Source organism: Miscanthus floridulus, chromosome 10 (assembly GCF_019320115.1).
Source record: "Miscanthus floridulus cultivar M001 chromosome 10, ASM1932011v1, whole genome shotgun sequence".
NCBI classification, from domain to species: Eukaryota; Viridiplantae; Streptophyta; class Magnoliopsida; order Poales; family Poaceae; genus Miscanthus; species Miscanthus floridulus.
This window is the reverse complement of record NC_089589.1, coordinates 70,332,475-70,465,836: the sequence shown is the minus strand read 5'-3', so window position 1 is coordinate 70,465,836 and position 133,362 is coordinate 70,332,475. Positions and strand designations below refer to the sequence as shown.

Sequence of the window (133,362 nt, the reverse complement as noted above, 5' to 3'; positions counted from 1 at the left end):
TCTTGTAAAATGTGTAACTTGAGCTAGGAATGTGATAAACTTGTGATTCCAATTTTGCTGGTCTTGTGTTGACATGCTCTAGCTAGGAAAAATAATAAACTTGCAATAGACTTGATTGAAGTAGGGTCTTTCTATTTATCTATTAATAAATAGTGTTTTCTGAGGAAAATTATAGGGTTCAAAATAAGTAACATAATGCTATGCAAATTTTTGTATAGTATTATGGAACTAGGATGAAGCTAACAAAAATATAAAATCTATTGTTAACACTTTTGTATAGGGTTAACTATTTTTACTAAAATAAACCTTGCTAGCTTGATATTTTTGTAGACTGATGTTATACATGTCCAAATGGTATGAAATTTTTAGAATAGTCTAGTGGCATCACTTGGAGGCTACTGTAATTTTATGAGAATTTATTTTGCACATTTGGTATATGTTTGTTATTTCACTTAATGATCTAACTATCCTAATCTTTTTGAATCACCTGAATCTCGAGGACGAGATTCATCTTAAGGGAGGTAGGTTTGTAATGCCCTAAAATTTCATTTGCAAATTAGTAATTAATTTTAAGCATTTATTTGATTTTCTATGCATCTTAACCTAGGCCAAACTAATAAATTTTGGTTAATTAAAATTAACTATAAGGTTTAAAAACATGTTTGTTGCATTCATGCCAAAGCATACTATTTTTGATTGAGTGTACGGCTAGGATGTTTGAGGTTGAATTCAAATTTCATTTGAATTTGATCAATTTTCAAAGCTTTGAAAATAGGAAGGATTTTCTTTTAGAAAACTTTCTTCTTTCTCCCTTTCCTAGCCCAGAGGTGGTCTAGCCCTTCCCATGTCGGAGCAAGCCTTGGCATGCTGGCGGCCCAGTCCTGTGCCTCCCCTCCCTTCCCTCCTTCACTGCACGCAGCCCGGTCGCATGGCTTGCTCGCGGCCTGCTCCGGTGCCCTTCCTATGCTCGCACGCGCGCGCGCCCATAGCCCACCACCGCGGCCCAGCTCGGCGCTGCTGCTCAGCCCAGGCGGAGGCCTGCCCCACGTCCATGTCGCGCGCTGCCTCTCCCTCCTCTTTCTCTAGGCAACCAGGACCCACTCATCAGCCGCCCGCCTCACCTTCCTTCTTCGTCCCGGCGATGGCGCACGCCATGTACGGCAGCTTGCCGCCGCGCCCGCGCCAGCATGGAAGGGATTTCGAAATCCCGTGATTCGCAACTCCACCATGCCACTTCCCATCTCTGCCTCACTGCTCGCCTACAAAACCCCAAGCCGAGCGCCTCCCTCTCTCCCTTTTCCCCATCCACGCTTGAGCTCGCACTGCCACCGTAGTCCGCCCGCTCCAGTGCCCAAATCAATGACGCCGACGCACCTCGGAGCTCCACCGTGACTCACCGCGTCCGTTGGTGCCCTCATTTCTTCATTTTGGTAACGAATCACTCGGATTCGCACTCACCCATGCCCTTTTTCTCTCTCCAGCCATCGTCGTACGTCGCCGAACCCCTTTGAAGCCCTCCCGGATGCTGTGAACGTCTTCTCTGGACTCACAATGAGCCGCTCATACTTCTCGTGCCTTCCTTTTGGTATTTGACACCCTAGAGTGCCGTATCAACGAGCTCCAGTCATGTCGTCCATGGCGCCGCCGTGGGGCCATCATCTCGACATGCTTCCCCACCCTACCTTTCTATCGTATCGGACTCACATTGATGCACTCATCGTTCTCGTACCCTTGGCTTGGTCTAGGGTGGCCGGAATCGCTCGTACTAATGACACCGGTGAGCTTAGGCCACCAGCACCCATGGCGCCACCGTGCGGGCACAGCACGCCGGTGAGGGAGGTCCCTTCGTTCACATGCGACGTTAGATCATTAACGAACGGCTAGGATTAAAACATACCCCTTTGGGGTCATATCGGTCCACCGTGGACACGGTCCACAGCGTCGCGTTAGCGCACCCACCACACACGTGGTGCACCGCACTAATCCCATGCAGCCATGTGGTCGTCCAGTCAGCAGCCACGTTACAGTTCAAAAGAGTTACTTTTCAGTCCTGTTTTTATTTGTTTTAGCCCCTATAGTTTTAGGAAATAGTGCGCGTCGTCCATAATTTGTTTAAATTCAGATTTTATTAGTTTAAATTCAAATTTGAGTTCAGTTTATTTATAGAAATGCAAGTGTAACAGGAAGGCAAGTGATCAGTTTAGAGGGTGATCAGTTTGAGGCTTCTGACAGTTTAGAGGGTGATCAGTTTGAGGCTTCTGAGGACTAGTTGGGAGATCAGCAGTACCAGGAAGAAAACTTTGAGGAAGGCAAGTGTAGCAAAGGCCCCTTATACCTATGAACTCTACAATTCATATACATGCATGTGTCTAAATTTGAATTACCTTTAAGGACTTTAGCTAGATTACTACTTGTACCACATATCCTTGTTACCTATGATTTAGGAAGCATTTTGGATAGATGTTGCAGCGCTCAACATAAATAATTGTTAAACATGATTAAATGTATTATACAATATGTTAAAATAGAGCTTTTAGAAACAATTAGGGGGCTAGAGTACAGGGTTAGTGCTCTAGTGCCTCTCCATAAGGACTTAATCCTGAAGAGGCCACCTAGGAGGTTTCATACAACCCCAAGTGTCATATGGCTTTGACTTTAACCTATTACCTAGATTGTACTAGCTCATCTGTAGCTTTCTGAAAGGGCAAGACGGGGCACTAGTTGGTATGTTTCTTTTCCTGCTAGGGTGTGTACCATGCCGTGACCACGCGTGCCACTCCTAGAGGAGGGCCACATACGGCTAGACGGCTGAAACCTTAGCAGCTACGACTCGTTAGTGCGACTAGTGAAGGGTTACATAGTGAAACCCTATCACACTTCCTAGGTAGAGGTGTTGTGGGCTTTGCAAACCCCGGCATTAGGAATCATGGCTCGGTGGGTAAAGTTGTACAATTTCTGTAGAAATATTTAACCTGTTATAATAGTCGTGCTCATGGATACGAGTGATCTGGATCCTTCATGATTAGTGGTTACTATGGATGGTTAGGAAATGGATATAATTTTGATTATTCACTATTACCACTTGGGTTGGGATTATTCACTAAAGTAGTGATTCAAGATGCTAAAACTTGATCAACTAAAATTGTGAACCACAGTCAAACCGTGTCTAGCCTTTGAGCCTCATAGATCCCTTTGATATACTTGCTAAGCATGGTGAGCTTACACTTGTTTTACATTCAATAAAAATCCCAGATGGGTAACAAATAACATTTATGAAGAGTTTCTAGAGGATGTCCAGGACTACTAAATTGATGTTCACCAGTTGGAGTCCCTATGGTAGTTTGGGCTTAGATTTCTGCTTTGTGTAATAATGTTGCCAATGAGCAGGACTATGTGATAATAGTATTATGAGATATGCGATGTAATAAAGTACTTTACTTTGATATTATTACAATTTGATGGTATATGTGTGTTTGGACATCCTGGGCACACATATATGAGTACTTGATTTTGCTATGCAAAATTGGGTGCGACAAATTGGTATTAGAGCTATAACTGACTGTAGGAGGATCAACCTAGTTAGAAATGGACGTTTTTAGGATCACATTATCTTTATTTTGCTACCTTTAATTTACTATAAATTTTTTCTGTTGCAAAAATTATCTTATTCTAATACTCAACCTTTTCAATCTTATAGATGGCCCGCACCAAGTTGACACCCCGCAAGCATATCATTGTGATGCCAACAAGGAGGATGAGGTTCACGCTTGGCAAGAGCGTTCCTGCACACCTAGTGGAGGCTCTAAGGAGCATGGAGGAGGAACCACATGAGGAGGTGCCCATGGAGGAACCTCTGGAGGACCAGATGGAGGATGAACCTATGGATGAAGAGATCGAAGAGGGGCCCATGTATGAGGAACCCATAGAGATAGAAGAATCTAAGGAAGAGCCCATGGAGGGAGATGAATAGGGGGGTTAGTATGGAGTTGATGACCCTAATGATGGTGATGATTTTGACAACTCTGATTCAGATGATGGGGGTAATGATGGTGGTGATGGAGATGGTGGAGATGATAGTGGAGATGATGGTGGTGATGGTGATGGAGATGGAGGAGACAGTGGAAATGATGGTGATGATTACCATGATGCACTGCTAGCTCACGGGTGGACCGCGGAGATCCACTATGATTTGCAGGGAGATGCCTACTACCACCCCAAGCTTCTCTCACTCGTACGTCGCTACCACACCAGGTGCACTGTGTAGTACAGGACGGAGCATTGGACCCACCCTGACTACATCGGCTTCGAGGAGACAGAGGTGTACATCCGCGAAGGGACTTGGGTGTGCTACATCCACCGTGCCATCACTACATGTCTCACATGTGCAGCCGCCATCTGGGATGCTGCTCGATAGGCGTTGGTGGTCAATCGTGACCTCCACTTCGATGACATCAAATGGGAGGAGGATCATTATCTTCCCCACTGTCGGAGCGGCTAGTCCACCTGCAACATCACCGCACCACTTGGGAAGGAGAACCATAGGCTTAGGCCTACCTTGATGAGCTTGTCCTAGACCAACACTGAGTTGGATCAAGCCTTGGATGAGCTAGATGTCATGGGGAAGGCATACCTATAGCTTGCCCAGGAGAATGCTACGTTGAAGCGGCATCAAGGTGGTCCTGATGTAGAAGTGCTAGGTATTCTTGCTCAATTGCCCCCAAGGAATAGAGGAGGATTTGGAGACCCCAACACCAGCACCAACATCGACCCATAGGAGGATTTCCCAAAAAATATGTAATAAACACGCATAGATGTGCAAGAGTGTTTAATTTGTTTTCTTTTCTTTATAATGGTTGAACAATTGTTACTTGAATGGTTAGATGATTGTCATGATAAACAATGTTTGATTTGGATTTTTGTCATGATTGTGATGACTAGTGGGCATGTCCACAGTCATTTAGTTTAAGATTAAGGCTTAAGGATGATATGAATAAATAGTTGGGTTCTTTTTATCTTGCTGTCCATTCTGTATCATTCTGAGTAGTCCACCTTTATCAGTTCATATCTCATGTTCTAGATGTCCAATGGTCATGAAAATTTATGGAGATAAGTAGACTTCTACATCTTTCTTTTGGCTCTAGAATCACCTTAATACCTATCACAAATTGTGAGATACAGTTGTTGTAATTTGATGTTTTTGTGCTGTCAGAATTCTGGAGCAGTACTTCTTATTGTCTGTTTTTTTGCCTGACTAAACGTCAGAATATGGAAATGTGTTCTAAATGAAAGTTGTAGAGAATTTTATAAGCTTTCCATAAAGGTAAAATTCGCATTCTGATGATAAACAGAGAGTGATATATGCTCATTTTACTGCACTGCTATTTGTCTAACTCAGCCGGAAAGTTCAGAACAATTATCTTCTTGTATACCCAATATATATCCCTTATCTTGATCTTGTGATACCTATTCTCAATAGGCCATTATATCTTAAGGGTTATATATTTTGGACATATGAGACTTATATGATGTATCTACAGATGCTGAACACCAGGAGGAACACCCAGGGAGGTGAGGACTTGCCGCCGCCACCCCCTATCACTATGGAGCAGCTGATGATGATGCAAACCCAGTTGTTGCAACAGATGGCTCAGGTTATACGAAATAATAGGAATAGGAATGGGAATGCACCCGCTCAAGTTAGAGACAAGAGGGGAGAATTTATGAAGGGACATCCACCTGTCTTCAAGCATTCCACTGACCCACTCCAAGCTGATGATTGGCTGCGTGCAATTGAGAGGCAACTTGAGATTGCACAGTGTGATGACAAAGAGAAGGTTTTGTATGCTTCTGGATGGCTGTAAGGGGCTACACTTGACTGGTGGGACTCTTTCTACTTTGGTCGTACTGAAGCTAATCCCATCACTTGGCAAGAGTTTCATAGTGCCTTCCACTCTCATCATGTGCCTGCTGGATTGATGAAACTCAAGAAGAAGGAATTCTTGGCTCTCAAGTAGGGGAGGATGTCTGTTGTGGAGTATCATGATAAGTTCATACAATTGTCATGGTACACATCTACGAAGGTGGAAGACTGATGAGAAGAGGCAGGAGCTGTTCATGAGAGGTCTGAATGATGGTCTCTAGTACCAACTGTTGTCCCATACCTTTGCTAGTTTCCAGCAGCTACTGGACAAGGCCTTAGTTATAGAGAACAAGCGCCACCAAATGGAGGACAAGAAGAGAAAATTCCAGGGGCAACAGCCCGGGAGTAACACTAGTGTCCGCACTGCTCCTTAGCAAGCTTACCCATAGCAATGCTATCAAGGTCAGTCCAGTCAGATCAACCACAACCAGTAGCCAGAACGTGCATAATAGCAGCAATAGTATAAGGCACCAGTCTAGTGCCAGTAGCAAACCAACAATGTTCCTGTGAAGAATAAAGTCCCCAATGCTCCATAGAAGAATGGCGCACCAAAGGCGCCAAATGCAGTCAATGATAACAGATGCTTCAACTATGGAGAACCAGGACATTACTCCAACAGATGCCCCAAGAAGATGACTAACATGCAGCAGAACTATGTCTAGGGAAAGGTCAATCATGTGACTACAGAGACAGCTCAGGAGGCACCTGATGTGGTGATCAGTACATTTCTAGTCAACTCAAACTCAGCGACAGTTCTTTTCGATTCTAGGTGCTTCGCATTCCTTCATAGCATATACTTTCATAAAGAAGCATGGTATTCCCATATGTGTTATGAAGAAACCCATGTTAGTAAACTCACTTGGAGGGGAAATGAAAGCAAATTGGATATGCTTAGCTGCTAGTCTCATCATAAGGGGGGGGGGTAGAATTTCAAGCCAACCTTATAATCATAGACTCATCTGGAATTGATGTTATCTTGGGTATGGATTGGTTGAGGTCCCTGAAAGGTAGTTATAAATTGTGGGAATAGTTCCGTGAATCTAACCACTCCATCTGGAGAGAAAATTGAGTATGTGGCAACACAGTCAGCCTCAGGAAATATGTCAGGTTAATCAATTGGAGGGCACAACCCTAGAGGATATATGGATAGTAAATGAGTATCCAGATGTCTTCCCTGAGGAGTTACTGAAAGGTCCTAATATGGCTAGAGTGGAGGGTGAATAGCCTATTTAAAAATCTACAAATCAACTAGAGCAATTTGATTAGTATGACAAATAGCAAAATGCAAACTTGCTCTAGCTCTACAAGGGTTACAAGCCACCTATCCAACAATTCTAGTTGCAATGATTCCTAGGCACACAACTTGCAAAGTTACTACTCACTAAGAGCTCTCAATCTTGCTACTCTAAAGGGCTCCACTAGATGAACTTAAAAATAACAAAGCAAGCTCTCAATTCTAATTACATTAAAGAGCTTGCCACAACTAGTTTACAAGAATATAAATGGGTGAGTAGGGTGATTATACCGCCGTGTAGAGGAGTGAACCAATCACAAGGTGAATATTAAATCAATCACCGGGAGAATACCAAATGGCAAGAGACAACAAATTTTCTCCTGAGGTTCACGTGCTTGCCAACACGCTACATCCTCGTTGTGTTGACCAACACTTGGTGGTTCGGCGGCTAAGAGGTTTTGCACAAATCTCATCCACATAATTTGGACACCGCAAGAACCTACCCACAAGTGAGGTAACTCGATGACACAAGCAATCCACTAGAGTTACCTTTCGGCGCTCCGCTGGGGAAGGTACAAATCCCCTCACAATCACTGGAGATGGCCACAAACAATCACTGACTCATGCCAATCCTCCACCGCTGCACCAAGCCATCTAGGTGGTGGCAACCACCAAGAGCAACAAGCGAAACCTCACAGCGAAACACGAATACCAAGTGCCTCTAGATGCAATCATTCAAGCAATGCACTTGGATTCTCTTCCAATCTCATAATGATGATGAATCAATGATGGAGATGAGTAGGAGGACTTTGGCTAAGCTCACAAGGTTGCTATATCAATGCAAATAGCGAAGAGAGTGAGCTAGAGCCGGCCAATGGGGCTTAAATAGAAGCCCCCACAAAATAGAGCCGTTGAGCTCCTCACTACACTGAACACGGGCCGACCGGACGCTTTGGTCATATTGACCGGACGCTAGACCTCAGCGTCTGGTCGTGTGATGTGCACCACATGTCATCGGCTTCAAACGTCGATCGCCCGATTTCAACGGTCAAGTGATGACCGGATGCGTCAGTTAGAAAGTGACCGGACGCTGGATCTTAGCGTCCAGTCATTTCCAGTAAGGTTCCAAACGCGACATTTCACAACCGAACGCGTCCGATCATGCTCGACCGGACACACCTTGCATCCGGTCACTCAATGTTTCCTCTGTGCGCCCCACGTCAGCACTGACCGGACGCACCCTACCAGCGTCCGGTCACTTTTAGCACTAGCGTCCGGTCGAAGACCGAAACATGCTGCCCTCTGCTGCCTATGACCGGGCGCGCTAGTCCTACCGAGACCAGCGTCCAGTCACTTTGAGTGACCTTCGTCTTTTCTGTAAAGAGCGCCGGTGGCACCATCGGACTGTCCGCACTCTATGGGCAGACACTCCGCCGGTGAAGTTTCTAACCCTTGCTCAAATGTGCCAACCAGCAAGTGTATCACCTTGTGCACATGTGTTAGCATATTTTCACAAACATTTTCAAGGGTGTTAGCACTCCACTAGATCCTAAATGCATATGCAATGAGTTAGAGCATCTAGTGGCACTTTGATAACCACATTTCGATACGATTTTCGCCCCTCTTAATAGTATGGACTATCAATCCTAAATGTGATCACACTCGCTAAGTGTCTCAATCACTAAAACAAAATGGCTCCTACAATTTTTACCTTTGCCTTGAGCCTTTTGTTTTTCTCTTTCTTCTTTTCCAAGTTTAAGCATTTGATCATCACCATGCCATCATCATCGTCATGATCTTCACCATTGCTTCATCACTTGGAGTAGTGCTACCTATCTCATAATCACTTTGATAAACTAGGTTAGCACTTAGGGTTTCATCAATTAACCAAAACCAAACTAGAGCTTTCAATCTCCCCCTTTTTGGTAATTGATGACAACCCTTTCACAAAGATATGAATTGAGATTTAATTGAATCCATGTTGCTTGCCCAAGCATATTTACCATGTGTAAAAGAATATGGACAAGTTTCATGAACTCCAAATGGTAGTAATTGCTCTCCTTACATATGTGCTAAGAGTTTGGATTGTAGCTTGCATATATGCTTAGATAGGAAATATAGGAGTCAATTTCTACCAAATGATGCTAAGGTATAAGAGATGGACCTTTAAAGCATGATACCAATTGGAGTGCACCAATATACCATCCTTAGCACCATTAGTAACTAGACATACACAAAAACTAGAATACCCCATGAGATCAATATTACAAGCAAGTGTCTAGTTTCCATAGAATGAACATAGGTCTAGTTACTTTAGCCTATGCATGCTAGTTTTTCATTTCAACATTCAAACCTACAACTAGCATACACCACACAAGCATGGATATTGAAATTAAGAACTTGTACCACGCAAGCAAATATATGAAATGCACATTCAAATGCATCATACCAGTTTATGAGCTTGCTCCCCCTACTTATGTGCAATTTTGATTGATCCCCTTACAATGTCATTTCATTTGTTTGCTCCCCCTGTCTATCTTACTATCTTTGTGCATTTCTCCCCCCCTTTGTCAACAATTAGCACAAAAAGAGGGCTCAAATTTTAGATAGGTTGGGGTGAAACCATGTGAAGTGAGGATCATTTTCCCAAATTGGTTCAATCTAGATTACTTGCAAAAGTTATTTAACTCGGTTTGATCCAAGGACAAGCTTCTTCACACCTCCAAATAAGGGTTATCTTGTACCATGTTGAGTTAAACACTTATAGCTCATTTTATAGATCAAACACTAGGTTTATAAGCCCACAAACATGTCATATGCTACCACTAGATCATTTCAAACATACAAGCAATAGTGGTACCATACAAGCATCAAATTCATTTGATTTTCATGAATGAGCTTATTCAAATGTGAAATATGTCTAGATGCACTAATCATGTCCTTAGCAAGGATGTATGCCATGCCAATCACTTTTACCTTGGATTGCTCGAAGGAGAGGCATGTCATATAAATTTGGGGGGGGGGTGCATCAACACATATTGGAGAAGTCAAGTATGTTCAATTCATTCCTTAGCTTGCAAAACCTCTTTTCATCAAGTGGCTTGGTGAAGATATCGGCAAGTTGATCTTCGGTGCCCACACTCTCAATGCAAATGTCCCCTTTTTGTTGGTGATCTCTTATGAAATGATGGTAGACATCAATATGCTTTGTTCTTGAATGTTGCACCGGGTTGTTGGTGAGCTTTACGGCACTCTCATTGTCACATAGCAATGGCACTTGCTTGAATTTGATTCCAAAGTCACTCAAAGTAGCCTTCATCTAAAGTAATTGAGCACAACAACTACTGGCTGAAATGTACTCCGCTTCGGCAGTTGAAAGTGCTACACTATTTTGCTTCTTTGATGACCAAGACACAAGTGATCTTCCCAATAGTTGACATGTGCCTGATGTGCTCTTTCTCTCAACTTTGCATCCCACATAATCAGTGTCCGAATATCCAATCAACTCAAATCTTGCTCCTTTGAGATACCACAATCCAACATTTTGTGTATGCTTAAAGTACCTCAATATTCTCTTTGTTGCTTTCGAATGACTTTCTCTTGGTGAGGCTTAGAATCTAGCACACATGCATACACTAAACATCACATCCGACCTTGATGCGGTCAAATAAAGTAGGCTTCCAATCATAGACCGATACATCTTTTGATCCACCATGTTGCCACTAGCATCACTATCCAAGCTTCCACTTGTCCCCATTGGTGTACTAATAGCTTTAGCATCATCCATTCCAAACTTCATGAGCATGTCCTTGATATACTTGCCTTGACTCACAAATGTGCCATTCTTCATTTGCTTGATTTGAAGACCAAGGAAGTAGCTAAGCTCTCCAATCATGGACATCTCAAACTCACTTGCTATCATCTTGCCAAACTCCTCACAAAAATCTTGATTTGTTGACCCAAAAATGATATCATCAACATAGATTTGCATTACAAACAAGTCATTTCCAAGCTTCTTGGTGAAGAGAGTGGTGTCAACCTTTCCCATCTTGAATCCCTTAGAGAGTAGGAAATCTCTCAATCTCTCATACCATGCTCTAGGTGCTTGTTTTAATCCATACAAAGCCTTTCTCAACTTGTAAACATGGTTGGGTTTCTTCTCATCTTCAAAACTAGGAGGTTGCTCAACATACACAAGCTTATTGATGTACCCATTGAGAAATGCACTCTTCACATCCATTTGATACAACTTGATGTTGTGGGCACAAGCATAGGCTAACAAGATCCTAATTGCTTCCAATCTTGCAACCAGGGCATATGTTTCTCCAAAGTCAAGACCTTCAACTTGAGTATAACCTTGAGTCACTAATCTTGCTTTGTTCCTTATTACTATCCCATCTTGATCTTGCTTGTTCCGAAAGACCCACTTGGTTCCAATCACATTATGATCCTTAGGCCTCTCAACTAACTCCCATACTTGGTTTCTTGTAAAGTTGTTTAGCTCTTCATGCATAGCATTGACCCAATCAACATCCTTCAAAGCTTCACCTATCTTCTTAGGTTCAATGGATGACACAAATAAGAAATGCTCACAAAATGAAGCCAATCTTGATCTAGTTTGCACACCTCTTGAAATATCACCAATAATAGTGTCCAAGGGATGATATCTTGCAACATTGGTTGGTTGAAGCACTTGCACTTGATTGCTTGCATTTGATAGATCACTTAGTTGAGATGATGAACTAGCCACTTGTTGTTGATCTTGCACTTTGTCATCACTAGTTCTTGCTTGAACTTGATCATGAGAACCACTAGCTTGCACATTTGAGTTAGAGAGCACTTGATTCTTGTCATCTTCAACATCAATCACCTCTCTAAGCCTTATATCACCAATGTCCATGTTCTTCATTGCATTGACCAATTGAGTGCCTCTTACATCATCTAGATTCTCATCTTCCTCTTGGGAACCATTTGTTTCATCAAACTCTACATCATGAACTGTCGATGTTTCACCACCGATAGCCTACCATGGGGGTACCCGAGGCAGTATGTTCGGGCTTCAGCGTATGCGGAACTCGACGGTTAACGCAAGAGATAGTCGATTTATCCTGGTTCAAACCCTCGATCTTTGATCGAGTAATAGCCCTACGTCCAGTTGGCATTAGCCTTTGTGTTGGATTGATTGTAAAGTGTTGTGTCGTCAAAGTCTCCCCTGCTCTAGGAACCCTACCCTCCTTTATATAGTCAGGAGGTCAGAATCCTAGTCGGTTTACAATGAGAGTTCCTAGTAGGATTACAGAATAATACTACTACTAAGATTACATGGGAAGAAACCTAGTTAGACTAGATCTTCTCCCTTCCTTGCAGGGTATCCCATGGGTCCCGCACTGACAAGCCCTCGAGCACTTCATGGTTGAGCTCTGGAAGCCTCGTCTTGTTCCTTTAGGTCTTGTTGAGCAGGAATAAGCGTCGTCCGAGTGCTTTCTTGAGCGAAACCATGTAGCGCTTCATGAGATCTTTGTGTGGTGTGTACCTTTTTGAAGAAAAAAGTACTCCCATTTGGGTGTAGCCCCCGAGCCTCTTGCTGTTTGGCACAAGGAGCTGGAGGGTCTTCTCTTGAAATCATTCTGATTCTTCATCGAAGGGCTCCTGAGCATATACCCGGGTTCTTTGTCAAAAAGAGCTCGGATATAGCTATGTCCAGGTTCTTTTTGTCGTGTGGCCTTGAAGTGGTCTGTCTTGAAGAAGTCTTCTGAGTGATGTGCGCTTTTTTTGAAGGAAAAAGTGCACTCACTAAGTGTAGCCCCCGAGCCTCTTGCTATTTGGAACAAAAAGTTGGAGGGTCTTGAATCTTATGTTGTTTGAAAAACTGCTGTCTTGAGGAAGTCTTCTTAGTGGTGTGCGCTTTTTTGAAGGAAAAAGTGCACTCACTGAGTGTAGCCCTCGAGCCTCTTGCTGGGTTCTTTTATCCAAAAAGAACTTGGATATAGGTTCTTGGCATGTTCTCGCTTGCTATCCTTGAGTATAGTGCTAACAACCCACCTCCTACAAATGTTCTCACTGAGTTGTTTTTTCTAATGCGGGTACTTTTTGTATTTCTTTTGCTGTCTCCACTTTTTGCTTAGTCTTCCTTGTCTTGTTGTTTTACTCTTTTATAGGAATTGGGGCGCAATTTCACTGATTCGATTCCCCTACAAATGTGGAGGCTGGGGATAGTCTTGCTAGGGCATCCTTGACCTATAAGTTTCAAACCACCACAATATTTCCTGGCGTTTCTTCCGCAAACCTTGATGTATATGTAGAGTATGTTCCTCGTCTAGTTCCTTGAGCTCCTCGTACCATCGGAAAGAGGGGGCGAGCGGATAGTTCTTCTTCTGCTCTATCTGCTGCCAAGAAGTCTCGCTTGTCGAGTACTCATCCAGGTACTCTAGTTGTAGTTAGCATGCTCTTAGGTGAGCATAATAATACGCTCTGCCCTTTTGTTGTTTGTTTTTATCTTTGGCCGAGTACTTTTGTCCTTTTTTAGCTGGTGCTATGGTGGCCTTGGTCGAGAGTGAGAAAGAAGAGGATGATGATGCCGCCCTTGTTACTCGTCGGTGAGTTGTTTTCTTGTTTTCCTGTTGTTGAACCCCTCCTTTTGTTTTGACTTTGGTCTTGTTCTCTTGTAGTAAGTGGTCATCGGGTTCGAGTTCTTCTGGGGCTCCAATACCGGCCGCGCCACTCCTGTCATAGGGTGGCGGTGATGTTTTTGCCGCTATAGTTTCCCCTCTTAGGTCCTCTGTTGGTTTTCTGAAGAAGAGGGTAGCTGAGTGAGTGATTCCTTGTTATGCTTCTTTGCTTCTGTTTTCTTTTTCCTGACTCATATTCTTATCGTTGAGTTTTCTTATCATCTTGCAGACCCTCGCCTTCTCTTACTCCTCAGCCGCCCTCTTGTTAGTCCTCTAGTGCGCCCCCACGTACTGAGTCAAAGGACTTGGAAAGTACGATCGGTGAGGTGGCTATGAGGGAGACAGGGGCCCCTGGTGATCATGCTGCTTCGGATCTGCTAACTCCGAGGGTGACCGTGGCCATGGGGGTGGATCCATCTGAGGAGTTAGCCGGGGCTTCCTAGGATACGGCCCTGGTTTTGCCTTCTTTGCCTGCTGTCGGCTTCTCCTTCTACCTCTCTTGGTACCTATGCTCCGCGTTTGGATGATGATGTGTTGTATCAATTTGATGCTACTCATCGGTTGTCAGAGCTGATCGCTGCCTGGGGAAACTTGGTGACCTTTGCGACTTCTTTTGGGGAAAAGCTCCTAGGTAAGTTTTTGTAAAGTTCTTTCTTGGATGTTCAGTCTTTCTTCTGTCCTTATGTCTTATTTTCTCTCTCTCTCTCTTTGCTCAGTCTTTTTCTCATGATCATACCGGCTTCTTTTTCTCAGTCTGAAACCGAGAAAAAGTTGTTTTCTGAGGTGAGTACCCTAAAGGTAGAGCTTGACCTCTGTCAGGCTAAGTTGGAGACTGAGTGTCAGACGCATTAGAAGGAGGAGAAGGCTCTCCGTGCCTGGGTGGTTGAGGCAGAAAAGCAGAGGGATGCAGCTACCCAAGAGGCCTTGAAAAATGTGGGGGCCATGAAGAAAGAGTGCAGTGGTATTGCGAGTTCTTTTTCGTTTCCTTTTGTATTCAAATTTGCCTTTCTGTTGACTTGTTTTTTGTTGCCTAGTCTAGCTCTCCGAGTTGAAAAGCAGAAGCTCTCGGAGGGTATCGAGGAGATGAAGACACTTGTTCGTACTAACCACAATAGGGCTGAGGAGGTAATTACTCGATCTAAAGAAGAACTCGCGCTTGCTAAGTTGAATAGGCGTGGAGCTGACAGGGATCTTGTGCAGGCCCAAAAAACTGTCAAAGTCTTGACTAGCAAGTTGGCGACGGCTACTAAGAACTGGAATGCTTTGTGGAAATCCTTTCGGTCAGTAGCCGGTCTTCTCCGGACTTCAGCGGATGATGGTCAATCTTGGGCTCAGTTTATTCCCCAAGTGCTGACCCGTTTCCAGGCGTTCGTGAAGAGGTGCGCCCAACTGTTTACCAGAAATGTTCTTGCCCAGGTCTGGGTTCTTTCTTCGGAGTTTCCTTTGTCCAAGGTTGCTGATGAAGCCGAGAGTCAAGAATATCTGGATGCTGTTGAGAAGGTGGAGCCTGAGGTCGAAGATTTAGCCAGGAGGATTGTTGATAATCTTAACATTGATATTTCTTCTCCTGATGACAATGCTTGATGTAATTGACCTTTGTACTCCAGCTTCTGTAATAGAACACTAAACTTCTTTTTGAATGAAGATTGAATGGAGATTCTTTATTTTTGTTGATGTCTTCTTTGCCTATATTTCTTCGTCTTGTAAACAACCCAGTCTAGGTAGATTGTTGTCTTGACAAACTTTCTTGATCTATCGAGTGCTTTTCTGGCTTTCGTTTGTGTCGTGTAAACAACTCGGTATATGTTGTTGTCTTGACAAACTTTGTGTTCTTGTTAGTACTAAAAAGACTTAGGACATCTTCAGCTTCTTCTTTTTGGCTTAACTCAGGATGTGGTCAGCATCTGGTCCTTTCCTGGTTGCAAAAACATCCTAGGATCGACAAGCCCCCGAGCACTTCATGGTTGAGCTCTGAAAGCCTCATCTTGTTCCTTCAGGTCCTGCCGAGTAGGAACAAGCGTCGTCCGAGTGCTTTCCTGAGCGAAACCGTGTAGCACTTCTTGGGATCTTCTGAGTGTAGCCCTCGAGCCTCTTGCTATTTGGAACAAGGAGCTGGAGGGTCTTGTCTTGAAATTGCTTTGATTTATGCTTAGGCTTAGTTTCAGTCGTTTTGCTTTTTGGTTCGGGTGTTAGCTTATTAGCTACCCTCATCGGTGGGCTCAAGCATCTTTTCAGCTCTTTTGCTCTTGGCCGGTATGCTCAGGCATATTTTTAGCTATTTTGCTTTTTGGTTTGGGTGTTAGCTTATTAGCTACCCTCATCGGCGGGCTCAAGCATCTTTTCAGCTCTTTTGCTCTCGGTCGGTATGCTCAGGCGTATTTTCAGCCATTTTGCTTTTTGGTTTGGGTGTTAGCTTATTAGCTACCCTCATCAGCAGGCTCAAGCATCTTTTCAGCTCTTTTGCTCTCGGCTGGTATGCTCAGGCGTATTTTCAGCCATTTTGCTTTTTGGTTCGGGTGTTAGCTTATTAGCTACCCTCATCGGCGGGCTCAAGCATCTTTTTAGCTCTTTTGCTCTCGGCCGGTATGCTCAGGCGTATTTTCAGCCATTTTGCTTTTTGGTTCGGGTGTTAGCTTATTAGCTACCCTCATCGGCGGGCTCAAGCATCTTTTCAGCTCTTTTGCTCTCGGCTGGTATGCTCAGGCGTATTTTCAGCCATTTTGCTTTTTGGTTCGGGTGTTAGCTTATTAGCTACCCTCATCGGCGGGCTCAAGCATCTTTTCAGCTCTTTTGCTCTCGGCTGGTATGCTCAGGCGTATTTTCAGCCATTTTGCTTTTTGGTTCGGGTGTTAGCTTGTTAGCTACCCTCATCGGTGGGCTCAAGCATCTTTTTAGCTCTTTTGCTCTCGGTCGGTATGCTCAGGCGTATTTTCAGCCATTTTGCTTTTTGGTTCGAGTGTTAGCTTATTAGCTACCCTCATCGGCGAGCTCAAGCATCTTTTTAGCTCTTTTGCTCTCGGCCAGTATGCTCAGGCGTATTTTCAGCCATTTTGCTTTTTGGTTCGGGTGTTAGGTTGTTAGCTACCCTCATCGGCAGGCTCAAGCATCTTTTTAGCTCTTTTGCTCTCGGTCGGTATGCTCATTGGAAACAACTTGGGGAAAGCCATAATAAGACATATGTTGTCGAGAAAGAACCATCTTTATTGATCATGAACATTGATCTCTTGTGGCTTGTATATATATTCTTCCTTGAGTTGTTTTCATGCGTAGAATCTTCTTAGCTGGCTGATGTGCCATGTATTGTTGACTTCTTTACCGTCTTCAGTTATCAACTTATATGTGCCTGGTCCGGTGGCTTTTGTGACGATAAAAGGACCTTCCCATGGACTGAGTATTTTATGGCATCTGTCAGTTTTTTGTATTCTTCTTAGTACTAGGTCTCTGACTTGTAGTGATCGAGGCTGGGTATTCTTGTTGTAGTGGCGTCTTAATCCTTGGAGGTATCTTGCTGATTGAAGGGTAGCGTTTACTCTGACTTCTTTTGTACTACCGAGTTCTAATCTTTGGGTGTGCTCTGCTTCTCCTTCGTCATATTGTTCTATCCTTGGTGACGTCTAGATCAAGTCGGTAGGTAGTATGGCTTCTGATCCATAAACTAGGAAGAAAGGTGAGTATCCGGTGGCTCTGCTTATTTGAGTTCATAGCCCCCATACGACCTTGGGTAATTCTTCAATCCATTTTGATCCATAGTCCACTAGTTCTTCATACAATCTTGGTTTTAATCCGGCTAGTATGAGTTCGTTAGCCCTTTCTACATGTTCGTTGGCTTCTGGATGTGCGACTAATGCGTAATCTATGCCGAAGCCACAATCCTGTGCCCAACTTTGGAATTCTATAGCTATGAAGGGAGAACCCAAATCTATGATGATTCGATTGGGCATGCCGTGCGCGATCCTGACATTTTGCCCTCAGGAGACCCCAGTGGTTGTAGCCCTCGAGCATCAGCTTACGAGTACTTGGACATGAGCTGTCGAGTAGTTGGTCACCACAGCCAAAGTAGTTAGAGACTGTGATGAGTAGTCAGACAACTGGCTTGTTTCTGGCGCGGGATGCAGTCGGACAACTGGCTTGCCCCTGGCTCGGACAGCTTGACGTAGTCGTGCCATAACCCGACTTCTTGAGGAAACTCTGAATGTACTTCGAGTTGTATTCTTGATAGGTCGAGGTCGTGTTCCGGAGCCCTATCGGAAAAGAACTCGGACTATTTTCGAAAGAACTCTGAATGCTTTCTGAGTTGAATTCTTGATAGGTTGACGCTATGTTCTAGAGCCCCGCTAGAAAAGAACTCGAATTATTCTTGAGAGAACTCTGAATGTTCTTCGAGTTGAATTCTTGATAGGATGAGGCCACGTTCTGGAACCCTGCCAGAAAAGAACTTGGTTTCTCGAAAGAACTCGGGTAAGACTCCATCTCGGATGCGGAGCCTGAGTTTGAGTCGGATGCACAAAGCCGTGAAATCCGAGTTGGATCGGACATCACGAGCTGCGCGTAATAGCCCTATGTCCAGTCGGCTTTAGCCTTTGCGTTGGATTGATTCTAAAGTATTGTGTCATCAAAGTCTCCTCTGCTCTAGGAACCCTACCCTCCTTTATATAGTTAGGAGGTCAGAATCCTAGTCGGTTTACAATGAGAGTTCTTAGTAGGATTACAGAATAATACTACTACTAAGATTACATGGGAAGAAACCTAGTTAGACTAGATCTTCTCCCTTCCTTGTGGGGTATCCCATGGGTCCCACACCGACATGAACCTCCTCAAGAGTACCACTAGCCAAATTCCAAACTCTATAAGCCTTGCTAGTAGTGGAGTAACCAAGCAAGAAACCTTCATCACATTTCTTTTGAAACTTGCTCAATCTAGTGCCTTTCTTCAATATGTAGCATTTACAACCAAAAACCCAAAAGTATGCTATGTTGGGCTTTCTTCCATTCAAAAGCTCATAAGGTGTCTTCTCCATCATGGGGTGAAGAGTCGGTTGCTATAATAGCAAGCCATGTTGATTGCTTTAGCCCAAAATGAATGACTCACATTGTACTCACTCAACATTGATCTTGCCATGTCAATCAAAGTTATATTCTTCCTTTCAACTAAGCCATTTGATTGAGTGTACTTGGCCAAGAATTGATGTCTAATTCCAAATTCATCACACAACTCATCAATTCTTGTGTTCTTGAATTCACTACCATTGTCACTTCTAACTTTCTTGATGGTTGTTTCAAACTCATTGTGAATGCCCTTGACAAATGATTTGAGTGTTGCAAACACATCACTCTTGTCAACAAGAAAGAATACCCATATGTATCTAGTGAAATCATCCACAATCATAAATCCATATTTGTTTCCACCAATGCTAGTGTATGTAGTTGGTCCAAACAAGTCCATGTGCATCAACTCAAAGGCCTTAGATGTGCTCATCATGCGCTTTTTAGGATGTGTGTTACCAACTTGCTTTCTGGCTTGACATGCACTACATAGCTTGTCCTTCTCAAATGTGACATCTTTCAAGCCTCTAACTAAGTCATGCTTAATCAACTTGTTCAATTGTTTCATTCCAACATGACCAAGCCTTCTATGCCATAACCAACCCATGCTAGACTTAGTGATCAAACATGTTGTCAATTGAGCTTCTCTAGCATTAAAATCAACCAAGTATAGATTTTCATATCTAAATCCTTTGAATATCAAGTTAGAGCCATCTACACTTATAATCTCTACATCATCCACACCAAATATGCACCTGACACCAAGATCACACAATTGAGCTACCGACAAAAGGTTGAAGTTCAAGCTCTCTACTAGTAGCACATTGGAAATGCTCAAGTCATTGGATATTGCAATCTTACCAAGCCCTTTGACCTTGCCTTTGCCATTGTCACCAAATGTGATACTATCAATCCCATTGCTCTTGTTTTCATTGATTGAATTGAACATTCTTGAATCACCGGTCATGTGTTGTGTGCACCCACTATCAAGCACCCAATGCCTTCCTCCGGCTTTATAATTAACCTACAAAAGAAGATCAATTCCTTTTAGGTACCCAAACTTGCTTGGGTCCTTGTAGGTTAGTTACCAAAGTCTTTGGTACCCAAATGGCCTTCTTCTTTGGGGCCACAATTGGTGTACCAATGAACTTAGCCTTCACACCATTGGCACCCTTAACAAGCATGTAACAAGAATCAAATTTAATTGAGGATACAATAGGTAGCTTGTTCTTGTTAATCTTGCAATATTGCTCTACATGCCCAACTTGCTTGCATCTATTGCAAAACCGACCATTGCCCTTCACAAAGTTAACTTTGGAAGTGACAAAGGCCACTTTGTCTTTCTTGCGGGTATAGCCTAATCCCTCTTTGTTGAGAGAAAACCTTTGGCTACCCAAGCACTTTAGCAAGCGAGCATCTCCACCATAGGCATTGCCTCAGGCACGAGTGAGCTCATTCACCTCCTTCTTGAGGGTCTCATTTTCCACCATTAATGAGGCATCACAAGTGAGACCATCACTCAAAGGTGAAGTAGAAGTGGTAGTGCTACAAGAAGTGTTAGTGGGAGCAACTAAAATGGGCTCATAAAAAGATTCATCAATAAGATCACATATTAGTCCCACATCACATGATGCAATCACTTGCTCCTTCTTGGCTTCCTCCACTTTGACTTGCTCGATGAGAGAGGAGTGAGCCTTTTCAAGCATAGAGTGAGCTTTGCCAAGCTTCTCATGGGCTTCCATTAGTCTCTCATGAGTGGCATTGAGCTCATCAAAGGATTGCTCAAGAAATTTTACTTTCTTATGTAATTCTTTGCACTCCTTTCTCTTCATCTCATTGCAAGTGTGCACTTGCTCACACATGTCCAAGAGTTCCTCCTTGGTGTACTCCTCATCATCATCATTATCATCATCCCTACAAGCATCACTTTCACATTCATCATCATCACTCTCATCATATTTTACCTTGGTAGGCTTTGCCATGAGGCATGTCGATGAAGTGTCGAAGATGGAGGGCTTGTTGTTGATGGCGATGCTTGCTAGTGCTTTCTTGATAGATTTCTTGTCATTATCACTAGAGCTATCACTATCCGAAGAGCCATCACTATCCCATGTGACCACATAGCCTCCACCTTTCTTCTTCTTTTAGAAGGTCATTCTTTTCTCCTTCTTCTCCTTCTTTTCTTTCTTATCCTTTTTGAGTTTCTTCTTCTCATCCTCATCATTGTCACTATTGTAGGGACAATTTGCTACAACGTGATCGGGGCTCTTGCAATTATAGCATCTTCTCACATATTCCTTGCTTTTGGTGTGATCTCTTCTCTTTCTTGCACCATAGCCCTTCTTTTTCATGAACTTTCCCATCTTGCGTACAAAGAGGACCATAGCTTCATCATCAATATCACTAAGATCATCATCATCACTTGATTCTTTCTTGGACTTGCCCTTGTTCTTGGATGATGATTAGCTAGCCTTGAATGCTATATTCTTCTTCTTTTCTTCTTCTTCCTTCTTGTCATCCTTGTCATCCCCTTCCCTTTCCACACAGTATGTCTCTTGGGTCATGACATCACCTAGTACTTGGTTAGGGGTAATCTCCTTCAATCCTCCTCTTATGATAAGCAATCTCAACATCTCAAATCTTGGAGGTAAGCACATTAAGAACCGATGAGAGACATCATCATCCTTGATCTTTTGTCCTAAGGCCTTCAAGTCATTTACAATCACTTGCAACCGATGGAACATTTCCAGAATGCTCTCATCTTCCTTCATCTTGAAGCTTGTCAACTTATCCTTGAGAATGTACAACTTAGCACTCTTCACCGCCGGTGTGCCCTCATATGTTTCCTCTAATCTCCTCCACACCTCATTTTCTTTTTCACAATCCTTGATTTGCTCAAACACCTTGGAATCAATGGCATTGTATATGGTGTTGAGAGCCATTGTATTGCATTGCTTGTTGGTTTTGTCTTGGTTGGTGGGGTCATCGGGATCAATGATAGCATAGTCATTCTCGGTCACTTCCCATACTTGATCATTGATTGAACCAAGATACATCCTCATCTTTCTCTTCCAATAATCATAGCATGTGCCATCAAAGAACGGTGGTTTGCCCCCCATATAGTTGAACACAACTTGAGCCATAATTTGACACCAAGGTTGTTAAGCCTTTAATCAAATGGTGACCACGGCTCTGATACCACTTGAAAGGTCCTAATATGGCTAGAGGGGGGGGTGAATAGCTTATTTAAAAATCTACAAATCAACTAGAGCAATTTGATTAGTATGACAAATAGCGAAATGCAAACTTGCTCTAGCTCTACAAGGGTTGCAAGCCACCTATCCAATAATTCTAGTTGCAATGATTCCTAGGCACACAACTTGCAAAGTTACTACTCACTAAGAGCTCTCAATCCTGCTACTCTAAAGAGCTCCACTAGATGAACTTAAAAATAACAAAGCAAGCTCTTAATTCTAATTACACTAAAGAGCTTGCCACAACTAGTTTACAAGAATATAAATGAGTGAGTAGGGTGATTATACCGCCGTATAGAGGAGTGAACAAATCACAAGGTGAATATTAAATCAATCACTGGGAGAATACCAAATGGCAAGAGACAACCAATTTTCTCCTGAGGTTCATGTGCTTGCCAACACGCTACGTCCCCGTTGTGTCGACCAACACTTGGTGGTTCGGTGGCTAAGAGGTGTTGCACAAACCTCATCCACACAATTTGGACACCGCAAGAACCTACCCACAAGTGAGGTAACTCAATGACATGAGCAATCCACTAGAGTTACCTTTCGGCGCTCCACCGTGGAAGGTACAAATCCCCTCACAATCACCGGAGATGGCCACGTACAATCACCGACTCGTGCCAATCCTCCACCGCTGCACCAAGGCGTCTAGGTGGTGGCAACCACCAAGAGCAACAAGCGAACCCCGTAGCGAAACACAAATACCAAGTGCATCTAGATGCAATCACTCAAGAAATGCACTTGGATTCTCTCCCAATCTCACAATGATGATGAATCAATGATGGAGATGAGTGGGAGGACTTTGGCTAAGCTCACAAGGTTGCTATATCAATGCAAATAGCCAAGAGAGTGAGCTAGAGCTGGCCATGGGGCTTAAATAGAAGCCCCCACAAAATAGAGCCATTGGGCTCCTCACTGCACTGAACATGGGACGACCGGACGCTCCGGTCATATTGACCGGATGCTGGACCTCAGTGTCCGGTCGTGCGATGTGCGTCACGTGTCATCGGCTTCAAATGCTGATTGCCCGATTTCAACGGTCAAGTGATGACCGGACGCGTCAGTTAGAAAGTGACCGGACGCTGGATCTCAGCGTCCGGTCATTTCCAGTAAGGTTCCAAACACGACATTTCACGACCGGACGTGTCCGATCATGCTTGACCGGACACACCCTGCGTCCGATTACCAATGTTTCCTCTGTGCGCCCCACATCAGCGTACGTCAGCACTGACCAGACGCACCCTGCCAGCGTCCGGTCACTTTTAGCGCCAGCGTCTGGTCGAAGACCGAAACACGCGCTGATGAGGACATCGCCACGCTGGACACACCGACGCCATGGTCTTCCCCAAGTTGCAATTCATTCCCAACTCAGCTGCCACGTCGCCCTCGGATTCAGCAGACACGTCGTCGCTGTTTCGGTCATAACTTTCTCATACGACATCAAAACGGGCCATTCTTGGATGCATTGGAAAGGGGATGACGACGCCGTCGTTTTGGATTTGGTCCCAGCTCTAGAAGGTCCGTGGATCATTCTGTGTGACCACGGCAAGGTGCTGCATCACCTATTTGGGCCAACTTGGCCATGTATCGTGTCGGGCCTTAAGCCCAAGTTGTGGGCGCCCAACCCCTGGCTGTCCCCAACCCTAGGTCGAGTCTTAGACTATAAACACAGCCGCCGCTGCTGCTACACAATTGGGTTTTTGTTTAGAGTTTAGTTTTCCATCGAGAAACTGAATCGTTCATTGTAACTGTGGTGACAAATCCTTTTACAGTGATCTAGGGCCCTCGTTCTTGATCTCCTCCACTGTGTCGATTAGTCCTTTTGAACCGAGTTCTTGAATCCTCTATTGATATTCGCGTCATTCATATTTGCAATTTCAGATTGCGTGTTTTACCTTCTTGCTTGTGCTCTTCGATTCGCTTGCAGGAAAAGCCTTCTGGGCGAGGTCAATCAAGTTGTGCTTGGTTGATAACCAACGGAGCAGTGGTGTAATGGTTGCAGGGTTCGAATCGTGTCTGATTTAAAGCCGGATCACTAACGTCGAGATCTCCACGAAATCGAACTTATCGGCTACCTCTCGGAAGATCGGGCCTGTACTCATCAATTGGTATCAGATATTTCAGGTTTACCGTGAGGTATAATCTCGTTTGCCTTAGATTCATATTTGTTCATTACCTAGAGTCCACAAAAAGCCCAAAAATATTTCAATTTCTGCTGTCCTATCGCCCTTTGTGCCTTTGCAATTTCGTTTTAGATTCGTGTTGTTGAGTTTGTGTTTGTGGTCGAGTCTTGTTGCTGGTTTAGGATTGTGTTCGTGGTCGTAGTTCAATCGCCCATTGCTGTGATTTTTGTTTTCCGCCGCTATCCCATCCACCGTTCCCAAACAACAAGTTGAAGCCACCACATTACTCGACTTGCCCCGCTAGCCGCCTTGTGTAACTTCTCGCCGTCGCGCAAACCCTAGATAGGTTGCCAGCCGCTCTTATTTTGCCTACATCGTAGCCCTCCTTACATCATTAGGCGAATACCTACTGCTGTTAGTCATAGTGACGTTCCTGTGATTGGTGTTAGAGTTTAGGGATGCTTTGCCCTAACTGCCGCCGCCGTGTTGTGCCTTCCGGAAAACATACCTTGAGATACCTTCGGTAAAACAGGCATAACTTTTCGCTCGTTTATTAGAAAAATCTGAAATTTTTACAGCAGCTTCTTGACACCATTTGGAGCCGACCCAAACTGGCTATGCCCTGTTTGGTTTCATCAGAATTGCCAAAAAATTCAGGAAAATATAGAAAAAAAATTGTCAAAGTTTTTGCACGCTTTTCAGAGAACGTGCTGAATTTCTGTAGACCACATCCCACCTCAGTTGTAGGTGCCAATTTTTGTGGTTGCATCTTTTGTGATCCTTGTTCAAAGAAAAGTATATTAAAAAATAGTGAAAAGAATAAAAAAAGTTTGTTTCCTACTAGTGCCTTTTGGAAAAATCCAGGAAAAAAATTCAGGAAAAAAGGAGAAGTCCAGGCTATTTGCTTGTTCTGTGAGTTCTTTCGATCGTCCTTTGTTTTCATCTTGTTGCACTACATCTCGACACGTCTTAGTCAGCACCTGTGATTTGTACTTTGGATCCGGATTGAACAATCGTTACTCTGCACTTGTTAATTGCTAATCCTTGCTGTCATATTGTGTGCCTACCCATAGCTCCACATATTCTTCTGTCAGCACAGGTTCATCTTGCAACTGTTACCCACGCTCAACAACAGATTGCTTTGCCACTTTGGTTTTGCTCATGTTTGGCGTTGGTAAGAATACAGGCAAGACGGTGGTAAGTCGCTTGTGATTTTGCATTCCACTTTCACCACCATCACCACCACCACCACTTGTTTCCTTTTAGTTGATAGGGATAATACTTTGGTATTGTCTTTTTCTATCTTCTAACCATGGCAGGAACTCCGACGGACTTCAATGAGTGTGTGTCCAAGGGCGAGCTTACAACGTTCATGACTGAACAACGCAATCTTATGACCGAGCTGACGCGCAACGTGAACAATCTGGTCACCCGCATTGAACAGCTTGAGCAACGCCCTCCACCTTATCGTGCTAATGATGAAGATACGGATGCTTTTGGTGATGAAGATGCGTATGCTGACGGTGGTGCCCGTCGCCGCCTCAACTTCAATCGTCGCGGTATGGAAGGTAATAATCATGGTAATAATGATCCTTTTGCTAAAATTAAATTTAGTCTACCTCCTTTTGCTGGTAATGTTGATCTAGAGGCATATTTAGATTGGGAGCTTGCTGTTCAACAAAAATTTGATTCTCATAATGTTCCTGCTGAGCATAGAGTTAGACTTGCTACTAGTGAGTTTACTAATTTTGCTTTGTTCTGGTGGAGTGATCTTTGCAATGCCAATAATGCTGCTGCTGTGCCTCAAACTTAGAATGTTTTAAAGCAACGTATGAAATCTCGTTTTGTTCCTCCTTATTACCAACGTGATTTACGTTTGAAACTACAAACTTTAAAACAAGGTGATAAAGGAGTAGAAGCATACTATCAAGAATTGCTTATTGGTTTAGCACGTTATGGTATAAATGAAGATGATCATGATGCTAGTGCTAGATTTTTTGGTGGTTTAAATCATGATATACAGAACATACTTGATTACAAAGAATGGCGCAATTTTTCCCAACTGTATCATCTTGCTATTAAGGCAGAATGAGAAGTACAGGGACGCAAACAACACCAGCCTTTCAGGTCTAAGAATGGGAGGAATTTTCAGCAGCGTTTCGAGCCGGAGACGCCCAAGCTTCCTGTTGCACCATAGCCATCTACACCTCCATTTTCTTTCGGGGTAAGTAAATTGTCTAATATGTAGTTTCCACAGCTGAAGAAAGGTGGCACTCCGGGTGCTTCTACTAGCTCCTCCTTGTCCAGCTCTAAAATCATTTGCCACCGATGCAAAGGCATGGGACATGTCATGAAGGATTGCCCCAGTTGTTGCGCTTTCATTGCTACCGAAGATGGATATGTAAGTGCTAGTGATGTTGAAGATGATTTAGCCCTTGCTGCTAACATTGATGCAGATCCCACCGAGGGCGATCAAGACAAGGAGGCCATCACCATTGACTTCGTGGCTGCTGCCGCGAACTACCCTAGCCTTCTTGTGCAGTGTGTGTTGAGTACACATGTGGGACATGAAGAAGAGATGAAGATCCAACGCCACAATTTGTTCCACATGTATCTCATTGTGCAGGGTTGTCGTGTTCTCACTATCATTGATAGCGGGAGTTGCAACAACTTGGTAAGTTCAGATTTGGTTGACAAGCTTGGCTTGACCATACGACAACATTCGTATCCATATAAACTTCAATGGTTCAATAATAGTGGTAAGACTAAGGTAACTAAATCAGCATGCATTAGCTTTTTCATAGACTCTTATCATGATACTGCTGATTTTGATGTTGTCCCTATGCAAGCTTGCTCCATTTTGTTAGGTCGCCCATGGGAATTTGATAATGATGCTTTACACCATGGTAGAACTAATACATACACTATCATACATAAGGACAAGAAAATTACATTGCTACCTTTGTCTCCTACAGATATTATTAAACATGCTAATGAGATCAAAAAATAAACCTCCAACAGACATTGCTAAAAATAATGGGATTAAGTTAAAAGGAGGTGCTTTTCTTGCTACAACTTCTGCTACTGCTGAGTTATGTGATAATCTTGATGCACCATGTTATACTATGTTTTGTCAACCTTTTATGTCTGGTGCATTGCCTGCTGTCACTAACCTTTTGCAGGAGTTTGCTGATGATGGGATGGAGTCGAGGACGACTCCAATTCTAGAAGGAGGGGATGATGAGGACATCGCCAAGATGGAGTCGAGGATGACTCCAATTCGAGAAGGGGAGGATGATGAGGACATCGCCACGCTGGACACACCGACGCCATGGTCTTCCCCAAGTTGCAATTCGTTCCCAACTCAGCTGCCACGTCGCCCTCGGATTCAGCAGACACGTCGTCACTGTTTCGGTCATAACTTTCTCATACGACATCGAAACGGGCCGTTCTTGGATGCGTTGGAAAGGGGACGACGACGCCGTCGTTTTGGATCTGGTCCCAGCTCCAGAAGGTCAGTGGATCATTCTGTGTGACCACGGCAAGGTGCTGCGTCACCTATTTGGGCCAACTTGGCCATGTATCATGTCGGGCCTTAAGCCCAAGTTGTGGGCGCCCAACCCCTAGCCGTCCCCAACCCTAGGTCGAGTCTTAGACTATAAACACAGCCGCCGCCGCTGCTACACAATTGGGTTTTTGTTTAGAGTTTAGTTTTCCATCGAGAAACTGAATCGTTCATTGTAACTATGGTGACAAATCCTTTTACAGTGATCTAGGGCCCCCGTTCTTGATCTCCTCCACTATGTCGATTAGTCCTTTGGAACCGAGTTCTTGAATCCTCTATTGATATTCGCGTCATTCATATTTGCAATTTCAGATTGCGTGTTTTACCTTCTTGCTTGTGCTCTTCGATTCGCTTGTAGGAAAAGCCTTCTTGGCGAGGTCAATCAAGTTGTGCTTGGTTGATAACCAACGGAGCAATGGTGTAATGGTTGCAGGGTTCGAATCGTGTCTGATTTGAAGCCGGATCACGAACGTCGAGATCTCCACGAAATCGAACTTATCGGCTACCTCTCGGAAGATCGGGCCTGTACTCATCACGCGCCCTCTGCTGCTAGTGACCGGACGCGCTGGTCCAACCGAGACCAACGTCCAGTCACTTTGAGTGACCTTTGTCTTTTCTGTAAAGAGCGCCGGTGGCACCGTTGGACTATCCGCGCTCTATGGGCGGACACTCCGCCGGTGAAGTTTCTAACCCTTGGTCAAATGTGCCAACCACCAAGTGTATCACCTTGTGCACATGTGTTAGTATATTTTCACAAATATTTTCAAGGGTGTTAGCACTCCACTAGATCCTAAATGCATATGCAATGAGTTAGAGCATCTAGTGGCACTTTGATAACCGCATTTCAATACAAGTTCTGCCCCTCTTAATAGTACGGCTATCGATCCTAAATGTGATCACACTCGCTAAGTGTCTCGATCACTAAAACAAAATGGCTCCTACAATTTTTACCTTTGCCTTGAGCCTTTTGTTTTTCTCTTTCTTCTTTTCCAAGTTTAAGCATTTGATCATCACCATGCCATCATCATCGTCATGATCTTCGCCATTGCTTCATCACTTGGAGTAGTGCTACCTATCTCACAATCACTTTGATAAACTAGGTTAGCACTTAGGGTTTCATCAATTAACCAAAACCAAACTAGAGCTTTCAGTTACCAGGTATGCCACCTGAACGAGATATTGAGTTTATAATTGAACTTTTACTTGAAACTGCACCCATAGCTAAGAAACCTTATAGAATGGGAGTGAATAAATTAGTAGAACTTAAGAAACAAATAAGGGAACTGTTAGATAAGGGTTATGTCCAACCTAGTTCTTCACCTTGGGGTGCACCAGTATTATTTGTAGAGAAGAAAGATGGTACACAAAGAATGCACATAGATTACAGATCACTTAATGAGGTCACAATTAAGAACAAGTATCTATTGCCTAGAATTGATGACCTGTTTGACCAGTTGAAGGGAGCTTGTGTATTTTCTAAGATCGACCTCCGATCTGGATACCATCAGTTGAGAATAAGATGTTTGGACATTCCAAAAACCGCTTTTGTGACCCGATATGGATTATATGAGTTCACAGTCATGTCCTTTGGTCTAACAAATGCACCTGCTTACTTCATGTATTTGATGAACAAAGTATTCATGGAGTACCTTGACAAGTTTGTCATTGTGTTCATTGATGATATATTAGTCTACTCTAAGAATGAGGAAGAACATGAGGGACATTTGAGGCTAGTATTGCAGAAGCTTAGAGAACATCAGCTTTATGCTAAGTTTAGCAAATGTGAGTTCTGGCTAAAAGAAGTATATTTCCTTGGTCACAAAATCTCTAATGGAGGAGTAGCAGTAGATCCCAAGAAGGTTAGAGATGTGTTGAGTTGGAAGCCACCTCAGGATGTCAGTGAGATTCGGAGTTTCCTTAGTATGGCTAGGTACTATAGGAGATTCAACGAGGGATTCTCTAAGTTAGCAAAACCCATGACTGCTCTATTAGAAAAGAATGCCAAATTTGTATGGACTAAGCAATGTGAGGATAGTTTTGAGGAGTTGAAAAAGAGATTGACTTCTGCCCTAGTGCTTGTCTTATCTAATCTTACCAAAAGCTTCTCTATATATTGTGATGCCTCACGGCAAGGTCTAGGCTGTGTTCTTATGCAAGAGGGTAGGGTTGTTGCCTACGCATCTAGATAACTGAGAAAACATGAGTTAAATTATCCAACTCATGATCTAGAGTTAGCAGCTGCGGTACATGCTCTCAAGATTTGGAGGCATTACCTGATTGGTCATAAGTGTGAGATTTATATGGATCATAAGAGTTTGAAGTATATATTCACAGAGTCAGATCTGAATTTGAGGCAGCGCAAATGGCTAGAGTTAATCAAGGATTATGATTTGGAGATACACTATCATCCCGGAAAAGCTAACGTTGTAGCAGATGCCTTGAGTAGGAGTTATGTGAACATGGCCTATGCAACTCAATTACCTAAAGAGTTGTGTGAGGAGTTTGAACACCTGAATTTGGGTATTGTGGCTAACACTATGGAGTTAGAGGTGGAACCTACTTTAGAACGAGAGATTCGTAAGGGACAGTTGAAGGATGAGAAGATTAAAGATATTACCGAACGTATAGTGATTGGTAAAGCCCCAGGTTTCCACATGGATGATCAAGGAATAGTATGGTTTGGTAAAAGGATTTGTGTGCTAGAAGTGAAGTCTACTAGAGAGTCTATTTTGAGGGAAGCTCATGACTTGGCCTATTCTATACACCCAGGGAGTACTAAAATGTATCTTGATCTTAAAGAGAGATATTGGTGGTATAGACTAAAAAGAGATGTAGCTGAACATGTGGTCATATGTGATACATGCCAGAGGGTAAAGGCAGAGCATCAGAGGCCAGTAGGTTTACTTCAACCTATAAAGATATCTGAGTGGAAATGGGAAGAAGTTGGAATTGATTTCATAGTGGGATTACCCCATACACAGAGAAGATATGACTCTATCTGGATAATTGTAGACCATCTGACAAAAGTAGCACATTTCATTCTAGTCAAGACAACTTATTCTAGTGCAAAGTTGGCAGTGCTATACATGGAAAGGATTGTATGTTTACATGGATTACTGAAGAAAATTGTTTTAGATAGGGGTACACAGTTCACATCTCATTTTTGGCAGAAGTTGCATGAGTCCATGGACACGAAGTTGAACTTTAGCTTAGCTTATCATCCTCAGACAGGTGGGCAGACTGAGAGAACAAATCAGATTTTAGAGGATATGTTGAGAGCTTGTGCTCTACAGTACAGAACAAGTTGGGATAAGAGTTTGCCCTATGCTGAATTCTCTTATAATAAAAGCTACCAGAAAAGTCTTAAGATGGCACCATTTGAAGCGCTGTATGGCAGAAAGTGCAGGACACCACTATTTTGGAATCAAACGGGGAAAAGTGAAGTCTTTGGACCAGAAGTTTTGCAACTGGTAGAGAAATAGGTACAAATAATAAGGCAAAACTTGAAGGTCGCACAGTCTCGACCGAAAAGCTACGTTGACATGAGAAGAAAGGATTTGGTGTTTGAGATTGGTGATTTTGTTTACCTCAAAGTTTCACCTATGAGAGGAGTTAAGAGGTTTCATACCAAGGGAAAGTTGTCACCCAGGTATGTGGGACTCTTTAAGATCATCAACAGGAGAGGAGAAGTTGCTTACTAGCTAGAATTACCGAAACAACTCTCAGGTGTTCATGATGTCTTCCATGTATCATAGCTTAAGAAATGTTTGAGAGTACTTGAGGAAGAGTTACCCTTGGATGAACTAGATATCCAAGAGGATCTATCATACAAAGAATATCCAGTAAGAATCTTGGAAACAGCAGAGAGAATCATAAGGAGCAGGATTATAAGAATGTGTAAGGTTTAGTGGAACGGGCATTTGAATGGATGAGGCAAACTAGGAAAGAGAAGATGATCTGAAATCTAACTATCCTAATATTTTTGAATCACCCTAATCTCGAGGACGAGATTCATCTTAATGGGGGTAGGGTTGTAACACCCTAAAATTTCATTTGCAAATTAGTAATTAATTTTGAGCATTTATTTGATTTTCTATGCATTTTAACCTTGGCCAAATAATAAATTTTGGTTAATTAAAATTAACTATAAGGTTTAAAAATATGTTTGTTGCATTCATGCCAAAGCATACTAGTTTTTGGTTGAGTGTAGGGCTAGGATGTTTGAGGTTGAATTCAAATTTCATTTGAATTTGATCAATTTTCAAAGCTTTGAAAATAGGAAGGATTTTCTTTTAGAAAACTTTCTTCTTTCTCCCTTTCCTAGCCCAACTTCAGAGGCGGTCCAGCCCGTCCAATGTTGGAGCTGGCCATGGCCTGCTGGCGGCCTAGCCCCATGCCTCCCCTCCCTTCCCTCCTTCGCACACGAGGCCCGCTCTGGTGCCCTTCCTTCGCTCGCACGCGCGTGCGCCGGTAGCCCACCACCGCAGCCTAGCTTGGCGCGCTGCTTAGCCTAGGTGGAGGCCTACCATGCGCCCACATCATGCGCTGCCTCTCCCTCCTCTTTCTCTGGCAACTAGGACCCACTCGTCAGCCGCCCGCCTCACCTTCCTTCTTCGTCTCGGCGATGGCGCACGCCATGTACGGCAGCTCACCGCCGTGCCCGCGCCAGCCTGGAAGGGATTCGAAATCCCATGATTCACAACTCCACCACACCACTTCCCATCTCTACCTCGCCACTCACCTACAAAACCCCAAGCCGAGCCTCTCCCTTTCTCCCTTTTCCCCATCCACGCTCAAGCTCGCACTGCCGCCGTAGTCCGCCCGCTCCAGTGCCCAATCAATGACGCCGACACACCTCGGAGCTCCGCCGTGACTCACTGCATCCGTAGGTGCCCTCATTTCTTCATTTTGGCAATGAATCGCTCGAATTTGCATTCACCCATGCCCTTTTTCTCTCTCCAGCCACCGTCGTACGTCGCTAAACCCCTTTGGAGCCCTCCCGGATGCCGTGAACGTCTTCTCTGGGCTCATGGTGAGCCGCTCGTACTTCCCATGCCTTCCTTTTGGTATTTGATGCCCTAGAGCGTCATATCAGCGAGCTCCAATCACACCGTCCATGGCACCGCCGTGGGGCCATCGTCCCGACATGCTTCCCCACCCTACCTTTCTGTCGTATCGGACTCATGTTGATGCACTCATCGTTCTCGTACCCTCGGCTTGGTCTGGGGTGGCCGAAATCGCCCGTACCAGTGACACTAGCGAGCTTGGCCCACCAGCACCCATGGCGCCACCGTGCGGGCATAGCACGTCGGTGAGGGAGGTCCCTTCGTTCACCTGCGCTGTTAGATCATCAGCGAACGGCTGGGATTAAAACATACCCCTTTGGGGTCATATCGGTCCACTGTGGACCCATGGACACGGTCCTCAGCGCTGCGTCAATGCGCCCACCACACTCGTGGTGCACTACACCAATCCCATGTAGCCACATGGCCGTCTAGTCAGCAGCCACATGGGTCAACCCGCGGTTAGCTAGCTCTTTTGTAGTTTAGCCCTCGGGTTTTCAGTGAATCAACCCGCGGTCCAATACAATTCAAAAGAGTTACTTTTCAGTCCTATTTTTATTCGTTTTAGCCCCTGTAGTTTTAGGAAATACTGTGCACCATCCATAATTTGTTTAAATTAGATTTTATTAGTTTAAATTCAAATTTGAGTTTAGTTTATTTACAGAAATACAAGTGTAGCAGGAAGGCAAGTGATCAGTTTAGAGGGTGATCAGTTTGAGGCTTCTGAGGACCAGTTGGGAGATCAGCAGTACCAGGAAGAAAACTTTGAGGAAGGCAAGTGTAGCAAAGGCCCCTTGTACCTATGAACTCTACAATTCATATACATGCATGTGTCTAAATTTGAATTACCTTTAAGGACTTTACCTAGATTACTACTTGTACCACGTATCCTTGTTACCTATGGTTTGGGAAGCATTTTGGATAGATGCTGCAGCGCTCAACATAAATAATTGTTAAACATGATTAAAGGTACTATGCAATATGTTAAAATAGAACTTTTTAGCAACAATTAGGGGGCTAGAGTACGAGGTTGAGTGCTCTAGTGCCTCTCCATAAGGACTTAATCCTGAAGCGGCCACCCAGGAGGTTTCGTATAACCCCGAGTGTCATATGGCTCTGACTTTAACCTATTACCTAGATTATACTAGCTCATCTGTAGCTTGTCGAAAGGGCAAGAGGGGGACACTACTTGGTATGTTTCTTTTCCTACTAGGGTGTGTACCATGCTACAACCATGCGTGCCACTCCTAGAGGAGGGCCACATATGGCTAGACGGCTGAAACGTTAGCAGCTACGACTTGTTAGTGCGACTAGTGAAGGGTTACGTAGTGAAACCCTACCACACTTGCTAGGTAGAGGTGTTGTGGGCTTTGCAAACCCCGGCATTGGGAATCATGGCTCGGTGGGTAAAGTTGTACAATTTTTGTAGAAATATTTAACCTGTTATAATAGTCGTGCTCATGGATACGAGTGATCTGGATCCTTCATGATTAGTGGTTACTATGGATGGTTGCGAAATGGATATAATCTTGATTATTCACTATTACCACTTGGGTTGGGATTATTCACTAAAGTAGTGATCCAGGATGCTAAAACTTGATCAACTAAAATTGCAAACCGCAGTCAAACCGTGTCTACCCTTTGAGCCTCATAGATCCCTTTGATATACTTGCTAAGCATGGTGAGCTTACACTTGTTTTACATTCAATAAAAATCCTGAATGGGTAACAAATAACATTTATGAAGAGTTTCTAGAGGATGTCCAGGACTACTAGATTGATGTTCACCAGTTGGAGTCCCTGTGGCAGTTTGGGCTTAGATTTTCGCTTTGTGTAATAATGTTGCCAATGAGCAGGACTATGTGATAACAGTATGATGAGATATGCGATGTAATAAAGTACTTTACTTTGATATTATTACAATTTGATGGTATATGTGTGTTTGGACATCCTGGGCACACATGTATGAGTACTTGATTTTGCTATGCAAAATTGGGTGCGACAGTATTTAGTTACAACCTAGAGCCCAGATTTACATTCTGCATATATAATTGTGGGGTTGGGCTAAAATGAAATTCTTGTGTAGGTACAGTAACAGCGAAATGTGTAGCCCGACTAGCTACGCTATATATGAGGGAACGTATGTATGCCACCGTGTATGTCGTTAGAAATAATTTTTTTTCCTAAGTTTGTAAGGACGTACGGAACGTGCATACATCATGATAAATTATTATTACATACTTGCATTGTTCCTCCCCTGATAAATATCTTACTCGGTTATGTAACTCTTATCCATTATGACTTTGTCTCATGAGAGTTGCACATGTTGTTGGTACAGATGGCAGCATCGGCTGGAAGTGAGAGTTTCCTATTGATGTTTGGAACACCTGCCCTACTTTGGAGAGTCTTGCACTATGCGGGGTATTATGAACCGCCCCTCTATTACTGGAATGAAGTATACCTGAAGGGACAACCATGGTATGAAGTATGGCTGACCATACCAGCTCATACCCAAGCACCCTTCTAGTAGGAATGGAAGGCAGAATCTGAAGGAAGAACTCCTTGGGATGCTGCCCAAGTAGTAGCCTTCGAGGTACCGAGTCAGATTTGTCAGCAGCATAGGGATGAGCTTACCGATAGTGCCGCTAGTACCTTTCCTCGGATGGATCCGTCCACAATAGTATGGGCACAGCGCAACAGCAATGCGTTGATCCAAGATCGGGATGAGTGGGCCAACAGTTCTAGTCCCACTATGAGCGCCATGTTTGCAGTAATGAAGAAGACCACTGACTTTTGAAGTGGGAGACTATGTATACTTAAAAGTGTCACCCATGAAAGGAGTACAGAGATTTGGAGTGAAAAGAAAGCTTGCACCTAGATATATAGGGCCATACAAGATTACTGAACGGAAAGGAATGTCACTTACAAGTTACAACTTCCCCTAGAGATGAGTGCTATATTCGATGTCTTCGATGTTTCTCAGTTGAAGAGATGTCTTCGCATACTTGAGGAAACCATTGCACCCACTAGCATTGAGCTCCAATCGAATTTGACGTATGAAGAAAAACCAATCCGAGTTTTAGAAGAGATGGAAAGAGTAACACAGAGCAAGGTCATTAAGTTCTACAAAGTGGTGTGGAATAACCATAGTGAAAAAGATGCCACGTGGGAACGAGAGGATTACTTACGTGAGGTTTATCCTGCCTTTTTCAAAGAATGGTAGGTCTTGCAAATCTTGGGATGAGATTTCTATAAGAGGGAGTGGCTATAACACCCTAGGTGTTAAGCTTGCATTTAGCCTTGGCATTTCATGAACATAAGCATCATTGATCCTTTATGAGCATGAGCATCTCAATTAGTATCTCTATGTTGGCTTATATTGCATGTGTTGTCACTTAAATGCCTTGCCTATGCTAGGGTTTACATGTAACCAATGTATCAATGTGTGTGGAACCTTAGGAATACCTTAAACATGTTTAGAATGTCACTAGGAACAACTTTGGTATTCATGACTAAGGCTAGTTTGGTCTCTAAGTCATGGTTATAGTGTAGGCTTTCATTTCCAAGTTGTATGTTTGACTGGAGTTGAACATCACTTTAGAAACTTTGCATGGCTGTGTACCCTAAAACAAAGTTGTAGAACTCAAGTAGTATAACAACTTTTATTTTTGGGTCATGAGCTAATTCAGTGCCTAACTTGGTCATTTAGGGCTCACAAGTATCAACATTGTACTGTTTTTGGAACTTGAAAATTTTCTAAGTCTAACTACTCTAACAGTGTTGATGTGCCTGACTTTGTGATGATTTAACTCCATAACCAGCTCGAGTTAGACCTAGAGCACTTAAGCAAAGTTGGAGCTGGTATGTAGCTCTACAAATTTAGTTTTAGCGTCGTGCACTAACTCGCTTTGGTTTAGGAGATTGGAAGGGTTATTTTGGCGCTGTCAGACGAACACGGGGTGCTCTGATGGCCGTGGCATCACGCCGTCGTGGCCGATAGTGGGCAGGACCTGGCCGCCACGTGGCCACCATTGGCCGGTGTCGGTCCCCCACCACAGCGGGTTGGCGTGCACTTAAGGAGAAGCTGCGCTGTCCATTTCACTCACTCCATCACGCTCTCTCCCTCTCCACTGCTCTCTCTCTCACGCGCGCACAGCGGGAGCACCGAGCGCCGCCGCATCACCACGCTGCTCCACCGTCGGCTAGCGCCCATGCCACCACACCATTGTCGTCTCCACCTAGTCAGCAGTTGTGCCATCTTCCTCTCTACCTCCTCGACGCAATAGCAAGGCCAGGCGAGCTATGGTGAGGGCGAAATCGCCGTTCTCATCCTCGATGAAATCTTGGCTTTCATGGCCGCCTTCATGGCGAGCTCGCCGCTGCTCGGCTCCTTTGCGCATTCATTTGTCTTCTTCGCGTTAGAGATTGGTTAGGGTGTGCTAGCTTTTGGCATGACGCTATGGCGAATCATCGCCTCGCAGGTGTGGAACACGACGGGCCACGCCGCCGTGCTCTCGCCGCCACACCACCTCGCACGTGGACAGACCTCGTCGGCGTGTCCCACTTAACCTAAGTAGTCTCTGTAGGTTCGAGTAGTCACCGTAGAGCCCATGTGGTTCTCGCCGGGCCTTGCCGTGGCCTGTAGCAGCTAGCGTACCTCCGTGCAGTGCCGCCATGCTGCCATGGCCGATGACGAGCATGCTCCGGTGCATCCGCGCTACCACCACCGGCACCAGTCGATGCAGATGAGTGAGGAGAGCACGATGGTGGGGTCGGTTTCGCCGGAGAGTTCACCGTCGTCGAGCTAGCGCCGGTCAAACCTGCGTCCCTTTTTCGGTTCACTGACATGTGGGGTCCGCTGACCCGTGGGTCCCAGGTGTCAGTGACTACAATTAGGGTTTAGTTTTATTTCTTTTCCAGATTTTTGGGCTAACTTTGAAAAATGATATCTAGAGCTAGGAGTGTCCAATTTTGGTGAACCAAATTTTTTGGATTCCTTATGAAGTGTAGTATTTTATAAAAATATGAACTGTACTGTTTCTAGTATTTTTCTAGGTGAATAAAATGTAGCTTGATAAGTGCTTTTTGAATGTTTGCAATCTTGTAAAATGTGTAACTTGAGCTATGAATGTGATAAAATTGTGATTCCAATTTTGCTGGTCTTGTGTTGACATGCTCTAGCTAGGAAAAATAATAAACTTGCATGTAGACTTGATTGAAGTAGGGTCTTTCTATTTATCTATTAATAAATGGTGTTTTCTGAGGAAAATTATAGGGACAAAAATAAGTAACATATTGCTATGCAACTTTTTGTACAGTATTATGGCACTAGGATGAAGTTAAGAAAAATATAAAATCTATTGTTAACACTTTTGTATAGGGTTAACTATTTTTACTAAAATAAACCTTGCTAGCTTGTCATTTTTGTAGACGATGTCATACATGTCCAAATGGTATGAAATTTTTTCAATAGTCTAGTGGGATCACTTGGAAGCTACTAGTAATTTTATGAGAATTTATTGTGCACATTTGTTATATGTTTGTTATTTCACTTAATGATCTAATTAAATTAATAAATGCATTCAGATAAATAAATTGTGCTTGACCATGATGTTTTCTATGGTACTTGTGATACAAATGAACTATTGATGTTAGTAGTAAGGCTTAAGAGCAATTGGTTGTATGCAACTAATTAATTATTGCTTTATAATTCAACTAGATGGCTGCATGTATAGTTTTGGTTGAGTTGATCATTTCATGGTGATAATGGTCTTTTCTATAAAACTTGTTAATAACAAAGTTGTAGATAACTTACTGATCTACCTTGTGTTAAATTTTCATAGTCATAGGCCTTAGGGTATAAGAGTTTTGGCCGTTAGAAGTTTGCTATCCAAAATGTTTTCTCTCTGGACAGATTTGATTAACTGAATTGTTTGACCTAGATAACTATTGAATCACATCAAGGGTATTAAAAGAAAGTTGTAGACAATTTCATAATATTTCTAGAATGTCCACAATCATATTATTTCAATGTATATAACTCTAGTTAAGGTCAAAACAAGTAGCTGCTGTCTTATAGTCTAGAAAATAATTTACAGAAGTGATTGCTCAAGTAGTAGAGAAGAGATATGCACCTACTCAGTAGAATAGGATGCACTTGTTATTACCTTAATACCATGCTATTAAAAGTACTTATGAGGATGCATTCATCATGTTATATCATATTACATGTGTCATCGTATATGCATTCATGATATCTTATTTCATGCTCATGCATATAGGATCGTCTGAAGAGATAACGTTGTTGGAGTTCAACGAAGAAGAGGAAGAGGGTCAGCAGGATACTCCTCAAGCCGTAGCTCTAGGAGAAGAGGAGTAGACTCCCGAAGAGCTCCCTGAGTGCCCAGATCACCGACCCACCTCTTTCCTCAAAGGCAAGCCCTAGAGCATTCTAAGTCTCCCATGTTTACGAAAATACTACTTGAGTCCTTTATGTTTGATGCATTAGGTTATAAGAGTTGATTGAAATACCTGATACATGGAACTACCTTGTCTAGATACATATACCTTTAACCCTGTGTAGGTCCAGGATCAAATATATGCTTAGCCATGCATAGACCGGTAGAAGTTGAGTGATTTTCTGTCACCTGCAAGATATAGGTGGATACCGAAGCATGGTTGGCTATATTTGCTATCGTGGAAAAGAACCATGGGGTAATGTAAATGGAGGCTGGGCGGAGTCTATGTGTAAGGTTGACTCATGTGATTCCATCCGTGCCGATTAAGGACCGTACCATTGTTGGTGCTTCTGACAAGATTGAACAGCATGCCTATCACTTAGCTGGCCAGATAACTCGTTCCGACCATGAAGCTGAGTAGCTCAACTCAGGTCGGGCCCCGTTTTGTAAAAGTGCACACTCGGGATGGTAGTAAGGATGTGCGGGGAGCCAGACATGAGCCCAAGGGTAGGCCAGGCCTGATCGTCTTGGAAGCTGGTTGTCCCTGATTGTGCGGTGCTGGGCAAACCCACGAAATGTGGACTTGAGTTGTACCAAAGGTGACCTAAGGTGACTGTTGATCTGGTCTGGCTGGGTTTGTGTTAGGAATAAATTCCCAGCTGGTTGAAATTTATTCGAATCACCGTCTCTCCTAGACAATGAGAAACTTGGCTAGTCCCAACATCGTAGTAATTGTATTATGGAATGTGATGGTTTGGATAAATGTGGAATTACTACATCGGCTATGGTTACTATTGTATGGTATCAAGTGATATACCACATGTTTGGCACAGGTTAGTTGCTAATCTAGAGATGAATAGCTATAATTAACTTGACCAAAGTATAATTATATAACCGAGTTAATCGCTTTTATGTAAAAATGTTGTCAAGCTACCTCTACTTATAAAGCCTTGCATAATCCTTGGAGTCAATTTATTTCTGGTTTATGATGGGTAAGTCTAGCTGAGTACCTTCTTGTACTCAGGGTTTTATTCCCATTGTTGTAGATGATACAGTTTATCACGGACTATTACAAGCACTGCTTTTGTCCCACCGTGGATGAGGAGTGAGCCCTAGGCAGGCATCCTTAAGAATCCTTCTTATATGCTTTTGTGGATTGTGATCATGAGTTGGCACTGTATTTGAACTATGTTGGCAAATGCTAGTTTCAAACTTTAATTTGCTTCCTGCTACTATCTATTGAACTTGGTTTGTAATAACCTTATTTCATACTCTGATGAATGAACTATATTTGTGAACTGTATGTAACATGTGACATGTATGTTGAATCATGTACGATCTTGGTTGTATGTGGATCGTTAATCGAGACCCATCATGGTACTCGACGGACTACCAGATTTATATGGGCTCAAGTATGACAGTGCGACCGCTTGCGGGCTGCCATTGTACTTGTGCTCTTATAAATTGGTCAGTTCTATGACAATTTATGTGTTTTCTATCATCTCAACTAGAGGAATGCAATGGTGAAGTCCACTCTTCAATTTGAATGAGTTTTCAAATCTAGCTTAGCCGGTTTCTGCTAGATCTGTTCCCCAAAATCAAAATTTCTTTTTTTAGGATTCCAAATTGGATGATCCACATATCTTTTTCGATCACCTCAACAAGAAGAAATGTAATGGTAGAGTCTGTTATGCATTTTGACTAAGGGTCTGTTTGGCACAGCTCAAATTCTAGCGAAACTATTTTTTAAATAGCTTGACAAGTAGCTTTTTAGTGAAGCTGAGCTATTTTGGAAAAGGTGTTTGGCAAATAGCTTCACCTACAGCTCATGAAGGAAGAGAACTAGGATAAGCTACTATTTTTAGCTTCATTCCAACTTAAATCTTTAGTGAGAGAAGGAAAAAAATAGCTTCACCCATGAAGCTGTTTTGAAAATGACTGTTTGGCAAAAAAAAAATAGCTCAACAGCTCATGAAACTGTTGTAAGCTGTGCCAAACAGGCCCTAAGTGCCAAAACTGACATAGCCAATCTAGGAAACCTAGCTAAACCTATTTTTGATGGGAATTCTAGATATAACACTTTTGACAATTTTGGTTATCAACACCCACGTGTTGTAGTCAACAAAGAATACAACTCCAGGAAATTGAGGATATCAAAGCAACAAATCTGATCCTGGTTCCCTAGCATATATTTCAACCATCCTTGCATCCAAGGGGAGGAAATGAAAATAAAGAAAGAAAAACAATAACGATGATAGGTATAATTACGAGCAAAAATATAGAACTCCATCATCATCACCATTTTTGACCCGGCAGTGAAAAGTCAAGCCCCAATCTTATCAAGGCTATTGTCGACAAAATATCATCGGCAGTCCTCCGATGGGTATTCCACGAAGGTAGATTGATCGGCAGAGATGCGCGTAATCGAGAACAAGAAGGCAACAGAGACACACGAGTTAGATAGGTTTAGGCCATCAGTATGACGTAATACCCTACTCCTATGGTCTGTTGGATTGTATTGGCTATCGTATGATATTGTGTGTGTTTGGAGGGGGTCCCTGCCCGCCTTATATAGTCCAAGGGGCAGGGTTACAAGTCGGTTAGATCTGAGAGATAACCAGAAAGTAATAACAGATTACAGGAATCATGGGATCATACGTATCCTAACATATCTCGTAGTATCTTCAGGATATCTTCTCGGTGTCTTATGGGAGGCGCCGAGCAGTGTCGTGCCCCGCAAGGCTTCGTCGTGTGGGTTGGCCTGCCCCTAGGGGCACAGCCCATGTGGTCTGCCATGGGTATCTGGGGTTGTACCCCCCACAGCTAGTCCCTGAGCGCCTTGTACATGTTGTGCAACGCCGTCTTGAGCTTGTCCGAGCAAGTGTGAACAAAGCCGAGCAGTCAAACTCATGGTCCGACCACCGTGATGAGTTATTGAGCAGTTGTGAGCAGTTGCCGAGCAGCGTGAACCATCGCTGAGTAGTGTGAACCATCGCCAAGCAGTGTGAACCATCGCTGAGCAGCATGACTCAAGTACGGCCTGCCATAAGGGTGTAAGGAGCTCAAGTTCAGAATCGAAAATTTCTTCGCAGTGGACCAAGTGTGCCCACTTAGAGTCCAACCACAAGAAAAGGAGATAGCCTTCTTCAGCTTCAAGAGGCATGGAGTCTTCCAGAATAAAGCAAACACACTCACCGTGAGATGAAGTGTGCCCACTAAGTCTCCGAGCCTGATAGTAGGTGACGTAACCGAGCAGGCAGCTAGTCCCCGGGCAGTAGCCCTAAAATGAGAAAAAGCACATTTACCGCAAGGTGAAGTGTGCCCACTTAGTCCCCTAGCCTGATAGTAGGTGACATGGTCATGTGGTGCCAGGGCCAGAAACAGTAGTCAATAGAAGAAAGTCCCCAATGCGGTGAGGAACCGAGATGTAATGCTGACGCAGTCCTCGAGCAACAAGAGGAAATCTTGGAGAAAACAAATTGCGAAGAAAATACTAGAGCAATGGCTATACAGTAGTAATTACTGAGCCATAATAGTTGGCGGAGAAGTCGGTGAATATTCGGTGAGCAATAACAAATTGCGGCAATAAGTGAGCGATACGGGCTGTATCTGCGTGAAGGCCTAGGTAATGGCCCACCATGTGGTTGCGGAGAATTCGGAGAGGCGCAAATCTAGGAGCAGTTTCCCAAAAACCCTTGAATGCGAAAAGGTGGGGGAGTGCTTTGTAACTGCGCCGCCGCACCCTATGCTCCCACCTTTGCCACTTTGCCATTTCATCTTCCTCCTCAGCCCTTGTGCTTCTAGATTCATAGCCGCATGCACTTTTGCCGCCAATCCCAAACTAGATCTGAGAAATGGCACCGAAGAAGGGAGCTACTAACCCAAAGAAGGCAAGCGCCAGAGTCAGCCATGATGAAGAGTGGGTGCCATCGCGCATGGGTGAGGCAGAGCTCAACAGATTGGTAGAGGTGGGCGTTCTTCCTGACCACGTCACCACCGGATGGCGGCTGGCCCTTGGTGAGCCCTATCCAATGCCTCATACCGATGAAGTTGTAGTATTTGAGGACTACTTTTGGCATGGATTAGGATTTCCTATTCATCCGTTCTTGAGGGATTTGTTGGAGTTCTAGAGAGTTAGTCTATGCAACCTCCACCCAAACACCATTTTGCACATCTCAATCTTTATCCACTTCTACGAAGCTATCTGGGGGTTCTTCCGCACTTCAACCTCTTCAGACACCTATTCTGGTTGAAGAAGATGGGCGGCGACGGTTCCAAGGTGGTCGACGGCGTGTATCTTTAGCTATGCGATGGAATGGTGGGTGAGTACCTTACTATGCCGCTAAACACATCGCTGAAGGGGTGGAACGCCAGGTGGCTCTACATGAAGCAGAGCCATCCTGCCATCCGTTGCGACGTCGATCACATCCCGGAGAGTCAGAAAAGTTGGTCAGAGAAGCTGAGTAGTGCTAACATGGAGAAGGTGAGGGAGCTCCTTGACCTAATAAAGGGCATGAAGACCAATGGTGGATTGGTGGCAGTGAGCTTCATAGTGCGCTGTGTCCAGCCCTGCAAGGGTGCACGCAAGCTATGACTTCAAGGGCAACACCGATGGCACCCGAGAGAGGACGAAGATGCTATCGAGGGACGATGTGCAAGAGTGAGCTGCAGAGCTATTTACTCCATTTGCCTCGTTCAACGTGTCATGGCAGACAAGGCCCTTTAACTGCAAGAATCCGCCTCCCTAGGTAACCATCCCAATTGTTTTGTTCATTATGCTTTTTATCCATGATTGTTGCCGAGCAGTGAACTGATTCACTTATGCAAAGATCCATTCGAAGGAAAGAGCGATGTACTTCTCGGGCGTGCCAAGAGGTGATTGGCTACAAGCAGTGGATGCCCGGTCACCAATGTAGCCTAAGGAAGGTGCCATCAGTTCCTCATCAGAGTTCAGAGGTGCTGACGCTGGTCAGACAGAGAGTACCCCCCTGGTGTCATAGAAAGTCTGGGGGAAGAGGGTAGTGGTAGATGAACTAGCCTAGAAGAAGAGGAAGACGGTAGGTGCTGTCCCCCACCAACCGGACGACATCTCGCTTGGCAGCGATGAGACCACTCGGACGTAGAGCGCCGCAATGTCCAAGTGGTCGGATGACGATGAAGTGCTAGTGGATCCTCCACCGAGCACTAAGGTGCCTCCGTGCAACACATGCATGGAGGAGCAATCGAAGGGAGGGGAGGGAGTCCCCGAGTGGTCGGCAACAGGAGTTCCCGAGCAGCAGGCGATGGGAGTCCCTGAGCAGCAAGCGATGGGAGTCCTAGAGCGACAGGAGGAGGAGAGGCCGATGGTGGAGGCCACAAGACCTGCACCCCAGGATGCGCAAGTCGACCCTAGGGCCGCGCCTGGAGGCTCTGGAAGGCAACGCCAGTTCAGGAAAGTGTACCGGTAGGCCGACACATAAGTATCCATGTTCTGGAGTTATTTTGCTATCGAATCCTTATCTCTATTGGCGACTAACAAGTTGATCTAATGCAGTGCAAGGTGTACGGAGGATGTGATCCCACCCGTCTAGACTGATGAACAGCCAAGGGCTGGTCCCGGAGCAGAGGCAACGCCGGCAGACCACGTCCTAGAGTTCCCGGGTGCTCAGCGGCCTACAGAGAAGTCGGCCTCCGCTGCTAATGTACTTGGCGGCGATGAACGATTGGTGGTGATGGCAGATAGGTCGGCAGTGATGCCCGTGGTGACGGTAAAAACCACCAGGTCTTCAAAGGCGGCAGCTAAAGTTGTGGACCCTATGCCGGAGTCTGCGGTGGATAAGCCGGTGGCGCCCGAGGAGCAAACGGCGCTCCTTGAGGTGTCGAAGGGTGTGGTCGAACACACTATCCGGCCACCGAGCCCCCTGGTAGTGCCTCCTGCTACAGAGGAGGAGGACAAGGTGGAAGAGATCGAGCATGAGGAATCACGACCTCAAGCCGTCCGAATCATTCGCAAGTGGGGTGACGAAGTGGTGGTTGTTGAAGAGGAGGACACCACCAGGGAGCTTAGGAGACTAGAATCCACCCTGTCTACGGTGGTGAAGCAGATCAAGGTCAGTGTTGCATTGGCGATGGCTATCTATGTTGTCGGAGAATGGAGTTCTTCATAATCTTATTGCTTTTGCAGGGCATAGCTAAGACTGTCAAACAACATCGCTAGCTAATCAAGAGGATGGAGCCCCTCACCGAGGAGAATGAAAAGCTCAAAGAGGCGATGAAGCTTATGGAGAAGAACATCCAGAGGGCCCAGCACGAGCGAGACCTTGCTGAGTCCAACGCGCGAGACCTGGAACACCAGAAGGGCGTCCTATCCGAGCAGCTAGCGACCGCGTTTGAGCAGCTACGGGGCAAGTCCGAGCAGCTAGCTACTATCTCTGAGCAGCTAACGGGTGCTTCCAAGCAGCTGAAGACCAAGTCCGAGTAGCTGCGGAAAAGTCTTCGAGCAGAAGAAAGGTATGGCGGATCGATGAAATTACTTTACACTGCTAAAAAGTCATATTGTGGCTGATAACTGTTGTGCTTGTAGAGCAAGATGCGAAGCTCAGCTAGCTGCGCCAAGCCATCGAGCAACTCCAAGAGGAGAAGACAAAGGAGTCAGGGTGAGCGGAGAAGCTAGCCAAGGAGCTGAAAGGTGAGTACTTCATGGCCAGAGTCACTGGTGGAGTAATTTCTTGGCTTGATGGATCCTTGTGATGCCTGTAGACTATCATCGGAGGGTTAAGGCATAGTTCGATGTGCTGGAGCAGGAGGCCAAGACCCAGAGGAACAAGTTCGATTCCGTAGTCACTGGAGTCAAACCAGTGCTTGACTGTATCGACCTAGAAGCGGCTCCTTAGCCTAATGGTAGGTCGCCGTGTTCGGACACCATCATCGAAAGGTGTAAGGTGGCATGGGAGAGCTTCAACCATGACGCCATCATCACCGCCATTACACACGCCATGGTGGTGGTCTGGTCCCATTACCCTACAGTTGACCTTCAAGCGATAGGGGTTGGATTCGCCGGAGAGCGGGCGCGACGAAGCACTAGCAGCTGGAAGATGAGGTGGAAGATGCGGCGAAGAAGCTAGCCAATGACATCGACCTGTTCGGTGAGATGGACGGCGATGGCGAAGCCCAATGATCTACTCGGAGAACATGCCGTAATAACTGAATAGAGTAGTTAAAACGCGCAAGGGTGCAGACAGACATTTGTATGTAGAAATGTTGTAAAGTGACATGGGCATGTTTATGCAATTTGCTAGTTTTCATTGAAGAATCATTGTAGTGTTAACCCTAGTGCAATTATACGTAGTATAAGTAGCGTCTGAGCAGTTAGTTCGTTACTAAACTCTTTGACCTTAGCTAGCCCATAGTCTATAACATCGAGCGTGGAGCCCGTGCACGTGTAGGAGGAACAAGCGTGACCAAGGAACCATAGCCAACCACCCATAATGCAGAGCGTGGAGCCTGTAGCATGTGTAGGGAGAGATCGAAGACTGGGTCTTCTCCATAGAGAACAGAGCGGAACATGTGCTGCTCGGCGGTTTGTGAATTAACTTGGAGATATACGTAGTATAAGTGGTGTCCGAGCAGTTATTTCTTTACTGGACTCTTGGCCTTGGGTAGCCCATAGTCCATAACGTCAAGCGCGGAGCCCGTGCATGTGTAGGAGGAACATGCGTGACCAAGGAACCATAGCTGACCACCCATAACGCAGAGCGCGGAGCCCGTAGCATGTGTAGGGAGAGATCAGAGACTGGGTCTTCTCCATAGAGCATAGAACAAAACGTGTGCTGCTCGGCGATTGGTGAAACATTTCGGAGATATGGAGAAGAGCAACAGAGTGTTTATGGTGATCACATGTTGGAGATATGGAGAAACATGGTGGAGCATTTATGGCGATCTCGTATTGGAGTTCGTTAAGGAGTAGCTTAGAGCTCGGCGACCATAAGTGGAGATTAAATCATAATGGAGAAATAATGGAGATAAATTATGGCAACCAAAACTTTATTCATCATGGAGTGAAGAACACATATCTAGAGCGTTTCAAGGATAGAAATGTATAAGGTGCTCGATGTGCCATGAATTGGGGATATCGATTCCATCAAGTCACATAGCCGATAAGACGCTAGTCAGGTAACCTCTTTGATGACGTAGGCCCCTCCTAGGGGGAGGAGAGCTTGTGCATCCCTTTGGTTTTTTGCTTTCTGTGGAGAATGAGATCGCCAACAGCAGATGAATGACCATTGATGTTGCGGTTGTAGTATCTCCGCAAGCCTTCTAGGTATTTGGCTGTGCGGACATAGGTGATCAAGCGTTCTTCCTCAGCCCTGTCGACGTCCTCTGTCCAAATAGCTGTGGCTTGCTCTTCATCATAATTTTCCACCCTAGGTGCTCGGAAGGCAATGTCCGCTGGTAGTATGGCTTCTGAGCCGTAGACTAAGAAATATGGAGACACACTGGTGCTGCCACTAGCTTAAGTACTCAGCCCCCAGACCATAGCTGGTAGCTCTTTGAACCATCTGCCCAGATGCTTTTCTTCTTTCTAGTATAGCCTCTTTTTGAGGGCATCAAGGATCATGCCGTTTGCTTATTCGACCTGGCCATTGGTTGTAGGATGGGCAACGGAGACTTATTTGATAGAGATGCATCGGTCTTCATAGAAGTCCCAAAAATGATGACCAGTAAATGTAGTTCCGAGGTCGGTGATGATGCTGTTCGGGAGACTGAATCTGTGGATGATATCTTTGAAGAGCTCGACTGCTTTCTTTGTAGTAGCCGAAACAAGCGGTTTGTATTTGATCCGCTTGGAGAACTTGTCAATGGCGACATACACGTATCGAAAACCACCTAGCATTGGCTTGAAGGGCCCGATCATATCCAGTCCCTAGCATGCAAAGGGCTAGGAAGCTGGAATGGTCTGTAGTTCTTGTGCCAGCATGTGTATTTGCTTAGCGAAAAATTGGCAGCCTTCACAACGTCAAACGAGGTCTTCTGTATTGGAGATGGCCGTGGGCCAGTAAAAACCAGCTCGGAAAGCTTTGCTGACTAGGTTTCTCGAGGCCGCATGGTTGCTGCAGGAACCAGAGTGAATTTCAAGAAGTAGTTTCACTCCCTCTTCTTGGGTTATGCATTTCTACAGTATTCATTCCTTGGCACTTTTCCTCATCAAGTTACCGTCCACCAGCACATAATGCTTGCTTCGATAGATTACTTGTTCAATTTCAGTCTTGTCGGTAGGTACTTCAGCGCTAATGAGGTACTTGATGAACTGTTCCCTCCAATCGGTGACCGGCGAAGGTACTGTAAGTACCAGCTGCTTGGCGGGGGGAACTTCTTGAACTTCCTTCTCTTCCTTGATAGATGACGTAAAGAGGTCTTGAACGAAAGACCCCTGGTGGAATCGCGGTGTGAGAAGAGGCTATCTTGGATAGGTGGTCGGCGATGCTAATTTTGATCTCATACCACGTGGTGGTACTCGATACCGTAGAACTTTCTTTCAAACTTCCTGATTTCGACGCAATATGCATCTATCTTTTCACTAGAGCTGGACCAGTCTTTGTTGAGCTGGTTGACCACCAGCGCGGAGTCCCCATATACCATGAGGCATTTAACGTCGAGCTCAACGGCTATACGAAGTCCGTGGAGACATGCTTCATATTCAGCGGCATTGTTGGAGGCCAGAAAATGTATTCAGAGAACGTATCGGAGCTTATCCTTGGTCGACATAATGAACAGAATGCCCTCACCAGCACCATTGATGTTGAGGGCACCATCGAAGTACATCACCTAGTGCTCGGGGCAAGTTGCGACGATGGGTTCTTGGATCTCGGTCCACTCAGCGACGAAATCAGCGAGCGCCTATGACTTGATGGTAGGCTTTCTTCTGAATTTGATGGATTAAGTGCTGAGCTCGATAGCCCACTTGATGATGCGGTCATTGGCCTCTTTGTTGTGGAGAATGTCCCCCAGAGGGAACTCGGTGACCACGGCGATCTTGCAATACTTGAAGTAATGGCGGAGCTTGCGTGACGTGATCAGAATTGCATATAGCAGTTTTTGAACTTGAGGATAACGAGTTTTGGGCTTGTTAAGAACCTCGCTGATGAAGTAGACTAGATGTTGCACCTTATAGGCATGCCTGGCCTCCTTGTGTTTGATGAGGATAGTTGTGCTAACGACGTGAGAAGTGGCGGCGATGTAGATGAGTAGAGTTTTATCTAGTCGAGGCACCATCATGATCGAAGTCTTTATTAAAAACAACTTGAGCTGCTCGAAAGCTATATCTGCCTCCTCCGACTAGGAAAAGTGCTCGGAGGCCTTGAGGAGTTTGAAGAATGGTAGTCCCTTTTCGTTGAGGCACGATATGAAGCGGTGTAGAGCAGCCATGCGGCCTATAAGCTTCTGTATGTCCTTTATGCAGGTTGGACATTTCATATTGGTGATGGCAAAGACCTTGTCATGGTTGTGTTTGATGCCACGGGCACTGACGATGGCCTAGGAGTATACCAGGACAGAACTCCAAAGATGCACTTTAAGGGTTCAACTTCCATCTGTACCTTTTTAGGTTGGCGAACAGTTTCTTCAAGGTCGGCGATGAGATTGTCGGCGGTCTTGGACTTGACTGACCACATCGTTGATGCAAGCTTCGATGTTGTAGCTGATCTATTGATCGAGGCACATCTGGATGGCCCTTTGATATGTCACCCTGATGTTCTTGTGTCCGAAGGACATGGTTATGTAGCAGTACACACCGAAAGGCATGATGAACGGCGTCTTGATTTGGTCTTCTTCCTTGAGGGAAATCTGGTGATAGCTGGAGTAACAGTCAAGGAAGGAGAGCAGTTCACAACCGTTGGTGGAGTCTGCAACCTCGTCTATCCGAGGTAGACCAAAGGGGTCTTTAGGGCTAGTGTTTGTTAAGATCATTGTAATCAATGCACATTCTCCATTCTTTATTCTTTTTTTGAACGAGAACAGGGTTTGCTAACCACTCAGGATGATACACTTCTTTTATGAATCCGGTAGCTAGGAGCCATTTTATTTCTACCCTAATAGCCTCCTTCTTGTCTGGCATGAATCATTAGAGTTTTTGCTTGATTGGTTTGGTGGTCAGCGAGACATTCAATGAGTGCTCGATCTTCTCCCGTGGTACCCTCGGCATGTCTATAGGTTTCCAAGCAAACACATTGGCGTTGGCACATAGGAAGGAGATGAGCGTGCTTTCCTATTTGGGGTCGAGGTGAGCCCCAATCTTCATGGTCTTGGAGAGGTCATCAAGGTCAAGACTGACCTCCTTGGTTTCATTGGACTTGGTGGAGGCACGAGGAGGCTCTAGCAATGGGATCTCTAGGTCATCGGTGGGCACCGCCTTGGTGTCGATGACCACACTGGCCATCTAGATGGAGAGGTCGGTGGCTTCGGCGAGGGCAAGACTCTTTGTCTCATAGGCGTAGGTGATGGAGAGGTTGGCCCATAGGGCCAGGACTCCTACAGGTGAAGGCATCTTCAGCACCAGAGAAGCGTAGTGTGGTACAGCCATGAACTTGGCTAGAGTTGGCTGACCAAGTATGGTGTGGTAGGCGATGTTGAAGTCAGCGACGTAGAAGTTGATGTGCTCGATGTGGTAGTTACTTCCGTGCTAAACTGTACTGGTAGGGTAATCTCTCCAAGCGGTTTGGATGCCTACCAGGTGTCACACCCTAGAAGGAGGAGTCGAAGGGTGTGAGATCTGTTATCCTGAGGCCCAGCTCCTTTAGGGCTCCAGCAAAGAAGAGGTTCAGAGCGCTCCCACCGTCAACGAGCACTTTTCTGAAAAGCACTTTCTGGACGGTTGCATCAAGGATGAGGGGGAATGCCCTATGTAGGGGATGTCCGCCCACTGGTTGGCCCTGTTGAAGGTGATAGGGACCTTGGACCAAGAGCGATAGCTGGGGTTGGTGGCGTTGTCTTTCGTAGTGACGGTGAGCACCCGGCGGGCAGGCGAGCTTCTGTTCTCTTCTGCTCTCAGTGGAGGTGAGGCCCCCAAAGATGGTGGCAACCACATTGTCATGATCCTAGAAGGCATTGTTGTTGCTCCTAGGTGGTTGGCAGCCTCCATCTCTGTCGTTGTTATCGTCGTCCGACTTTTTGGCCCAGAACTCCTTAGCCAAATCGATGTAGTCCTTCATCTTATGCTTGGCGTTCTTGTGGAGAGGGCACGGGCCATCAAGGATCTTCTTGTACTGCTCATCCTAGTTGCACTTGGTGCAAGGTTCATCAATGGTGGTGATGATGTGGTCTGGCCGACGGTGGTGATGTTGACTAGACTTGGATCCTTCTGGTCGATCACGGCCATTGTCCTAATGATGACTACGGTCATCGTAGTGGCGGTCGCTGTGGCATTGGTCGTCGGCACAATCATTGTTGCGGTGAGTTGGGCAACCAGTGCCCGCATCCTCGTTGAAGCGCACTTCGGCTTCCTCGGTGTTGGCGTACTGGATGGCGGTCATAATCATCTCTCCAATCCCTATTGGCGGCTTGCAATTGAACTTAGAGCGGAGGTCACAGTGATGGAGTCCTCAGAAGAAGGCGGTGATGACCTCAGCTTCCGTGATGTTGGGAATAGAATTCCTCATCTCAAAAAGCGTCTGATGTAGCTACAAAGGAGCTCGAATGGCTTCTGGTAGATGCGATTCAGATCATGCTTGGTGCCTGGCCGAGTACACGTAGCCATGTAGTTATCGGTGAAGACTTTTTTTAGTTCTTCCTAGGATCCGATGGAGTCCAGGGCAAGGTTGTAAACTAGTTCATGGAGGTTGGCGTGAGCATGACGGGAAGATAGTTCAACATGATGCTGGTGTCTCCTTCGGCGATGCGCACAGCAGTGGCGTAAGCCTGTAGCCACTGTGTGGGGTTCATCCTTCCCTCGTAGGGCTCGACCCCAGTGATTTTGAAACCATGGGGCCATTAGGAGTGTTCCAGAGTGCCCTCAGTGAATGCTAGGGGCCCTTTGGGGGTTGTCGGCGCCGTGATCTACAGCGTTGCCGGCGTTGAGCGGCTCGAGAGCTGATTCCGAGTTACCGTACTCTTGACGACGGCGTACTTCTTCTTCATGGCGGCCGAAGCGGCGCTCGTCGATACATCGTCATGCATCTTGAAGATTATTGAGGTGCACTCGGACATCCTGGTCGACCTCCTAGTCATGTTGGCAAAAGTGCTCGATGCGGTTGCCCCTAGCTCCCCCCTAGAGGGGTTGCCTATTGTCATGGTGCTGGTTAGTGAAGCGACTTGGGCAGTCGATTAGATCTTGGCGTGGCTGATCAGCGAATCGAGCTTGTGGAGTATGAAAGTCTCTGATCCTAGTAGATCTTGTTGAGCTGGTAGTGCACCACTTCAAGCATGGCGCGGACCTTGGCGACCTCTGGTGTCTGTGGGAGCCGGTCGAGCTCGTTTGCGGCCATAGCTAGGTTAGCGCTTAGGGTCTTGTAGACGTCGTGTCCATCCACATGGACAAATTCATCGTCGAGGTTGCGGTGGAGTTGGCATGGCCTTCCTTGCGAGTCAAGCTGAGCCTCGCCCATTGCAAGGGCAGCCTTAGTTTGCTCGGCTGCTGTGCATAGTTGATGTTCCTATTAACACGGGCGACACGGTCCTCCTCGGTTTCCCCTTCCCATGGGGGGATGTCGACGCTGATGTTGAAGATTGCGCCACCACAGAAAGGAGGGAGAGGAAGTTGTTCGGTGGTGGTTTTAGCGATAGTCTCCGTAGAGCCCTAGGACTCAGAGCTTGGATTCACCTCCAAGATGGTTTGGAGGGATGCTCTAGGGCATTAGCCGATGTGTAGCAATGTTGACGGCCAACAGAGGCTGGTCAGGTGATCTAGTTAGTGGGAGGTTGGACATCTCCAACCTAGTTGGTGAATTTGCCCCGTAGGGCCTCTTAGTAAGTGGCGACGATGTTGGTGAGCCTGAAGGGTAGAGACGCAACTCCTAGAGCTTCCCGAGCAGCCTCCGACAGATCTAGATCAGAGGGTGGTCGATGCTGAGCCAGAGTGTCTAGAGCCGATTCAGCGATGGAGAGGCAATCGGCGAGCTTCTGACCAACTTGATCGATGGATGCGATCAGATTCATCGTTGTTGATTTGCCTCTTCTAGTTGCGAGCAAGCAGGCGGTGAGTTGTCGATGAAGGCGACCTTGGAGGTGGTTCCGAGATTGGATCTGTAGTCATAGATGTTGGGGTGATCAGCATAGAAATGATCTGCACCGGCTCGATGAGCTCTCCGACTCCGTCAGCGTTGATGATCCACGAGATCGATCCGACTATAAAGATCTGGCCGAGCTGTGGGAGGGACGAAGAGCCTATGGAACGTACCATCTTGTTTGATAAAGAAACAGCATGCACTCCCATACCTAACACGCCAACTATCGATAGAATATCATCGGCAGTCCTCCGAGGGGTATCCCATGAAGGTAGATTGATCGACAGAGATGCGCATAATCGAGAACAAGAAGGCAACAGAGACACATGAGTTGGACAGGTTCAGGCCGTCAGTATGACATAATACCCTACTTCCGGTGGTCTGTTGGATTGTATTGGCTATCGTATGATATTACGTGTGTTTGGAGGGTGTCCCTGCCCGTCTTATATAGTCCGGGGGGTAGGGTTACAAGTCGGTTAGATCTGAGAGATAACCAAAAAGTAATAATAGATTATAGGAATCATGGGATCGTACGTATCCTAACATATCTCGTAATATCTTTAGGATATCTTCCTGGTGTCTTGCGGGAGGCGTCGAGCAGTGTCGTGCCCCGCATGATTCATCTTGTGGGCTAGCCCGCCCCTGGGGGCGTAGCCCATGTCGTCTGCCATGAGTATCTGGGGTCGTACCCCCTACAACTATTGGACACAGCCTTCATCCATGGTCGATGCTCTGAGTCTACCTCAAAGCACCCTAACATGATGTGGAACGCCACGACAACCTCCTTTCATGCGGCAACGTCCCTCAGGAAGATGGCATCAGCCAACTCCGAATGCGGCCGCACCTCCTCGAACCCCAACCGTACCCACCTCATGAGCTTTAGAGCTTGTTGCTCTAGCTCCTGCTACCCATTGTGACCCACCAGGGATGGCATCGACGAAGACGATATGGACAGTGAGGCATGCTCTAACGACTTCCCCATGAGCAACTCGAGTAGCAGGATGCCGAACGAGTACACGTCGGACTTCTGGCTTGGTGGTTGTGAGCCCCCCAGCGCGCATGCCTCAGGGGCACGATATGCGCTGGACTTGTCCATTAGAGCAGTGGGCCTAGCATACGGTAGTGCGCCACCCATGATGTCGCCGGACCCCACCATGGAGTAAATGTCAGTGCAGCCGGCGATGGTGAGGAGGCAAGTGAGGCCGAAGTCGGTGACAAGCGCGTTGTAGTCGGCATCTAGCAGGATGTTGGAGGGCTTGACCTCGCCATGGACAAATTGGTGTGGGCTGCACTCGTGAAAGTGCGCAAGCCCGCATGTCGCACCCTTGGCGATCCACAGTTGTAGTGTCGGTGTTTCGAACAAACACCGGCTAGTAAATTTATAATTGATGCGCGTTAGGCCCGGATGGTGCGCTAAATGACACAAGGTTTATACTGGTTCGGGCTGAATGTCCCTATGTCTAGTCTATTGCTGCTCATGTTATTAGCACCGGAAAAGGTTCATAGTAGGGGGTACAAACAGTCGAGAGAGGGACTGGTCCCAAGTCTCTAATGGAAAAGATCGAAAGGATGCCAAGAGCTTGGTCGCTGCTTGGCTACGTGTGTGTGTGTTATGCCTATGTCGAACTAGTCTTTGTGTGAGTCGTCTGTCAAAAGTCGGTCCCTTTAGTGGGGAGCCCTGCCCTCCCTTTTATAGACCAAGGGGGGGAGCAGGGGTTACAGATGGGAGAAAGAGGAAAATACCAATGGTATAGAAGGTCCTTCGAAGGATCCGGGTCTTCCTTTTTTCCTGCGCCTGCCCTGCTTAACATGGCAGACTGTGTCAGAAGTGGCGTGTTTGTTGATCTTCATAGGCCATGCCCTGGCCCCATTTAGCAAGTGGGTGCATCCCATCCTATGCCAGCGAACGGTGCGGCGTGCTGGAGAGCCGAGTAGTGACCCCTCGGGGAGTAATCAGGGAAGCAACCATATGCCCATTACTATAGATGATGTGAGTTCTGTCTTGGACCATAGCGGTTGTCGTATGCCGGTGTTGGTATCTGTGCCCGAGGACTAAAGGCGGCGCCTACTACACTGTGGGACAAAAGCCGGCACCCTCAACACTATTTGGGCACTGTTATGAGGAAAAGGGCTTTAAAGCGCCCGTCCCATCGTGTTCTGACGGTGCCTTCCTACAGTCGCACAGGGCATGGCCCTTGACATTGTGGTTGACTTGTACATCCTGTCGTACCCTGTGTTTCGTCTTTAGGAAGGATCAAAGTGCAGTCGCGGGGCAAGGTGGAGCTAGCCCTTAGTCGTCGAGTGAGGTCGAACCTGCCCTCGGGCGTCGGGCGAGGCGGAGTCTTGCTTTTAGCCGTCGGGGAGGCAAAGCCTGGCCCCGGACGTCGGGTGAGGTGGGGCCCGCCCTCAGGCCTCGGGTGAGGTAGACCCCACCCTTAGCCCTCGGGCGAGGCGGAGACTAGCGCTCAGCCCTTGGGCGAGGCGGAGCCGGCCCTTAGCCGTCGGGTGAGGCGGAGCTGGCTCATGGGCATCAGGCGAGGCAGAGCTGGCCCTCAGCCGTTGGGCGAGGCGAAGCTAGCCCATGGGCATCAGGCAAGGCGGAGCTGGCCCACGAGCATCAGGCAAGGCGGAGCTGGCCCACGGGCATAGGGCGAGGCAGAGCTAGCCCACGGGCGTCAGGCGAGGTGGAACCAAACTCTCGTCGTTTGGGCAAGAAGCATAGTAGTGCTCTTGTCCATCTGGGAGTGTTTAACGTTTGATGGTTATTAGTTCCACCTCCTTGGGTACCCTGGTATTAGGTCCCCGACAGTAGCCCCGGGTGATTTGAACCGAATCGCCCGAGGGGTGTTTCAATTTCATCGGTGTTAATTTGCCAAAGGGTGTGTGCAAGCGCACCCGGTGGGTGTAGCCCTCGAGCCCCTAGGTGATTTAGATAGAATCGCTTGGGGGTGTTTCAGTTTCATCGGAGTTAATTTGCCAGAGGGTGCACGCGAGCGCACCCGGTGGGTGTAGCCCCCGAGCCCCCAGGTGATTCGAGTAGAATCGCCCGGGGGGTAGTATCGGACCCTCCACGGGTAAGGCCGTAAGACTTGGTTTTTCATCAACTGGATATTTTTAAGGGAATCGTGGTATCCCGTTCATGGGGATTTCATTCAAGGCCAGCCTGGCTGGGTCTCGACTGCGGATCGAGGCCCCGGTGATGCTTGCGTCCTTGAGTCCTGGTCGTTTGTAGGCCCATCCTTCATCGAGACAGCCCTTGGGCTCTAGGGCCCTAGGCGGGCCAGAAAGAAAGGCTTTGTGACCCATGTTCCCTCGGTGGGAAGAGAGTCCTGGTCTGCCTGGGGAAGGTGAACCGCCCAGGGAAGGCAAACCGCCTAGCACAACTTTCATGGGAAGGGATAGGGATCGTGTGCGCATGTCCTGTGATGTGACGTGGTGGTGTGTCATGGCGGGCTCAGAGATCGAGGTGGACCGTTGCCCTTCTCGCATCCATCGCCCCTATAAAACCACGGGGCTTGCCCCTAGGGTTCCAAACTTTGCCTCGTTGCCCTCACATTCTCAGCCTCCGCCGCCAATCGCCTGAGCTCCTCACACCCGTACTGCTCCCGCCGTCAAACTCACCGCTGCCTTCTTCCCCATGTTGCTCTCGCCATCGCAATGGACTCAGGGTACAGATCCAACATCTCCCCTCAGCGCCTAGAGGGCCTTGTCCGCCGAGGCCTCCTTCGCCCGTTGACCGCCATCGAGGAGTGGCGGCTGCCCAGCGAAGAGGACGAGCCGCAGCCACCTAAAGGGTACGTCGTGTCTTTCGCTCACTTCCATGAGCGGGGATTCGCCATGCTCGCCCATCAGTTCCTTCAGGGACTGCTGGACTACTATTAGGTGGAGCTACAACACCTTACCCCCAACGGGATCCAGCACATTGCGGTGTTCGTCGCCCTGTGTGTGGGGTTCTTGCGGATTAGTCCACACTTTGACCTATGGCGGTATCTCTTCGCCATCAATCTTCTAAAGAGGCAGGTCGAGAAGCAAGAGTTGCACGGGCCGGTGGGGTGTGCTGGCATCCACCTCCGCAACAACTAGGCAGGAGCGTACCCGCTAATGCGTCTGTCCACCTCCAACAAGGGGTGGCATTCACAATGGTTCTATGTCAAGAATGACGCCGCCGCCCCCTTGCTAGTCTTCACTGGGCGCTACATCATGGAGACCCTGGGGTCGTGGGGGTGGGGTGTCACGGGTAAGGAAAAGAAGCACCTCAACGGCCTTCTTGCCACCCTCCGAACTCTGAAGGACAGGGGCGTGAAGGGATTGGGGATTATCGGCGCCTACCATGCGAGGAGGGTTGCGCCGCTGATGGCGCGCGCGCTTCCCCTGTATCAGATGGTGCCCGGAGCATCGTTCGAAGGGACGGCGCTTGCCGATGAAGCGCTCCCTCCCTCTGAAGTGGTGTAGCGCATCAAGGAGGCGATGGAGCCTACGAAGGACTCTGTTGGCGCCATCCTTAACTTCATGTATCCGGTGTCGGGGCATCCCCCAATGCGGCTGGAACCAGGGTTTGTTGACTTCGTAAGTTTTCTTTCCCCTTGCTCCTCTTTTCACTTGAATTTCTGACCCCCTGATGCTAACCTTGGGATAGCGGGAATAGCCAGGGGTACTGTTCTTCAAGGACAGCCCGGCTCTGCTGCCGAAGGACCCAACCCGGACGACAACAAACTGCGCCGTGGCCGGTTGGGTTAAGAAGACGAGGGAGCTCGCGAAAAAGGCGATACAGAAGCAGCAAGCTCATGATCGAGGAGAGGAGACATGTAGTGAAGATGATGACGATGACGATGAGTCTAACGAGGCAATAGCCGGCGTGGATTGCGGTGACCTGGAGGACGAGGACTCGCTGTCCACACAGGGACCCTTCCCGTTCCACGTGGGGGGAAGCGAGTCTGTGAGGACGGTGCAGCTGGGCCTGCCCCTAGGTCTGGTGGGAGCTGATGGATCCACTGTCACCCTTAGGGTGCAGGCGGGGGATCGCTGGATGGGAGGCGACGGATCCGTAGCCGCCCCCGAGGAGCTGATGGAGGGGGGCGGCTCTGATGCCGCGCCCCGTGAGCTGATGGAGGGGGTGGCTCTAGCGCCGCGCCCCATGAGCTAATGGAGGGGGGCGGCTCTGTCACCATGCCCCATGAGCCGACGGAGGGGGGTGGCTCTATCGTCGCACCCCATGAGCCGATGGAGGGGAGCGGCCCAATCGTCGCGCCCCATGAGCCGATGGAGGGGAGCGGCCCTGTCGCCGGACCCTTGAAGACAAGGGAGATGAGCCCCCCTGCCACGGAGCAGGGGGTAGGCTCGAAACGGTCCCGCCCACATGAGTTGGAGCAGGGGTCTGGGGGTTCATCCCCAAAACGTACCCGCCACCCGAAAGCGCCAGAGTATGTCACCGATTCCCCTCGTTTTTCCCTTTTTATTTTTCTGTTCTGACCTTATGCCTTTTTTCCCTTTTGCAGATTCTTGCGATGGGACCACCCTAAGGGGCCGGCGCCTAAGAAGAGCCTTGCCCTTCAGGCAGGATAGATGGTGCTTCCCGACGTCGCCCCTATTTCGGGCAGGAGCGGTGCTGACGTTGCGGCCTCGTTGGCCGGTCCGGTGGTGCCCGTGGTGGCGCCCATGCCCTCGGTGGTTGCCGAGCAGGCGGCCATGATCATGCCAAGCTAGGAGCAGTCGGACGCAGCCGTGGTGGTGTCCAAGGGGGTGACGCAATCCGTGCCCCCGGCGGCCCAAGTGACGGCGCCTGACGCGGGCCGAGCAGAGTCGGATGTAGCCATGGTGGCGTCCGAGGGAGCAGCGCAGTCCATGCCACCAGAGGCCTAGACGGAGGTGGCCGCAACCGTGACAAGCCCCGTGGGATCGGATGCTGCCATGGTGGCATCCGAGGGGGTGGCGCAATCTGTAACACCTCGGGTGTTAGCCTCGCATAACTTGACTTGCATAACATGAGCATGAGCATCAAGCATTCATAAATCATCATTTACAATTGAAACATCTGATCGAAACATATGAAACATTGCTTGTTATTTCGTGTTTCTTGTAACATATGCATATGATCATGTGCAAATAAAGGCTAGTATGTAATGTTGGTCACTATAACACCTTAGCTACACTTAGGTTAACAAAAGGAACCTTGTTCATGAAGGCCACATTTCTTGATCTAGCACTTAAGTGATTTTTCATGTGTTGACCTGGATAGCTATATGAGTGACTACTACATGAAAAGCTTAAATAACCTTGCAAATTACTCAAACATGCTTAGGATATCATCATGAACAACTTTGGTATTTAGTGCTAGGGCTAGTTTGGTCATCTGGTAATGGTTTGAATATGTATCATGATTTCAAAGTGACATGTTTGACTAAAGTTGAACTAGGTGTTAGAGGCCTTGCATGGAGGAGTTCACTAAAGCAATGTTGTAGTGTTTGACATTAGGAACAACTTTTATTTTTGGGTCATCACATGATTCAGCTCCTAACATGTTTGAAATTGGATCACAAGAATCATCAAAATCCTGATTTCAACACTTAACGAAATTTGCTAAGTCGTGAAACCCTGACAGCCTGACAAGCTGACCTTCAGGGCATTATAACTTGAGTTCGGGTGAGAATTAGAATGCGATCCTTGAACAACATTTGAAGCTGGTACATGGGTCTACAAATTCTATTCAGTAAGTTTGCACGAAGGAGCCACCGATTAGCCGGTAAATCAAGTTGAAAACGCGCTGTCAGGCTCGGCCATCGTGTTTCTGACGAAACTGAACGACGCGTTCAGTGGCCGACCGACGGCAGAGTTCGCGCGCCACGTGTCCCCGGCGACGGCCGCGCGTCGTCGTTGCCCTGACCGCGCAGGCCACGCCGCGCCCGAGCGCGCCTTAACGTCGCCAGCGCCCGCCCGAGCCATCCCGCGCTCCCATTTCGCTCCCGGCGCCTTCTCTTCCTCACAGCAGCAGCCGCCGAGCGCCCACCGCTCCGCCGTCGCCATAGCAGCGCGCAGCTCGTGCCTGGCCACTCCCGCACCACCGTGATAGCTCCACCGTCTCCCCAGCACCCCATTGTTTCTCCCCGTGCCCGCTGACAAAGCCCGGTAAGCCACCGCGGCGCGTGTAGGCTCGCCGGAGTTCCGCCGTGAGCCCCGTCGTCGTGGCCACGCCGCCACAGCCCTCCTCCCGCTCCGTTAGCTAGCGCGCTAGGTCCCCCAGCGTTCATAGATGCTTGTCCACGCGTTGATTTGAACCACCGTAGCCCACACCGGCGTTTCACCGTCGACCCGCACCTCCACCCCGCCATGGCCGCCGCCGTAGCCGCTAGCTCCGATGATAAAGCCACCCAAGTAGCTCAATCGATGCGCGAAGTCGAGTAGATCATCGTGTGATGATGTCACCACCGGCGAGTTCGCCGTCAGCGAGCTCTGGCCGCGCCAGCACCGCGCAGCGCCGCTGCCCTGCTCCGTGTCACTGACGCGTGGGGTCCCCTGACCAGCGGGTCCCACCTGTCAGCGACAGCAGTAGTGTAGGCTAACTCATTTTGAATCCAGTTTTTGATTTGTTTTGTTATTTTTGTATCTTTAGTTTGGTAGCTCCTAAAATGGTGAAATAAATATGATTGTGTTGCTTAGGAAGTGTAGTATTTAGGAAAAATATGTTCTTGGTTTCAACAGTAGAAATTTCTGGAGATTTAAATAGGGATTTCAAATGTGCTTTTGAATGCATTCAAATTTGTTTATTTTATATCTAGAGTTCCTGTGCTCCAAAAATTATGAAATTTTTGTGGTAGGCTATTCTTGTTATACATGAGCTTGGATAAAAATTTGAGGACCAGTGCATGTGTAGATCTATAGTTATAGATTTTTCTTTTATAAATAGTTAATCCTTGCATGAATTTTTATAAATTAATTATGAGTCCAAAATTCATGAAATTTGTTGGAGGTGATACTAGTACCATATGGATATTAAGAAAAATAAGAAATCTGTTGCTTGACACTTTTCAATAGGATTTTCCATTTATGATATTTCAAGCCTTGCTTCCTTATCATTTTTGTATAGGATGTTCTACTTAGCAAAATGACATGAAATTTTTATAGTAGTCCTTTGATAGCATTATTAAGGCTCTGTAAATTTTTGAGAATTTATTCAGCACATCTGATATATATTTATTATTTAACCTAGATATCTAAATAAAATGATAAAGGCAATTTAATAAATAGTTTGGGCTTTGCCATTATATTATCTTAACTATGTTTGGTATGCTTAAACTGTTGGTAGGTTCTAGGTTGTCAATTTGTGGATGATTACATAAAGTAGAGGTGCTATTACTTTATATTGCATGTTAAATCATTTCCGGACTGATTCTAGAGTATGAGGAGTTACATGTTGAAACTGATGTAGACTGTAAAAATGGTTAATAACAAAGTTGTAGAAAATTTGATAAGCTTTCCAGAAAGTCCAGGATCACTAGATTTGGAATTGTAGAACTCCAGTTATGAGTGAAACAAGTAGATATTGTTTATGGCATAGTCGATGCTTTGTAGAAGTAGTTAAGTAGTAAGCGAGAAGAGATATGCACCTACTCAACAACGCGATGTACTTGTTAACATTATGCCTTCATAATACTCATACCATACTCATGCATCTAGGATCGGAGGAAGAGATCACGTTGCTGGAATTCGAAGAAGCAGAGGAAGGGAACCAGCAGGAGGATCCGCAAGCCGCAGCTCCCGAAGGCGTGGAGCAGAACCCTGAAGAGCTGCCGGAGTGCCCTGACAATCGCCCTACTTCCTTTCTGCGAGGCAAGCCTCGGAGCATTATAAGTCTCCCAGTAATTTACAACTGTTTACTTACGTATTTATGATTGATGCATTAGGTTATAAGAGTTGAATGAAACCACTTGATGCATGTACATTCCTTGTCCAGAAATTACACCTTTCACCGGTATAGGTCCAGGATCGAATATATGCTTAGCCATGCTTAGACCGGTAGAAGTCGGGTGATTTCCTGTCACCTGCGAGATATAGGTGGATACCGGAGCACGTTTGGTTATAATGGTTATCGTGGAAAAGAACCATGGTTAATGTAAATGGAGACCGGGCGGGATGTCGATAGAAAAGCAACAAGGCATGGAGGTCTTGGGTGTGGATCTATCCCCATCTGTGTCGATCAAGGACCGTACCGTTGTTGGAACTTCTGACAAGATTGAACGCATGCCTCTCACTTAGCTGGCCGGATAATTCGTTCCGACCGCGAAGCCGAGTAATTCAACTCAGGCCGGGAATCGTTCTGTTGTGCGCTCCTTCCGGGGAACGATCAGACTGAGCCCAAGGGCAGGCTTGGCCTGAGCATCCTGGCATCTGGTGTTCCAGATTGTGCGGCGCGGTACGGACCCACGAAATGTGTACCTGAGTTGTACCAAAGGTGACCTAAGACTATCGTGGCTGGTAGATCTGGGTTTGTGTTAGGAATAAATTCCCAGCTGGTAGAAATCGATTCGAATCGCCGTCTCTCCCGGATAGTGAGAAACTTGGCTAGCTCCAACATCGTAGTAACTGTGTTATGAAACATGATGGTTCAGATGAATATGGAATTACAATACCTGCTATGGTTACTATTGGATGCTTCTAAATGATATACCACATGTTTGGCACAGGATAGTTGCTAATCTAGAAATGGTTAGTTGTAATTAACTTGATAAAGGAATCATAATTGTACAACGGGTAATTGCCTTTTTCGCAAAATGTTGTCAAGTTACGTCCACTTCTATAGCCTTGCATGATCCTTGGAGTCATTTTATTTCTGGTTCATGACGGGTAAGTGTAGCTGAGTACCTTCTTGTACTCAGGGTTTATTTTCCCATTGTTGCAGATGGCACTGTGTATCATGGTTATTGCAAGAGTTGCTTCTATCCCGCTGTGGATGAGGAGTAAGCCTTGGGCAGGCTTCCTTAGTAATTCCTATCTTTGCTTTTGTGGATCTTGATCTGGTTTGGCACTGTATCAAACTATGTTGGAAACTTTATCTTTGAACTTATTTGCTTCCGCTTAATTTATCAAACTCGGTTTGTAATAACTTTTATTCGTACTCTGATGATGAAAAGTATCTGTGAACTTTATGTAATATGTGGCATGTATGTTGAATCCTGTACGATCTTGGTTGTTGTAAATCGTTTATCGAGACCCGTCGTGGTACTCGACGGACTACCGGGTTTATATGGGTTCAAGTATGACAGTGCAACCGCTTGCGGATTGCCATTATACTTGTATTCTTATAAATTGGTCGGTTCTGCGACAGCTGGTATCGGAGCAAGATTCAACGTTAATTGTCACAAGTGTATTTAAAAACAAAAGTTTTTGTTTTCCAAAAAACCTTCTCTAGCAACTATTAGTTATATAATAGGTATTTGAAATCTAAAGTGTGCCAATGATCACTTTCCTTATGCCCAAATTAAGGACTATTAGGTGGCTATTTAAGTACTAACATGGGGGTTTTTACTTCGTCGTCCATACGGCGTGCTATAGTATGGATGCCATTCACTTGAGTGGTAATGAATGGATCAAATGCCTCTACGCCAAGGTAAGATGAGGGTATGACCGCAAGATGTGAGCGTGCGGTCGGGAAGAGTTAGCTTTGGTACGGCTGTGTATGCATGCTTGCATGTGTATATGGTACGTATTTAATTGTGGGTTTAAATTCTTAACGGGTAGATTGATACGGAAGTATATGTATGGGTATACATATATGAAAGTATTTACAGTTACATTCTGCATATTTCAATATGGGTTAGGGCTGAAATGAAATTTTATGCAGGTACACTAACAACGAAACGTGTAGCTCGACTAGTTACGATATTTATGAGGAGACGTATGTATGCCACCGTGTCTATCGTTAGAAACAAATTTTTCCTAAGTTTGTGAGGACGTACGGCACGAGCATGCATCATGTTAAAATACCATTCACATAATTACATTTGTTCCTCCCCTTATAAAGATTCTTACTCGGTTATGTAACTCTTATCCATTATGGCATTGTCTCACCAAGGGTACATGTTAATGGTACAGATGGCACGCACCAAGCAGACTGCTCGCAAGTCCACCGGAGGCAGAGCTCCTAGCCGTCAGCTTGCTCCACGTACCCATCAACGTCACACGTTCCTTGGAGAGTTTGGGATGCCTACACTCTTGTGGAGAGTGCTCAGCTATGTAGGTTATCCTGATGGAATGGAACCCCGCTACTTCTGGGCGAACGAGCGGTTGGGAGAAGGTCTCTTAGTTACTGTAGAGGCCGTTGTTCGTCCCCGAGGTGACGATTCTGAGTGGACAGGATGGTGTTATGAGTCGACTGGCAGGACTGCTGAAGAAGCAGCTGGTAGGGCAGCCTTTGGGATCTTGAGGGATATCATGGATCGTTTTCCTCAGGAGCTGGCAGCCGCTTTGGTTGGAGTCTTTCCAAGAGGTAATCCCTCCACTGACTCATGGCAGCAGGCAAGAGGAAGACCCTTGGAAATTGGTGCAGCAGAAGGGCAGAACAGCGATAACCCTGCAATGAGCGCCATGTTTGCAACGATGAGAGTGTTAGATGGAGTTGAGGGTAGCCTCAGACGTGTGTCTAGTGCTCTTGGTCATGCCCGCAAAGACCGACGTCAGCTTCAGAGGGAGCACGACATCGAGATTGAGAGGCTCACCGAAGAGATGACTCGGCTAACTCACCAATGGAATGCAGCCTGGTCCAGGGAAGATGTCCTGAGAGCTCGACAGTTTGAGCTGGAACAGCAGCTGGCCAATGCGGAAGAATACAATGATAATCTACATGAAGAGGTTCATCTACTGCACAATCAGCTCCACCCTTATGTACCACCTGGAGCCGCAGAAATGGATCTAGAGGGGTACGAGGAAGAAGAAGAAGTGGCACCTGAAGAAGAAGTAGAACCTGGGGAGGGAGATGATTCTGCGTCTGACCTCGATAGTGATCATGATGAGGATTAGATCACTTGTCGTGTAGTGGGAAGACTAATGTATCACTTTTATTTATGTAATGGACCTGTAGTTCCAAGTTGGCACTAGTAACCAGACTATCATGTAATGTTAATCGCACGTTTGGGTAAACGTCAATACAATTCCTGTACTTTGTCGTGAATCACGCTTTAAATTGCATGCGATATGAGCACGATAATTGGTCAAATTGGTGATGTCATGTTGCGAGAATGAATTATTATGCCTCTGTTTTTATTGTGCTTTTGAGAATTTCTCCAGTAATTTCAGTTTGGCATGAGTACCTAATTCATCTGCAATCTCTTGGCATCGACCAATAATCGCTTATTGTTGCAACTTCGCAGATGACGCGCACCCGTGCTGGAGCTAGTAGCGGTCAGGATGGCAACCAGGATGACTTGCCACCCCCACCGCCACCGTCTGCTCAGGAGTTCTTTACCCAGTTCTTGGGTAGCCAGAGGACAATGGAAGAAGCCTTGCGCCTCATCGCGCAAAACACTGCTCGTGGCCACCCACCTCAACCAGGGGCCGAGCCAAATCAGCACAGTTCATTTAAGGAGTTTCTGGACACAAAGCCTCCGATTTTCAAGGTGGCTGAGGAACCACTGCAGGCCGATGAGTGGCTAAATACAATCGAGCAAAAATTCCGTCTGCTAAGGGTCACCGAACACCTGAAAGCATAATATGCTTCTCATCAATTGCAAGGACCAGCAGGAATCTGGTGGACGCACTTTCTGTTGTCTCTGCCTGCTAATGCGAGAGTGACCTGGGAACAATTCAAGATGGCTTTCAGGGGACACCATATTCCCCCGAGCCTGATGCGCATGAAAGCAGCCAAATTTATGAGGCTCACTCAGGGAACCAAGTCACTCACAGAATATATGCACGCATTCAACAACTTGTCAAGATATGCTCCAAGTTTCGTGGATACTGAAGAGAAAAAGATTGAGAGTTTCAAGCGAGGTCTGGGTACCAAATTAATGAAGACTATGGCAAACTCCCGATGTGCCACGTACAATGAATTCATTAGTGATGCCTTGACCCAAGAAAATCACAACAACATGCATGCAGTTGCTAAAGGTCGCAAGAGGGCCTATGAGGCCGGTGCATCCGGATCTTTCCAGTCGAAAGCGCCTATCATAGCTAGGCCACAATTCCGTCCACCTGCACCCAAGTTCAGGCCTCCACCACCGAAAGCTCAGAATAATAGGCCACAGAAACCATTTTGTAAGGCGTTTACTATTGCCTTACCAAAAGGAAATGGCAATCAGGACAGCTCCGCCGGATTCAAAAGTAATCAACCTTGTTTCAACTGCAACCAACTGGGTCATTGGTCCAAGGAGTGCCCCCACCCCAAGAGGAATGGCAACCCCACGCAGAACAATCAGAGGCAGGTGAATGCCAGGGCACGTCAGGGACAAGTGCACTATACCGCTGTGGAGGAAGTGCCCGCCGGAGAAATTGTCACGGCTGGTATGTTTCTTGTCAACAAGCATCCCGCTGTTGTTTTATTTGATTCGGGAGCTTCTCATTCATTGATGAGTCAAGCATTTGCATCTAGACATGATCAAGAAATAATAGAAGTAAGTAAAGGGGGTTTTAACATAAGTTCAGCAGGGGGTACTGTTACTACCAAAAAGATAGTAAAAAATGTACTCATTTTGATACAAGGGAGGGAGTACACAACAGATTTGATAATATTGCCAGGATTGTCGATAAGTGTAATCTTAGGCATGAATTGGATGAAGGATCATGGTGTTCTTATCGACACTAGCACCCATACTATCATGTTGAGAGAACCCATGGGAGGGAATGCTTTTCTAGTTCCACTCTCCCGCGAATTCGAACCCCAACATTTAGCCTGTGCTATCCAAGCCACCACCATATGTGATATTCCCGTGGTTTGTGAGTTTTCGGATGTATTTCCAGAGGAATTACCAGGTCTACCACCGGATAGGGACGTGGAATTTAAGATCGAATTAGTGCCAGGTACCGCACCCATATCCAGAAGGCCCTATAGAATGCCACACAATGAGTTAGCAGAACTCAAGGTTCAATTGCAAGATCTATTGGACAAAGGTCTTATCCAACCTAGTTCATCTCCGTGGGGATGTCCAGCACTGTTTGTGAAAAAGAAGGATAAGTCACTGAGGATGTGTGTAGATTACAGACCACTCAATGCTGTGACCATCAAGAACAAATATCCGTTACCCCGCATCGACATCTTGTTCGATCAGCTAGCAAAGGCAAAAGTATTCTCCAAAATTGACTTAAGATTAGGTTACCATCAGATAAAGATCAGACCGGAGGATATACCTAAAACGGCTTTCTCTACTAGGTACGGCTTATACGAGTACTTGGTTATGTCTTTCGGACTAACAAATGCTCCAGCCTACTTTATGTACCTAATGAACTCGGTATTCATGCCCGAACTTGACAAGTTCGTGGTCGTGTTTATCGATGACATACTGATTTATTCAGAAAGTGAGTCAGATCACGAAGAACACCTGAGGATTGTCCTATCCAGATTGAGGGAGCATAAGCTATATGCTAAGTTTAGCAAATGTGAATTTTGGATGAGGAAAGTGCCTTTCTTAGGTCACATTTTATCCAGAGATGGAATCTCAGTAGACCCATCAAAAGTACAGGAGGTCATGGATTGGAAAGCCCCAACTTCGGTGCATGAAGTTCGGAGTTTCCTAGGGTTAGCAGGATACTATCGTCGGTTTATTCTAGACTTCTCAAAGATAGCCAAGCCTATGACCAGACTACTTCAGAAAGATGAGAAATACAAGTGGACACCAGAATGTGAAACAGCTTTTCACACTCTCAGAACTTTGTTGACTACAGCGCCAGTGCTAGCACAACCAGACATTGAAAAGCCTTTTGATGTATTTTGTGATGCATCAGGAATAGGTTTGGGATGTGTACTTATGCAAGAAGGGAGAGTAATTGCATATGCCTCTCGGCAACTGAGAAAACATGAAGTCAACTACCCTACACATGATTTGGAACTTGCAGCCGTTGTCCATGCACTAAAGATATGGAGACATTACTTGTTGGGCAATGTATGTCATATCTATACTGACCACAAGAGCCTCAAGTATATCTTTACCCAGCCAGAACTGAACATGAGACAACGAAGATGGTTGGAATTGATTAAGGACTATAATTTGGAAGTGCATTACCATCCGGGTAAAGCTAATGTGGTAGCCGACGCACTTAGTCGGAAGTCCCATGGCAACACTGTGGAAGCGCTATTGGAAGATGGATTCAACTTGCTACATCCTGCTGTACTACACAATATTACAATCAGTTGTTCGCTTGAGGGCAGAATCATAGAGCTACAGTAGACAGATGTAGGAATAAGTCACATCAAAAGAAAAATGCAAGAGCAAGAAACAAAACATTTTAGATTGGACGAAAAAGGTATATTATGGTTTGAGGACCGACTAGTGGTGCCAAAAGACCGTGAGCTAAGGAATCAGATTTTAGAAGAAGCTCACTCGTCCAAATTGTCTATCCACCCGGGTAGTAGTAAAATGTATCAGGATCTAAGAAACCATTTTTGGTGGACTAAGATGAAGAAAGAGATCGCAGCCTATGTTGCTAGGTGTGATAACTGCAGCAGAGTGAAAGCCGTCCATATGAAAACCGCTGGATTACTTCAGCCATTGCCTATTCCAGGATGGAAATGGGAGGAAATCAGCATGGACTTTATCACAGGCCTTCCAACAACGCCCCAAGGTCACGATTCAATCTGGGTCATTGTTGATCGTCTCACCAAGTCAGCACATTTTGTACCAGTTCACACAACATATCACGCGGGTAAATACTCTGAGTTATATGTTTCCCAGATCGTGAAATTGCATGGAGTACCCAGGACTATAATCTCAGATAGAGGACCACAGTTCATAGCTCGTTTCTGGGAGCACCTACACCAAGCTTTGGGAACCAAGCTAATTCGGAGTTCAGCTTATCATCCGCAAACGTCAGGACAGACAGAGCGAGTAAACCAAATCCTAGAAGATTTACTTAGGGCTTGTGTTATATCTTCAAAAGGTTCATGGGAGAAATGGCTACCTTTAGCTGAATTCTCCTATAACAACAGTTATCAAGCGAGTATCAAGATGGCTCCATTTGAAGCCTTGTATGGCAGAAAGTGCAGAACTCCATTGAATTGGATCGAGCCCGGTGAAAGGAGATATTTTGGTATTGATTTTGTCAATGAAGCCGAAGAACAAGTACGTATCATCCAACAACACATGAAGGCAGCTCAATCAAGACAGAAAAGTTATGCCGATAGAAGAAGAAGACCACTAACTTTTGAAGTAGGTGACTATGTGTACTTGAGAGTATCACCCATGAAAGGTGTGAAGAGATTTGGGATGAAAAAGAAGCTTTCACCAAGATATGTAGGGCCATACAAAATTTTGGAACGAAAAGGAAATGTTGCGTACAGGCTACAACTCCCACCAGAGATGAGTGCAATCTTTGATGTGTTCCATGTTTCGCAGCTAAAGAAATGTCTTCGAGTACCGGAAGAAGCTATTGCACCCACCAACGTGCAACTTCAATCGGATTTGACCTATGAAGAAAAGCCAATTTGAGTATTAGAAGAGATGGAGAGAGTAACAAGGAGGAAGATTATTAAGTTCTATAAGGTGGTGTGGAACAATCATAGTGAACAAGATGCTACGTGGGAAAGAGAAGATTATCTGCAAGAAGTTTATCCCGCCTTTTTCCAAGAATGGTAGGTCTTGCAAATCTCGGGACGAGATTTTTATAAGGGGGAGGGGCTGTAACACCTCGGGTGTTAGCCTTGCATAACTTGACTTGCATAACATGAGCATGAGCATCAAGCATTCATAAATCATCATTTACAATTGAAACATCTGATCGAAACATATGAAACATTGCTTGTTATTTCGTGTTTCTTGTAACATATGCATATGATCATGTGCAAATAAAGGCTAGTATGTAATGTTGGTCACTATAACACCTTAGCTACACTTAGGTTAACAAAAGGAACCTTGTTCATGAAGGCCACATTTCTTGATCTAGCACTTAAGTGATATTTCATGTGTTGACCTGGATAGCTATATGAGTGACTACTACATGAAAAGCTTAAATAACCTTGCAAATTACTCAAACATGCTTAGGATATCATCATGAACAACTTTGGTATTTAGTGCTAGGGCTAGTTTGGTCATCTGGTAATGGTTTGAATATGTATCATGATTTCAAAGTGACATGTTTGACTAAAGTTGAACTATGTGTTAGAGGCCTTGCATGGAGGAGTTCACTAAAGCAATGTTGTAGTGTTTGACATTAGGAACAACTTTTATTTTTGGGTCATCACATGATTCAGCTCCTAACATGTTTGAAATTGGATCACAAGAATCATCAAAATCCTGATTTCAACACTTAACGAAATTTGCTAAGTCGTGAAACCCTGACAGCCTGACAAGCTGACCTTCAGGGCATTATAACTTGAGTTCGGGTGAGAATTAGAATGCGATCCTTGAACAACATTTGAAGCTGGTACATGGGTCTACAAATTCTATTCAGTAAGTTTGCACGAAGGAGCCACCAATTAGCCGGTAAATCAAGTTGAAAACGCGCTGTCAGGCTCGGCCATCGTGTTTCTGATGAAACTGAATGACGCGTTCAGTGGCCGACCGACAGCAGAGTTCGCGCGCCGCGTGTCCCCGGCGACGGCCGCGCGTCGCCGTTGCCCTGACCGCGCAGGCCACGCCACGCCCGAGCGCGCCTTAACGTCGCCAGCGCCCGCCCGAGCCATCCCGCGCTCCCATTTCGCTCCCGGCGCCTTCTCTTCCTCACAGCAGCAGCCGCCGAGCGCCCACCGCTCCGCCGTCGCCATAGCAGCGCGCAGCTCGTGCCTGGCCACTCCCGCACCACCGTGATAGCTCCACCGTCTCCCCAGCACCCCATTGTTTCTCCCCGTGCCCGCTGACAAAGCCCGGTAAGCCACCGCAGCGCGTGTAGGCTCGCCGGAGTTCCGCCGTGAGCCCCGTCGTCGTGGCCACGCCGCCACAGCCCTCCTCCCGCTCCGTTAGCTAGCACGCTAGGTCCCCCAGCGTTCATAGATGCTTGTCCACGCGTTGATTTGAACCACCGTAGCCCACACCGGCGTTTCACCGTCGACCCGCACCTCCACCCCGCCATGGCCGCCGCCGTAGCCGCTAGCTCCGATGATAAAGCCACCCAAGTAGCTCAATCGATGCGCGAAGTCGAGTAGATCATCGTGTGATGATGTCACCGCCGGCGAGTTCGCCGTCGGCGAGCTCTGGCCGCGCCAGCACCGCGCAGCGCCGCTGCCCTGCTCCGTGTCACTGACGCGTGGGGTCCCCTGACCAGTGGGTCCCACCTGTCAGCGACAGCAGTAGTGTAGGCTAACTCATTTTGAATCCAGTTTTTGATTTGTTTTGTTATTTTTGTATCTTTAGTTTGGTAGCTCCTAAAATGGTGAAATAAATATGATTGTGTTGCTTAGGAAGTGTAGTATTTAGGAAAAATATGTTCTTGGTTTCAACAGTAGAAATTTCTGGAGATTTAAATAGGGATTTCAAATGTGCTTTTGAATGCATTCAAATTTGTTTATTTTATATCTAGAGTTCCTGTGCTCCAAAAATTATGAAATTTTTGTGGTAGTCTATTCTTGTTATACATGAGCTTGGATAAAAATTTGAGGACCAGTGCATGTGTAGATCTATAGTTATAGATTTTTCTTTTATAAATAGTTAATCCTTGCATGAATTTTTATAAATTAATTATGAGTCCAAAATTCATGAAATTTTTTGGAGGTGATACTAGTACCATATGGATATTAAGAAAAATAAGAAATCTGTTGCTTGACACTTTTCAATAGGATTTTCCATTTATGATATTTCAAGCCTTGCTTCCTTATCATTTTTGTATAGGATGTTCTACTTAGCAAAATGACATGAAATTTTTATAGTAGTCCTTTGATAGCATTATTAAGGCTCTGTAAATTTTTGAGAATTTATTCAGCACATCTGATATATATTTATTATTTAACCTAGATATCTAAATAAAATGATAAAGGCAATTTAATAAATAGTTTGGGCTTTGCCATTATATTATCTTAACTATGTTTGGTATGCTTAAACTGTTGGTAGGTTCTAGGTTGTCAATTTGTGGATGATTACATAAAGTAGAGGTGCTATTACTTTATATTGCATGTTAAATCATTTCCGGACTGATTCTAGAGTATGAGGAGTTACATGTTGAAACTGATGTAGACTGTAAAAATGGTTAATAACAAAGTTGTAGAAAATTTGATAAGCTTTCCAGAAAGTCCAGGATCACTAGATTTGGAATTGTAGAACTCCAGTTATGAGTGAAACAAGTAGATACTGTTTATGGCATAGTCGATGCTTTGTAGAAGTAGTTAAGTAGTAAGCGAGAAGAGATATGCACCTACTCAACAACGCGATGTACTTGTTAACATTATGCCTTCATAATACTCATACCATACTCATGCATCTAGGATCGGAGGAAGAGATCACGTTGCTGGAATTCGAAGAAGCAGAGGAAGGGAACCAGCAGGAGGATCCGCAAGCCGCAGCTCCCGAAGGCGTGGAGCAGAACCCTGAAGAGCTGCCGGAGTGCCCTGACCATCGCCCTACTTCCTTTCTGCGAGGCAAGCCCCGAAGCATTATAAGTCTCCCAGTAATTTACAACTGTTTACTTACGTATTTATGATTGATGCATTAGGTTATAAGAGTTGAATGAAACCACTTGATGCATGTACATTCCTTGTCCAGAAATTACACCTTTCACCGGTATAGGTCCAGGATCGAATATATGCTTAGCCATGCTTAGACCGGTAGAAGTCGGGTGATTTCCTGTCACCTGCGAGATATAGGTGGATACCGGAGCACGTTTGGTTATAATGGTTATCGTGGAAAAGAACCATGGTTAATGTAAATGGAGACCGGGCGGGATGTCGATAGAAAAGCAACAAGGCATGGAGGTCTTGGGTGTGGATCTATCCCCGTCTGTGTCGATCAAGGACCGTACCATTGTTGGAACTTCTGACAAGATTGAACGCATGCCTCTCACTTAGCTGGCCGGATAATTCGTTCCGACCGCGAAGCCGAGTAATTCAACTCAGGCCGGGAATCGTTCTGTTGTGCGCTCCTTCCGGGGAACGATCAGACTGAGCCCAAGGGCAGGCTTGGCCTGAGCATCCTGGCATCTGGTGTTCCAGATTGTGCGGCGCGATACGGACCCGCGAAATGTGTACCTGAGTTGTACCAAAGGTGACCTAAGACTATCGTGGCTGGTAGATCTGGGTTTGTGTTAGGAATAAATTCCCAGCTGGTAGAAATCGATTCGAATCGCCGTCTCTCCCGGATAGTGAGAAACTTGGCTAGCTCCAACATCGTAGTAACTGTGTTATGAAACATGATGGTTCAGATGAATATGGAATTACAATACCTGCTATGGTTACTATTGGATGCTTCTAAATGATATACCACATGTTTGGCACAGGATAGTTGCTAATCTAGAAATGGTTAGTTGTAATTAACTTGATAAAGGAATCATAATTGTACAACGGGTAATTGCCTTTTTCGCAAAATGTTGTCAAGTTACGTCCACTTTCTACAGCCTTGCATGATCCTTGGAGTCATTTTATTTCTGGTTCATGACGGGTAAGTCTAGCTGAGTACCTTCTTGTACTCAGGGTTTATTTTCCCATTGTTGCAGATGGCACTGTGTATCATGGTTATTGCAAGAGTTGCTTCTATCCCGCTGTGGATGAGGAGTAAGCCTTGGGCAGGCTTCCTTAGTAATTCCTATCTTTGCTTTTGTGGATCGTGATCTAGTTTGGCACTGTATCAAACTATGTTGGAAACTTTATCTTTGAACTTATTTGCTTCCGCTTAATTTATCAAACTCGGTTTGTAATAACTTTTATTCGTACTCTGATGATGAAAAGTATCTGTGAACTTTATGTAATATGTGGCATGTATGTTGAATCCTGTACGATCTTGGTTGTTGTAAATCATTTATCGAGACCCGTCGTGGTACTCGACGGACTACCAGGTTTATATGGGTTCAAGTATGACAGTGCAACCACTTGCGGATTGCCATTATACTTGTATTCTTATAAATTGGTCGGTTCTGCGACACAATCCGCGCCACCGGTGGCCCAAGCCATGGCGCTCGAGGCAGGCCGGATGGAGGAGGACACGGTTGGAGGGTCTTTGGGCGTCGTGGCGGTGGTGGAGAGGACCCGCAGAAGGTTGTCCCTAGCCCTGTTGTCAGGGGGCAACCGCTCCCCCGTGTGGGGCGAGCCGCCGCTCTAGTGGATGGCCGCCCAGGACCCAACGTCGGTTCTTTTCTTGCTCAACGATGCTTCCAAGAGCATGGAGCGGGAGAATCTTGACATTGGGTTCTCAGCTGTGATGGATGCCATGAGCCAGGCCAGTGGTGCCCTGCGCGAGATCCTCGTTCCTACTGGCCAGGTATCTGCTTAATCTTCTCCCTTGTTTTCTTCTCTCTTCACATATTTTTGTGTTTTCGTATTTTTGGTACCGGTCTTCTTTTTAGTGTATCATTGCTCGTAGCTGAAACAAATCCTAGTTCCTCCGTGAGCAAAAGGTGGAGTGGGACCATCTTACCGAGGAGGCCTGGCTGTGAGGAGATGTGGGTGCGCAGCTTGCTGCCACCCAGCAGCGGGAGTCCGAGGCACATCAGGACGCGGAGGAGATCCATGGGATGTTTGGGGACTTGTCGATGAGGGTGAAGCTGGATGAGGAGGCGGCCGCCAGGCTTCGAAAGGAGCATGATGAGCTGCTACAGAAGGATGCCATAGCTAGTGAGCAAGCCATCGAGCTCCTAGCAGAGCTAGAGATGGAGCGGGACCTCAAGCTAAAGGCTAAGGAGAGGTCCACGGCGTTGCAACAGAGGGCGGACCGAGACACCGAGGTGATCGCCCGGTTGCGCGAGGAGCGGGACGAGCTATGCAGGACCGAGGAAAGACTTTGCTCGGAGCATAGCACAGCCCGTGAGGATCATGACCGGGCCATCCAGGAGCATGACAAGGCGTGTCGGGTGGTCGACTCCCTCCGGTCGGATCTTAGAGCTGCGGTGAACCGAAGGTTGGACGCCAAGAGCGTCGCTGCCAGGTTGGACAAGGAGCTCACCGAAGTGTGAGGGATCCTTTAGACCGAGAGTGATGAGCACAACCTTCTGCAAGTCGCTGTCGGGGTGGTCATCGATGCCCTGAGGGTGGTGCAGCCGGTGGAAACCAGTGCGCTCGTGGCTCGTGCCATGGGTATCATGACGCGGGTGGGCCAACTTGAGGAGGACGTCTTTCACACTGGGATCACCCAAGCCTTCGCTGTCGCCCATTCCCATTATGATCGGGAGATCAACCTAGAGGTAATGAGCCAAGGCTTTGCGCTTGTCTATGAAGACGCTGAGCTAGACAAGATGGAGAGGGCGGTGACTCCCCTCGCGCGGAACCTGGTGAACAGGATAAAAGAAACGGTTCTCCCTCCGCAGAAGTAGTTAGTTGAATCAGTTCGATAAACATTTATCCGTAATATGTGAACAAGTGTCGGTGCTTTTGTGTCTGAAAATGGATTCGTGGCTTTGTTTCGCAATGTCGTTTCGTTTCGTTTGTTTGATCTTACATTCTTCACTTTTTGCGATGAAAAAAGTTTTACGCGATCGACCCTTCCGTTTGTTAAGACCGTAGGGCCCGAGGTGTTTAGGGGAAATTTTGATTATGCTGGTGAGCAAAATTACTGTAGCCGTCTGGGAATGGGCTTTTTGCGGTCTTACCAATCTATTCCCCCCGAACCTTGCCACCAGTCTTGATGCGAGAAAGAGATCTGATGTAATGACTTTTTCAAAAAAGAAAGGAGGTACCCGTACCTTTATTAGCCCCCGAGTGAGATCCGACCCCTTGCGATTGCTAGGGTCAGATGTTACTGGAGACCGGAGCGAGGGAAGCAAACTTACGTTTGTATTCGCTCGTACCCCTTAGGATTTTGGCGATCGCTCCGTGACCGTGCATTTAGTCTTTACTGCTGGCTCGGCCTTCCCCGAGCCCCTGCGCATGGTGGGGATTTGGTTGAGGGCCGACCTATTTCGTAACGTTCATCCCATCCGCAATTCTTCATAATTTAGATGGATTGGGGCGGTGTCACTTGCCTTGGTGGCTCAAATGACATGCCTGATGAGCTCGCTAATGGAGGTGTTCGGGTGAAACCCGATCTTGCTGCTTTGCGACAGGGTCAGCAAAAGCCCTCGGGTGGGGTTTCGTTACTCCTTGACCTGCCTTCCAATAGATTCCCCCTCAATGGGGATTCTATGGGCTCGGCAGGAGGCCGGATTGAACTTAGAAGGTTGTGATGACCCTGTCCGCCTTAATGCCGGATGAGCGAAGGCCGCTAAGGCTCATCTGTGTTTTCTCCCTGGCTCTTGTTTGACGCGAGGCGGCCTTAGACCTTTTGCGGGTCAGCCTTCGAACCTCGGTCTTTTGATCTCGGATCGAGCGGCTCAAGTCCTCGAGCCCTGTTAGGGTCTGATAGGGGTCGGCTATGTTTTGCGCGTTACCCCATCCTCGGTTTTCGCAACCGGAGGGGCTGAGTTGACGACACTTGCCTCGACGGCTCGAGTATCGCGCTCAATGAGCTCACTAACGGGTACATTCGTGTGGAATCCGGGTCCATCATTTGCTGACGGGGTCGGCAGAGCCCTCAGGTGGCACTCCACTACTTCTTAACCCGCCTCCCGGTAGATGCCCGAGCCGTTCGATAGGCTCTGATGGCCCGCTGGCCTCTCTTCGGTGGAGACTCTGTGGGTTTGGCTCGAGGTTAGAATCAAACAAGAAAAGGTCAAGATGTCCCTGTCCGCTTCTGAGCGGGGTCGGGCAGGGCCGCTGGGGCTCATCTCAGTTATTTCTCCCTGGCTCTGTTTGACGCGAGGCGGCCTCGAGCCCTTCACGGGCCAGCCTTTGAACCTCGGTCATTTGTCATTTCATATCAAATGAGGCGACTGCCACTTCATGACGCGACATGAAGCGTTTGGGATGCAGCAACTGCATAAGTTTTATGTATGATTTAATTGAAATGAAAGCGAGGGTCGGTTGTGTTACCTTGGTGGTATGAGCGATGAGAAGCTCTTATCAGATACGTCCATGTGGGGTTCGAGTCCAATGTTTATGATGGGGCTGGCATGACCTGCATGAGCATCATGATTTTTCGTTTCTGTCTCTCAGTGGCGATTCAAGCCGTACGATTTATTTTTAAGCGATCTAGCAGCTTCCCCCCGAAGGGGGTTCTGCAGGTGGACCCCTCCAAACTCCTCTTAGGAAGGCAGGAGCTAAGGCTTGTGATGTGGGGAACTATGAATGAGATTATGCTGGTGAACAAAAACACCATAGCTGTTGGGGCGTAGGGTCTGGTGGTTCGTCCAGTTGTATTCAATGTTTTATACCCACACGCCATGCTTCCGGCTTTTAAACATAAGGAGGGGTCGGGCGAAGAGGATGTCTAAACAGGTAGACACTCTTGGCAGCCCCCGAGGGATGTCCGTGCCCCTGCCATTGCTGGGGTCAGAAACTCGGTAATGAAATGAACACACAAAGTAAGGAGGCCGAGGTGCTTATCTTTTAGTGGTTTGTTCATTCGTCATTCTACCTGGGCCATCCGCTTGACCCAAGAGGCCCGTTGGGCTCCCCCGGACAGGGGTTCAGTTGTCGGGTCATTCCGCGGTCTTGCTTGGGGAAGCAGAGAGTCGCCTATGTGCGGGTGCGCGCTAGTTCTCGCGTCCGGTGTGTGGTGGTGGGCCATGCCTAGGCAATGTTCTGCTTGACCAGGTGGCGTCTCATCGACTAGGGTGCATCCCGTCGATCTAGGTGCATCCCCTCGGGTTCCTATCAGCATTGATTTCCCATCTGCATTGAATAGGGGAAGGTAGAGAGTTGTTTGTCCCCACCTTTTGCCTTTCCTTAGCCGCTGTGCCTCTTCCTTAAATAGGGAGGGGGAGGGGAGTTCTCATCCCACTTCTTAGCCTGCCTCTGAGCCGCTACCTCTTCTTCTTCTCCCTTTCCACCAAATGCATCCGTGCGTCACGGCGGTTCCTAAGTGAGGGAGGGTAATGCCTGAGAGAGAGAAACTCACTGATCCGCTCGTGATTCTGGAGCATGATGTTGAGCTAGAGGTCACCCAATGTAGATGAGATGGTGCGGGTCGCCTTTGCCGAGAAGGGGTCGCTGTCGTCGAAGGAGGAGGGGCACTGGAGGGTGACGAGCATCATTGGCCTCGCCGTTGTTCGTTGTGGCCTTCCTTCAGCGGCAGGCGCCCCCCGTTCAGACGTCGTTGTCGGGGTTGCGGCTCATGATGATGGCATAGTCACCAGATGCCCCGGCGGAGGTGCCATTGTCAGGATCGCGGCTGATGACGATGGCGTAGTCCCCGGATGCCTCGGCGGAGGGGCACCACAGTCGCCGGCATGGTGCTCGACGTTGCAGATGATGGCGCCTTCGAGGATCTTGTAGAGCGGTGAGACGTCGCTGATGCAGAGTGTGGTGCGGCGGCCACAGTAGATGAACTAGCCCATCTACATGCTCAGATGTTGCCGATGGAGAGCGTGGCGCGACGACCACAGTAGTACTCGTAGTAAAGCTAGGTAGAGACTGTAATTGAATAAGCTTGTGGGGGAGCCCCCGAGTGAATAGTCCTTTGAATTTTAAGAGTACATTAGTCCTTTTCGTGATGAAATCACTTTGTAAGTGGTGAATTTGTGCAAAAATGAACAAATTTTCATCTTTTGTTACGGCAAACAGCTTTTCAGCTTCCTCTTTTTGTAGAAGAGGTTTCGGTGCCCTCCGACCCTTCCCATGGTTCAAGTTGCAAAAAACTAGGAGTGCGGGTGAATTAATTCTGATTATGCTGGTGAGCAAAGAGGTCATAGCAGCTGGGGTGTGGGTCTCCCGCAGTCCTACCAGTTTGTACTCAGAATTTGTTCCCGAAATCTTAGTCCTTAGGACTTGTTATGAGAAGAACAGAAAACTTAGAGAATGTTTGCAAAGATAACATAGGAAATGTTTGCAAGATAAACGTACTTGTATCATTTGTATCAGCCCCTGAGTAAGATCTGACCCCTCGCAATTTGCAGGGATCGGATGTCACTAAAGATCAGGATTTGTAAAGACAAAAACTGATAAGGAAAAGTATGCATTTATTTAAGGGTAAAAATGGCATAGCTGTTCGATGTTCCAGGCGTTGGTGAAGACCTTGCTGTCGATGGTTTTCAACTTGTAGGCACCTAGATGGAGTACTTCCGCGATGACGTATGGCCCTTCCTAGGGTGGGGAGAGCTTGTGGCGGTCCTTGTTGCTCTGTACGTGGCGGAGAACAAGGTCCCCGATGTTGAAGGCTCGGTCCCGCACCCATCGGCCATGGTACCGCCGTAGCGCCTGCTGGTACTTGGCCGAATGGAGGAGGGTGATGTCGCGGGCTTTGTCTAGTTGGTCCATGGCATCTTGGTGGGATGCCTCAGCTCCCTGTTCGTCGTATGCTCTGATTCTTGGCGCTCCATAGTCGAGGTCCATTGGGAGAACGGCCTCGAAACCATAGACCATGAAAAAAGGTGTGTAGCCGGTGGCCCGACTAGGAGTTGTCCTTAGGCTCTAGAGCACCGCCGGGAGCTCAACAACCCAGCGCGTGGCGAACTTGTTCAACCGGTTGAAGATCCTAGGCTTAAGGCCTTGTAGGAGCATGCCATTTGCGCGCTTGACCTGCCCGTTCATCAGAGGGTGCGCGACGGCCGCCCAATCGATCCGGATGTGTTGTTCATCGTAGAATCGAATGAATTTCCTACTGGTGAACTATGTGCGGTTGTCTATGATTATGGAGTTTGGTACTCCAAAAGGATGGATGATGTCGAGGAAGAATAGCACAGTCTGCTCGGATTTGATCGTGGAGATCGATCGAGCTTTGATCCATTTTGTAAACTTGTCTATGGTGACAAGTAGGTGGGCGAAGCCCCCAGGCGCCTTTTTGAGTGGCCCAACCTAGGTCAAGCCCCTAGACCGCAAAGGGCCACATAATGGGGATCATCTAGAGTGCCTGGGCCAGGAGGTGAGTTTGCCGAGCGTAGTACTGACACCCTTCGTAGGTGCATACGATTTGCTCAGTGTCGGTTACTGTAGTGGGCCAGTAGAAGCCCTGTCGGAATGTGTTTCCAACCAAGGTCCTTGGAGCAGCATGGTGACCGCAGACCCTACCATGGATGTCGCTCAGCAAAAGTCTTCCCTATTTGCTGGGGATACAGAGCTACAGGATCCCGGTGTGGCTCCATTTGTAGAGTTTGCCCTCTACAAGAATGAAGGACTTGGCACGACATGCGAGCCATCGAGCTTTCGTCTTGTCCGTTGGTAGTGTGTCACGGAGGAGGTAGTTGAGGTAAAGCGATCTCCAATCGTTCAGAGGGTCGGGCTCTGCTGCTGGATCCTCTTCAAGCTCCATGACCTCGGGGTCGGACGGAGTAGTTGGCGTGTCGGCCCTCAGGGCCAGATCAGATGGGCCATCGTTGGCCCATTCCGACCCCTCATAGCACACCGAGGGCTTGTGTTGATCACTAGCGAAGACACCCGTTGGCACTGGCTCTCGGCCGGATGCTGCTTTCGTGAGCGCGTCAGCCGCTTCGTTGAGGCGCCTTGGGATGTGATTGAGTTCGAGGCCGTCGAATCTGTTCTCCAGCCATCGAACTTCTTGGCAGTACGCCGCCATCTTGGCATCATGGCAGCTCGACTCCTTCATGACTTGGTTGATTCGTCGCCCCTGATGTCGAGGCGTCGGATGCCCAACTCAATGGCGATTCGTAGGCCATTGATGAGCGCTTCGTATTCGGCGACATTATTTGATGAGGGGAAATGGAGCCAAACCATGTACCTCATGCGTACCCCGAGGGGTGATACAAAGACCAGCCCCTGCACCGGTGCCCTTTTTCATCAGCGACCTGTCGAAGTACATCATCTAGTACTCTTGATCGACGACCGCCGATGGCATCTGGAGCTCAATTTATTTTGTGATGAAGTCAGCCAACACCTGAGACTTGATTGTCATTCAGGGTGCATACGCGATGCCTTGATCCATCAGCTCGAGTGCCCATTTTGTGGTTCTTCCCGTGGTGTCTTGGCTATGGATGACCTCACTGAGGGGGAACGACGTCACGACTGTCACAGGGTGTGACTCGAAGTAGTGGCATAACTTCCTCTTGGTGATGAGTACGGCATATACGAGTTTCTGGATTTGGGAGTAGCAGGTTTTGGAGTCGGACAGTACCTCGCTGATGAAGTACATAGGGCGCTGCACCTTGAAGGCGTGCCCCTCTTCTTCCCGCTCTACTACCAAGGCGGCGCTGACCACTTGCGTGGTGGCCGCTATGTATAGTAGGAGGGATTCTCCGTCGCTTGGAGGAACTAGGACCGGGGGTTTTGTTAGAAGTAGCTTGACCATGTCAAGCGCCTCCTAGGCCTTAGCTGTCCACTCAAAAACGGTCGGCTTTCTTCAGGAGTTGATAAAGGGGGAGTCCTCGTTCGCCGAGGCACGAGATGAATCGGCTGAGGGCGACGAGGTACCTTGCGATCTGCTAAACCCCCTTTATGTTCTGGATCGGGCCCATCCTTGTGATGGTTGAGATTTTCTTCGGGTTGGCTTCGATGCCATGCTCGGAGACGATGAAGCCGAGCAGCATGCCCCTTGGGACCCCGAAAACACATTTCTCGGGATTGAGTTTGATGCCATTTGCCCAGAGTTTAGCAAAGGTTTGTTCAAGATCGGCGACAAGGTGGCCAGCCCATTTGGACTTAACTATGATGTCGTCGACATAGGCCTCAATGGTCCACCCGATGAGGTCCCCGAAGTAGTTGAGCATACAGCACTGTTAAGTTGCCCCAGCATTCTTCAGACCAAATGACATTGAAATATAGCAGAACGATCCAAAGGGGGTGATAAAAGACATCGCGAGCTGGTCGGACTCTCTCATCGCGATTTGGTGGTAGCCGGAGTACGCATTAAGGAAGCAGAGGGTTTCGCACCCTGAGGTAGAATCGACTATTTGGTCTATGCATGGCAAAGGAAATGGGTCCTTTGGGCACACCTTGTTGAGACCCATGTAGTCAACACACATCCTCCATTTCCCGCTCTTCTTTCATACAAGAATAGGATTTGCTAACCACTCTGGGTGGTGTACTTCCCTGATGAATCCGGTGGCCAACAGTTTTGCTATCTCTTCACCGATGGCCCTGCGCTTTTCCTCGTCGAAGCGGCCTAGGCGTTGCTTCACCAGCTTGGAGCCTAGGTGGATTTTCAAAGTATGCTCGACGACCTCCCTCGGGATGCCTGGCATATCCGAGGGTTTCCACGCAAAGATGTCTTTGTTGTTGCAAAGGAAGTCGATGAGCACGCTTTCCTATTTGGAGGAGAGCGCGGTACCAATGCGTACCATTTTACCCTTAGAGCTACTAGGGTCTATGAGGACCTCCTTGGAGCCCTCTGCCGATTTGAACGACCCGGTTGATTTATTCGCGTCGGGTGCTTCTTCGGCGACCTCCTCCTTAAGGGCGGCGAGTTCCCCGGAGGCGACGACTGCTGTGGCGTGGCCGCAGCACTCAACCTCGCACTCATAGGCCAACTGGAAGGAGGTGTTGACGATGATGACCCCATGTGGGCCCGGCATCTTCAACTTGAGGTATGTGTAGTTGGGGACGGCCATGAACTTCGCGTAGCACGGTCGTCCTAGGATGGCGTGGAAAGTTCCGGGGAACCCCACCATGTCGAAGGTGAGGGTCTCGGTGCTGTAATTGAGCTGATCCCTGAAGGTGATGGGCAAATTGATCTGCCCTAGTGGCACAGCCTACTTACCGGGCACAATGCCATGGAAAGGTGCTCGGATCGGGAGGAGGTTCGTCCGGTCGACGCCCATCTCGTCGAGCGTCTTGGTGTACATGATGTTGAGGCCGCTGCCTCCGTCCATCAGTACTTTCATGAGTCACTTTAGGCCAACAATTGGGTTGACCACAAGCGGATACCTCCTTGGGTGTGGGACGGTATCCGGATGGTCGGCCTGGTCTAAGGTTATGGCGGATTCTAACTACCAGAGGAAGGCAGGCGTGGCTGGTTCGGCCGTGTAGACCTCGCGGTGCGCGATCTTCTGGCAACGTTTGGAGTCGTAGGCCGCTGATCCTCCAAAGATCATAAGGATGCCATTCAGCATCAGAAAGGCATCATCCTTCTCCTTGGGGTCGTCTGTGGTGGGGGTAGGTTCCTTCCCCTGCCCCCCTTTGTTGGCGCTTCCGAGCAAGAACTTCCGCATGAGGCCGCAGTCTTTGAGCAGATGTTTTATGGGAAAGGCGTGGTTCGGGCACAGCCCTTCGAGCATTTTTTCGAAGTGATTCAGAGTGCCCTCTGTAGGCTTCCGACCACCCTTGCAGTCGATAGCGGCCGCGAGCGAGTCGTCGTGCCGTTGCTTCTTATTCTTTCTTTTGGCAGAACGGTTGGAGGTGCCTTCGCTGGCGCCCTCAGTCCCGCCTCGCCTTGCCGTTGGAACGGTCGAAGATTGCTCTAACCGCCTCCTCTCCTAAGGCATGGCTGGTGGCGATGTCCAGGAGTTCCTTGGTGGTCCACGAGCCCTTGCATCCTAGCTTGTGAACTAAAGACTCATAGGTTGTCCCGGATAGGAAGGCTCCTATCATGTCGGCGTCTACGATGTTAGGGAGCTCATTGCACTATTGGGAGAAGCGTCGGATGTACCCACAGAGGGTTTGGCCAGCCTTCTAACAATAGTTCTTGAGGTCCCAGGGGTTCCCAGGATGCTTGTATGTGCCCTAGAAGTTCCCCACAAAGATCTCCCTTAGGTCCACCCAACCCTAGATGGCGTCGGACGAAAGGTGCACCAACCACGCTCGCGCTGAATCGACGAGGAATAGTGGAAGGTTGCGGATAATGAAGTCATCATTCTCCGTGCCACCAGCTTGACAGGCAAGCCGATAGTCTTCAAGCCAAAGCCCGGGGTTTGTCTCCCTAGAGTACTTAGGGATGCTGGTAGGCGGTTGATACCTTGGTGGGAACGCAACGTTGAGGATGTGCCGACCGAAGTCCTGAGGGCCTGGCAAGCCAGGACTCAGGCTCCGGTCCTTGCTGCTATCATAGCGTCCACCACATCGAGGATGATAGCCATGGCAGGCTCCTTCCCTTGGGTCACCATAGGTGCGCCTGCGGGCGTCGATGGTGCTGCGCGCGTCGTGGTTGTGGCCGAGATGTTGATGTACTGGGACAGCGGTGTGTTGCCTGCCGCTTGGTGGTGTCTGGTGAACCGACGTGTCCTTGGCAAGGCGCACCAAGGGCGTGCGCTGGCTGGCGTCGAGCTCGTGTCGCCGAGACAACGAGCTTTCTGCCTGCTACGCCGCCGCACGCTTGAGCAACGTGCGAATTTCTCGGTGGGCCCGGCGATCCTTGGACGTTACGGCCTCTGGAAGGCCGTGAAGCAAGGTCGTTGCAATGGCGATGTTTTGGCATGCCCGAGCGAAGTGAGGGAGGGTCCCGTCATCAGTGAGGATCCTTTGGTGTACATCACGGGTCGTGGCGCGTGCGCGCCAACTGTTTCCGCGGCAATCAATCTCGCGATCGATCTCCGCATATTCCCGCACAAGCCCTTGCCCAGCCTCATCGATCTCCCGCTTTTGGGCTCTTAGCTACTCCATCCTTACGCAAGATGGGACGGCTGCCTCTCCTCTGGTCCTACCATCGGGGTTGCCTGTCGAGGTAGCTTCCTCCACGGAGGTGCTCTCGACGCACCCTTCGGGGGTTTCCGCCATAAAGCATTCCTAGGAAGGGTGATGGCTCCCCCTGCTAGAGTCAGAACTAGAGGACGATCCTGGATCCTCAGTGAGGAGCTTGTGGAGAGACTCCGTGTCATGTTCAATTACCCCTACGAACTCACTGTCCGTAGGCAACTGAACCATGCATAGTGCCACAAGGTAGCCAGCGGTCACTGCGGTGTTGCGGAGACCGAACGGAAATGCTATCAGGGCGCTCTGCATGTGGCGTTCTAGAGAGAGAAGCCCCTCTCTAGAAGGTCGTGCCACGTCATTGTCGTCAGAAAGGGCGAGGTGATGCTGGTTCTCCCTAGACTACTGGGGTCCAAGGGAGACGCCGAGCTGGCGCCCAAGCCTCTCATGGTCGAGGCCAATGGAGGGGAGATATTGGACGGCGGTGTGTGCCCGTACCAACTCTCCTCCCATCGTGATGATGAAACCTAGGCTCCCGAAGCGCATGTGTGCGCCTGGGACCCAGCTGATGTTGTGGTTAGCCATCCATGGCCTGGTTTGGAACGCGCAAAGGCCCCTACCTGGTGCACCAACTATCAGTGTTTCAAACAAACATTGGCTAGTAAATTTATAATTGATGCGCGTTAGGCCCGGATGGTGCGCTAAAGGACACAAGGTTTATACTGGTTTGGGCTGAATGTCCCTACATTCAGTCTGTTGCTACTCGTGTTATTAGCACTAAAAAAGGTTCATAGTAGGGGGTACAAATGGTCGAGAGAGGGACTAGTCCCAAGTCTCTGATGGAAAAGATTGAAAGGATGCCAAGAGCTTGGTCGCTGCTTGGCTGCGTGCGTGATGTGCTTGTGCCTGTTGTAACAGAACCGACCAAATCATAAGAATGTAAGTACAAAAACAATCACCGAAGTGATCAAATTCCTGTACTTAAGCTCCCATAATCCTGGTAGTCCGGAAATCACGAAGGATTTCAACCAACTCTCGACATACAAACCAAGACCATAGTGATTCAACACAACACATCATCCGTTACAACATTTCACAAGTAGCATTCGGATTACATCCATCAGAGTTCAAATAAAACATTACAAACCAAGTTCGAATGTGCGGAAGCAACATAGTTTAATACATAACTTCATAGTTTCAAATACATTGCCAGATCTGAGTCATGTCCCACAAAAGCATCATCAGGTACTGAGAACTAGGAGAGACCGTGCCCAATGGTCTAGTCTTCATCCCTAGCTGGGAGAAGGTAGTACTTGTAGCAACCAAAGTAGAATTGGTCATCTACAACTAGGTGGGAGATAAACCCTGAGTACGAGAAGGTACTCAGCTAGACTTACCCGTCAAACCTAGAAATAAAAGACACCAAGGGTCATGCAAGGCTTTTAAGGTGGGCTAGCTTGACATAGTTGCATAAAAGAGCTTATGATTATACTAACCAATTTAAACTTAGCATCAAGCTTATCATCATTTACCTGTCCACTAGATTAGCACCTGTACTAGAGCACTCACTTATTAGGAGCAATCAATATTAACCATAGCAGGTATAATAAGGCTATCATCCTCATATCATCATTTTCGAACCATTAGGTTATTTAGTGTATCTACTTTGGAGATAAGCCCATCAAGTTGTCAATAACCGGGAGAGACGGCGACTCGAATCAAATTATAACTCAGCTGAGGGGGTATTCGTAACTCTCACCCTGGCATACTTAGTAAGGGTAGCCGTGGTCACCTTTGGAACAACTCAGGAACCAAATTCGCAGGGTTCGATCAGCGCCTAGCACTCTCAGGGATTACCCTTCTGCCAGGACGATCAGGACTTTTAAATCACCTGCCCTTGGACTCATGCCTACTGGCTCCCTTCCTAGGCGCACTTTATACTTATTGACTCCTGGCCTGAGGTGAGCTACTCGGCTTCGTGGTCGGTCTTCAGGCACGGCCAACTAAGAGAGAGGACATGCGTTCAACATGAATAGGAAAGGCTCCAAGATTCAGTCCTTAATCGACATAGACAGAGTCACTGCAAACCGGCAAGCCTCCGTCCGGTCTTCATTTCAAATTAAGACTGGTTCTTTTCCACGATAGCAAATATAGCCAACCGTGCCATATATATCTTCCTATATCTCGCAGGTGATAGGAAATCACCTGACTTCTACCAGTGTTTAAGTAGGGCTAAGCACTACACTGAGCCTGAGCTACATAGGATTCAGGGTAACAATATCTGGACAAGGATTGGATAACCAATACAGCAAGTGTTTGCATCCAACACCTAAACCTAATGCAACAATATATATATGTAACAATAATACTATAACTGTATTTCGAAAATTAGGAGGCTTAATATGCTCCGGGGCTTGCCTTTCACAAAGTTGCACGGACGGTGATCCGGGCACTCAACGGCGACCTTGTCTAGCACTTCTCCTGAAGGCTGCACCTCCTGAACCTCCGGCGCCGGCTGCTGCTGCTCGCTCGATTCCTTGAATTCCAGTAGGGTCACTCCTTCCGGTACACCTATTGCATGTCGATGCACAAGATAAATATCATGGATGCATAAGGAATGACATAATGCTCATGATAAATGAATCATAGTGAGTGTTTAACGAAAACATCACTGGACACTCGTTTACCGATTAAGAATAGATCTATTCAATTTACTTTAAAAACATGTATCTACTTAACTTGAAGAACAAGATCAACTTACCTAACTTGCATAACCTAAGATAAAGATGCTCATCTTCAGTTAAAGGCCTAACACCTAGGAACATTACCACAAACTTAGAAATAGTAAAGGCATACTTAAATTAACATTTAAAGTTTCATATGCACACAAGTAGTCCCTTAATTTAATCACAACAAGAGTTCTACAATTCCAAATGACTTGCATGAGGACATTCTGGAAAGCTTATGAAATTCTCTACAAATTATTTGTAACATCAAAGCATGATTCTTACGTTAATCAAATCGAATTCCAGTAACCTAGAATCTGTCTAGAAATGACAGGGTTACTAACTTAATTATTTAATGATGATGCAAAAGCATAATTTGACCAAACCAAGTTTACCAACTTGTTGTGCATACCTAGAGGAACATTAGAAAGTATAGTGCCAACTTCTAAATAAATTATTTAATATCCTTTTCTAATTTATTTAGTTAATTAGGTGATTAAAGCAATATATAGTAAAACTATTCAGAAAAATCTATAAAAATTACAGTAGCTATCTCATGCTTCACATAGACTACCATTAAAATTTCAAAGCCATTGGGCAAGCAGAACTTGCTGTATCCAAAATAACAGGTGGCATGTCTATTTTTAGCATAATTAGGAAACCCTATTGAAAGGTGTCAAGCAATAGATTTCTAATTTTTCCTAGCATCATTCTAGCATAAGAACAGCACTCACCAAATTTTACCCTTACTAGATCTATAGAAAAATTATGAAAATTCACACAAGATCCATCCATGCAAACAAGAGAATTTTATAACTCCTACATACAGTGCCCAAAATGTATGAAAATTTAACTACAAGCTATTCATGATATCAGTAGTACACCATAAAAATTTCATGCCATTTGGAGCTACATTGAAAAAGATATAATTATGCCTATTTCCTCCATGATTAAAAGAGATAAATAGAAACTCCCATTTTCATAACAGAACATGGCATAAATCATATTTTTAATAGAAACTAGACATTATCATGAACTCAACAAAATTGGAATCACATCAATTGGATCTACCATCTAGGAGATACATATTTTTGAATCTATACACAATTCTGTGAAAAGAATAAAACAGAAATGAATTTGAAACCCTAATTCTACTTGCTGGGCTGGCCCAAACAGATCCGGCGGCCCACAGCGCATGCGCAAGCGACGCCAGCGCGGCCTAGAACGGCGCGGCCCAGGCTGGCTCCCGCCTCTACAGCAGTGACTGACAAAGGGGGCCCGCGCGACAGTGACACAGGCAGGGGAAGGAGGAAGACGGCGGCGTAGCTCATCGCCGGTGACAGCTCCGGCGAGTCTAGTGGTGGCCGCGTGAAGCGCCAACTTCGACGAGTCCCGCCATGGCGGCGGTGGAAGAACTGATGAATTCGCGCTTACCAAGACTCAAACGAACCGACTGAGAGATGGAGGTGGTAGAGGAGATCACGGTGAGGCTCTGGGCGAACTGGGCAATGCGTTTTTGCAAAGGCGCGTGAGCTAGGCGATGGCGAAGCTCGGCCGGCAATGGCAGAGCTGCAGCGGCTCGGCGCTGCGCGCGGTGGAGGCGAGAGAGGCAAATGGAGCTGGCGAGTGCGTCGGGCAGGCGCTGGCCTTCTTTTGGAGCTCGGACGCGCGACGTGGAGGCTTCGGCAGAGCATGCGCGCCACGCGGCGAGCAGCTCCTGTGTCGGTCAGCCATGGCGAGCTCTGACCGTTTTCTAAAACAGTGATTCAGTGTTCAATGACTACGCCTGACAGCGTGACTTCAACGATACGTAACTCCCAAACGGTTGTGATCTGGTTCATGGTCTAGTTAACAAAATTGAAGACCTAAGTGAGTACTACAACTTCTTCAATTAGAGCACGAGTTGGTTCAGCCTGGTTAGGAAGATACAAGTCTCCAAACATTGGTACACGACACTGTAACTCAACTTCAGGACTTAGAAAAATTCTAAGTATGAAATCAGCATGAAATTCAGACTTGTGGGCCATGTTTGAGCATGTTCTAGCATTTTCATGAGATGATCATAAAACAACTTTTGTTCCTTGATAAATTAGCTACAACTTTGGTAAAGAGTACACAGCCATGCAAGGTCTCTAAGCTGGTCTTTTGAATCAGTCAAACAGTGGCACTCTAAGGGTCAATTCAAGTCAAACCTCTCCAAAAGGGCAATTTGGTCATTTTGGTCCACATGAACAATGTCCAAACAATTTCCCTAAGTGTAGTTAAGGTGTATTAGACCATGATCAACCACTTTACACAAGTGTTATACCCATGTCAAATGATCACATGTGATGAAACAACAAAACAAGCAATTCACCCAAATGTTGCAATGCAATGTTTCACATGTTTCATGACTTTGTTGTTATTTTATACTTGTCACATTACTACCATATTGCCATGTTTCAAGGTATGAGAAATTCATGTTGCATTCACAGGTTGCACTACTACCATTCATAAGCAATCAAGTATGAAACAAATAGAATTTGCGAATGTTGCATATGTGTGTTTCAGTGACAATGGCATGATGACATAGATGATGCATATGTTTATGAAATGACATGCAATTTTGTGGAAGCCAAACACCTAGGGTGTTATAGCCCTCCCCCTTAGAAAAATCTCGTCCCAAGATTTAGAAAGCGTACCATTTAATATAGAAAGCTGGATAATTTTCCTTTAGATAATCTTCCCGCTCCCATGTTGCATCCCGCTCACTATGATTACTCCAAACTACCTTGTATAACTTAACTATTCATCTACGAGTCACTCTTTCTTGAGTATCCAGAACCTGCACGGGCTTCTCCTCATAAGAAAGATCAGATTTCAAGTTGATTTTCCTTGTGGCTATTCTTTCCTCAGGGAATACGGAGACACTTCTTCAGCTAGGGACACATGGAATATCGGGAATATAGCTCCCATTTCACATGGTAGATCGAGTTTATATGCTACTCTTCCACTTTTCTCAATAATGCAGTAAGGTCCAACATATCGAGACTCAAGCTTCCTTTTGATTCCAAAACGTTTTACTCCTTTCATAGGGGATACCTTCAGATAAACATGGTCACCTAGTTCAAACTTAATAGGTTTTCTTCTCTTGTCAGCATAGCTCTTTTGTCTAGCCTGAGCGGTAGTCATATTCTTCTGTATAGTTCGGACTTGCTCTTCGGCTTCTTTTATAAAATCAATACCATAGAATCTTCTTTCTCTGGGTTCCACCTAGTTCAAAGGAGTTCTACACTTACGACCATAAAGAGCTTCAAAAGGAGCCATTTGATACTCTCTTGATAACTGTTGTTATAAGAGAATTCAGCGAGAGGCAACCAGTCCTCCCAAGAGCCTTTGCAAGAGATAAGACAAGCTCTAAGCATGTCTTCAAGAATTTGACTAACATGCTCAGTTTGTCCTGATGTTTACGAATGATAGGCAGAACTATGGATTAGATGAGTGCCAAGATTCTGATGTAAGCACTCCCAAAAGCGAGCCGTGAATTGCGGTCCTCTATCAGAAACAATGGATTTGGGTACTCCATGGAGACGTACCACTTGTTGAAAGTAAATCTCAGCATAATTGTGAGGGTGATAGGTAGACTTGACCAGAATAAAGTGAGCGGATTTAGTTAGATGATCTACGATAACCCAGATGGAATCACAACCCTTTTTGGTAGTGGGTAATCCAACAATAAAATCTATGCTAATTTCTTCCCACTTCCAGCAAGGAATAGAGAGTGGCTGCAATAATCCGGGCCTCATGTGAATAGCCTTGACTCTGCAATAGTTATTGCACCCTTGCCACGTAGGCGGCGATTTCTTTTCTTCATCTTGGTCCACCAATAATACAACTTGAGATCTTGATACATTTTACTGCTACCAGGATGGATGGACAATTTAGAAGAATGGGCTTCAGCCATAATTTGATTTCTAAGTTCTTTGTCTTTGGGTACTACAAGCCTATCATTAAACCAGAGAATTCCTTTGTCATCGACCCTAAAGTGCTTGGTATCTTGATCTTTCATCTTCCGCTTGATATAAAACACACCCACATCAGTCTTCTGGAGTTTGATAATTTGACTTCTAAGAGAGCAATCCATAGTGATATTGTGGAGTACTACTGGATGAAGGAGGTGTGCCAGATGAAAGTCTTCACTAACTAAGGAATTGCAATGGGCCTTTCTGCTTAAGGCATCGCAACCACATTTGCCTTGCCAGGATGGTAGTGCACTTGAAGGTTATAGTCTTTGATCAATTCTAACCACCGTCGTTGACGCATGTTCAACTCGGGTTGAGTAAAGATGTACTTGAGACTTTTATGGTCCATATAGATGTTGCACACATTACCCAGCAAGTAATGTCTCCAAATCTTCAGGGCATGAACAACCGCGGCTAGCTCTAAGTCATGGGTAGGATAATTGATTTCATGTTTTCAAAGCTGGCGCGAAGCATAAGCAATGACCCGGCCCTCCTTCATAAGAACACACCCCAAACCGGTGCCACATGCATCACAATAGACATCAAAAGGCTTCTCAATGTCAGGTTGTGCCAATACAGGAGCAGAGGTTAGTAAGGTCCGCAAAGTGTGGAAAGCCTCTTCACACTTCGGAGTCCACACAAACTTCTCATCCTTTTGAAGTAGTCGAGTCATGGGCTTGGCAATTTTTGAGAAATCCTAGGATAAAGCGACTGATAGTAGCCAGCCAAACCCAGGAAACTTTGGACTTCTATGACTGTAGTAGGTGCCTTCCATTCTAGGACTTCTTGCACCTTAGTAGGGTCAACCAAAATTCCATCTCCTAGATAACACATGACCCAGAAAAGGTATCTTGTTCAACCAGAATTCGCACTTGCTGAACTTAGCATAAAGCTGGTTGTCATGTAACCGAGTTAAAAACAATTCTCAGATGTTTCAGCATGCTCTTCTTCATTCTGAGAATATACAAGGATATCATCAATGAACACGACGACAAACTTGTCCAATTCCGACATGAATACAGAATTCATCAGGTACATAAAGTGTGCCAAAGCATTTGTCAACCCAAAGGACATGACAAGGTATTCGAACAAGCCATAACAAGTAGAGAAAGTTGTCTTAGGTATATCTTCAGGACGAATTTTGATCTGATGGTAGCCAGACCTCAAATCGATCTTGGAGAATACCTTAGCTTTGGAGAGCTGATCAAACAGAATATCGATACAAGGAAGAGGGTATTTGTTCTTGATGGTAACAGCACTAAGGGGGCGATAATCCACGCACATGCGTAGAGACTCGTCCTTCTTCTTCACAAAGATAGTCGGACAACCCCAAGGAGAAGAACTAGGCTGAATCAAACCTTTCTTTAATAGCTCATTCAACTGACTCTTCAACTCAGCCAACTCATTGGGTGGCATTCTATAGGGCCTTCGAGAAATAGGAGCCGTACCCGGAATGAGTTCTATCTTGAATTCTACATCATGGTCCGAAGGCAATCCAGGCAAGTCATCAGGGAAGTCATCTAGAAACTCACAGAAAACCAGTATATCTTCAATGGCTTTGGCTAGGGTAGCATTGGCGGTATTGTGGATAGAGATATCATGAGGTAACTGCACTAGAAAACCCTTCTTATCCATAGGATCCCTCAACATTACCACATGGGTTGATGTATCGATCAACACTCCATTCCCGCTCATCCACTTCATTCCTAGGATTACATCGATTCCTACCCCCAGGTAGAACTACAAGATCCTATAAGGAACTCTCGATCCCCAATCTCAATCTTTACATCTTTAACTACTTGGTTAGTTAGGATATTATTTCTAGCAGCACTAATACAATAACCACCCCTAACAATTGTAATCATATTCATCTTATGCTTAGATGCAAAAGTAGAACTCACAAAGGAATGCAAAGCACCCGAATCAAAGAGCACAACTATAGGGTGATCATTAACAAGGAACTTACCAGCGATGACCACTTCACCAGCAGGAATTTCCTCCATAGTAGTGTAGTGAACATGCCCCTGACGGACGTTTCCCTGAGCATTCTGCTTGGAAGGATAGGGACACTTATTAGCCTAGTGACTAGGCTGGTTACAATTCCAGCATGGCCTGTTTGCTGGTGGAACATTGGAGCTGCCCTATCCAGAGGTATTCTTTGGCAAGGAAATTGTGTACCCTTTGCAAAAACCAGTTTTAGCTTGATTCTTCTTCTGAGGTGGGCGGTACTAGACATTAGCATTGGGTTGACGATACTGGATTTTGGATACCACTAGTGCCTTAGACTGAGAAGCACCTGCCTCAAAGTTTCTTTTACGAGTCTTGGAAGCAGCATATATCTTATCATTATTCTCCTGAGTCAGAGTGTCACTGATAAACTCATTGAAGGTGACACACTTGCAGTTGCCCATAGACTTCATCAGTTTAGGGGAAAGTCCCCTCTTGAAACTAGCTATTCTTTTAGCGTTAGTATCGATGAACTCAAGAGCATACCTTGCCAGGTTGTTGAATGCCTGGAGGTATTCATTAAGACTCTTGTTGCCTTGGGTGAGCTTCATAAACTCGGTATGCTTAATGGCCATGAGACCAGGAGGGATAAAATGTCCCTCGGAAAGCTGTCTGGAACTGGTCCCAAACTATCTCAACGTTTGCAGGGAAGGTGGTCCTATGATGGGTCCACTAGATGCCTGCAGGTCCTTGGAGCTGGTGTCCTGCATACGAGGCCTTCATACCTTCTGTTAAATGGAGCAATCTAAACCTTTGCTCTATCGTGCTCAACCATACATTAGCTTGTAATGGTTCTTCTGCCTCTCTAAAGATAGGAGGCTTTGTGTCCATGAAGTCCTTAAAGCTGCTGTACTGGTTTGGCTTGGGTCCCTAGCGGACATGTCGATCATCGTGGTTAGCCATATGGCGCATAGCCTCAGCTAGCATGCGCTGACTTTCAACAACTGTCTGCATTAGCTCAGCTGGTGTGGGCGGTGGAGGAGGTGGTTGTTCCTCATCTCCCATGCTATGACCGCGACAAAGGTTATAAACCATCTGCAAAATGTATAGCCAATGAGCACTGACGATGTGGAAATTTTTGTAGATGAATTGTATAATTATACCAAACTGAGTCCATTGGAGAGAATGCATTTATATAATCAATAGAGTCACAATCATTCATCACATTCACACAACTCATCAAGTGCATCAATTGACACATAAATGCGATGAACTTAACCAACAGCGAGATCTATAGACCGCAAAGACAAAATTCATCAAAAGCTCACATACGTGGAGCATAACACGTTTGATAGGTTACATCCAAGCCATAGAGGTTCCAAACTTACATCAAGGGTAACATAGGGCTCGATATTACATCCCAACGATTAACTTATTACAAAGCTACTCGTTCATGCATGAGGATCAACAAAAGATTAGCTCTAGTGCATTAGCTAAGTAGTAAGCTAAACTACGCATCATCCTCAAAGTCAGTGTCGAAGATCTCTCCTCCATCTTCATCACTAGCAGGCTCTAACTCCTCATCTTCCTCCTCTTCTGGTGGAACGTCCTCAGGTCCATTGACCTCCATGTCATCATCACCTTCAGCCATGATGACACCAGAGCCCATCTCATCCTCATCATCAGGTGGCAGGAGAGGGTGAAGTTGATTGTGTAACAGGTGAACCTCCTCATGGAGATGGTCATTGTACTCTTCAGCAACTGCCAACTACTGCTCTAGCTCCACCTGTCGTGCTCTCAACACATTCTCTTCATGCCAGGCTTCATTCCGTTGGTTCATCACGTGAATCAACATACGTTCACAATTGTGGTGAGCAACTGTCAACCTCTGAACCTCCAGGGTCTCTTGGTCCTGTTCCTGTGTTACTTGCTCCAAACGGTGCTGAGCCGCATTCCTCTCAGCAGTCACCCGGGCCAGCTCTGCCCTCAGCCTTTCTGCCTCAGTAGGCTCCAGACAGGGCTCACAAGGAGCTAACCAGTGACGAGGCGCCCTGCCTCCAGTGGACTTGCGAGCAGTGAGTTTCATGCGCGCCATCTGTAGCACAAAGTTGCAACGTAAGGGGAGAATCATTTATGGGATATGAAATTTAATTAGTCGAGACCATCAATTTTATAGGAGGGAGTAATGCGAGAAATGCCATGTATGCTTGAATATGATGCATGCACAATCCGTACGTCCTCACAAACCTAGAAAAATTTAAAGGCTAGCGAAATATACGGTGGCATACATACGTTCTCTCGTATATGATCTACAACGATACGTTGTTAGTGTACCTGCAGAAAATTTCATTTCAGCCCAATAATTTCCTAAAAAGGCATATAAAGTAAGCAGTAAACTAAATACTTTCATACATACATCCCCCGATGTATATACTCTAGTATCACAGCTACCCGTCAAAGATACCCACATTTAAGTACTCTCATAGATACATGATCGAACATGTAAGTATGCAAGCAACCACAACTACTCTCCCCTAGACCGACGGTTGGACGGTCATGCTCTCACAACTCTCCACTTACCAGAGCGTAGAGGTATTTGGATCCATACATTACCACCCAAGCGGATGGCATCCATACAATAGCACGCCGTATGGACAACGAAACAGAAACAAGCAGGAACCCCAAGTTAGTACTTTAATAAGCCACCTAAGAGTCCTTATTTGGGCATAAGGGATATGACCACTGGCAACACTTAGTATTTAATTTAGAATTTTCACAAATACTTTTATTTTAAATACACAAATGACATGTTTAGTGTCGAATCTTGCTCTGATACCAGCTGTAACAGAACCGATCAAATCAAAAGAATGTAAGTACAAAAACAATCACCGAAGTGATCAAATTCCTGTACTTAAGCTCCCATAATCCCGGTAGTCCGGAAATCACGAAGGATTTCAACCAACTCTCAACATACAAACCAAGACCATAGTGATTCAACACAACACATCATCCGTTACAACATTTCACAAGTAGCATTCAGATTACATCCATCAGAGTTCAAATAAAATATTACAAACCAAGTTCGAATGTGCAGAAGCAACATAGTTTAATACATAACTTCATAGTTTCAAATACATTGCCAGATCTGAGTCATGTCCCACAAAAGCATCATCAGGTATGAGAACTAGGAGAGACCGCGCCCAATGGTCTAGTCTTCATCCCCAGCTGGGAGAAGGCAGTACTTGCAGCAACCAAAGTAGAACTAGTCATCTGCAACAGGTGGGAGATAAACCCTGAGTACGAGAAGGTACTCAGCTAGACTTACCCGTCAAACTAGAAATAAAAGACACCAAGGGTCATGCAAGGCTTTTAAGGTGGGCTAGCTTGACACAGTTGCATAAAAGAGCTTATGATTATACTAACCAATTTAAACTTAGCATCAAGCTTATCATCATTTACCTGTCCACTAGATTAGCACCTGTACTAGAGCACTCACTTATTAGGAGCAATCAATATTAACTATAGTAGGTATAATAAGGTTGTCATCCTCATATCATCATTTCTGAACCATTAGGTTATTTAGTGTATCTACTTTGGAGATAAGCCTATCAAGTTCTCACTAACCGGGAGAGACGGCGACTCGAATCGAATTACAACTCAGCTGAGGGGGTATTCCTAACTCTCACCCTGGCATACTTAGCAAGGGTAGCTGTGGGTCACCTTTGGAACAACTCAGGAACCAAATTCGCGGGTTCGATCAGCACCAGCACTCTTAGGGATTACCCTTCTGCCAGGATGATCAGGACTTTTAAATCACCTGCCCTTGGACTCACGCCTATGGCTCCCTTTCGAGGCGCACTTTATACTTATCGACTCCCGGCCTGAGGTGAGCTACTCGGCTTCACGGTCGGTCTTCAGACACAGCCAACTAAGAGAGAGGCATGCATTCAACATGAATAGGAAAGGCTCTAAGATTTAGTCCTTAATCGACATAGATGGAGTCACTGCAAACCGGCAAGCCTCCGTCTGGTCTTCATTTCAAATTAAGACTGGTTCTTTTCCACGATAGCAAATATAGCCAATCATGCCATATGTATCTTCCTATATCTCGCAGGTGACAGGAAATCACCTAACTTCTACCGCGTTTAAGCAGGGCTAAGCACTACACGAGTCTGAGCTACATAGGATTCAGGGTAACAATATCTGGACAAGGATTGGATAACTAATGTAGCAAGTGTTTGCATCCAACACCTAAACCTAATGCAACAATATATATATATATGTAACAATAATATTGTAACTGCATTTCAAAAATTAGGAGGCTTAATATGCTTCGGGGCTTGCCTTTCACAAAGTTGCACGGACGGTGATCCGGGCACTCAATGGTGACCTCGTCTGGCACTTCTCTTGAAGGCTGCGCCTCCTGAACCTCTGGTGCCGGCTGCTGCTGCTGCTCGCTCGGTTCCTCGAATTCCAGTAGGGTCACTTTTTTTGGTACACCTATTGCATGCCGATGCACAAGATAAATATCATGGATGCATAAGGAATGACATAATGCTCATGATGAATGAATCACAGTGAGTGTTTAACGAAAACATCACTGGACACTCGTTTACCGATTAAGAATAGCTCTATTCAATTCACTTTAAAAACATGTATCTACTTAACTTGAAGAACAAGATCAACTTACCTAACTTACATAACCTAAGATAAAGATGCTCATCTTCAGTTAAAGGCCTAACACCTAGGAACATTACCACAAACTTAGAAATAGTAAAGGCATACTTAAATTAACATTTAAAGTTTCATATGCACACAAGTAGTCCCTTAATTTAATCACAACAAGAGTTCTACAATTCCAAATGACTTGCATGAGGACATTCTAGAAAGATTATGAAATTCTCTACAAATCATTTGTAACATCAAAGCATGATTCTTATGTTAACCAAATCGAATTCCAGTAACCTAGAATCTGTCCAGAAATGACAGGGTTACTAACTTAATTATTTAATGATGATGCAAAAGCATAATTTGACTAAACCAAGTTTACCAACTTGTTGTGCATACCAGAGGAACATTAGAAAGTATAGTGCCAACTTCTAAATAAATTATTTAATATCATTTTCTAATTTATTTAGTTAATTAGGTGATTAAAGCAATATATAGTAAAACTGTTCAGAAAAATCTATAAAAATTACAGTAGCTATCTCATGCTTCACATAAACTACCATAAAAATTTCAAAGCCATTGGGCAAGTAGAACTTGCTGTATCCAAAATAATAGATGGCATGTCTATTTTTAGCATAATTAGGAAACCCTATTGAAATGTATCAAGCAATAGATTTCTAATTTTTCTAGCATCATTCTAGTAATAAGAACAAGCACCTACCAAATTTTACCCTTACTTGGATCTATAGAAAAATTATGAAAATTCACACAAGATCCATCCATGCAAATAAGAGAATTTTATAACTCCTACATACAGTGTCCAAAATGTATGAAAATTTAACTACAAGCTATTCATGATATGAGAAGTACACCATAAAAATTTCATACCATTTGGAGCTACATAGAAAAAGATATAATTATCCCTATTTCCTCCATGATTAAAAGAGATAAATAGAAACTCCCATTTTCATAGCAGAACATGGCATAAATCATATTTTTAATAGAAACTAGACATTATCATGAACTCAACAAAATGGGAACCACATCATTTGGATCTACCATCTAGGAGATACATATTTTTGAATCTATACACAATTCTGTGAAAAGAATAAAACAGAAATGAATTTGAAACCCTAATTCTACTTGCTGGGCCAGTCCGAACAGATCCGGCGGCCCACAGCGCATGCGCAAGCGACGCCAGCAGCGGCCCAGGCTGGCTCCCGCCTCTGCAGCAGCGACTGACAAAGGGGGCCCTGCGCGATAGTGACACAGGCAGGGGAAAGGAGGAAGACGACGACGTAGCTCGTCGCTAGTGACAGCTCCGACGAGTCCAGCAGTGCTATGGCGGTCACCTCACCCATGCACATCTAGTGGTGCCCTCAATTGAAGCTATTGCTACGGCTATAAGGGGGTGGCGACGATCATGGCGGACGCACGGCCACTGGCATGGCCGGCTCCAGGCGAGGCTACTGCGTCACGGCCCTATTGGGTGTCCCTACGAGCATCAGTGGCCTTCACTAGACCTAGCACAAGGGAGAGAAGAGACGGCAAGGGACGCGATGATAGTTGGCCGTGTGGAGCGCCAACTCCGGCGAGTCCCGCCATGGCGGCGGTGGAAGAACTGACGAATTCGCGCTTACCAAGACTCAAACGAACCGACTGAGAGATAGAGGTGGTAGAGGAGATCACGGCGAGGCTCTAGGCGAACTGGGCAACACATTTTTGCAAAGGCGCATGAGCTAGGCGATGGCGAAGCTCGGCCGGCAATGGCGGAGCTGCAGCGGCTCAACGCTGCGCGCGGTGGAGGCGAGAGGCAAATGGAGCTGGCGAGTGCGTCGGGCAGGCGCTGGCCTTCTTCTGGAGCTCGGACATGTGACGTGGAGGCTTTGGCAGAGCATGCACGCCACGCGGCGAGCAGCTCCTGCGCCGGTCGGCCATGGCGAGCTCTGACCGTTTTCTGAAACGGTGATTCAGTGTTCAACGACTACGCCTGACAGCGTGACTTCAACGATCCGTAACTCCCAAACGGTGGCGATCTGGTTCATGGTCTAGTTAACAAAATTGAAGACCTAAGTGGGTACTACAACTTCTTCAATTAGAGCATGAGTTGGTTCGGCCTGGTTAGGAAGATACAAGTCTCCAAACATTGGTACACGACACTGTAACTCAACTTCAGGACTTAGAAAAATTCTAAGTATGAAATCAGCATGAAATTCAGACTTGTGGGCCATGTTTGAGCATGTTCTAGCCATTTTCATGAGATGATCATAAAACAACTTTTGTTCCTTGATAAATTAGCTACAACTTTGGTAAAGAGTGCACAGCCATGCAAGATCTCTAAGCTGGTCTTTTGAATCAGTCAAACAGTGGCACTCTAAGGGTCAATTCAAGTCAAACCTCTCCAAAAGGGCAATTTGGTCATTTTGGTCCACATGAACAATGTCCAAACAATTTCCCTAAGTGTAGTTAAGGTGTATTAGACCATGATCAACCACTTTACACAAGTGCTATACCCATGTCAAATGATCACATGTGATGAAACAACAAAACAAGCAATTCACCCAAATGTTGCAATGCAATGTTTCACATGTTTCATGACTTTGTTGTTATTTTATACTTGTCACATTACTACCATATTGCCATGTTTCAAGGTATGAGAAATTCATGTTGCATTCACAAGTTGCACTACTACCATTCATAAGCAATCAAGTATGAAACAAACAGAATTTGCGAATATTGCATATGTGTGTTTCAGTGACAATGGCATGATGACATAGATGATGCATATGTTTATGAAATGACATGCAATTTCAGTGGAAGCCAAACACCTAGGGTGTTACACCTGTGTCGAACTGGTCTTTGTGTGAGTCATCCGTCAAAAGTCGGTCCCTTCAGTGGGGAGCCCTGCCCTCCCTTTTATAGACAAGGGGGGAGCAGGGGTTACAGATGGGAGAAAGAGAAAAATAGCAATGGTATAGAAGGTCCTTCGAAGGATCCGGGTCTTCCTTTTTTCCCGCGCCTGTCCTACTTAACATGGCAGACCGTGTCAGAAGTGGCTTGTTTGTTGATCTTCGTAGGCCATGCCCTGGCCCCATTTAGCAAGTGGGTGCGTCCCATCCCATGCCGGCGGACGGTGCGGCGCGCCTGAGAGCCGAGCAGTGACCCCTCGGGGAGTAATCGGGGAAGCGACCATATGTCCGTTACTGTAGATGATGTGAGTTCTGTCTTGGACCGTAGCGGTCGTCGTATGCCGGTGTTAGTATCCGTGCCTGAGAACTAAAGGCGGCGCCTACTACACTGTGGGACAAAAGCCGGCGCCCTCAACACTATTTGGGCACTGTTATGAGGAAAAGGGCTTTAAAGCGCCCGTCCCATCATGTTCTGATGGTGCCTTCCTGCAGTCGCACAGGGCATGGCCCTCGACGTCGTGGTTGACTCGTACGTCCTGTCGTACCCCGTGTTTCGTCTTTAGGAAGGATCAGAGTGCAGTCGCAGGGGCAAGGCGGAGCTAGCCCTTAGTCATCGAGTGAGGTCGAACCTTGCCCTCGGGCGTCGGGCGAGGCGGAAGTCTTGCTTTTAGCCGTCGGGCGACGCGAAGCCTGGCCCCGGACGTCGGGTGAGGCGGGGCCCGACCTCAGCCCTCGGGCGAGGCGGACCCGCCCTCAGCCCTCGGGCGAGGCGGAGACTAGCCCTCAGCCCTTGGGCGAGGCGGAGCCGGCCCTCAGCCGTCGGGCGAGGCGGAGCTGGCCCACGGGCGTCAGGGCGAGGCGGAACCAAACTCCCTGTCGTTTGGGCAAGAAGCGTAGTAGTGCTCTTGTCCATCCGGGAGTGTTTAACGTTCGATGGTTATTAGTTCCACCTCCTTAGGGTACCCCGGTATTAGTTCCCCGACACGTAGGGTCCATGATAGGGTTGGCTGCCCGGACCGGCCTGCACGAAAACATATGTCACAATGGTTAGCTGATTACAACTCTCAGGTTTTTTTTTCTAAAAAAATGGAGATGTTAGCGCAGTCTTTGCATTCCAAATTATAAGATGTTTTGACTTTTTAATACATATCGTTTGCTATGTATTTAGATACATTATCTCTAGGTACATAAAAAACAATATATCTAGAAAAAAACAAAATATCTAATAATTTGAAAAAAAGAGAGTATATGGGAAAATGTAGACCATGCTCGTATAAAAAAATTGTTGGCTGTTACTTTCGGATTATAGATGTCTTTTTACTAGCCCAACAAACATGGCTTAAAACTTAATTTTTTTATAGAAATCGTGCATCATTGTTAGAGACTAACATTTATTTATATATAAAACAATGCTATAAGAATTTGTGAACCGAATCGTATTTAACCCGATCCATACGTCCCACAAGGATCATATGTCTGAAAACCTAGGCCGGAATCATTGTTTTGGCAACTCGATGCTAGAGTTGCAAGAAGATTGCTGCCTAGTCATGATCTTACATTTTCTACCTAATTATGAGGTCTAAGAGCAAGTATAATAAAATGGCATAGATATGATGAAATGTAATAGTTACCACATTAAAAACTTGTTTGGATGAAAATCTCCTAGACAGGGGGGAAGGGAGGAGGTGCACAGGCCCCATATGAATATGAAATCTCCACTTAATTTTTTGAAATTCAAATAATTTTGAAAATTAACAATGCTGGCCCCTTAACATTTAAAAAAAATTAACTTCCTGGTTCCCCCCATACTCCTAGGCAATTGATCTTGGTTCCAAGCATCCAAAATTGCTGGTCTAGCAATATGGGTAGACTATTAATTAGTTGCAGGTGATATGATAACAATATAACTTGTTGCTGGCTTGGCTGTATTATTATTCGTGTTCCATGCTCCTAAGTACTCGATACAGCTGCAATTTGGCTGCCTGCCTTGTTCAGGCGTTATTTTTGTTCTGTACTTTTGCTCAACTCTGAACCCTCAGCGTCTGACCCTCGTGGACCGACCGAAAAGTGGTAAAGTCTGTCCAAAGACGCTCACTGACCCATGGCTCTGCATGATACTAGTACAAAGGTGACATTGACACTGTGCCAAGGCACGGCTGAGAGGACCAAATGCCCAGTGGACCCTCGGGAGCCCCAGCGGACTGAAGGCGAGAGCGCCCAAACATTTGCAGGCGGAGCGAGGAAGGCTGCCTCACCGGTCACCGCCGTGGTCCAGGGATGAGGGATGGTGGTGGATGGATTTGCATGCGGTTCGCACGGACAACCGCGTAGCGCATGCACGCTCCCGAATGGTCGGTTTGGAAGCTTTCGCTCCATCACCCTCGTCGCTGCTGGCCGGTTTTCTATACCCGTAGTACCACTGTACGAGCTGTGTGCTGAATCCAGGTCATACCATGGTAGGATTACTGTCTCTCTCTCACTCGATCACCCTCGTCGCTGATGGCCGGTTTTCTGTGTCCGAAAGGTGGATCTCCCAGTCCGTTTTTTATTTGGCTGTCACGAGTGACGTCCCAAGGAATTTGGGAACTCCAAATAAAGCCTAAACTACATGATAAAAAACAAAAACAGCGTGAAAATTAATGTAATGTATAGAAATGTAAAATAGTATGCACTCATGAAAGACGAACAATCAATTAGAACTGGACATCAAATAACTGTCTCCTTGATTCGACGTTCACGAGAGTCCAGAAACACGATGCGCGGACATAGAAACCACCGATGGCTGTGAATGATTTATCGGCTGTTTATATCCACGCGCTAAAGTTTAGTCCGTGTGACGTTCGGATGTTAGCTATAAGAGGACTAAACATGAGCTAATTATAAAACTAATTACAAAAACCGTGACTAATTCACAAGATGAATCTATTAAGCCTAATTAATTCATCATTAGCATATGTTTATGTAGCATCATATGTCAAATCATAGACTAATTATGCTTGATAGATTCGTCTTGCAAATTAACCTCAATTTGTGCAATTAATTTTGTAATTACTCTATGTTTAATACTCTAAATTAGTATGAAACATCCGATGTGACAGAGCTAAACTTTTGCCTAAAGGAAATGAATAGCCCTATTAAACTTTACGGATGCTTGAAACAAAGTCTAATACTTCATATTCTCAATTATAAGTCATTTCAACTTTCTTAGAGAGTTAAAACATTTTAAATTTGACCAAAATTATTGAGAGATTTACAAATATTTAAGACATCACATAGGTATACTATAAAAATATAACTAATGAAGAATCTAATGATACTTATTTGGTATCATAAATGTTATTATTTTATTATATAAAATTTGATCAAACTTGAGATGCTTTGACTCTTAAAAAAAGTTAGAATAACTTATAATTTATGATGGAGGGAGTACATAATATTATACTTATTGTACTTATATTAGCATGTGGTCCATTAGATTTGTTATATGGTAACTCAAATTTTAGTTGTAATAGGACTCACTAAAGGTGTACTACTATGACTTCTAGTTTTATTAGGACTTGAGCCTAGAATCCTACTAGAAATAGGACTTCTATTTGCATGTATGAAGGCTTTGAAGGGGACTATATAACAAGAGATAGATGCCATAGGTATCAACTAAGCCAACACAGGGGTCTCATCCAAGACTTGTAAAGAGCAATTAGGAGCGCTCAAGAGGATTAGGTTAGAAGTTCTATTGCAATGCATTCTTCTATAGGACAAGAATCATAGAGTCCTAGAGGGTCAAATATGGTTGTGAGAGAATCACAAAAAATAGGGTTATGAGAGTGGTAATCACTTGTAGTCATTTGGAGTTGTGTTTCTAATTTGCGGTCGGCTTCGACAAATTCTTACCTATTGTTGTGGTTGCTTCAACAGCGTCAAGAATTTTCTACACGATTCGACTACATCGTTCTTGATATGATATAAGCTTATGTGCTCACAATATCCTTTTAGAGATCAGATGGTTGCTACACATAACTAGATATATCAAATTCTAACAAGATTTCGAAGCCCCGAGCGGTCGCACTACCCCACAGCCCTAGGGACGTCCCTTGGTTGTCATCAATGCTATATTTTGTTGCATGTCCAGCTTACCACCCCTCTCGATTTTTTTTCTGCCATGTGTTCCAATGGATGCTATATATAGAGCCCGGGCCATGTGCTTCGCTCCTCTCTTGGGGTCTGCTCCTCAAACCATATATCCTATCGCAGAGTTCATTTCAGCCTAAATTGAAGGTGTGTACACTTTGGTAGCATTTGGTTTGGGGCAGGATAGGGATACTTCGTCCCAGTGTTTGGTTGGGAGACATAGAGGGGCGGAGCCATTTGTGGAGGGAATATTTTCTCATTATACGGGATGAGCTCGTAACCAAAAAACGGAGGGACAAAGTGGGACGAGCGGGGATGAGTCGAGTGAAGTGCGTGAGGAAGCCTGTCTCGGGGCTCGCCGGCCTCGGACACTGCGGCCGTAGGAGCGCACCAGCCTCGGTTCCGCTGTGAGAATGAGTGCTCCGGCTTCGGACATGGCAATGCAGCCTCGGTGGCCTCATATGCAGCGTCCTCGGCGGCCTCGGGAGCGCCGGCCTTGGGCTCGCCGTCCTCGGGAGCGGTGGCCTCTAGCACGGCGGCCCTGGGAGCGACGGTCGCGGGCTCGCCGACCTTGGGAACGATGGCCGTGGGCTCACTGACCTCGGGAGCGCCGGCCTTGGGCGCGGCAGCTGCGGGCTCGTCGGACTCAGGAGCGATGTCGTGGGCTCACCGGCCTCGAGATCGCTGGCCTCAGGCATGGCGGCCACGAGCATCTTTTTCTTATACGCGAGGAAGAAACGTGAAGAGTGGATGACAGGTGGGCTCCACATGTCAGGCAGGGTTATCCCAGTTTTAATGCCCTCCAATCAAACACAAGCCAGGGACGAATTCATCCTCCAAACCAAATATTAAAAGGGGATGATCCCGCCCCCAAAATCAGGAACGGGGCAATCCCATCCCACCATGTCTTTGGAACCAAAGACATCCTTAAGTACAGTGTAGGTTTGGGTTCACTAGAATTTCTTAGGCTCAATGAAAAGTGACAAGTGTAGTCTGTCATTGGGCATTGACCACAACATGAACCCGTTCGAGCTTTGCCTCGGACCATCTTGGCTTGTTTGGTTGGGAGTCCCTTTAGCAGTGGTGGAGGGTGAACCAGAATTGAGAGGGGCTACTTAAAAAGGCACTACTTGTAGCAGTTGGTAGTGGTAGGGAGGCTCGGCTATATATGGCCATGCAGCCTGAGCCCATCGGCCCGGCCTAAGGCCCATTTTTTTGGCCTAGCACAAGCCCGGCCTAGGCCGACGTTGAGCGGGCCCGGGCTGGCATGGCCTGGAGGAGAAGGGCATGCCTGGGCCTTACCCCAAGCACGTGGGCTGGCACGACATGGCCTGCTCCTCAACCGGAGGCCCGTTGGTGGCCCAGCCTCCCCCGCTCACCCACTCCCCACTCGCCCAGTCACCCCTCACCTGCTCCGCAGTCCGCTCCCACCCTAACCCTAATCCCCACTCGCTCACCATGGCGCAATCTCTGCTCTCTCTCTCTCTCTCGCCCGCATCGACCTCATCCACGATTTGGTAAATCTGAGCTCTCTCTCGTGATCTCGTCCGTCGTCCTCGACTCCGGTGACCTCGATCCGCCTGTCTGACCCTGTCTCCACTCTCCTCCCTTCTCCCTCTCTCCTCTCGACCTCTCGCTCTCGATGAACTATGTGAGTTCATGACCGTGTTCCTGTCCGTCCCTCCTCCGCCGTTCGCCGTCGTTTCTAATTGATGTCTCTCCTCTAGGTGTCCCTCATCATCTCCAGCACCGAGCTCCGGTTGCACAGGTAGTCCATGAACCCTAACCCTAGATCTGTCTTCTTGTGTCTCTAAGATCGAGTGACTGGCCCTGGATCTGGATCTCTATCTCTCCGACTCTCTATTTTTCTCCTCCGCGTAGGTTGTAACACCTCTGGTGTTTTGACCTAGTACTAAAATTTGACATGTCATCATATGCATTGCAAAGCATTCATTTAGTATAAAGTTTTGAATGCATTCACTAAATAAGGTTTATTTCATAATGTTGTTATTTCATGTGATGTGATTCGAAACCCTAAATAAAGATCATGACTACAAGGGTCAAAATTCATGTGATTAAGAAAAAGGAAGACAAATCAAATTTGAATTCATATTCAAATTATAAAAGTCCTTTTTGCCCCTTTTGACTAATTCAAAATCCATGTGGAATTTGGGGTAGAGGCAAAAAGCAAAGTTGGAGTTTATTTTATGTGGATCAACTTTGGTATTCAAAGTTTTTCAAGTTTACATATAAAATTTGGAGTAATTTTGAAATGATTCAAATGCTCAAATGCACCCCAAATTCAAATTTCAAAATGGAGGCAGAATTTGAAAATATTCCTAGAAGCAAAGTTGTAGAGTTTGAAAAATTGAACAACTTTCATTTTTGGAGATTTTCAACTTCTTTAGAAAAATTGTGAGTAATTTGAAAAATGGACGCAGTGGCAGTTCTGTAATTATTTCAAAATTCAAAATCCAAATGGAACAGGATGCCACCGCCACCGAGCTGCTTGCCGCCGACCTTCTTCGCCGCTTTCACGCGTGGTGACACGCTGCCATCGCCGTGGCATCTTCGTCATGTGTTGTCGAAGCTAGATGAGCTCCTCCCGGCTATAAATAGCCATACCGTCGTCGTCCCTCTCTTCCTTTCCTGCCTCTGCTCGCCGACGACGACCTCACTACGCTCGCAAAATTCGCCGCCGTCGTAGCATCCGCCAGTAGCTCCGCCTCGTCTTTCTGCTCCTCCCAAGCCTGATCGTGGCGCTCCTGGCAGTCCGGCGCCACCGCGCGACGTTGTCTTCTTCGGAGCCGGCCGAAGCTCCGCCGCGACTCACCTCACCATGGCCAGGGCGATTCAGTATGCCTCCATCTGCACCAAGTACACCCTCGTGATCACGGTGAGCTCCTGAGCGTGATGCTCGCTCTTCTTTTGACTCTACTGCACCGTAGCCATAGCTACGTCGACCGCCGTCGAGTCCGAGTCACCATGGCCGACATAGGGTTCCATCTGGTGTGCATGTTGCTGTTCTGAGGGTTGGGTTAGATTCGCGACATGGTGTAGATCACATTGGTACAGTCCATCTCACCGGAGAATCACCGCCGGCGCGTTTTGTGGATCGGAACTGACCACGCCGCCGTGCGTCTGCTTTGAGTCACTGACAGTGGGGCCTGGCTGTCAGTGCGAGTGAGGAAGAAGAACAGTGCAATTTTGTATTTTCTGAATTTGTGAATAGTGCTAAAACTTTGGGAATTTGTAGGAAATTCTTCATAGCTCCAAAAATTCTAAAATTTTGTGTGTAGCTTCTGTACATGTTCTAGTATAGTTTAAAAATTTGAAACTTGAAATTTGAATAAATTTTTAATGTTCAAATATTCAGTCCATTAATTGAAAAATGCAATTTCCATGATTTTTGTAGGTCACTGTATAATTCCAAAAATTATGAAATTTGTTTTGGTACACTAATTTTTCATGAGGAAGCTTACATAAAATTTTCTTGTCATTTGGAACAAGTTGATTTTTGGGCTTAATTCCAAATTAATTCAAAAATAAATAAAGGCAAACCCTAAGTGTTTGATTAGTGTTGGATCTTGTTTTGGTCATGTTTTGTGACTAGTAGGGTTTCAAGATACATTTGGTCAAGTCACATGTGTGGTTCTTGATGGTAGGATTGCAAGTTGGTTTTGTTGGCTTGCAACTATACCGTGAAATAAAATCCTTTGCGCGGTGTTTTTACATTTCATGTACCGTGAAAGCATCATGTTTACATTATCATCATGTTAAAGCATATGTTATCATTTCGTGTAGAACCCGAGAACGAAACGATTCTAGTTGAGCAAGTTCTGGAAGAATCCCCGGTTGTCACGAGATTCGATAATTGTGGTACTGATCCGGAACCTGAGATCATCAACGAAGGCAAGCCCCGGTTTATGCATTAAACCCTTACCTTGTTTACTTTGGAAAGTTTATCACCTATGTTACTTATTGCATTAAGTTGTTTAATTCAAATGTTACCTACTTGATGCATTACCTACCTTGATAATTGTTTACCATCCTTGAAGATGTTTTCATTTACAAAGGCGTAGAATGCTTAGTATGCTTTATGGTAGGCTTTCAAAGTAAAAGTTTCGATACAATCAAAGATGGCATACTGGCCAAAGAAAGAAAGAAGGTTGAATGACTAGAGACTAGTCGGGTGACTTACCTTAAATTTTTGGGTAATGTTGCTGGCTATGTCGCTTAAAGGCCACTCATTGTGGATCGTCTGAACGAGACACTTTATAGTACTGGTCACATACTCCGGTAAGCCTACTTTGGCTAATCCGATACTAAGACGAATGCCCACGCACTGGGAGTGGAGAGATGGCGGGAGTAGCGTGTACCCTCGTGGCTGGAATGTGGCCGGATTTGAGGTGTGCTGTGCTCTCGGGTGGCGTGGAGACGGCTTAGTATAGGAGGATCCGGTAGCAAGGTTGATATATGCAAGATTAAGTTCTACATATGTCGTGTGATAAGGAATCCCTAGCTGGGACTTGAATCAATTTGAATTGCCGGTGCTCCGCGGATATGGAGACTCGTTTCATTACAGAAGCAATGTAGGACTGGTGAATTACTAAAATATGAGAAAAGAATGGAATGAGAAGGAATGGAATATGGGAAATGTATATTTAGTTGAGATAATGAACTAAAAGGACTTAGGGGTAAAATTTGAGAATAGGATAAATATATTAAGCTTTTGGCAAAGGACTTTGAATTTTGCTATATCCTTACCTTGTCCCAAACCCCTGCATCCCTAAAGTTTTACACCCGTTGCGTCGGTTTAGTCTTGTTGAGTACCTTTGTACTCAGGGTTTGTTAACCCTTGTTGCAGGTGAGTCACATGCGCAGGCTTGTTTTGGTCCCTGCTGCATGACTGTGTTTGAAGTCAATGATGATGAGGAGTGATGAATGGCCTTTGGACAAGGCACTAGTTTGTTTGATAAATAAAATTAATGTAATATTATCCCGCTACTATGGTTGTATGACACTTATGGTATTGTAAGTTTGAAAACAACTGGTTTGTAACTATGTTATCTTAAGACTTCCGCTATCTTTTACTCTAGTATATATATATTTGAATAAACTGTTGTAATCTGCAATGTCTGTGATTGGGATCCTGTTTCAAAAGAGAATCATGGATGATTCGGGTCTCCCGAGGACACCCGACAGACCTGTTGAGTTGTTGGGAACTCGTGTACGCTATCCGAGGTCTGTTAAGACAATGATAGGTGCACATGGGCCTGATTTCTTAGGAGGTTCTGCCACAGCTGGTATCGGAGCAGTTCCCATCTAAGATCATTGTAGGTTACTTTGGAAAACCTTCAAAATGATTTGGATCAAAGAAAGTAAACTTGATATTTTAAAGTTTAAATTTCTTTCTTCTTACCTTTGATCTAGACTCAATCCTGACTTATTGAAAAGTTTGTGGCAGATAATATGATTAGGTTTGTCCTATGTATTAAAAATCTAGTACTTATGATTATATTAATCTTTTGTACTTAGATTCGTAAGATCGATTCATGCATCATGCTTGAGCACTTTGCATAAATAATTCCCCTTAATAGTGGTTGGGTAAGTAATGTCAATCCCATTCTTGCTAACCTCCGTTATCCTCAAGCTATTCTTATAGTCCTACCTTAAATCCTACAGGCTATGGCAAAGACCAAGAAAACCGCACACAAGTCCACCGGACCTCATGGAGTCCCTCGTCATCAGTTGGCACCAAGAAACCACAAGCTTGGTGAAGGTAGTGCCAAGACCCTAGGAGATGAAGGATCTTCAAGCAACCCCGCCAATATCGAGAACCTTAACAAGGAGCTCAACACTCTTTGTCGAGCTCATGCCAAAGATCAAGAAGAGCTGGCGGAATTGCAAAAGGGCATCACCATGACCATGGAGCTGTGGAATGAAGCCTAGACACGAGAGGATGTGGCCAATGAACGCGTCCATGAGTTGGAGTTCTACGTAGAAGACCTAGAGATGGACAATGCCATTCTTCATGAGAATGTCCACATGCTGTATGCTCAACTTCATCCTCCTCATGGGGATGGTGAAGTTACAGATGAAGAAATGATTGTAGCTCCAGGAGAAGTCAAGAATGAAGAAGAGGAGGAGGATCCTGAGGAGTTAGTGTACTTCTCAGATGAAGATGAGGTTTCGTCCGATATGGGCACGGATGCAGAAGACTGAAAGCTTAGAGTAGTAATAGTTCCTTTACTGCTTTCCTAGAAAACCAGGGTTATCTTGTGGGATACAAGACATGTAAAATAAATAAGGACCCTTTGTAGTATGAAACCTTTTTAAATGCTTTCAATAAAGAATAATGTAAGTAAATGTGTTTCTCTAACAGATGCCTCGTCCTATCACCCGAACTGGTGCTAGTGGCTCGCACGACGATGATGAGTGCCCTAATCCTCCACCAATGCCTTCGACTATGGCAGATGCCATAGCCGCACTCGTCAACGCAACGGCAGAGAATGCTAGGCTGTTAAGGGAATTAGCGCAAAACCAGCAGGCACCATACCCTAATCGCGGCCGTCGTAATAATGGAAACGACGAGTCAACCTATGTGGATTTTACTGACACACGTCCGCCTGTGTTCTCTAAGGTAGACGAACCTTTAGAAGCAGACGATTGGCTTAGGACAATAGAGCAAAAGTTTGAGCTGATTCACTGTACCGAGGTTCAGAAACCAAGGTTTGCGGCACAGCAACTTTGCGGAGCTGCTGGTGCCTGGTGGGCAAATTTAGTGGCAGTACAGCCCGCTGGTCACCAAATCAACTGGAGGGAGTTCAAGGATGCCTTCAGGGCACATTATATTCTAGATGGTGTGATGACCATGAAGTTAGAAGAGTTCTTGGCTCTTAAGCAAGGGGAGCACCCGGTGATGCATTATGTTGGGCATTTCAATCACCTGTCGCAGTATGCTATAGAGTATGTGAATACTGACAGGAAGAAGAAGAATCATTTTCTTAGAGGCCTGAACACTAAACTTCAGACCATGATGGCAACTTGTGGTAATGCAACTTACCATGAGACAATCAACATTGCTATTGCTTCGGAGGAGAATTACCGCTGACACAAGGAGGCGAAGAAGAAGAAAATATTTGCTTCCAGATCGTCGAGTGGAAAGCATCAGAAGATCGTATACCATCCTTAGAATCATGGCCGTGCACCATTCCGCCCACAACAAGGCCAAAGCAGGCAGCAAATCTTCATTCGCCCTGCAACTAATACGCCTTATACTCATCAAGCACCGCAGCAGCAAAATAATACAAATAATGCAAACCGTAATGCTACTACCCAGAATCACAATTTTCCATGCTATAATTGTGGTAAACCCGGACATTTTTCCCAAGAATGTCCGTATCCTAGGAAGAACAATCCTGATGCACCCAAAGCCCCTGTTACTCAAGCTCAGAATCAGTACAAGGGTAATGCTCAGATCAATCAGAAGGGTCAGGCTGAGAAGAAAATTGGAAGGGTCTTCTATACTCAAGTGGAATCTATTCCAGAAGGAGAACCAGTTATGATGGGTATGTTTCCCATTGCTAAGCACCCTGCAATTACCTTATTTGATTTTGGTGCATCCCATACATTCATCAATCGTACATTTGTTGTGAAGCATGGGATCGCTATTGGGGAAACAAAAGAACCCTATCATATACAGTCGCCCGGGGGACGAATCTGTACAAGGGAGGTAGTTCAGCATGTACCTATTGATTTGGGAGGTTATGAGTTCCCTACCAATATGCTGATATTAAAGGATCAAGATATAGATGTGATCCTTGGTATGAACTGGTTAACTCAACACGGGGCTATCATAGATGTCCTGCGTAGAACCATAAGGGTAAATGCACCTGGCAGCAAAACCCAACTTCTCATCCAACTTCCCTTTCCTAAGAGTACAGTGGAAACAGTCTGTGCAACTATTGTTGAAGGAGTCGGGAAAATTTCAGTGGTATGTGAGTTTATGGATGTCTTTCCCAATGATCTGCCTGGTCTGCCACCAGACCGAGATGTAGAGTTTAGAATTGATCTGAAACCAGGGACAGCACCAGTGTCCAGAAGAGCATATAGGATGCCACCCAAAGAACTAGCAGAACTAAAAATGCAACTACAAGAGTTGTTAGACAATGGTTTTATTCAACCCAGTTCATCACCTTGGGGATGCCCTGCAATCTTCGTGAAGAAGAAGGACCAAACCTTAAGGTTATGTGTTGACTATCGGCCGTTAAATGAAGTCACCATCAAGAACAAATACCCCTTACCCCGAATTGATTTGCTTTTTGATCAACTTGCAGGAGCTAAGGTATTCTCGAAGATAGACTTGAGATCGGGCTATCACCAGATTAAGATCAGACGTGAAGATGTGCCGAAGACAGCATTTACTACCCGATATGGTCTATATGAGTATTTAGTCATGTCTTTTGGGCTGACCAATGCCCCGGCTCATTTCATGTACCTGATGAACTCAGTTTCATGCCTGAGTTGGATAAGTTTGTCGTGGTGTTTATTGATGACATTCTTATCTACTCTAAGAGCAAAGAGGAACATGCGGAACATCTCCGTATTGTTCTACAAAGATTAAGAGATCACCAATTATATGCCAAATTCAGCAAATGTGCATTTTGGTTGGAGGAAGTACAATTTCTGGGTCATGTGCTATCTGCTGAAGGTATAGCTGTAGATCCGAGCAAGGTAGAAGAAGTCCTTAATTGGAAAGCACCTACAACTGTTCATCAAGTTCGTAGTTTCCTAGGGTTGGCAGGGTATTACCGTCGGTTTATCCCTGACTTCTCTAGAATTTCGAAGCCAATTACTAGACTGTTGAAAAATCAAACTAAGTTTGTATGGTCAATAGAATGTGAAGAGGCTTTTCAGACATTGAAGAAGTTGTTGACAACTGCACCAGTATTAGCACAACCTGATATCGAGAGGCCATTTGATATCTATTGTGATGCATCTGGAATTGGTATTGGCTGTGTTCTGATGCAAGAAGGCAGAGTCATAGCATATGCTTCCAGACAACTCAAGAAGCATGAAGAACATTATCCCACCCATGATCTTGAATTAGCTGCTGTTGTTCATTCACTCAAGATTTGGCGACATTATTTATTGGGCAATATATGTCATATTTATACGGATCACAAAAGTTTGAAATACATCTTCACCCAGTCAGAATTGAATATGAGGCAAAGAAGATGGTTGGAACTTAATAAAGATTATGATTTAGAAGTGCACTATCATCCGGGCAAGGCTAATGTGGTTGCCGATGCCCTGAGTCGCAAGAGTCATTGTCATTGTCTGATTGTAGAACCTATACAACGAACATTGTGTCAAGAGATGGAGCATCTGAATTTACAAATCATAGAATAAGGTTCCCTGTCCAATATTGCAGTTGAGTCCACTATTAAAGATCAGATCATTGCTGTTCAACAAAAAAGTAAGGGCATAGCCCATATTAAGGATAAAGTCAGATCTGGGAGACCAACATGTTTCAAGATTGATGAATCAGATGTCGTATGGTTCAAGGATAGATTGGTAGTACCCAAAAATCCAGAGCTGCGAAAGCAGATTCTTGATGAAGCTCATTCTACAAGATACTCCATTCATCCGGGTAGCAACAAAATGTATCATGATCTGAGAAAGAGATATTGGTGGACCAAAATGAAAATAGAAATAGCTCAATATGTAGCCAAGTGTGATATTTGTCAGAGAGTCAAAGCGGTTCATATGAAGACTGCAGGTCCATTACATTCGTTACCAGTTCCATCTTGGAAGTGGGAAGATATCTGTATGGACTTCATAGTAGGGTTGCCTAGGACATCTGTAGGCTACAATTCAATATGGGTTATTGTTGATCGTCTAACCAAGATAGCTCATTTCTTACTAGTCAGAGATAAATATCGAGCGGAGCAGTATGCAAAGCTTTATCTTGATAGAATCTTTAGTCTGCATGGGGCACCCAAGACCATTGTCTCTGACAGAGGGTCATTGTTCATATCCAAGTTTTGGAAAAGTCTACATGAGTCTTTGGGAACTAAACTTATCCGTAGTTCTGCTTATCATCAGCAAATAGATGGACAGACTGAAAGGGTAAATCAAATTCTTGAAGATATGTTAAGAGCATGTGTTCTTTCTTTTGGTGCTAAATGGGATGAATGCCTTCCCTTAGCTGAATTCTCGTATAACAATAGCCATCAAGAGAGCATTAAAATGGCACCATTCGAAGCACTATATGGCCATAGGTGCCAAACACCTTTAAATTGGTCAGAAGCTAGAGAACGTTGGTTCTTTGGACCGGATGTGGTCAAGGAAGCTAAAGAGAAAGTTAAACTTATACAAGCCAATATGAAGGTAGCACAATCCCGACAGAAAAGCTATGCTGATAAGAGGAGATGACCGCTAGAATTCAAAGTGGGAGATTATGTCTACCTCAAGGTATCACCGATGAAAGGAGTTCATCGTTTTGGGATTCGGGGAAAGTTGGCGCCCCGTTATGTCGGTCCTTTCTAGATCCAACAACGATGTGGACCAGTCGCCTATCGCGTCAAGCTACCTGATCACATGTCCGCTGTGCATGATATCTTCCATGTATCTCAGTTAAAGAAGTGCCTTCAAGTACCTGACCAAGAGATCGACTTTGGTGATGTAGAACTGGAACCTGATTTGACTTATGCCGAGTACCCCATTAGAGTCTTAGATCAGAAAGATCGAGTCACTCGGAGACGTACGATCAAGTTCTACAAAGTACAATGGAATCAACACACTGAAGATGAAGCTACTTGGGAGTCTGAGGATTACTTAGAAGAGAATTTTCTTGACTTCTTCGCTTCTATCTAGTTGCAATACCTTGTCTATATTGTAACTTGTCTCTTTTGTCAACGGAATGGAAAACCCCCTCACTCACCTTTTGAATAAAGTTCAAATGTGTTAGCTTGACACATTTCCTTTTCCATTACTTAGCCTTAAGTTTTAAATCTCGAGACGTTTCTTTAAGGGGGAAGGGTTGTAACACCTCTGGTGTTTTGACCTAGTACTAAAATTTGACATGTCATCATATGCATTGCAAAGCATTCATTTAGTATAAAGTTTTGAATGCATTCACTAAATAAGGTTTATTTCATAATGTTGTTATTTCATGTGATGTGATTCGAAACCCTAAATAAAGATCATGACTACAAGGGTCAAAATTCATGTGATCATGTGAGGTCATGTGTCATTTGACTTAAATAACCCTAATGGGCCATGTTACTGGTCAAAAATCAAAATTTAAGAAAAAGGAAGACAAATCAAATTTGAATTCATATTCAAATTATAAAAGTCCTTTTTGCCCCTTTTGACTAATTCAAAATCCATGTGGAATTTGGGGTAGAGGCAAAAAGCAAAGTTGGAGTTTATTTTATGTGGATCAACTTTGGTATTCAAAGTTTTTCAAGTTTACATATAAAATTTGGAGTAATTTTGAAATGATTCAAATGCTCAAATGCACCCTAAATTCAAATTTCAAACTGGAGGCAGAATTTGAAAATATTCCTAGAAGCAAAGTTGTAGAGTTTGAAAAATTGAACAACTTTCATTTTTGGAGATTTTCAACTTCTTTAGAAAAATTATGAGTAATTTGAAAAATGGACGCAGTGGCAGTTCTGTAATTATTTCAAAATTCAAAATCCAACCGGAACAGGACGCCACCGCCATCGAGCTGCTTGCCGCCGACCTTCTTCGCTGCTTTCACGCGTGGTGACACGCTGCCATCGCCGTGGCATCTTCGTCGTGTGCTATCGAAGCTAGACGAGCTCCTCCCGGCTATAAATAGTCGTACCGTCGTCGTCCCTCTCTTCCTTTCCTGCCTCTGCTCGTCGCCGACGACCTCACTGCGCTCGCGAAATTCACCGCCGTCGTAGCATCCTAAGTCACTAGCATCCGCTAGTAGCTCCGCCTCGTCTTTTTGCTCCTCCCAAGCCTGATCGTGGCGCTCCTAGCAGTCCGGCGCCACCGCGCGACGTCGTCTTCTTTGGAGCCGGCCGAAGCTCCGCCGCGACTCACCTCACCGTGGCCAGGCCAATTCAGTACGCCTCCGTCTGCACCAAGTACACCCTTGTGATCACGGTGAGCTCCTGAGCGTGATGTTCGTTCTTCTTTTGACTCTACTGCACCGTAGCCATAGCTACGTCGACCGCCGTCGAGTCCGAGTCGCCATGGCTGGCGTAGGGTTCCATCTGGTGTGCCTGTTGCAGTTCTGAGGGTTGGGTTAGATTCGCGACATGGTGTAGATCACGTTGGTGCAGTCCATCTCACCGGAGAATCACCTCCGGCGCGTTTTGCCGATCGGAACTGACCACGCCGCCATGCGTCTGCTTTGAGTCACTGACAGTGGGGCCTGGCTGTCAGTGCGAGTGAGGAAGAAGAACAGTGCAATTTTGTATTTTCTGAATTTGTGAATAGTGCTAAAACTTTGGGAATTTGTAGGAAATTCTTCATAGCTCCAAAAATTCTGAAATTTTGTGTGTAGCTTCTGTACATGTTCTAGTATGGTTTAAAAATTTGAAACTTGAAATTTGAATAAATTTGTAATGTTCAAATATTCAGTCCATTAATTGAAAAATGCAATTTTCATGATTTTTGTAGGTCACTGTATAATTCCAAAAATTATGAAATTTGTTTTGGTACACTAATTTGTCATGAGGAAGCTTACATAAAATTTTCAGGTCATTTGGAACAAGTTCATTTTTGGGCTTAATTTCAAATTAATTCAAAAATAAATAAAGGCAAACCCTAAGTGTTTGATTAGTGTTGGATCTTGTTTTGGTCATGTTTTGTGACTAGTAGGGTTTCAAGATCCATTTGGTCAAGTCACATGTGTGGTTCTTGATGGTAGGATTGTAAGTTGGTTTTGTTGGCTTGCAACTGTACCGTGAAATAAAATCCTTTGCGGGGTGTTTTTACATTTCATGTACCGTGAAAGCATCATGTTTACATTATCATCATGTTAAAGCATATGTTATCATTTCGTGTAGAACCCGAGAATGAAACAATTCTAGTTGAGCAAGTTCTGGAAGAATCCCCGGTTGTCACGGGATTCGATAATTGTGGTACTGATCCGGAACCTGAGATCATCAACGAAGGCAAGCCCCGGTTTATGCATTAAACCCTTACCTTGTTTACTTTGGAAAGTTTATCACCTATGTTACTTATTGCATTAAGTTGTTTAATTCAAATGTTACCTACTTGATGCATTACCTACCTTGATAATTGTTTACCATCCTTGAAGATGTTTTCATTTACAAAGGCGTAGAATGCTTAGTATGCTTTATGGTAGGCTTTCAAAGTAAAAGTTTCGATACAATCAAAGATGGCATACTGGCCAAAGAAAGAAAGAAGGTTGAATGACTAGAGACTAGTCGGGTGACTTACCTTGAATTTTTGGGTAATGTTGCCGGCTATGTCGCTTAAAGGCCACTCATTATGGATCTTCTAAACGAGACACTTTGTAGTACTGGTCACATACTCCGGTAAGCCTACTTCGGCTAATCCGATACTAAGACGAATGCCCACGCACTGGGAGTGGAGAGATGGCGGGAGTAGCGTGTACCCTCGTGGCTGAAATATGGCCGGATTTGAGGTGTGCTGTGCTCTCGGGTGGCGTGGAGACGGCTTAGTATAGGAGGATCCGGTAGCGAGGTTGATATATGCAAGATTAAGTTCTACATATGTCGTGTGATAAGGAATCCCCAGCTGGGACTTGAATCAATTTGAATTGCCGGTGCTCCGCGGATATGGAGACTCGTTTCATTACAGAAGCAATGTTGGACTGGTGAATTACTAAAATATGAGAAAAGAATGGCATGAGAAGGAATGGAATATGGGAAATGTATATTTAGTTGAGATAATGAACTAAAAGGACTTAGGGGTAAAATTTGAGAATAGGATAAATATATTAAGCTTTTGGCAAAGGACTTTGAATTTTGCTATATCCTTACCTTGTCCCAAACCCCTGCATCCCTAAAGTTTTACACCCGTTGCGTCGGTTTAGTCTTGTTGAGTACCTTTGTACTCAGGGTTTGTTAACCCTTGTTGCAGGTGAGTCGCATGCGTAGGCTTGTTTTGGTCCCTACTGCATGACTGTGTTTGAAGTCAATGACGATGAGGAGTGATGAATGGCCTTTGGACAAGGCACTAGTTTATTTGATAAATAAAATTAATGTAATATTATCCCGCTACTATGGTTGTATGACACTTATGGTATTGTAAGTTTAAAAACAACTGGTTTGTAACTATGTTATCTTAAGACTTCCGCTATCTTTTACTCTGGTATATATATTTGAATAAACTGTTGTAATCTGCAATGTCTGTGATTGGGATCCTGTTTCAAAAGAGAATCATGGATGATTCGGGTCTCCCGAGGACACCCGACAGACCTGTTGAGTTGTTGGGAACTCGTGTACGCTATCCGAGGTCTGTTAAGACAACGATAGGTGCACGTGGGCCCGATTTCTTAGGAGGTTCTGCCACATAGGTCGGTTGCCGATGCCTCGTCCTCTTCTTGTGGCATTGACCGGGCACGACGGCCATGCGCAGCATTGAGGAACGGTGCTGGAGATCAGCCGTCCACGGTCAAGGTCGCCATGGCGGATGACGACGATGTCGTCTATCCACTCACCGGCAACGATGACCTGATCGCGGCAGGGCTGGTCCCCGAGGACGATGACAACATCCGTGACGACACTGCTATGTTGTTGGGTATCGATGTCGGTAGCGGCTCTGCTCTGATCGATCTGGACAGTGGCGATGGTGGTGGAGGGGCGGCGCCAGCACCATCGGCGACGGCGACAGGGACGCCGATCGGCTCCAACAGCACATATGGTATCTCATCTCTTGGTAAGCGTAAATCTGGTGTTTGAGTTGATTTTGATGAGATCTATGAGACTGTGAATGGTTCAAAGATTCGAACTGCTGCTATTTGTAAAATGTGTAAGAGTAAATTATCTGCTAGATCTTCTGCTGGCACTGGCCATTTGATTAGACATTTGGTCTGGTAATGCTAAGGAGGACTATATTAGTGTTGTTGCTCACTATATGAATGCTGATTGGGAGTTACAGAAAAAGGTTATTGGTCTTAGGCTGATTGAGGTTAAACATTCTGGTGAAAACATTGCTGAAAGAATTGTTGTTGTGGTTGAGGAGTATTGTCTGATTGACAAGATTTTCTCTGTCACTCTAGACAATGCTTCTTCTAATGCTAAGGCTATGAACACTTTGACACCTCTATTTGCTGGTTACTTGGGTCCTGATCCTTCACCTGATCCTTTGGATCCTAGTAACCGTAAGTACAATCTTGTACATCAATGTTGTGCTTGTCATATCATTAATCTCATTATAAAATCTGGATTAAAGAGGTTGAAACCTTACACAGAAGATTTTAGAACTGCAATTAACTTCTTAAATTCCTCTAATCAAAGAATTGCATTGTTCAAGGAATACTGTAATACTAAGGGTGTTAGACCTAGAAAGTTTGGCTTGGATATGGATGTTAGATGGAATTTCTACTTACCTGATGCTTAAACACTTGCTTCCATACAAGAATGTCTTTTCTGTGTTCATTAATTCCCATTATGGTTCACAATTGTTGACTACGAATCATTGGTATTTTGCTGAGAAGTTATTGGAGTTCCTAGAACTCTTCTATGACTCCACTGTTGTTCTGTCTGGTGTTTATTATCCTACAAGTCTACTTGTTCTGCACCATATCCTAGAGATTGCTTCTCATTTGCATGCATGTGAAAAAGATCAAAATATAAGAGCTATTGTATATCCTATGAAGCTTAAATTTCTTAAATATTGGCGGGACATACCTATATTATATTCATATGCATTCATTCTTGATCCTAGAGCTAAGATGAGAGGTTTCTTTAATGTGCTGCAATTACTTGGTGAATACACTGGTTCTGAGTACATTTCATACTATGCTGATGTCAAAAATGAATTGTATAAACTGTTTAACAAATATGAGAGCAAGTTTGGTGCAGTTAGGTCTCAAAGGGTTGCACAACCATCACATCATACAGGTAAGAAAAAGCAGGCATGGGGAAGAATCTTTAGCTGTGGATCAGGTGTTGTTGATCCTTCCCCTCTCCCTGCCACTTTATCTTCATCTACTTCTGCTGTTTGTGAGCTCTCAGCTTACTTAGACGGTGATAATGTCACTTCTTATGAGGATGATTTTGACCTACTTCTGTGGTGGCGTGACCACAAGCTAACATTTCCAATCCTGTCTATAATGGCTAGAGATATCATATCAGTTCATGTATCTACTGTCTCTTCGAAGTCTTGTTTCAGTTTGACAGGTAGGATAATTGAGAAACGGCGGCGACGCTTATCACCAGAGACTGTGGAGATGCTGACCTGCATAAAGGACTAGGAGTTAGGAGAAAAAAGGGAACAACATGTTGTTGACAACCAAGAGCTGGAAGACTCATTCCAGAACTTGTACCTTGATCAAGATGAAGCTGCTGGTGGTGCTCCTGGTACTCAGTGAGGTTGAGACTTGACTCTTGAGTGTGTGTGTGATTTGTGACTGTGAAAGAGTCAGTGACTGTGAAAGACTTGTCTATCATTAAAATAATTGTTGGTAAGGCTTAATTAAGAGCTGGCTGCACTCTTTTTTTCTTTCTAGGATTTCTCACAAGGGTGAGTTTTACCTAGAAAGGTTTTTAATGAGGCAGCATTGCACTAAATAGCTCATTTTGGTTATTTCTATTATCTGTTGGCTTTGGAGTTTGGAGTTTGATATCTCTGTTGGACTGTGAATGTATTGGACATTTGGACCTTGATTCTGTATCTGTATGATTCTGTGAATGAAATGAAAGTATGAAACTATGAATGTATTTGACATTTCGACATTGATTCTGTTTGATTCTGTGAATGCAAGGGTAACGGGCCGTGGGCTGGCACGACCCGTAATTCTGGTTGTGCTTAGTGGGCCGGCACGGCACGAAAAATGGCCCATAGTGCCGTGCCTGGGCCGAAGGCCAGGCCCGTGGCCCTAAGAGGCACTGCCCAGGAGGCCCGGCGTGTCGTGCCGGCCCGACCCCTATCGGGCCGTGCTTTCACGGGCCCGTGCCGTGCCGCGCCGGGCCGGCCCGTTGGCCATCTATAGGCACGGCTTCCCATCGCCTGCCTTCTTCTTCTCCTGCATTCAGTCATAGCTGAAGTAGCATGTGGCTACCACTTCACATTTCCTGTCTTTTTGTCATCCCTGCCTTTCCTTCTTGCACTAAGTCACAGTGTTAGTTTAATAACATCAGGGATTCGTAAGCTTTCACTCTTCTTTTGTTAGAGGCAAGGGGGCAACGCACAGTTTCGCCTTGTGAGGCTCCGCCACTACCCCTTAGTCGAAAGAAGTTGATCACAGGTGAACAACTGATGTTATCCAAGACCTGGCGCCCTCTCCTCAAGCCGAAGATGAAGCCAATGGCGGAAGACATGTTAAATCTGCTTTCAACACAAGCGTCTACTGCTGTGTAGTTTACCCCCCTCCTGGATGTCATGTATCTGCTCAGGTTGCTTTGTTAGGTCTGGTCGAGTTAGTCGGAGTGTGCTGAGAGCTTTTGTTGAGTTACTAAGTCGAGTTGCTTTTCTAGTTGTTCAATATGCTGTCAGTGTAAGCTGGAGGCCCCAGCGCTGGACCATGGTGTTCGTTACGCTTTTCTAATAAAGCTGGGTAAAACATGGCTTCCCCGGCCCCAGCAAAGGGTGTGGATATTCCAAATTTCAAATTTAGAGAGGGATTTCGTAGTTGGGTGAATTATTGTCACGTACCATCGTATTTGCTAGCATGACTGGTCGTGAAGTGCTTTGCACCACAAATTTCAGCGAAAATTACGGGTCCCGAGCTCCTCATACTCTAGATTATTTATGAAAATTGGTTCTCTGAGAGAAATAATTCTTTGAATAAAAAAATGTTTGTCTATGATTTTCTAGAATAATCTGTTTGGCATAGGTTCTCCTGACTTGTTCCTAAAAACTGCTCCGAATGCTCTTCCAAACAGGCTCTACATTTGGAGTATCATTGAATAGAAGTATTTAATAATCCATACTACGTAGCACCCGGAATTTGAACAGAGTTAGCTTTGAACTGTGTATATCTTTTTTATTAATATACACGCCCGATAGATCTTCTGTTGGTTGCTTTAAATTAAAAGAAAATGTACACGCGGTCCAAGCTCCTTTCTCCTCTCGCTAATCTCGTCCGCGCATACCAATTACCGACGCTCTTCTCGTTCGCGCATTCTACCAATTACCGACGCTCTTCTGAGAGGCTTTATTAGACGTGCAACATGCCAACATGGTTGCAGCTACCTGTTAGTCCATGACCCTGCTGTATCTACATGGTTTCTTGCCAGAAACACCGAGGGCAGTGGCCTTTTGGCCTCCCCTGTTCCGGTTCAGTCAGACGGACCAACCCTGCAATTCTGGGTGTTTTGCTCGTTTCGTAGAGTGTGTAGAGCACTGCAATTTACCGCACCAAGGGACATCCTCCAGAAGTCCAGATACCAAGTTCACGTGATACCTGATTCTCTGGTTCCCACATTCTCATCTATCGACCAAAGACTGTTCGGATTCGTTTGCTAATGACCGTGCACGACAGGGACAAGAAAGGTGACATTTGCTGCTTATTACCGTGGTCCTTGCATGGCATGCCAGATGCACGGACAACCGCATCTACACTCCCGGCTGGTCGTTTTCGAAAAAAATTTTTTAGCTCAGTTTCGCCTCTGCACCGTTATGGCGAATCCATGGCCAATTCGCGGCAGGGCTCTGTGCCTGTCCCTTAAATCGTTAGGCCATGTACTGATGGTGTAGGAGTACAATCCATCAAAGAACTAACATACGGAGTATTCTATTATTGAAACTTAGTAAAAATGCTGCAATTGTTTAGCTCCTCTTCAACAGGAACAAGTGGAACCCATTACCGAATAATTTTTTTTTATTCCCACCACACAACATAGCCACATTTCTCTATCTCTGGGTTTTCTCTTTCCTACCTCTCCGGTAGCTATTGGAGGATTTCGGTTTTTTTAATGTCTTGTCTTCTTCTTCTAACATTGTTTAGCTTGGCACCTCATTGTACAATGCCTAATTCTGATCCAGAGGATAGTTTCTTTTGGGACAATATTGAAAATGTTTAGACCGCATCTCCATTAGTTTTCGACGTATTACTGACAGGTGAGCTCTCCCTACTGTCTTTTATATTTGGTTGGTACCGACACAACATTTGTTACCGTTCTAGCTTATCATCGCTCTAGATTTCTGCTGACATCCTTCCAACGGATGGCATAAGTGCACAATCGATGCCATCCGCTCTCTCCCCCGTTGCCAACACCCTATCCGAAACAAAAGGTCCTGCCTAGATTTTCTAGTTCAATTCAATTCCAAGTTTTAGAGGTACCTTTTTCAGGGATAATAAATGGGTGCAAGAATTTCATACTAGATATTATTTCACACGTTACAAAATTTTTTTTTAGTGTCTGTTAAAAAAAGAGATATTGCATAGTAGGTTCCTATGCTAATGTTGTTCGATTGATTAAGGTTCTATTTGGATCCATTAGCTGCTAATAGTTACCTAGATAATAGCTAATTGCTAATTAACTGGTATTGGTTAGTTTTGCTCAACTAGGTATTAGTTGAGTATTCAGCTATAACAATTAGGTAGACTATTAATGAGATCCATTTGGATCTAAAAAGCTAATTATTAGCAGCTACTCCCTCCGTTTCAAATTATAAAATGTTTTACTTTTTCTACACATTGTTTTTTACTATATATTTAGGCGTAATGTATATTTAGGTACATAGCAAAAGCTAATAATTAGGTATCAAGAAAATCAATCTGAAATGGAGAGAGTAACTATTAGTAACTCTATAGATTCAAACTGGGCCTGAGTCATCGATCCGGTTCTCTCTCCGGTTTACCTAGGTGACAATTGTATGGAGTAGGATATAAGGGTACCCGCAATGGCTGACTCATAAGCTGGCTCTTAGCATTTTTTTTTCATATTTTAATAGAAGAGAGAGAAAAGTTAGCTCTTGATCAAAAGCTAGTTTCATACACATATTCTAAGATCATATGAGAGTGTCATGTGGACCTAATTATACTATGAGTCATTGTTAAGAGCTAGTACTATTGAAGAGGTTGGCTTAGAACTAATAACTAACTTATACCACTGCGAGTGCCCTGACGAGAGCACATGGGACCAATGCGTTTCTTCCGTGGCCAATGCGTCGAGCGTCGACTACCACTTTCTAGCTGAGGCTTTGGGCCACTCTAAACAGTAGCTTCCACTGAATTGTTTGGGACTTGGGGTCCTACAGGACATGATCACTTCCACGGTTCCACCCCGTCCTCGGCCACGGATTCGTCTCCATCGATGGTAACGAAGAAGCCACAATCCAACGACCTCGCTTGGGCTTGATTTGTTCATATTGTGTGCACGAGCTACAGACGTTCTACTAGAGTCCACATCCGGACTGGTATTTCCGGTACGCCCAGCCGTGTCCTTGACATCTGAGCCCGAAGATATGAAATGCCCAGAGAAGCTAGTAACCGCGAAGGCATTGGCAGAGGATGGGTAGGCAGTAGGCACTCACCGCGCAACGCTGTCGCGAGGTTGCTGTTGTTGATGAAGTCGGTGACCACGAGCTTCTCGTCGGCGGACAGCCTTACGACGTTGGGGTGGCGCACGCGCCCGATGGCGCCCGCCTCCGCGGCGAACTCCCGATACCGCTCGGGCGCCGCGGCGCCACCGCCGAGCCGGCGCACGGCCACGGGCGTCGTGCCGTTGTGCACCACCACCTTGTACACGATCCCCTTACCGCCCTTGCCCAGCACGTACGCCGACGACCTCAGCAGCTCGTCCAGCTCCATCCTGAACCCCTTTTGGATCGCCACCAGTTCACCGGCCTCCCCGGTTCCTCCTGTTCGTCCGCAGTGGCGGGGTACGTCGTCAAAAAATTTTCCTCCTGTTCGTCCGCAGTGGCGGGGTACGTCGTCAAAAAATTTTCATATACAATTCAGTAAATCCATTTCAGCAATTCGGTAATAATTGTAAAATTGATAACATGATTCGGTATATATGCACTAAATAACACAATAAGGTTTAAATTCATGAATTAAGTTCAAACCATCCACTAAGTATAGTATAAATAGTTCAAAAGCCATATCAATAATTAAAATATGGCATAAAAGAGAACCAGAGACTTACAATGCTATTTTTGTGACTATTTTATTCGACGTTTTCGAAGGGACATAAATATATTGATTATATCATCTTTATCGACTTCAAAGAAAATATCCCGCTCAATGAAAGTGATTAGACAGTCATCTAGAAGACTATCTCCCATTTTATTTCTTAACTTTGTTTTCACAAAAACCATTGCAGAAAATACTCTTTCAACACTTGTCGTTGCCACAGGTAGAAGCAATACCAATTTGAGGAGCTCATAAACCATATCATACACTTTGTGCCTCTTTGTTTCAACAAGCTTAACTGAGAGATCAACAATATTATCTAAACCTTTGAAGCTATCATCATGTCTCATGTCATCAATATAATTATCTAGCTGCAACTCAAGTTTGAGCAAATTATTATTTGAGAACTCCTTTGGGTAGAACTCACATGGCCTTTAGAACCAATTAGAGTTGATGAGCAAAACAATGAATATAATAAGCAGAAGGTGATTCTTGCATGATCAATGTTTTCAACCCTTTAATATCTCCTTTCATGTTGCTAGCCCCATCATATCCTTGACCACGGATTTGAGTCATAGTCAAGCCATGACTAACAAGTAAAGCTTCAATTGCATCCTTAAGTGATAAAGATGTAGTATCATCTACATGAACAACTCCAATAAAATGCTCACATGGCATTCCCAATTTATCAACATAATGCAAGCAAAGAGCTAGTTGTTCTTTATGTGATATATCACTAGACTCATCAGCTAAAATTGCATAGGGCTCATCACAAGTTCTTCAATTATTTTCTTTCTAGTTTCTAGGGCACAACAGTGAATAATTTGCTTTTGTATGTCTGGGCTAGTTAAGGTACAGTTACCTAGAGCATTGTCCAAAACATACTTCTTCACTTCTTCACTATTTTCGGCAAGAAATTTCAAAAGTTCAATGAAGTTCCCTCTGTTGCTAGATTCTTCACTTTCATCATGTCCATGAAACGCCATCCCTTGATGTAAAAGAAACTTGATACACCTAAGTGAATAAGTCAATCTTTTCTTATAAAGATGAAGATCCTCATCACTCCACTTGTCAATATTATAATCAATTGCTACCTTGGGATTTATAAAGTCAATGTATCTCTCTTGAGCTGCAATATGTGCCTTAGAACCCATATGTTTGCGAAGTGCTTTCTCTCCTATATTCCAATTCTTCCAGCCATCAACAGTAAATGTGTCTGACCCAGTACCCTTCTTGAACAAATAGTATATGAAGCAAAACACAGCATCCTTCTTAATACTATACTCAAGCCAATCATTATTATACATCCAACAATAGTTGAATCCCCGATCCCTGTCTGAAATCTTTCTTTTTGGGAAATTATGTGCAAAAGGTTTGAATGGACCTTTAATAATATATGCTCTTCGAATTGCATCTTGATCATTAACAGGATATTTTAGAATAGGATGTCTTTCACCTAGATCATGTGGAAGGCGATTGGTGTCATAAACTCGTGGCAGTGAAGACGGTTGTGGCGGTGGTATAGGATTTACAATTTCCTCAACTACTCTCTTATGAATCTGCTCTTCCACCACAGGTTCAATCGGATCAGGATTAGAAGTAGCAGCAGCTGTCGCAGCCTTCTTCTTTGTTGCATGCTTCTGAAAAAGAGATGCAATGTCCCAATTTCTCTTCATAACTGCATAAATATTATAAAGAACACAATGCCAAATAATTAAATAAATTGCGCTTGCACGATTGAACTCTCAGATACGATTATGGATCACTCACATGATATGAGTACTGAACAAAAAGATCAATCAAAATCGACTCTGATGTTGAGAAAAATCCTCCACCTCGCCGCGTGATAGATGATTCTATAATTTTAGCGCTAAACAATTAGCAATTAAAGTACACATGATTTTTTTTAAAAAGCCGAAGAACAAAGATTGAATCTCACCAGAACAATTGTGATCATAAATTCGCAGACTATTAGTTCGAGTAGGAGAGTGAAGGAGAAGCAGCAGCAGGATCGTCCGTCCTACATACGATTACCGAGGATGGAGATGAGCCGCGCTGCTGTGGATGACATCATCTGCCGCCTCCTGCTCTAGGACACGTGGCGCAGCCGCCAGGCGGGGAACAAGCAGGCGCAGCTGGGCGAGGGTGAGAACGAGATCCGCAGCCTGTGCGCCGCCACGAAGGACGTGTTCATGCGGCAGCCCAACCTGGTGGACCTGGACGAGTGGACGTGTTCATGCGGCAGCCCACGCAGCCCAATCTCGTTTTTTCTTTGTCTGACATAAAAGCTCGTGCGCTGCGACTCCATCCAGCTCTGCGGCGACGTGCACTTACGTGAACCCCTTCTTTATCTTTGCTACGTGGGCCACGTGGGGACTGGCGTCTGGTGCCTCAACCCTCAAGTGGGCCTTTCGACTTTCGTGGCGGCGTGATGCGCTTCCAGGTAAGTTTTTTTTTCTTTTACATAAATACAAATACAAATACGTATACAAATACAATATATAATAGTATATTCATCCGTGCCACAGAGTATGCCAGTGCATACCTGGCATACCCTGTGCCTCCGCCACTGTTCGTCCGCCACCATTGCACTTCCCGTCGTGCTCGGAGCACTCCGAGGACGAGTCGCCGCACGCGTCGGCACGAATGCAGCACGGGTAAGGGAACAGGCCGCACCCTTCCTCGTCGTACTCGTCGTCGTCGCCTTTGTCTTTGGTGGCCCGGCGTTGGTCCCAGACCTTCAAGTACATGTAGACCTGCGATGACACCGACTAACGCGACGGCCACCGCGTCGGCCACCGAGATGAGCACGATGAGGCTGGTCTTGATCGGCTACCGTGCACCGCCCGCGCCGCCGTTGGAAGCAGCGGCAGAGGACAACGGGAGGCGGTGGGGACGAAGACGACGAGAGAGGAGCGGCGCGGCAGGGGACCTGCAGCGGGAAGCCGCATAGCCCTGGGTTGTTGAGGAACGCGGTGGGGCCCTGGCTGGCGAGGGAGCCAGACTGCGGGATCTCGCCGAAGAGGTTGTTGAAGCGGAGGTCGAGCGTGGACGGTGGTCGGGAGGCGACCGAGCTTGAGGGGCTCCCCGCCGGAGAGGTGGTTGTGGGAGAGGTTAAGCGTGACGGCGAGCGCGGAGATTATACCTTAGTGCCACGACTCCCCACAAACTTGCACCTCGCTCCGCGGCGTGCGTTTTCTAGGCTATCCATCTTCTTACGAGGGTTATTGGTGCCTTGACATCTCCGCGTGTGATTATATCTTGACATATTGTGTTTGATGAGTCTATCCATCTTCTCACTGAGGGTTATTGGTGCCTTGACATCTCCGCGTGTGATTATATCTTGACATGTTGTGTTTGATGAGTCGGTTTTTCCTTTTGCTGTTGCCACGTCTCCGGCATCTTCGCTTGACTTTCTTCTGTAGGATGTTACTTCGGTCGCTCCCTCTGTTACAGAGGTTGAGCAGCCGTTGCCCCAGGACCTCGACAATCCGACCATCGTCATGGCTGGCCCTGCTTGGCCCTCTGTCCAACCGGCAGTCCCTGCCGACCAGCCGGCTGGCCTGCTAGTATAGCTGGGGTCGGTCATCCTAAGCAGTCGCCTGGACCTGCCCCTGTTACACCTCCGGGCAGGACTGGCCAGTTTGACCCCACCAATCAGCGTTGCCCCCCGTCACCAGCACTAGCGTCGGCTCAGCGGCGTTTCAGCAGCAAGGTGTATCGGCATCTATTTTCTTCGCCTTCATCACTTGTGCCCGCTGGAGCTCGGCCGTCCACCAGCACGGTTGCGTCTACTTATTTGTCTGTCGGTGGTTTGACCTAGTGCGCTGGCTGCCCCTTAGCCACCTGCGCTGCCACCCGGCAGGCCTCCGCTACTTCGGGTTGTGCACGGGCCTCAGCGTTTGGATATTGCTGCACGGACGGCTCAAGGCTGCTGCAGCCCCTGCACCTTCTCATCGGCCTATGTAGGGGCCTGCACCGGCCAATTCCCTGCTCCATCGCATGATGACACGCACATGGACAGGTGTTGTGCTGCCTGTCTGCAACATCGACATCTCTATTGATGTCCGCTAATTATCGCAATGCGTTGGCTGATCCCAACCGGCGTGCTGCGATGGTGGATGAGTACTAGGCTCTTCTCAACAACGACACATGCCATTTATTTCCTCGACCACCGGTTGCCAACATTGTGAGAGGCAAGTGGCTCTTCAAGCACAAATATGATGCTGACGGGTCCCTTGCACACCACAAAGCTCATTGGGGTTTTTCGTGGCTTCTCCCAGCAGCATGGTGTCGACTATGATGAGACCTTAGTCCGGTCATCAAGCCTGCTACCATCCAGACTGTGCTTAGCATTGCTGCTTCACGCTCCTGGCCAATTCATCAGCTTAGCGTGAAGAATGTTTTCCTTCATGGTGACCTTAAGGAAACCGTCTACGCACATCTACCCCTGACTATGTCTGCCTATTGTAGAAATTACTGTATGGACTCAAGCAGGCTCAGTCGCACGTGGCATCAGCGGTTTGCCCACCTACATCTAGCAAGCACGGTTTCACTGTGGCAAAGTCTGATGCTTCTCTCTTCATCTTCAAAGATGGAGTGTAGATAGCATACTTGCTACTGTATGTCGACCACATCATCCTCACAACATCCTCTTCGGATCTCCCGCGGTGCATCATCGCCCGTCTCATCTCTGAGTTCGCCATGACGAACCTTGGGGCTCTCCACCACTTTCTTGGCATCTCCGTCACTCAGGTCCTCTGACGGCTACCACTTGTCCCAGCGACAGTATGCTGTCGACCTTCTTCAGCGGACCGGTATGGTTGAGTGTCACCCCACGGCAACATTGGTTGACTCCATGTCCAAGCTATCTACCACTGATGGAGTTCAAGTTGCCAACCCTTTAGAATACCGGAGTCTTGCTAGGTGCCCTATAGTATCTCACGCTGACTTGGCCAAACATTGCCTACACCATTCAGCAAGTCTGCCTCTTCATGCACGACCTGTGGGAGACGCATCTTGCTCTTATCAAGCGTATTCTGCACCTCGGCATTGGCAGTGTGTCATCCATCCATCACAACATACCCCTGGACGACTAGGCTGGATGTCCAAACTCTAGGCAATCTACATCAGGCTACTGCGTCTTCCTCGACGATAACCTGGTTTCTTGGTTTTCAAAACGACAGACCACGGTATCTCGGTCCAATGCGAAGGTACATTACCGAGCTGTTGCTAAAGCAGTTAGTTGAGTGCTGCTGGCTACGCCAGTTGCTTCAAGAGCTTCGTATCTTGATCCGTTCGGCGACCATTGTCTATTGCGACAATGTTAGTGCAATCTATATGGCTGCCAATTCGATTCATCATCGTCGCACGAAGTATATAGAGATTGACATCCACTTTGTTCATGAGAAGGTGGCTTTGGGGCAGTTCAGAGTACTCCAGCTCATCAGGTCGCGGACATTATGACTAAGGGACTAGGTCCCCGTCTCTGCAGTTCAATTCCCTCCTGACTACGGGCGGCTATTAGAGATATGTATTACTTGTATTCCAGGTTGTACTTAACTATATATATGAAAGCCACCCAATTGGGTGTGAGATGTTTCCTAATTCTCTACATAAAGAATGCAAATAAAGGATTGTGAGAAACACTAATCGAGAATCCATGAAGAGGTTCAAGAAAATCAAGGGCTGTCATGAACTACAACACTGAAAAGGATGATGATATTCCTAACTAAAAAAACAGTGATGTTACTAAGTGAGTAGTGAAGTTCCTTGCTGGGGCCATGGAAAAGCCATTCTTCCTCAAGCAGTAATCCACATAAAAAAAATGACGTGCGGTTCTCCTGTGTATCCGAGAAAACTAAAACCTTGATGGTCCCTGGCTGACTTAATGAGAGGGCGTAGTAAAACCTTGAGGGCCAGGAATCTCAACTGAAGGCTGTAACTACCAGTGTGTTACTATTGCTTATATCAAATAAACTATGAACTAGGAAAAATTTGGGGAGCTTTTAAGTTTACAACAACTCTGAAATATACCAAAAAAAACCTTGCTACATTTAAACTGAGATGATGAGTTAATTGGAAATGCTTGCATTGTAATATCAAAATCTATATGTTGCACTTTGTAGCCTGGTTGATAAAAATAAATGCACAAAAATGATGGCTGGTTTACCAAGGGAAAAATAACTATATGGAACATATAAATTATGAGACAACGACTCACTCCAACTCCAATGGAACGAAAAGTGAAGTTTCCGAAAACAACTTAAGAACCAAGCAAATAAAAAGGATGGTCAAAGATTCAGAAGTTATACATGAGGCTTAACAAAAAAGGGTTACTGTAGAAGCAAGTTAAAGTGG

The 133,362-nt window shown here is 45.8% G+C and overlaps 1 pseudogene; it reads right to left on the bottom strand.

The window, feature by feature from the left end:
- Positions 1 to 54,155: 54,155 nt before the first annotated feature.
- Positions 54,156 to 131,708, bottom strand: LOC136488821 (receptor protein kinase-like protein ZAR1; annotated as a pseudogene).
- Positions 131,709 to 133,362: the final 1,654 nt, after the last annotated feature.